The following is a 144,179-nucleotide window of genomic DNA, read 5'->3' as shown; positions in this document are numbered from 1 at the left end:
GACCCCAAATCATTTTGGGATTAAGGCTCTGATGTTGTTGTTGTTGAAAGTCTCAAACATACAAAAAAAATTAAAAAAAATTGATTCAAACTTTTTATCTCCCTCTCATAACTTTAGTCATCAATTTACCATATTTATTTAACTTTATTACTTTTATTTAATGATGATCTGTTTGTTTTCCTCTCACCATTATATAACAATCAAAATTTCCAATTTATTCCAAAATTTGGTATGTAAAGTTTACATAGATAACTAGAATATTTTTTTTTACTTTTTTTTCTTTATTGTATATTGAATTAATTAGAATCTTATTTTTTATTATTTTTGTATTTTCAAATTGCAGGAGGATGATACATACTCACATAATTTAAAAATATTACCTTAAGCATCATTTTATTAGTTGAATATGCAACTCTTTTCACTATGAAGTTTCATGTGGCGGCCCTAAAACCTCATCTATAATCTATACAATCTAATTAAAGGGGTACTTAAAATGATAAATTTAATTAAATGTAACATGAAAATTTTAATGTGACGTGGATTATCAATTTATAGTTACAAGGCATTGATTTCATTCACTCATCTATAAATAAATCTATACAATTTAATTAAATGGTACCTAAAATGACAAATTTTAATGTGACAAAAGAATGTAAATGTAATAAACCTTTTAGTTTCCTTTCATCTTTATACCTATTAATAATTAATACATACTACTAATTTAACATATCACTTTTTTCTTAAATGATGAATTTTTGGCTTCCCTCCTCATTTATACTACCTATACACATTGCCGTATTTTTGTCTACGATTATCATCTCTTGTGTTATCACAATATCTCTACTTACATGTCTACCTTAAACACCTTTAAGATTTTATTTTGTCGATCTAAACACTCTAATTCATTCAATCAATAAAGAGAACTTAAAATAACGCCTAAATATTTGTTGGAAGATAAACATTCATAATCTATAATCTTTAAGCTGATTAAAACAATAAATTAATAACGATCCCGTGATTTTCACGGGCTCCAAAACTAGTTATTTAACTTGAAAATGAACTCTTCCTCAAATTCCATCATATATATTCAACTACCCTACCCTCAATTCCTCTAACTAGTAATATTCTCTAATGTAGGGATTTGTTTATTTTTTTATTAAAATACTCTTTACGAAGAATATAAAAGGTAAACAAGTCCGAAAGAAATAAATGGAGTAAGTTTTTGTTCAATCCTAACAACATTGGAGTAAGCTCTTGTTCAATCCTAACATAAACCTAGGGGTACTTTTGTCTATTGCATATAATTTTATATGCTCCATATTATTATTACGGATTTTCAAACATGTGTAGTGTGTCCATTAGGCACATGTAGGAGCTAGGGAACTATTTTAGTGAATATTATTATTAATTATTATTAGTGACAAATGGACAATGGGGGATACGCCCGGAGCTGCTAGATCTTAACCAGGACCCAATGGCCGACTCAGGCCAGAAATCACGATAGTGAATCGGGGAGCGGACATGCTAGTGGACGCATGAAACATTGAAACTCAATGGATGACAATTACTTATTCATTCAGAAAATAACCCAAGGTAGAACTTTCTCCGGACGAAAGAGGAGATGTGGTGATCAAATATTCAAATTGCCCTTTAGAAATGTTACCAATTTAAAAAGGTAAATAAATAAATAAAACACCATAAATAAAATAGGTAAATAAATGACGAAGACGGAGCAAATACTCAACAATTATATTGTTTAAGAAATTCACTCATCCTTCTCTCAATCGAAAAGCCCTTATAGACAAAACTACAAAACATTATGTAATTGCATCTATTTACGATGAAAAAGAATACATTAAAAAGCAAGTTTCTACTTTCTTTCGGTCTTTTGCCTCGGAAAGTAAACTTCGTACAATATAACACAATTAATTACTCGATACTCTTAATTATTTATCCCTAACAAAGCTTTTTACATCCAATTTATATTCTAAATTAACATTATTTCTACAAATAGGGCATGAAATACTTCGTGCTAGCCATTTGTCTATGCAATGTTGATGAAACAAGTGCTCGCAACCAGGTAAGATCCTTGCCTTTTCACCTTCCATAAGATCCTAAACATATAAAAATACAATACGATTACAAATTGCTATTATCATATTAAATGAGACGCCATAAGCAAGACTTGCTAGATAAAAAAAACACAAATATTACTATACAACCAGTTGTATAATAAGCATTGTACAATCATATGTATTAATCCGAGCTTGTGTGTAATTTTTCTGAGTTTTATAAGAGTTTATTTTTTTATATTTAAGTGTGTGAGTTCAGAAACTTTACAGCATAGCTCAGATTCTTTTAAACAAAACTCGAAAACTTTATTACACAGCTCGGATTCTACACCGTACAACTGCATACAACTGGTTGCATAATCTAGTAATTGAAAAAAAAGGTAGTTACCTGCAAACATATTGCACATCCCACACCCGAATGCGTAGAAATTGTTGAATTACAACAAAAATTGAACATAGGTAGCTTGTTGATGAGCTCATGGGGTACTCCTTGAACTTCATCAATGTTATATATATCTGATCTCAAAACTTCATCGATCTCGTTCGTGCTCATCTACATAAACAATTGAATTTATTTCGTTATAGGTCATTTTATTTCAAATCAATATCCTGAGTAGTACCAGTTCTCAGAACTTTACTAATTAAGTTAGTTAATATCTACGTCTGACTAATAATCATTAATAATTGACATGGTTACCTGCGTCTAGGGGTGAGCAAGTTTAGGTCCGGACCGGAAAAATGGACCGGATCGGACCATTTGGTCTGGACCAAACCCGGACCGAATTTTTTAGGTCCGGTCCTCGGTCTTCATTTTTTGAGTTTTCGGTCTTCGGTCCGGTCCGGACCAAACCCTGATATTTTAGGTCCGGACCAAATGGACCGAATATTATGTTTCTAAAGACTATCATTAGAATATTATAAACTAAATTAACATTTTATCTTCACAAGACATTATAAATTAATATTGAGTATTTTTTTCTCAAAAACAATCGTTTAATTATTCATCGACATTTAATTTAGTGAAACTTAAATGTAATTATCATACACGAAATAGTGAAAGAATTAGTTATAGGTCCATTTCGGTCTAAGACCGGACCGGACCGAATATTTCGGGTTTGGTCCGGTCCAAGACCGAAAGTTTTAGGTCCGATCTTCGGTCCACAAAAAAATTATTTTCGATTTTCGATCCGGTCCGGTCCGATTTGGTCCGGTCTTAGACCGATGCTCAGCCCTACGGCTGCGTCGAGGTGATTACTCACAGTTCGACATCCCACAAATTAATTCACATAGTACAAATTAATTGGTGGCCTAATGATTGGGTATATACTTCTCCTTTAAATTATACAATAACCGATGAATAAAATGTTATGTCTATTCATTTGTTTACTTTTTTTATTATTTTTGAAGGGTATTTTAACAAATGTAAACAAATGATTAAAACAGAGTAGTAATCAAGTAATTAATTTAGTACGATTATATTATGCAATAATTTAATGAATAAATCGGTGGCCTAAATGATTATAATTAGCTTTAAATTAAATCCTAGCTAAGAAATAATGTATGTACATACTTGCCATTGATAAGCTTTGAGGACAGCAGGGCTAACCCATTCCCTAAATGCCTTTCCATTGAATATACTTCCAAATAGTGCAACCTGTTTGTCACAAATTTATTACACATTTAGTCACCTAAAACCAGTAACAATGTCAGAAAATAAACTATGTGCTCCAAGGAATATTATGTACAAAATTTAATGTGTTAATGGTATAAATATTGGTGGCCTTACGGTTTTTCTAGACTTAATTTTCATTCAGTCCAGTTTAGTTCAATTAAGGTTCTATAACTTCAGTCGGTTAAATTCAGTTCAGAAAATTTCAATCCTAAAAAGCGTGATCTTAGTTAGTCTAAATGTAGACCTATACTCGGGCCGGGCTAGGATCAGGCCGGGTTGGCCAGAGGCGGGCCAGGCTCTTCTTGTCAGGCCCGAGGCCAGGGGGAGGGATGGGCTTGGCCGGGCTGGGACATGCTTGATCCCGGGCCCGGGCCTGAGGCGGGCTAGAGGTGGGTCGGGCTGGGACATGCTTGATCCCGGGACCGGACCTAACATAATTTTTTTTATTTTTCCTAAAATAGATGGGCCAGGCTGCGCCAGGCTGGGAAAATGGAACTCGGGCCAGGCCAGGGGGAAAGAGCGGGTCAGGCTAAGCGGGTCATGTGGAGTGGCAGGATGAGGGCGGGTCGGCCCTTGCTGTTGGCCAGCTCTATCTAAATGGTCATCGCGATTTATCTCTATTACAATTCTTTCAAACCATTCAAATTTTCAGTTTAGTGTTGCGACATATGTTTAATAACATAAATGTGTTATCACTCAAAAAATCAACATTTTCATAAGTTGGTGAAAATAATACACAAGTTAATTACTTTTATTATTAGAGCAAGTGCACAATTGTGTAGGGACTAGTAGGGACGATAAATACCTATCTACAATAGGTGAGTATCGTAGCTATTCAAACTTTCGATAAAATTGTAGCCATGCTGACTTCCTTAGTAGGGACGATATACCATAATTATGAATTTATGATCTTTATGAATGTTGGCTATTTTCTAAATTTAGTATACTTGTTCTTTATATTTAAATTCATAGTAGACATTTTAAAGAAACAATTGATAATGACGGCTAGATATTTTATGCAAAACATAATTGCTCCACATAATTATGGAGCAATTATGTTCAACTGTAATCTAAATTGCATTTTTAAATAGTGATTGTTAATCCCTTTCCCCTTAGTCACAGTTATCCGTTTACCTTTTCGATTATTTGTGAACGGTATTTTAATTAAAAATAATTAAATAACTGGGACGAACAAAGTACAAAATTGAGTCAATACATACAAAGTTAGCCAAAACATTAAGATATATCATACTTTCTAAAGTGTTAGTGCATGTCACTAAAATTTTCCTTATTTTATTTTTCCATTCATTATTGTCAACGGAGAAATGAATAAAAAAAAATTCACTATTTGAAATCATGTAATCGTCTAAATTAAATAAAACAATTATAAAGTAAATATACGAAATATCTTGCATGCATGCATATAGGGAAAATGGTACAATCACAAATACTCCCTCAATACCATACCAATGGTAACATTGACTTTTTCACACTTGTCGAGACACGTTTTGCAACGTAAATATCTTTTGTTACACATTATTAAAAATTATAAAAATTTGATATTCTTATAGAATTCATGACGATAAATCAAACAAAATCTCACATGACTATATTTTGTCTTATAGATTAAGAATAATATCGAATATTCTCTACGACCATAAATAGTGGCAAAACAGTCAATGTTACCATTGGTCTAATATGGAGGAAGTATATATGAGTCGGTTTTGTAGATAGTTGACATATAAGGGTCTCATTCTATATTATATTCCGTATTATTCAAGTTACGTAAATGATTGAGACGATGAGAATATTTTAATTTGAAAAATGAAAACTTAGGCACACAATTAATTGACTTGTAGGAATACTTAAACTCGTACATTGGATTAAGAATATTTATACCTTGGATAAGAAGTGACCATTGAAGAGAGAATCGAGCAGCTCAAGAGCGACAATGGCACCAGACACGGTCCCTATTGCCGCTCCTCTACAAAACCCTGTCTCGGTAGTTTGACCTTTCATGGCTCCTACAATGCTGCCTACTATCGCCCCTCCTGTGTCATAAAAATTATCTAATGTTACATATAAAATGGACTACGTTTTGCCATTTTTTTTTTTTTTTTTTGCGAAAATATGAAACAACATTATAATTAGGCATTTAATTTGAATATATGACAATAATATTTATCATTTCCATGGGCAAAATTAACACATTTTGATCGAATTCGATTAAAAGTTCATTTTACACCAAAGAAAAACATGCATGAAGATGACATTAAGCTCAAAAATTTAATTTATTTGATATATTAATATTATAATTTGTATGTACACGTTAAAATTCGTGTTGATGAAACAATGTAACTTTTGGGGCAATTGAAATATACTATCTCCGTCTTAACTTATTCTCTACGTTTAATTAAAACACTCCTTATAAATGAATAGACGGAGGAAGTATATATGTAATATATACGGAGTATGCTTACCAAATGCAAAGATGAAAGTGCCCAAAGCCAAGAAAATCGACTTCAAAATTTTCGAAGCAAATTGAAATCCAAAGCTACTCATTAGAATGCAATTCCAAATATAAACGGCCTTTCTACAAAGGAAAATCATGTCAAATGACCTAGAAAAAGAAAACCAATAACTCTCCATTAATTTTGGAGTAGTTGATATTATACTGTTGTGCGAAAGCGTTGATATCTCTTCACAAATTAATGTTATTACCAAATTGATATAGTGAGTATATAACACTAAACTTAGAAAAAGAGTGAAGGTAGCAAAGTATGAAGTTTGGGGAAGTGTGATTTATATATAGGGAGTGTAATGAATTGGTAGGGTTTAATAGTAGCATTTAACACAAAATCCTATTGAAGACGGCACGTATCCGTCATTTTGGAGTGACGGATACCATTTTCTCTCACAAATGACCCAAATAAAGGAGAGAGGAAAACACATGAGGATGCCCCACCTTGTCCCCCCTATCCGTTTTGCATGTGAGTGACATTATCCGTCACTTGCTCCGACCCGTCTTCAGCAAGACTAACTGAGCGTTTAAATGGGTGTGATATCTAAATTAGCATTTAATAGGGTGATGGTGAGACCAACCTTACATTGCTCTTGTTATTGGCCGGACATATATGTATGAATAGTAGTTGTACACTTAAATGTTATTCTAACACTAGTTAATTTTTTTTAAAGGGTGCTCGTATGGATTTTGATATTAACAGAAATTGAACTCAGGTCATGAGTATCGGATTTCATAATTTTAGTATTAGTTAATTGTATTGTATGGTAAATGCATGTTAAAAGAAAAGTGGATCACAAGTGATTACTTTTACGTTTTTTTAAGTAATGAGGAAGTTCATAACTACTACAGAGTATCTTTTTAGATACTAGATGTATATCGAGTAAAGTCCAAAAATTACATGCAAAAAAACGTACGTATAGTATACCGCCAAGTAAATCACCCAATTTTTTAAGGTTGATAGACTTTGACTCGGTAAGACATAATCTCTGAAAAATCCGCTCCTACAAAGATTTGAATCTACACGAATTACGTTTAACTGATCTTTAATATCTGTATCTTTCAAGAATTTCAAAATTTTTAGTTATAATTTTCCAACTTTTTTCGAATAATTACTCATTCGTCCCCGCTGGAATCAATTTCTGACTCCGCCCAAAATATAATAATTTCAAGATGAAACTCTTTAATATATGGAGTACTATCTTTTTATCCACTCAATAAACTCTACTTAACCAAAATAAAAGCTTTACCCATTGAAACTTGGAAGGATACAAATATTTGGCAATACTCTTTAATTTTTTGTGTAACCACTTAGCTAGTAAGGTCATTTATTTCTGTATACATACTGTTAATAAATGAACCATATTTAGACCTTAGCTTCCAATAAAAGAAAGAGATACGATAGATGCATGTAATTTGATTTGTGAATTATTTGCATCGAAACCGGGTGCTTCGTTGTATTTCTGTGGGTTTTGTCATGGTTTTGGGCAGAACCCTAGGAAAATTATCAATTATTTGGTTTTAATTAATTTCAAAAATCAGATTTTCTTACCTTCCCTACGTACTAGTGTACTACTCTTATAACTTCGTATTTATTGTAGAAAAATAAATTGAAATTGATTATTTATTTTATAATTGTATTTTCATTCATTTTATAGTTTGAAACCCCTATAGGCCTATGTAAGATGTAACATATCTCCTACGTCGGCCTTGTATAGATGCGTCATCATGTTGGAAATTTGAACCGACGAGTTTAATTTATTTACCTTTCTTATTCGTTGATGAAAAAAGAATATTAATGAAATTAAATCGAGATGGTGAGAATACTTTTATGCATTTTTAGGTCAGTTTTCACTACAAATTTAAAATTAACCCGCTTGTACTAGATAAATTGGTGTATGTGTCCTTGCAACAATTCAACTTATTACTTATGGCCTAGGTAGCACAGACACTCCTTCTAACTAGCCGTCCCGTGTCCGACACCGTGTCGGACACCCGGACACCTGACACTCGTCGGACACACGCCTAAAAATATTATAGTTTAGACGAAGAATAAATTGTCAAAAGAGATTGATTAGAAGATTGATTTGGGTGAGAAATGAGAATTTGATATAGCTAAGGTCGAATTTTACCTTCAGTTACCTAAATTTAATATCAAATACATTAAATTTAGAATCAAATACATTACAAAAATAAAATCATATGTTATTTATAACCACAAAATATGTTTTTTATTAAATTTAAATAGCGTGTCCGGTGTCCTAAATTTTATGGGATGCCGTATCACGTGTCCGTGTCGTATCCGTGTCCGTGTCCGTGTCCGTGTCCGTTTTGGTGCTACCTAGCTTATGGCTATCTTAATGTCCCGTTCACATCAACCTTAGGATGTCCTATATTTTACATGCTCATTTTTGAAAGGTCACTTTTTCTTGTTTTTTATTGGATTGAAGCATTTAATTTATCATTACAAAGTTAATAACTACGGAGTACATTTTACTTTTAATCCGAATGCTTTAAATTGATTTTCTAGAATTTTATATTTGAGTGATCAAGGTCTACCTCTTTGTATAAGAGTTTTCTATTTTCAAATTACAAAGACGTTTCTATCTTCTTCCTTAACAAACACTTTAATTGTATTTAATTATATTTATTCTCTCGAATTTTCCATTTCACTCTCTCTTTCTTTTCAAGTTATCATCTCAAGCATTCTAGAGTAATAACAACTATTATACGCAATATATGTAGGGCTATCCAAAAACATCAATATAACCATAATTTATTTGGCATGGTCCACTATGATTCTTGCAATATTGATTCTCGATCCCGTCATGGACCAACCCGATTGGATCGTAGAATATATCTTGGTAGAATGTGCTAGATTCAGGGTCGTCCCGATAATTTTGGGGGCCCTGTGCAAAATCTTAAAAAGGGCCCCGGGTACCATTTTTATTAATAGAATAATTGGAAAAATATATTTTTACTATTTTGAGTACTTTTATATGAGTTTTTTTCTTCATTCTAGAAGGAATGTACTACATAAACAAATTTCTTTTCCATTCTTCAACAACAACTAAGTGACATAATGGTTAGCTAATGAGTTTGATTCCCTGTACTAGATTTATTTTGCTAAATATTGAACAACTTCATTGTGTAAAAATTTTAAGAAATTATCCATAAGGCAAGAATTGAACCCAAGACCATTGGCAATATATACCATTACTGTTACCACTGAGTCAAGCTAATTATTATGTTAAAAATACGCGTTAAATTATTTATTAACTAATAAGTAATTTCTTACGATTGGGGCCCCTTCAAGTCGGGGGGCCCTGTGCAGCCGCACCACTTGCACGGCCCCTGGGCCGGCCCTGGCTAGATTTTGGTTAATTACTTCATCACAAATTCTCATTGAAAACGGATACTTTTTGTCACAAGTAAAGACTGGCTAAATGTCGTTATTTAACGACATATATGACCATTTTAATGACAAATTATTCTTGTAACTTTTTATCTAAAAATGGTGTTGTGCGGAAGCGTGGATATCTCGTGTTGGGTCTCAGTTGCACCGGTGTCTACAACCCATAATAGTACGATATTGTCCGCTTTGGGCCAAACCCTCACGGATTTACTCTTGGGCCTCTTCTTAAAAGGCCTCTGTTATATTTAGTGGGTATTTATAAAGATGAGCTTTCACCTTTACATTATCGATGTGGGGCATGAGCTTGCACCTTAACAATCCTCCCCGCAAACCAAGGACCGTCATCTTGACTCAGACCTTGCCTTCCATGGAGAAGTCCCCACACCTTACAAGCCCAACTTCTAGACGCCCGCATTACCAAGTCTTGATAACCTCCCCTTAAACGACACACCATGTGTCTCACGGGGCTTGTGCTATACTTGCGTATCAAACTCCTCTGCATCCAATATATACCCTGGACTGGGTCCGTATTTATTGCCTCAACGCGTGTCACACCGGACCGCCTTTGTACTTACCATGAACCGCTTTTGTTGCCTCCATTAAGCCTCAGCCCACCTCGTCGGGTCGCTTGCGGTCTTCTCTTGGACGGCCCTGTCTCAACGCCGTGAGACCATGTCGCTTTTTGCAAACATATTAGCTCTCCATCGAGCTATAGGAGATTCGCGCCTTATAGTGTACGTCCACCTTCAAGTCTTGGCCTGATGAATCTCTGTGTCTAACCCAAGTCGAACATTGGGCTCTGATACCACTTGTTGTGCGGAAGCGTGAATATCTCGTGTTGGGCCTCTGTTGCACCGGTGTCTACAACCCATAATAGTATGATATTGTCCGCTTTGGGCCAAGCCCTCACGGATTTACTTTTGGGTCCATTTCCAAAAGGCATCTATTATATTTAATGGGTACTTATAAAGATGGAATTTCATCTTTACACTACCGATGTGGGATATAAATTTGCACCCTAACAAATAATTATATTTCATTTTAAATGGGTTATACTCAACCCCGTCTTCAGCTTGACGAAATGTGACCTGTCTTTGAATACTTGGTATATTTAGGATTACAAAATCCGTTTATAGTGTGAATGTGTGATCTTGCATTCTTGCTTATATATGGTGAATTGGTGCAAGACTGTAAGTGTCCTTTCAATTCATGAGTCATGGCCATCTTCATATCCGGTTCGCATCCTTAGAGGATATGGCTATATTATTACTTGTACATGCTTGTCTTTGAAAGGCCCATTCTTCTTTGTTTTTTATTTGATTGAATTTTTTTTGGTACCAAAGTAAATAAATACTCCATAAATTTTACTTTCCACTCCGAATTAGGGATGATAATGAGTTGATATACCTCGCGAGCAATTAGAGATTGGCTCGGTCAAATCTTGGCTCGTGCGAGCTCGGCTCGGCTCTGGGACCGGCTCAAGAGCTTAACGAGTCAAGCCGAGCAAACGCTTGCTCAACTCAAAAAGCTTGCGAGCGACTTGAACTTGTGTGTTTAGGTAAGATATTGCTCATATTTTATAAAAATATTTTGTCATGATTATATCTTTCTATCACACATATCAAATGTCTCACTAATTTGCCAATATTTTTACATATAACCTTCGAGCCTTGTTATTGAAAATATCAAAAAAAAAAAATTAAATTAACAATTATATATAGGCTCGATTTGAACTTGAGTGGCTCAAGCTCGATAACACGCACATTTTTTCAAGCTCGATAAGCTCGAGATCGGCTCGAGCTCGAGTTTTGCTTCTTGAGCACAAGCCCAGCAAGGCCAAGTTTAAGTTCGGCTCAACTCGGCTCGTTAACACCCCTACTCCGAATAGCTTTAAATTGATTTTCTAGAATTTTATATTCGGTTATCAAGGTCGGCCTCTTTGTTTAGAAGTTTCCTACAGACTTACAGAGTATCTTCTTACTATAACGATGTTCTGTCTCTCGTCTTATTTCGATCGATTATGTGCTTTACTTTAATCTCTCGTTACTTCTCCTTAACAAACGCAAACATTATTTTTCTCAAATTTCCATTCATATTTTCTTTCTTTTCAAGTTACTGTATAGAGCATTCTAGAGTACGTAACATCTACCATGCGCAAGATATGTAGGGCTATCTAAAATCAAAGCGAAGCGGAGAGGACTGCATCAAGTGGTAATTGCGAGTGATTGTTTACAAGTCGTTGAAGCAATGAGGCGGAAGGAGCATGGAAGGAGCATATCTCATTTAAATTATAGAATTGTTGGTAGATCGGTGTGGGATATGATGTTACCACCGGATGCTAATAGAGCTGTACTTTTTTATTTATCGTTATTATGGTGATGCCTTCGGGTTCCTTTCCAAAAAAAAAAGGTATATTTCGTCGTGTATCTCTGAACTTTTTCGTATTTTAAGGTGTAACTCTCGTTTTACACAAAAAAAAACTTTGACCGACAATAATTCTCTGTTACGAGTTACCAATTATCTCGTCAAGGCCTTGAATTTGGTAAAAAAAAATCACCGCTTTTTGAACTCGTAGTCGGTAGTTGCGGTTGATCAAAGCTTTTTTAACGAACAAACTTTGACTGACCATAATTCCCGAGTACGAGTTGAGACGCCGGTGAATTTTTTTTTCAAAATGAAGACCCCTTAAAGACGGTCAATTTGGAAAAAAAAATTATCGTTTTCAGAACTTGTAGCCAAGTGTTATTGACTATGAAAGTTTTTTCGTAAAAAAAGAAGGGTACATCTTAGAAAATGAAAAAATTGAGGGTTACACGAGATAATATCCCAAAAAAAATATCAAAGCGAACCGCGTAATCTAACTTAGATCGGACTGAACCATAATTTATTTGGTCGCTCCTCTATTCAATAATGATTCATCATTCATGCTATTTCGGTTCTCCGCCCGATCATGAACCAAACCGAATGATGAATCATTATTGAATAGAGGAGCGACCAAATAGCATGAAAACAGGAAAACCCAAATTTCCATTGAAGATGGACAATATCCGTCTCTTTAGAAATGCCTCTCACAAAGAGCAGGTGGAAGGGCAAGTGAAAGGTTAAGTGGTAAAGTGGAGGAGAGACTCTGAGAAGGCACAAGTTGAAAACGGTCACAAGCAAGACGGATTTAAATGAGAAAGAGTATGTCTTTGTAGAATGTCTTATACTCTCATCTAGGTAGTACGAACACTCCTTCTAACCAGCCGTCCCATGTTCGATATCGTGTCCGACATCGACACTTGTCGGACACACGCAGACACGCCTTAATGTGTCGGATACCTATAAACGAGTAATGAAATGTCAACAAATTGAAAGAGATGGATTAGAAGACGGATTTGAGCACGTGAGAAATGAGAATGAGTTATAGTCAAAGTCAAGTTTTACCTTCAGTTATATATATTTTATTAAATTTAAATAACGTGTCTTAGGGGTGGTCAACAGTGCGGGTCGGCCTTGCTAACCCGGACCCGACCCGCCTGTGACCCGTTGATGAAACCGGCCCGCCAGACCCGGCCCCGGCCCGACCCGCCATATATCCGGGCCGGTTACGGGTCCCCAATTGTCAAACCCGACCCGCCATATATCCGGGCCGGTTACGGGTCCCCAAATGTCAAACCCGACCCGTCCAAACCCGGACCCGCCCATAAACCCGCCCTAGACCCGCCTCACGGGTCACTTCTAACCCGGCCCGCCCCGACCCGCCTCAACTCGGCCCGCCCTGCCCCCTTACCCGGGCCGATTCTGGGTCTCCCAAATCCTGACCCGGTCCGTCCCTGACCCGTCCCGGACCCGGCCGACCCGCACTGTTGACCACCCTTAACGTGTCTCCTGTCCTAAATTTTATGGAATACCGTGGCACGTGTCCGTGTTCGTTTCAGTTCTACCTAGATACTCATGCAATATTTAGGATCAAAATAGTAAAGAAAGACCATGTGCATCTTTTAAAATTCTAAAAACGTGTGTGATTAAAATAAAATAAAAACTAAAACCATGTGCATGACATGATTATTTTATAATTATTTGCGTGTCACAATATCCATTTTTAGTGTGTTCTCAATTAAAAATAAAATAAAAAAAATCGAGTTTACGTGTACAGGAGTCGTAACGAGTAACGACCGTGTATCTTGTTTTGGTAACAAACTTTCCAATTTTTTCTGGGAAAATTGCAGCTACATAAAATACCAATTCATCAACAACAATTAAATCATCAAAATTCCATTTTCAATTTTCAAATTTCGAAGGGTTTCTATCATTCCAATCAATTTGATTGTGTTCTCATGATCCAATTTCTGGGTTTTTTTGGTTTTTGAAATTGTATAAACCCTAATTTCAATTCAATCAATTGGGGAAAAAGTTCATCATTTTGATCTTTAACAAAAAGGGTATTTAATGGGTTGTTTTCCAAGTAAAACCCATATTTTTCATGGTAAAATTGATGGGCAAAGACCATGGAAAAAACCCAAATTCCCAAGAAAACAAAAACAACAAAATAGTAGTAATCAAAGAAGGAATCATCAAGTAATTGTTGTAAGACAAGAAGAAAATGACCAAAATGCCCCTCAAGAAACTCAACAAAAACCTAGAATTACCATAGCATCATCACCTGTTAATGCAGTATTAGAGAAGGGATTAGAGGACATAAGATTACATTACACATTAGGTAAAGAATTGGGCAGGGGTAGATTTGGAATAACATATTTGTGTACGGAGAACGCGACAGGCGTGAATTATGCTTGTAAATCGATATTAAAGAGGAAATTAGTAAGTGAATGTGATAGAGATGATTTAAAGAGGGAAATTCAGATATTACAGCATTTATCAGGTCAAGCTAATATAGTTGAATTTAAGGATGTTTATGAAGATAGACAAAGTGTTCATTTAGTTATGGAGTTATGTGAAGGTGGTGAGTTGTTTGATAGGATTATAGCTCAAGGACATTACTCGGAACGCGCTGCTGCTGAGATTTGTAGACAGATTGTTAAGGTTGTTCATATTTGTCATTTTATGGGTGTTATGCATCGCGATCTTAAACCTGAGAATTTCTTGTTGGCTAGTCTGGAAGATGGGTCTATGATCAAAGCGACCGATTTTGGGTTGTCTGTTTTTATTGAAGAAGGTTTATCTTTTGCACTCTGTCATGTTTTGTTGAATTGCTTTAGTTTTATACTTCTATGTGCATTATGGTTTCTATGATCAAAGCGACCGATTTTGGGTTGTCTGTTTTTATTGGAGAAGGTTTATCTGTTGCACTCTTTGTCATGTTTTGTTGAATTGCTATATTTTTATACTTCTATGTGCATTAGGGTTCTATGATCAAAGCGACCGATTTTGGGTTGTCTGCTTTTATTGAAGAAGGTTTATCTCTTGCACTCTTTGTTATGTTTTGTTGAATTGCTATAGTTTTATACTTCTATGTGCATTATGGTTTCTATGATCAAAGCGACCGATTTTGGGTTGTCTGTTTTTATTGAAGAAGGTTTATCTCTTGCACTCTTTGTCATGTTTTGTTGAATTGCTATAGTTTTATACTTCTATGTGCATTATGGTTCTATGATCAAAGCGGCCGATTTTGGGTTGTCTGTTTTTATTGAAGAAGGTTTATCTCTTGCACTCTTTGTCATGTTTTGTTTTGTTGAATTGCTATGGTTTTATACTTCTATGTGCATTATGGTTTCTATGATCAAAGCGACCGATTTTGGGTTGTCTGTTTTTATTGAATAAGGTTGATCTCCTGCACCCTTGTTGTGTTTTGCGAAGTTTGTTATTGTGTTTGTGTTATATTGTACTATCTCCGATTCTTTAGAATCATGTATACTTTGTGTTGAAAACTTAGTTGCATTATTGTTGATTTTGCGAAAACTGAAAAGGTTGGAAAGCGGAAAATCTGTTTTCTAGGAGAGTTTAGTAGCTATGCTCTTTATAGTTTGGAAATTGTTGCTTATGCTATCAATGTTTTTTATGCTGTAAGTGAAAGGGGTTAGAAACATTTAAACGTTACACGTTGTCATTTACCAACATCGCCTGATTCGCCTGTTTTTTATGCTATAAGTGCCTCAAAGGCTCCCTCTTAAGGCAGGAATAGGAGGATTGAATGCACATAACCTTATTATGCTATATGGAGCTGTTTAATTACAATTTAGTTTGAATTTTCTCGATTCTTCTGAACTACTGTATCTCGGTAGGGCTGAAATCAGGATTCTTAATTTCTGATGATATAGACCTGTTTTTGAAACTTTTCTAGGAAAGGTGTACCATGATGTGGCTGGCAGTGCTTACTACGTCGCTCCTGAAGTACTGGAGAGAAATTACGGAAAGGAGTCGGACATATGGAGTGCAGGGATTATACTGTACATCTTACTCTGTGGTGTACCTCCTTTCTGGGCTGGTACGACGATAATCTTCATGACTGGCTATATATTGCGTATTTACTATTATTTCTGAAGTCAGTTAGCTCACTTATGTTTATGCTACAGAAACTGAGAATGGCATATTTGATGCAATATTGAAGGGAAAAATTGACTTTGAAAGTGATCCATGGCCGTCTATATCAAGCAGTGCAAAGGACCTCGTCACTAAAATGTTAAATCCCGATCCTAAGAAGCGGATTACCCCTGAAGAAGTTCTTGGTAAATATATTCTCACAATTTCTTTGGTTTTGGATTATGATGGAATGTCGCAAAATGGCTCATTAAAGTGGTTGGCCAACTCCGTTTCTTTTTATTGTGTAGTAGCCGTCGTGCGTTACAGTCTCTTGCCATTTTTCTGAATTTGAAAAAGAAAGTGTGATAGAACGGACCATCTTGTTCCGATGTATGAAATTGTCTAACATGAATTGTTTCTGTGTAACACCAGCACACCCTTGGATGATAGAAGGCGGAGATGCATCAGACAAGCCTATTGATAGTGCTGTACTTTCTAGAATGAAACAGTTCAGGGCAATGAATAAGCTGAAGAAACTTGCTCTCAAGGTTAGTCTGTCGTCTGCCTTTCTATGGTCGAGTGCCAATTGACACGGTTTATGATGGAATAATACAGAATAGGTTATGATGGAAGAAAACAGAATAACTCGCTAAATTGAATGAACTTCTTTGTATTGAAAAGTAGAAGTCATTTGATTCAATTTTCATTATGGGTCATCTGGGATTCGGTCTCATTACGCTGTTTAACAACACAGGGGTAAGGTGGTAATGTTGTATACAGCGTACCTCCCTACCCCGCCATTTGAAGAGGCCAACCCCTTAAGGCATTCAGGTAATGTTTTGTTTGTGCTTAATTGAGCCTTGAATTCTGCAGGTCATTGCACAAAATATGTCTGAAGAGGAAATCAAAGGTCTTAAAGCCATGTTCATTAACATGGACACGGACAACAGCGGCTACTTAACTTACGAAGAGCTTAAAACAGGGCTGGCTCAACTCGGGTCAAAGCTCACCGAGGTTGAAGTCATGCAACTTATGGAAGCTGTAAGTTTAGCAGTATCATTCGTTTCGTATATGCTTCTGCCTTCAAGGGCCTTCCATCTTAATTTTATTACACCTTTTTACCAATAAATACTTGGTTCACTTTTAAGGTATTCCGGACCCTTAGGTTTTACTTCGGTTTTCAAAATCGTTTTAATCTTTATTCTCGATTTAAATTCTAAGTTTTTATAAAAGAATTCCGGTTTTCGATTTTAAAACCTATAATTTTACCTGGCTTTTATATTATGTTTCACTCCCCTTTTGTTTTTCACTTTTTTTTTTTCTATTTTTTCGCATTTTTCACTCATGGACGGTTCTAAAGGATGATTCATGTGAGCCGACCCCAAATCATTTTGGGATTAAGGCTCTGATGTTGTTGGTGTTGGTGTTGGTGTCATGATGTGGTGAAGTATTTGTATTGCAGGCTGATTTTGATGGCGATGGAACTATTGACTATACCGAGTTCATCACAGCAACAATGCATAGACACAGATTGGAAACTGAGGAAAATATCTTGAGAGCTTTTCGATATTTTGACAAGGACAGCAGTGGGTAAGTTCAGAGACTCTGCATCGTCTTGTATTACTTTCGCTAATAGCATAAAAAAAAACATTTAAGGTTGGTAAGTCAGAATTAAGTCTAGAAGCCTCTAACAAACGGTGTGGTTTTCATGTCAGTTACATCACAACGGACGAGTTGGAAGCGGCCATGATGGAATATGGAGTCGCCGATGAAAACTCCATCAAAGAAATCCTTTCTGAAGTTGATACAGACAATGTAAATCTCAAATTTTTCCGACTGTTTGAAATTCACCTCTGCTGAATTTGTTTTTTAACGAGCTTCTCGACAAATGCAGGATGGACGAATCAATTATGACGAATTTTGTACAATGATGAAAGGCGGTACAAGTACACAACCCAACAGATGTAGTTTTTCTATTTCGTGATGGATAACGATAATAATTTTGCCCAAATTCGCTGAAAAGCCACCCACAGGCTCTAAATAAATCGATGGAAACCTGAAATAAATGGGTGCAACAGATGTAGGATCGGATTTGTATAGTTGGAACAGTTCGTGTTAGCCGACTCCAAGTTTTTGGCGTGCAAGTTTTTGTTTTAGTGGAAGCAGGTACTCCGAGTTGTAGTACCTAGTCCATTTTTGTCGCCTTTTTCTCAGCATTCAGAAACCTGAAACAGGAAGCGACATGTGCATATGTATTTTTTTGTAGGATCGGATTTGATCAGCTAATAATGTAGTCGATTCAATGATAACGTAATTCATTATCGCCCTAGTCGCCTTGCAACCGTTACGGGTCATCCGGAAAACCATTTATATACTATGTACATCCCACCCCTTGTCCTCTATACATTGATGCGTTTCAAAAAATTACACTGCAGTAAATGGTCAATCCTTTACATTGAGAGCCTTTCAAAAAATAATTTCACAGAAATTGGCCTATGCAGGTCTCGAACCTGCGACCTTCGCGTTATTAGCACGACGCTCTAACCAACTGAGCTAATAGGCCTTCTTGTATAGTTTTTTTGAGTATATAATTTTGTCTTATAGGCAGACTAGGTAGTACGCAAGTACACACCCATCTTTATATTGTTGATATAGAGGTAAACTAAATGTCATTTGCTTTAGCCACATTAATTACCCAAGCATGCTTTATGTTGTTGAAAATGAATAAATTATCGGACTGAAATGATTTTGTATTAATAAATCCCCCATTATTACTTTGAATCTGCAAACATACTCGGAAAAGCTAGAAATGGAACCATATTGATGTAGAGTGTAGATGAGTTTTCACTATATACTTCATTTATTTCATTTTTATATATTTGTCCAAAATCTGTGAATTGAAAGGAATTTTGAACAAGCGTAAAGAAATGAAATGAATAGAGCGAGAAAGCAAGTCGCCAGAAGCAAATTCTAATTCACAATGAAGGTTGAAAATCTTTTAGTGATGTTACAAGCTAATTAGCAAGGTGCATGACATGTATCTAATCTTTATATTAAAGCTCTATGACTTGATTGGCCTTCATAAGAAGTAATATTAATGGAGGGCTATAATTGTTATCTTAATTAGAGATTTAACATGATGATGCCACCATTTTAGGTGAATGGTTAATTTTTGTCTACTCAAATGTGATAAGTGGGGGCTCTTATATAGTGCACAATGCTATGTACATTTAAGAGCCACAAATATATGCTTCAATTTTTAGGTAGATATATTGAATTGAAGTGACTACCACCTTGACAATAATAATGGTAATTCAAGTGGCCTTTGACTAGGATGAGTGAGGGAATATACATGCTAAAAACAAATACAAATATTTGAATTCATTATAATAATCAAAAATTCTGTTTAAAATGAATATATTTATTTAATTTTAAAATAACTTAAAAAAATAGATGGAGAAAAATATCATGCATAGAAAATGTCAAAAGATTTGTGCATCTATTCAAATGGATTGTTATCTGATCCGTTTTACTGTTTATGGATATGTCCGTCTTAAGAGAGACTAGCTGAGTAACAATTGGAGGGTTTAATAATCAAATGAACGAACAAATAAAGGGGTCAAACAAACACTAATTATCGAGTAATTATTTTCTTTTGTTATTAGATATTAGTCATATATGTGATTTAGCAACGAATTGTTTACGTTTTATTTTTCGAGATATGAAATTATGGATAGTGGAGAATTTCTCTTCCAATAATTAGTCCTCAAGACCTCAAGGCTCCACCAAGGCACCAATAGTATACATGTTATCAACATCTAATATGCTATTGGTCTATTACTTATATCAATGGATAGTATTATTGATATTGATTGTTTTGTTTTACTGTTAGATGACAACATTATGGTGCAAATAGATAGCTCTATAATGTTTGAGTGAATTGGAACTTTGAAAGTGCTCGACAAGTTAGTTGCAACTTGATAAATTTGGCAACTATCTTTTCTATTGAAATAATGGCTAATCCAATCCAAATGTAATCAAGAAATTCATCACCTTATTCACCTATAAGTTGACTATATGACGAGCCAAATCTGTTATAATGGAGTCAGAATTTGAACTTAGTGGGAGTTAAAGATAGTTAAAGAATACTCAAAAAATATTTTGAAATCTTAAACAAAACCTTTGAAATTTTCATCTTCCTTCTTAATTTCACCATTGCCTATGTGTCTATGTACAAAATTATGATAACATTCTGATTTAATTTTTTAACGTGTGATTTGAGAACATACAGGATTTACAACTAAAATGTTTGTGAAATATTCTATCCCAATAACTTATAAAATGATTTTATATTCTGACTTTCCATTGAGAATAATATTCCACTATCTTTCTTTTTATATCACACTAACGCATACCCTTGAAAGATTATAACAATGTCTAACTGAAAACATTAGAATAGAACTATACTAGCATAGCTAGCTTTTGATATTTAGTTAAGGTCGAAAGCTATAACTCTAAATAAACTAAATCAAATAATGATCATTGATTGAGTCAATACTAAGATTTTAGGGAGTAAAAAAAAGTAATGCTTGAGTTTGGCGTAGTAAAAATATATTATACCCCAACTCTGTATCAGTTCAGAGTTAAAAGTTACAAGTAATATTAGATGTAGTTAGGGCTGTTAAATAAATTTATGAAGTTCAATTTCAAAAGACCGTTTAAGACCCCATGTGATAGAAAAACTCATTTCGTAGTTGTTGATAAAGCTTTTGAGCCACGATTTTGAGAATCTTTTGAGCTTACTATTAAACGGCGTGCATGCTACATGCAATGTTACTAGTACTTCTATATACTAAGGCAGTAGCAACTAGCAAGGCTAGCTACTTAGAATATGACATGATAGCTAAAGTTTACATGTAACATCAACAAGAAATTAAAGAGTTAACTTCAACTATTGATGGCGACAAATCAAGTATAGCTCAATCTATTTTGGTGACGATCATTTGAAATGAAGTAAAGAGTTAAAGCCAAATAAGTCATAACAAATAATTTGAAACTTTAGCTAAAGATCAGACCTTCTGGAAAGGATGAGATAATCAAGTCTAATCGTCTATATAGTGATGCACATTGCCATTGAGGTATGCGTGTAAGATTGATTGAATTAAGGGTTATACTCGTATACAGATATATGTCGAGTCAAATAGGTATCGAACTTAGGTTAGTGTGTTAAAAGTTAAAACCATAGCAAAAATATATGCAGTAAATAAAAGTGTAAAATACGTGGAGTCAGTGGCGGAGCCAGGATTCAAGCTTAGGGGGGCGAAAAAATTTAGGGGGCGGATGGGTAATATTACAAGGCACACTCGATTTTTTTTTTTTGAAAAATTTAACTAAAAATTTCAGAAAATTCAACCGCCAGGGGGTAACTCCACCACTGCGTGGAGTTGACATAATTAAGACATGACGAGTTTAACCTTCGGTCAGCAAGGGTCGGATTTAAGTATTTAACAAATCGATCATCATCAACCTCTAGATTCGCTAGTCATTTCACTCATTTCGGTTAGAGTTATTTCAAATTTAAGCTCGGAGCTATGGATTTATAATCCGAAAACCAACTTAATTATGGATTGATAATGGTGCCCAATTGCACGAGTACATCTTGCCTCTAATAACTAGATATTTCGGACTCAACTTTTTTGAATCAAGAATCAATATAGAGATCGCGTTAAATTATGCATTGATAAAGGTGGCCAATTGCACGAGTCAGGCCGACCCTACCCGCTCCTCAGGTTTGGTAATCTTCAGCCCGCCAACTCGCCAAAGATCCAATCTGACCGCAAACTTGCTTGAGCCAGGTCTAGGTCCCTAATCCCAAGCTCGTCCCATCTATTGGGCCGATCAAAGACCAAAAAATTATCAATGACGACAAGGCATGTTGGCCACACATGCCCGGCTCGGCCCGTCTAAGGGCCGATTCAGAGTCTGCCTTATCTAAAAGCTATCCGGGTCGGCCAGTCCGCCACTTTTAAAGACCGGTTTAGGGTCAATCAAGTTTAGCCCGGTTCATGACTACCACTACAGGGCGAACTAAACTTTGACAAACAAGTTTACAAATAACCAACTCCTAAAGGCCGGTTTAAGGTCAATCAGGTTGAGCCCGGCCCGTGACCACCTCTACCGATCGAGTTAAACTTTGACCAGTTGAAGATGACCGTGAGAGGTGACATGCGTAAGATAGAGAATGGGAGTTTTTGGATAAGCCTTGATATATACAAATACAATGCAGAAATCAGTGAAACAGCTGACCTCACCAATCCTTGTTATACACTTTTACCAATCACCATGATAGTAGTACTATACTCTACTCTATACATCCCTGCAAAACATGGGAATAATAAATTTACATTTTGGATCATCATCATCCCAATTTCCAACTACTACATACATTATCCCAATGTCTTGATTTGTTCAATTGTTTACAAATTTCATGCTAATCCCATTATTCCTCATCCTCTTTATACATAATTTAACATAGTATTATTACTAGAATATTCAATGTATAGATTCGGATTCTGATTTAACGGGATTAAAAAAACGTATTCGAGTATTTTATTGTTTACTATTCCGTAATCGTGTATAATAATTAGCGTCAATTCTCATGGATATAAGATGGTCCGACTTTTCATAAGAGAAACTTTATACAAATGGAGTATAAAGTTGTTACTTTTAACATACTTTTAGATTGTTCATCATCAAATATTCATATTATCATGAGTCGTCGCATTTTGTAAATAGGAGTTTCAATAATTGACATATTCACCAAGTAACAATCCTGATCAATTGATTATCTGTAATAGTTCGTAATTACGAATTCAACTGATTACCTTCGACCCTTTCATGCATGCATTATAAGGTACTAGGCTTCTCCGTTACTCGAACATCAAGAGTATCAATCCTCAATTTTAACACAACCATTATAATCCCAACATAAATTTTCTTCAAGTTTTGAGTAAATTAACCAATACTACTCCCTCAATTTCAGTCACTAATTTTCACTTGCTTTATCTCTCTCTTACAAAATAAAATAAATGTAACTTATTCAATACGACAAATAGAGTACATTAATAAAACTATTTTAACAACCCATTATAATCCAATTGCTCTAAACATATCATTATAATGTTTGATTGAGACTACAGTGACATGATAGGTCTAGCAATGGACCACTTCACAACTTCTAATTAAAAAAGGCAAAACTTTAAATTATTTATAGGCAAATTCTCATTTACGAAAGTCTTAATTTACAACGAGAATAATATAATTATTTCATGACAAAAGTTATAATTTTTGATAAAAAGTGATCACATTTTATTTGTTGTAACTTAAGACTGTCGAAAGGGAGACCAATTATATATTAAATGCATTGTTTATTCTTAGAAATAATTAATGATGCTTTTAAATTAATTCATAGCTCGGAATTTTTACGATTCTTTAGTATTTTTATAACAATCTTTCTCCCATCCAAACCAAAAAGGATTCGTTTGACTTTATTACGACATCGATCGCGTTTCAGAACGCGTGAATATCTTTAGTTACACATTATTAAAAATTATAAAATCTTGATATTCTTATAATATTCATGACGATGAATCAAACAAGATCTCGCATGACTATGTTTTCTCTTATACATTACTCGTAATACCAAAGATTCTCTACAGTCATGAATAGTACCAAAAAGTCAAATGTAACATTTGGTTTGGATGGGAGGGAGTAAAATTTCAGTAGTATGATCATCACTCACTTGAGATTTCTACCTTATTTTGCTTACAACAAAAACTCTTAAATCTTATGTACGAAGACAAATATTGCTAAAAAAAAAAAAACTTAGATTCTCTGTCAAATCCCATCAATTTTTTTGCCTTTTTTTGGTTGGTAATTAGTTTATTTCATGCAGTAAAAAAAGGGATTTTACCTTTGTCTTTTTCTATTGAATTCTATCTTTTCTTCTTTTTTATCTGATGGAATTGTTGCAGAATTCAGGATTTGTAAAGACCCCTTGAAATCCGTGATCATCTTTGGATTTATTCATTTATTGATTTAAAAAGGCACATAAATCCGACATTTCATCAGTAATTTTTTATGTTTACTTTTGATACGAAATTTAAGGAAGAGACAGTATATTTTACTAGTAAGAGATAAAATAACCTTCGTATATTTACAATGAAAATGTACAAAAATGAGTAAGCCATCAAGTGGCGGATCAAGAGAATTTTCTTTTCGAGGTCTTGATGAAAATATTAATGTGACTGTTGCCTAAAATATGGGGGTGTTTGGTAAACAGTAGATTGGTGAAATTTCAGCATATTCAAGGCTTTTAGCATGTTTGACTCAACAATCTACTAAATTACGTGTTTGGTAAATAGCATATTGAAATAGTAGATTGAGCTCCAATCTATTGTTTTTCAATATGCTGCTCCCACCAGCATATTCACTTTAGTAGATTGTAAAAAAAGGAATTTGTCTATAATTACACATGTATACAACAATCTATTAACTTAAATCCGCTAATTACCAAATACTTCTACCAAATCTGTTAATTGTAATACACTAGTCAAACATGTCAATCAAATCTGTCATTTGCAATCTGCTTGACCAATCTGTTTCTGTTAATTCTAATCTGCTGAGTACCAAACAGGGCCTAAATGTTATTTTAGTTAGCCTACAATTTTGGATAAAATACATACAAAAAAAAAAAAAATCATTCTCCGATGTTTGGACCCCCAATCTAGACCTGGTAAGTGGGTCAACCGAGTTGGGCAGTTCGGGTTGCAAGAATTAAGGTCAAGTAAGGACGGGTCATTTCGGTTTTGATCATTTTCGGTTTGTTATTTTCAAGTTATTTAAGAATAATGATCAATTTGCTACAATAAACATTCGGGTCATATCGCATAAAGTTATATCGAATCAGGTCGATTCGGGTTAAGTTTGGGTTCTCATTCGGGTGTCGAGTCAGGTTATTCAGGTCAGATCAATTTTACAATGTCTACCGAATCCTCCTACATGGATGCGCCAATGAAGAAATCTAAATAAGGAAAATATAGGAAATTAACCGGGATAGGGTAACTATATTGATGTGTACTATTACCCTATGTAAAACAAGAAGTGAGTTAAAATTGAAATGAAATGATATGGATTCTTTTGTAATTTTGCATTTATTGGAGTACTATATTTTCTGTAGTTCTTTTGGCCTTGTTTTGGAGGCATTGGTAGCCATAATAAGCCAAAGGCAGATGCTTTCTTTTGGATTTATTCATTTTAAAGTATTATGGAAACTTAAGTGGATTTCAAGTGGAGTAGCATATATGAAATTAAGTAAATGATGCGGCAGAATATATTACTTAATTAATTATTTATATTTTCACTTAATAGTCATATATTAGCTTAAACCAGTGCAAAATTACACGGTCATATACATTTGATGAATAAATAAGCTCTTAAAATTTTATTACATCATCATATTAATTGGATTTTTTTCAACATTATCAATTTATCATGATCATCGATAATTAATGCCTATTATATTTTCTAAATTTAATGGATTAATTCTTTTGTGACAGTGTCATTTTTTTTTTTTTTAGTTTTCGCTATGCAAATTAAAATCTAAATTCTTGGTCAATTAGAACAAATAATTACCCATTTTATGCACAAATAGGATTATACATCCAGTTGTACCATAAGCATGCAGACAACCAAAATATAAAATCGAGAACTACGTGTATTCTTTTACGAGCTAATTTAAATTTCATGTTTTTAATGTGTAAATGAATGAACTCAATATTTTCTAATAAAGTTCATATTCTTTAATATAAAGCTCGGATACTTTGACACAAAGCTCAGGTTCTACACCGTACAACATATACAACTGGTTGTATAGTCCATGAATTGCATTTTATGTGTTATATGTCAAATACATTATAGTTTATATATGGTATAATTAATAAACTTGTAGAAATGATTATTCTTTAATCGTCATATCTAACTGTCTTATTCTCTGTTAATATATTTTCACAGAATTATTGCTATAAATGTTTTTAGAAAATTATACTATTTTTTTATGTAAAATCCACAAGAATAATTTAATGTTAATAGAGATGAACCCGGATCATAAGTACCACACTCGAGAACATGTAACCATGAAGGACTGAGTGAGATACATCAATCTCACACATGCGTGGATCACATAAATTGTGTGTAATACACACACTTATTACATTCACTATTCGTTGACGTAGGTGTATCTACTATACCGTTGTATATCTATTGTCTACCCATTGTTTTTAAAATATTTTGTCAAGTTTTACCATAAAATGTAATTGGCTAAAATTATCAAATGATGGTGATGGTTGCCATTTGCTAAGCCACCTACTAATTCAAGTTCACTAAAAAAGTTAATTTCAACCAAAAAAAATAAAGGCAAATTCTCAGTTTAGACACGTGGCACTCGTCTGAAATTAAAACGTACTCCCTCCTATTCACTAAGATGTTCCACAATTCCGAAAATGGCAAATTCACTAAGTTCTTCCACTTTCCTTATTAATCTATTATTTGTGGTTTTTATGATTTGTGACCCCACATTTTCTCTCTTATTTTCATTTTCCTTCATTTTCCACCACAAATCCCCTTCCTCTTAAAAATTCCCCCAAAAGTAATGTGGAAGATCATAGTGAATAGGAGGGAGTATAAAATATCATCATTTTACAATAAAATATAAACATTTTCTGATAAAAAAGTAAAAAACCACCATCAATTTATTATTAGAAAATGACAATTTTCGTTATAACTTTTTATCACTAGATAATCATTTTTTTTTAATCATAAAAGGACGACATTTTTCACATCTTAAGTTAAGATCGTCTTAAGAAAAACCTGCCGAAAAAAAAAGAAAAAAAAATAATCTCTTCTCATCCTACTTAAAGGGCATGGCCACTCTCTTTATCTTATTTGACTTGCTTTCTTTTGCTTCTTTCTTTCCACTTCACTAACAATTCAACTAAAATTTTCAATAAAAATTAATTTAATGGCAGGAAGATATGGAAGAAAATATGCAAAAAATGAAGATTTTGAGGAAGGAGAAGTATGGGGAATAATGGAAGATAAAAAAGAGATGAATAATTCAATCTCAAAACCTAGAAAACCCATGAAAGATTCATCATTTTTTACCAATTCTTCCTCATCTTCTAGAGTTTTTACTGCTCCAAGAATGATACCTAAATCATCATCTTCTGAAGTTTTTACTGGTGGTAAAAAAATGTCTTCTGCTCCTTTGGACATCCCTGATTGGTCCAAAATTTATGGTAAGACATCTAAAAAAAATAAAAATAATTCCAATAATAATAATAATATTAAGAATGTTGTTAATGATCATCATGGTGAGTGTAATAATAATTATATTAATATTAATATTAATGGTTATAATAATGGTCACGATGGTCGTGACCATTATTATGAGGATGACGATGAAGATGATGATGATATCGACGGAATGATGCCACCACATGAGTACCTTGCTAGGAAATTAGCAAGGAACCAAATCTCTTCATTTTCAGTTTATGAAGGAATTGGTAGGACTCTTAAAGGTAGAGACCTTAGTAAGGTGAGGAATGCCATTTTATCTAAGACGGGTTTTTTAGAGTGACATTTATCGTATATACTCTCTTTTATTCCGACTAGTTATATTTTACGTCTGGTTAAGTTTCATCTGGAATGATAGTAAACGTTACGAGTACGTTGAATAAGAGAGAGTATATTACTATTATGTCACATGTTACATGGTTCATAACCTAATAATGATCATGGACATGTTAATTAATTAGTATTAGTAATAAGAAAAATTAGATTGATTTTAGGTAAGATCAGCCTATCTCATCAGTTCAGATGATGGATATAAGTTGGAGTCATCGACTTTCAAGCCATTACTTCCAAAGAGGTGATCATGAACGTTCAACAGAAGCCATAAAACGTCGACTTTAGTATATTATTTTGTGGATTATCATTTCCATTGTCTAATTAAATCAATTAAGTGGTGTCATCATCAATTTTGTATTATTGAGGAGGATATAATCAATGTCATCATGGGTCATTAAGTTTGTCGTATTAAGCAACATAAGGACCCATGGATGTCGTTTTCGTTTATCACTTGTTAGCTAGTTTAATTTAGCTTAATGATGCATAGTGTAATGTTGTGTCATTTAAGGGTTAGGTGGAGATTATTTGTTAATTAGATGTAATACTCCCTCCGTCATATGATTATATACGAAGGGAGTAATTACGTGAGAACAGATGATTGGAACGGAGGGAGTAGTTTTTATTTATTTATTTATTTATTAAGTTATTAGAGTATTAAGTTATATTATTGTAATTAGCGGTAAGTTATATCTGATTTATTCTGATGGACTGCCTGTCTGAAATTTTGTTCCAAGAAAAGTTTAATGCAAAGTTATTAATTTATTAATATTTGTTCTTGTACATTCACTTTTTATTTATATTTTGACTTGCTAACTCTTGATTCTTATATTTGAGAAAGTTGATCGATGATGAATTTTGAGTACTGAAACACAAAAATTATCCGCGCAATTCAGGATTTAAAACGCATATTATTACGACCTTGATCGATACACTTGCACTTCATATATGACGACAATAGTACTATACACTACTACGCTTAAAGTCTTGATAAAGACCTTACTCTCTTAAGATCGATAATAAAGTCTAAAAAGCAAAATCGAATGAGTATCTATGTATATGTGTTAGTTTTTCTTGCAACAATCTTATCGACTATGATCTCGTACATATAAACTTTAAATTAAATTGTTTTCATTTGATTTTTAGATGATTTATAAGCTAATATAACATCGGAATTCAATACCTACATAATAGAGCTCCCACCAATTAAAGTTAATAACAAAATAAAAATTATATTAGCCAATGTCATTATTGTACTACCATTTGTGCAACGCATAAATGATTTACGACCCGCTCTTTATTTATTTGTTTTTCCTCTAAAAAGGCCAAAAAAAGGCTAGGGAATAGTTAGCTAGATCTATGCTACGTTACTATGTGCGCCACTAATCCTTCTACTCGACATAAATTATATACTCTACATTTTAATCTACGTGTTATTAACTCAATCTGTAATACTTGGCAAATTTCTTGAAAAATTTCTAATATTATCAAAGATGTGAAATTAGACTTTCATTTTTTTCGATGAACGTGAAGCCAACAAGGTTGCTGACTTTATGACTTCTATTGGACATTCATGTCCAACTCTTTCGAGGCGGTTTGAAAGCCGGTGGCTTCAACTTACCTCTCTCATTCGAAAAGATGAGATAGGTTGATCCTATCCCGAAGCATCAATCTAGTTTTCTTACCATATAAAAAAAAAAATGTCTTTAATGCCTTATCGATTCCCTTAGTTATATATTTTATTTTTTTCGATTCCTCGATCAAAGTCGAGGCTCACAAGTCACAGCCTATATAATTGTCCGTGAATAGAACTTGTATTCCTAGTGATTACATTATCCTGATAATAGGTCACATGTTTAAATCTTCCTCCTTGATAATATGCCACAGATTTAAATCTTCCTCCCTCTTATATTATGTAAAACGGAGCCCGTTAACATGGATATACTCCGTAAGTCATATGAGATATGAGTATATGACCCATAAAACCAAAAGATAATCAGCAACTCTCTTATAGGACCGTCCTATAGTATAAGACTAACAAGGAACAATATGTTTAACCCATATTCTTATGTAAGACGCTTACTGATAATTATCTTTCACTAATTTATTTATGTTTATTAATGTATTTTATTGGGCTTTTTATAAGTGGAGTTGTCTTACACATAAAATGGTCTTATATAACAATTAGTGAAAGATAATTATCAGTAAGCGTCTTACATAAGAATATGGGTTAAACATATTGTTCCTTGTTAGCTATGGTAATGGGCCGACATTGTTATGTTTGTATTGGATTAAAAGTGTTGAACCATGGACGATAAATGATCCAATTTTGAACAACAAAGCCCAATAGGTGGTATTAAAGAACAATTAGACTAGTTTGGAAATTAAGGCCAATAGGTGATATTAATTAGACTATTTTTTTTGAGGAAGTTTTCTATAAAACGGTTTTAAATTTGGCCTCTTTCAAAAGCTTATGAAATGCTCAAGACAGCATTATAAAGGCCTCGATGATATTAAAATACAATTAAATATTATAAAACCATATTATAAGGAGCTCGATGTCCTTTTCATGAAAAGTGAAAGTGTTTTTACTAGTGTTATTTACGTGAAATATAACTTGGTTTTACACTAACATCTGTGTAACAAGTATTATATAAGAATTATTGATTTTTTTTCTTTATAAAAAGAAAGTTTATATAAATATTAATGTATGTTAACTTTCTCTAATTAACTTATTAATATGTGCCCTAAAAGGCACATGTCATGTTAGAAAATCTGAATTAAGATATCTCTTTCTCCATCTCGTTTTTATTGAATTATTATGTTGTTCCTATCACTTTGATGGTCAAATTACATTAATTTTTAACACATTTTCATATTGTATACAACAAATCTAGCTTATTATTTTTCTTTGAATTATATAAATTATTAGTTGTATGCGGTAAATCATACTTCATAATAACGAATTCCCTTTGCATTTTCTTAGTCTTTGGGGAAAATTCCAAAGGTAAACAAATGACCAGAACGGAGGGATTGGAGTACAAAGCATGATCAATACGAAATATATTAGTTGATAATTTACCCCCATTTAAATATTAACAACTACATACTTTGTACGTCAACTTCATAAATGTAATTAAATTCTATATTACTCAATCACACACTTGGCATAAAATCATTGTCTAACCTTGACTACCAATTCAAGTTTTTGAACAACCGACATAATCTCATTGTCTAGACTCGACCACTTGTTCAAGTTTTTGATTGTCTTGGTTACTTATGGTTTGCTTGGGATGAAAGTAATTATTAAGACCGTAATAAGAGCTAAAATAAGAAAAAATGAGAGGAGATTGGTGCTTTGTGGTGGTTGTGAATGGTGGAAAGAAGAGGTAAGAGAGGAATTATTACCTCTATATGGAGATAATTATTACTTGGGGGGGAGATGGGTAACAATTACTCCCTTAATGGAGGACTATTACACTATATTTTCCCATTTCTATCCATTTCTATCTCCAACCCCCATTCCTTTCCTCCATTTTTTAGTTCATTTTAGCTCTATTACTCCTTTAATCATTACTCTCATCCCAAGCAAGCCGACCCAATCTGAATGACATGATTTGATAAGTCTGGCCTGAGATTCGAAAATGACTCGAAATGTATCATTCGAAAGTGACGCGATAGACCTGAAGTGACCCGGCCTGAAACTGGCCCGACCCAAAGTGACCCGACTTAAGTGATCCAAAATTACCCGAAATGAGACGAAATGACCTAATTATGGCAAAACCATGACCCGAAATGACCCAGATTAACCCGACTCAAAATGACCCGACCCAAAAATGACCCGACCCAAAAGTGACTCAATAAATTATTGACCCGAAAATTACCCAACCCGAATAATCCAAATAACCCATTTGTCAGGTCTACTTAAAATCATGTATTTTTAATCCTTATAACTTACTTAACTCATCCGTAGCTTGTAATGTTGTAAGACCTTTGGTTAGGTTTTCAAAGTCGAGTTTACATTCGTTCATTAAACTCAATTCACTTCCATTCAACTCAAAGTCTAGAACGGATATAAATATATGTACGTGTCTTAAACTTATAAAATGAGTCAAATAAATAGAGATAATAAATAGAGAATATTTACAAAATGACAAACTTTTACTTCATCTCATTCATCTGTATAAAATAGTACTTAACTCATTTTACAGATAATACGAATTTAATATTAAATAAAATTTAAACAAACAAGAAACATCACAGCAAGTCAGCACCAACCATACAACCTGTTGTACAGTAGCATTGTACGACAGAGTCATATATTAAAAAAAAAAGTTTGACGCACATCTCAATTCTCAAATCTCTTTTAAACGACTCTCAATTCTCACACAACCACTTGAAACCCTTCTCTCATCTCTCTTAAGCGACTCTTCATTGTCAAATCTCAATCGCATCACAATTTAGGGATTTAGGGTTAGGGTTTTCTATAATCTCTCTTAAACGAATAGTCACCTTCCTCTTTTTTCCTAATTCTCATTCCAAAATAATGGTGAAAGGGAAGCAATTGATATCAGTATCAAGGCAAACAATATTTTAGTGAACGAGATGCAATTTACACCATCAAGACGAAAAAATGCATCAAACAATAATTTGAGGTAAATTTCTACACCAATCATACGAACTATTATTAAAAGAATACGAGCTAAAAAATACGAGCACATAAGAATACGAGATAATATAAAAAAAATACGAGCTTAAATCACATAAGAATACGAGCTATTAAGATGAGAATACGAGCTAATGAAAAAAGAATACGAGCTTAAAAATACGAGCACAGAAGAATACGAGTTATTAACATAAGAATACAAGAGGAGGGCGATTGGATTGAAAATTGGATTACATTAATTTTTTTTTTTCAAAAGTATTTGAAAAAAGACTAAAATAACCCTGAATGTACATCCAGTTATATAGTCTTGGAACTGCATCAACCTGTGACAGCTCCACAATAACAACTGTTTATAAACTACTTGAACAGGTACTAAAACAAGTAAAACCTCATTATTTCTAGTAATAAACAGAAAAAAAGGACATAACTCTTTAATAATTCACAAATTAGTTGACCTTTAATAATTTTCATGAAAGTTTCAATCTTTTTTCATATATGAGCTTAGAGAGAGAAAACCCAGTTCAAAAATGTCGGTGAAGAGACCTGGATTTGGTGGAAATGAATTATTATTATCAAGAAAATTTTTGCCTAGAAAATTTGTTATTTTGTTGTGCATTGGTAGTTTTTGTGCTGGAATGTTCTTCACTAATAGGTATGAATAAATTCATAATTACTTTTTTTTTTTTTAATGTTAGTTTTGTTATAATGATTGTTTTGTTTTGCTGGTGGCGGAATCGGGATTTGAAGTTAGTAGGTCGGAAAATTTTAGAGAGGTGAACTAATTGTGAAATTAGTTGTAATTTTAAGTAGAAGTTTTAATTTTTGAATGCTGTGTGATTAATTCCTTTTTTGTTATGTTGGTTTTCTGAATATTTGCATTTCTGATGTTTGTTTCTGAATTGGTAAGAGTAGAAAGACTGCTTTTTTCTGCTGTGGCGGAACCAGGATTTGAATTTAGTGGGTCAGAAAATTTTAGGGAGCTGAATTAATGATGAAATTAGTGTAAACTTGAAAAAATATCGAAAATTCTAAGTAAAAGTTATGATTTTTGAATATTTAGCTAGCCTCCCTTAGTTCCGCCACTGATTGTGCATTTTAGTCAAGTGGGTAAGCCTTGAATTGTGAGAATTTGAACTTAATTGGGGTTGAATTTCTTTAGAATCTCAGAAAGTTTTGTTCTTGTGTTACTGTCTTTGTGGAAAATGAGGTGTTTGGTGTGGAAATTAGGGATTTGGGTGTTGCCTAAGGAAAGATCATAGCTAGGGGAACTACCTATTATTAGTAGGAAGCAAGAAATAAGTTTAGCTTTAGTGTGGCATAGAGTATTAGCATAATTGTTGCTTAATTAGGTTGGGAATTTGCATTAAGACTAAACATAATGTTAGGTGTGTCAACCAACAACAGCATTGCCCCAGTACAACCTCAAGGGCTTCCGCAAATTGCAGTCTTGCCCTTGTGTTAGCAACACGGAGTTTTTCAGACGGTCTGAGAATTGCATTAGATGATCCCTCTGCTAGTGAACCATTTTATTTAATAATGATTATTTGGGCACATTGGAAATGGAAATATTCTTGGGTCTATCAGTAAAAATCCAAAATATAGAGTTCTTCCGTTGTTGAGAGCCTTTATATTATTTGTGGATACTTTGAGATGGAAGAAAATGTGATTTGTTGGTCTGACTTGCATGTGGTGGTGTTCATTGTAAGAAAGAACTGATAAAAACAATAAAGAGACAAACGCGCAGATTTACGTGGTTCACTAACGGTGTGTTAGCTACGTCCACAGGGCAGAAGGGAGAGAGTTTTATTGATATGTGAGGAGTTTTCAGATTACAGATTCAGACGGTATGATAAGCATAACTGCTAGGTAGAGGTTTAGAGAGTTTATATAATACTCTCTAAGACCTAATACAGAATGACCTAATAAAGGCCCAAGACAGACCTAGCCCAATAACAGATACGGATAACAGAATCAAGGCACAAACCCAACAGTTCTTATGTTACTCCATAGTAATTTCCCTCTCTTCTGCTAACTTAGTTGATGAAACATTGGAATGTCGTCGGTTCAGTGATGGAAAGAAGCTCTTTTTCAACGATTTTTGAGACATTTCTGATTGATATCTCAAAGTCATTTTGGATTTTAGAGCTTGATTATCATTTCCCATTCCAAGTAGTTATATGTCCACTATTTTTTTTAATTGAAAGGTCATTTTAAGTATTTTCTTTTCCAGCATTATAGTTACGGCTGCTAGGTAGGTGTGTTTTCCAACTCCGAGGAGACAGAAAAACAACCGTTTGCCTAATTGAGATGGTAAAGGGTAGTTAGGCTTGCTTGAGAAAATAGCAGTTGGGAACACACTATTGGAGTCCTGATGGCTTTGAAGTATTTTAACTACATCTGACTATTTGAGTGTCATTGGAGATGATGAAAGATCGTTCGACATTTACTCCTGCTGAACCACATATAGAGTTGGACTGTTGGATGTGTAATAGACTACTAGTCAAATAATGTTAAGTACACCTGGCTCAAGATGGAGTAGCTTTTTTCTATAGTAGGAAATTAAGCATCTAATGTTGCCTTTTGCATGTAATGCTTGGATTCCTTTACTTTTGTTATATTTAGACTTTAGTCAGCGTAGTTGCGTAATTATTTCTCACAATGTTCCAGGATCTGGACAGTACCGGAAGAAAAAGATGTACGAACTACAGTTGGAAGCAGAGATCAGAGCAAATTGATTGATCATGGCCGAAGACAGGTGCACATTCTGGTTATGTTTGTGGATATGTTCAGCATTTGGTATAGTAATTAATTTTGTGATGCTGTAAAGGTTGAGAAATAATGTAGATATTAGATGTGAACAAACTCTCTATTATGTTCGAAAAATTACGTTATTTGTCCAATTGAAATGAACCATTGTTTGAAGATTAACTCTTGTACAGACAAGCTAAATGTAAAAATCGTCTCGAATATCCATATGCAATCTTGTGTTTTGCTTGAACTGATATTTACTTTTTAAACCTGTCAGCTTGTACGGCATGAGTCAAATCCTGACTCTGGAGAGTTCTCCACCAAAAACAATAACGGCATACCGTAAGCTCTCTGGTTATGGATATCGTTTTCTCAGAAACATTATATTGCTTTTTCTCCTCGCTGTCTCAGTGGTGCCTTTATGTAAATTCTTGGACGAATATTTTACACAGGACATTGGAGAAAACAATTTCAAAATTGGAGGGAGAATTAGCTGTTGCAAGGGCAACACAGGAATCACTGCTGATCGGATCTCCTACATCAGAGAACCTGCAGGATGCTGTAACTACTAAAAGAAAATATTTAATGGTTGTTGGGATTAACACTGCTTTCAACAGCCGGAAACGTAGAGATTCAGTTCGTGCAACTTGGATGCCTCAGGGTATGTTTACTAGGAGTAAATCTTATACTTCACATTTCATAATACCGTGTTTGTCCTTGTTCCTGTGGCAGTGTCTATAAAACCAGCATGTCTTTATTAGACGGCTGTATATGTGAAATCAACCCAAATCCTTGTGTATAACTTATTTAATACTCCGTATATGCCTAGCCTATATGGTTAATTGATCAAGTCATCGGCCATTTTGGTGAAAATGCAGGAGACAAAAGAAAGAGGTTGGAGGAAGAAAAAGGCATTGTTATACGGTTTGTTATCGGCCACAGGTATAATGGCACTATTTGTGTTACCATAGTTTTTTGTGCATCAAGTACTTGAAGGTGTTGGGGGAGGTAGCTTACTTAAGTTACTGACAAATGATGCTCACTTTCCCAAGATCACTCTGTCATTCCGCTTCCAACTGAACCAATGGCCTATTATTTATGTTTGCTAAATTACGATAAAATTCGAGCAAAATGGCTCACCAAATTGCATGAGCTTCCTTTTGTTGTGAAGTAGGGAGTCATTTAATGCAATTCTTGCAGCTTCTTTATTGTTAATAGCTTAATACATGGGTAAAGCTCTGATCACCCCTCCCTCGTACCACCATTTGTGGGAGCTCCTGAGACACTGCGGACTGCAGTAACAGTATTGTTGTTGTATTGGAAATCTGTAATCCAAATATAAATTGAATGTGTATGGATTCACCTTAATCCTGACATGGTATATTACGGTTACCAGCAAGCGATGCTTGTTTTTATTTTTCCTCGATCACTCACATTTTTTTTTCCGTAATCAAATATAAAATCATGAGGTAGTCAATATTATAACTGTATGATGCACCTTTTTTATTCTCAGTTCAACTCCTGGTGGAATTCTTGATAAAGCTATTGAGGCAGAAGATAGAAAACATGGAGACTTTTTGAGATTGGTTTGTTCTATTTCCTTTCAGTGATGTAACGAGAAACAGTTGATCCTGTAAAGCTAACAATGGTGTTTTCTCATATTCTAACCAGGAACACGTAGAGGGCTACTTGGAACTATCAGCAAAGACAAAGACTTACTTTGCTACCGCTGTCAGTTTATGGGATTCTGACTTTTACGTAAAAGTCGATGATGATGTTCATGTTAATATAGGTATTGCTAATCCCTAAACTATTTTAATTTCGATATGCACTATGCTTGAAATACAAAGGGCCTCGCTTCTATGCTACCTTTCCAATAGTTATGAAGAACTCTGAACAGAAGCACAAAAAATTGATGAAATGCATTTGGCAGGGCACTTATGATTCAGTTTGTTTTTGGATGGGTACTTAAATGGGATAGTGACATGAATAATGTTTTAGGTTGCTTCATGGCTTTCATTTTGGGATACAAACAATCTTTAATAGCGAAAGTTAGGTAGTTGGCTCATGCTGTTCCTTAAAGTTAAGGGGGTGATGCCTTTGTGAACATAGTTACCTTGCAGATGGGAAAGACAAGTTTCATTTTGACACACATGGAAGTTGCTTTAGTTCAGCACTTCCCTAGTTCCCTTTGTCTCAAAGACTCCGTGTATGACGATTGACGAATAAGAGTTGTCGGGCATTCCGTATACACAACCTTTCTGATATGTTTAACATCAATAATCTATTTTGAGATGATCTGCCATGACAATTGCTTAACATTGCTCCGCTGGCTGATTCCAAAATCATAGAACGATAGATCTTTTTTTACTCGATTGAATATAGGCATATAGCATCAGCTATCATCCAGAAAGACCATTTGTGGCAGTTGAGTAGCTTACCTAGGGAGGTACTCCGTAATAGCTTATGGAGGTCGGGTGTACGCAGTTTTAATACCCTTATGTTAGAAAGCGCTTTCGTCATTTCCCATTGACCCATGATGAAATTTTCATTGAAGTTGGATTGATCTACTGCTAATTCACAAACTTCAATTCTTTTAATAGGAATAAATTAATAAAGTTGCTGTTTACCACACTACTGAAGCTCTTGCAGGCTGTGTAATAGCATCCTTTCTCGTTACTTAACTAACTCATACTTTTACTCGTTACAGCAACACTAGGGAACACCCTAGCCAGACTGCGGTCAAAGCCGAGGGTGTACATTGGGTGCATGAAGTCCGGGCCAATCCTTGCTAAAAAGTAAGCTAATTGGTCTTGTTCTCCGGCCATCCCATTTACACTGTTCCTTTTAACTTTTACAGACAACTTTAACTATTAATTTCTGTAAATATATGCTAATTTGACTTCAACTTTGTCACATTTGATATATCAAAATTTCTATTTTCTTACTATATTTTTAAAATAAAAGTTGGAACCATGTATAACTTGAGAAAATAGCAGTCATTCCAGTCAATGTATATGGTATGCATGGACGGAATATTATTTCCGATATTGGTTTATCAAGGATGGTTGAGATATTGCTCTTTAACCAAACATATGATGAATCAGGGGAGTAAGATATCAAGAACCAGAACATTGGAAATTTGGCGGAGAGGGAAACAAATATTTCCGGCATGCAACTGGACAACTATATGCTATTTCAAATGACTTGGCTACTTACATAGCAATAAATCAGTAAGTTTACATTTTCAAATCTGTATTATATCTATGGCATGAACAAGAACAAATTTCGCGAGTCCTTGAGTTACTAACAGGCTAATATTTGTGTGTCAGGCATCTACTACACAAGTACGTGAACGAAGATGTCTCATTAGGGTCATGGCTGATAGGTTTAGACGTTTCGCACATTGATGACAAGAGAATATGCTGTGGTACTCCGCCAGGTAAAAATTTGTTTTCTACTTTTACGCCATTATTATGATTCATTTTCATCCAATATTCAATCTTGAGGGTGATAGTAACACGGAAGGAAAAGGCATTATGCTATCCTTGACGTTGTGACACCGAACTGTGACCAATAGTGGTGGAGCCGGGGGGCCTAGCAGGGGCGGCCGCCCCTGCTGGCGTTGGAAAATTTTGAACTTTTAGGTCAAATTTAGGAATTTTTTCGAGGTCCCCTTACAATATTACCCTTTCGCCCCCGCTGACTTAAAATCCTGGCTCCGCCACTGGTGACCAAGTTATCAAGGTTTATGAGGTTTTGACGACTTTCTTAAAATGATGGTATAAAAGTAGTACGGAGTAATTTTGATAATGGCTGGACATAGTCGTCCATCAAATGAAAGCAGGACAATATAAATCGTATGGAGGTGTAGTACCATAATGCGTAAAGTGCATCTTCTTTATACCGTAATGCCATATTGCCATTTGTGTCTATACTAGATTGCGAGTGGAAAGCTCAAGCAGGGAACACTTGTGTGGCCTCATTCGACTGGACCTGTAGCGGGATTTGTCGATCTGATGAAAGGATCCATGAAGTTCACCAGCGTTGTGGAGAAGGCGATGATGCCATTTGGGAAACCGCTTTCTAGACAAACCTCGTTAGGAATTCTTCCGTGGCATCTGTCGAGGGTTAGTGGTATTCGGCTTGTCTCCTTTGTAAATGTATGGAGTAGTTTGTATACAGCAATGTAATCTGCAAACGTAGTGACTAGTGACCGCGTAGATATGATCAATGTTGATGCAGCAGCCCATTGCGGCTATCGAGTCCCTTCACCATTTTTGTCCAGGAAGGAAAACAATGAAAATCATGTTTACTGGGATTATAACAAATTCAAATATATTTGATTAAATTCGTTGGATTTATTATGTTTTTTTGTCGGTCTTTTTTCTTATTTTTCTGTAGCGCTGGACATATATTGGAGATCTACAATTTCCAATATATTGTGCCGGTCTATACGACATCATGTCATGAATTGATCGAAGAGATGGTTTGTGTCGTGGATTTTCCCTCGTTCTGATGAGTGATGAGTGTAGTTTATGTTCGATTTATGATCGACATTAGTGTAATGGTAAGAAGAGCTCACTCTGATTTATAAGCGCGAAAATAAGAAAGCTATTTTTTTTTTGTCAAAGGAGCCACAACTACACAAGGGAACAATAATACAAGACGAAGAGAGATTCGAACATGTGACTTGATGATATCCATGATACATCTCTCTATTACTAGGCTAAGACATTCGGTACTAAAAGAACTGGATCATGATATTCTTATAGAAGATTAGCTAAGTTAAGACATCCGTCTTAATCACTAGACTAAGACATTTGATACTATGTCAACTAAGTGCAAATAGGGGTAGACATAATGCAAGAATATATTAGACATTATTACATTGGAAGTTTGTATGAATGTAGTAGGGTGGGGGTATTGGCATGCATATGAACCATGATGATGTATTTCTATTTCATTGTAATGAATTAAGAGGAATGGCAAATTAAACTATTATGTAAATTGGTGAAGATTGGATAAGAATGGAAAACCATCCTATTTCTATAGCCTACATTGCCATAACTCTCCACATATGTGTGAACATTTGCATTTCCCCTTCCGTCCCAGTCAATAATTTACATTTGCTTTATTTCCGCTTCACAAAATAAAGCAAATGAGAAATAAAGCAAATGTAAAAGTGAGAGTAATAAACATGCACCCTAGAGTTGTTAAGGTTTCTAGTTTCAGTAATTGGATTATACATTCGATGTATTATCACCAATTGCTTAGTTTTTGAGCATTACAATAAAATTTTCGAGTTTTGTTTTAAAGTTTCTGAGTTCATTCAATTACACATTAAGCTCAAAAAATTACAATATAACTCAAAAACATTACATATAAGCTCAGTTAAATTTGAGTTTTGACGGCAAAAAATTAAAATGTAACTTATAAACTTTAAAAAACTCGGAAAAAATACACTCAAAAACTAATAAAATCTAAGGTAGTACATCCGATGTATGCTCATATTTCTTTTTCTAGTTTTCTACCTCCGTCCAGCATACTCTAACATACAAATGTCAAACCTGTAAGAGATAAAGATGATAGACAATTCTGGTGCTTTGAGAAGTCAGGTTACTACACAGCTAAGTCTTTCGTCGATGCCTAATACAAATTGAAGTATAGCTCAACGGATCAAAGGATTTGGTTCAACCAAGTTTGGAAGGGACTCACACCACCAAGGTATGAAATACTTTTATGGGCATTAATGTGGAAAAGGGTAAACACAAGAGATAGGATACTCAAGTGGAAAGTGGCCCTCCATGATGGATAAATTGCTTTTAAGGGTTGGTGTGTGGTGCAAATCATGGAAGGAAAATATACCTTATGCGTTGGAGGAATGGTTGAACAATTGGAAATCGTTGCGATCATGAAAGGAACAAAGGATTATGGAAAGAAGGGCTCCGGGGATTGGTGCTAGAACCCAATATGCAAGGATTGTGTTTTTTTTGGAAAGGATTCATTGTTTTAGTTGTCTTGTTTTTTTCGGTTTTCTTGTGAACGTTTTTGGGGACTCTACTCGCTGTAGGTCGCCGGGTTTTACCCATTCTTAATAAAAAAAAAAGTAAGATATGTTACGGTTGAAAAATTAGTTACTAGTGATTACAGAGTATTGTTTTTTTCTTTATTATTAGTTAGAATATTGGTTTGTTATTAAGAAAGTTTAAACACACCCATTAAATAAGTTTAAACACATCCATTAAATAAATATTCACAAGATACTTGGAAGAAACGGTATTTTCATTAAGGTATTGACATAACATTTTTTTACCTTTTATGTTCTTTGTTTAACTCTTTAATATTAATCACGACCCAATGTATGCTTTGATGTCTGATGATCAACGTACTCACTTTGAAGTTATTCGTGACCATTTATTTTAACAAACCATTTATATCACTCATTAATATTTTGTTTTCTTTATTTGTATCGCTTTCGCTTCAAGTGTAAAATAATCTCATAGTAAAACAGAAAAGTACAATTATTACAATTTATAAACTTAAGTTAACTTGTTCCTATAAACTAGTTAAAGGCTGCATTAAGGGTGTAATTAGGAAGCAGATTATTATTACCAGTGTGGCTTGTAGAATGATGTCTTGAAATTGGATCCCTCGTCTCTATCGTTCCTCTCGGCCTCTCCCGCAACAATGAAGCAACCGGGGCTTGGCTTTGTGCCAAGCGTCTCACTCCGACGCTCAAGTCAGTAAACTTAGAGGGATAAGTTGTTATTATTTGGCTAAGGATGTATTGTAGAGAGATAAGGAAGATATTACCAGATGAATAGTGATTCTTAGGTTAATTTATGGATCCTTTCCTCAATGAAGGTTGAGGAGTATTTATAGACTTTCACCTTTTGTCACGTAGTGGCCAAGTGGCCAAGTGGCTAGCAGGTGGAAAGACCGTTCTACCCTCGGCCGATGGACCCATGGCAGCGGTAGTAGGGTCTTGGATATGAGTACGCGGATATGTGTCCCGGTGGTGATTGCAGACCGAGAGACCGGTGACATCGATGGGTTGCATCGGCTAGAGTGCCTAAGTCGTTGACTTTGCTGTGGATATCCTTGACCTTGCTCAATATGTTGACTTGGTCTGCGGTGCAGAATATGCCCCATCAGGCTCTATTTGGTAAATGTAGGTGAAAAGGTAGCTGAAACCTGTATTCATGATGGTGAATCAATTCTTTGCTCCATTGTATTAACAAACATAATTCTATGTTAATAACAATCAAATCAAATATCATATCATATAAATATATAAATATAATCAAAGCTATTTAATTTTTGACCTTAAATATCTACCATAAAAACCCATCTACCCTTTTCAAATCCAATCCGTCTTGCTTAAGACCGCCACTATCTGTCTTAAGCTTAAGACGGATAGTGGCCTCTCACACAAATGCAAGTGGGAGGCAAGTGGGTATATCCATTTCCCACCCACTTGCCATCCACTTGCATTTGTGTGAGAGGCCACTATCCGTCTTAAGCTTAAGACGGATAGTGACGGTCTGAAACAAGAATTTGTGTTTCAAATCATTGTAAATTAGTTCACCTACCATCATGAAAAAAGTACACAACGTTCATGTCTCTTCGTCCTTCCGATTTATTTTCATATATGACATTTTTGTTTTTTTAAGGTAAGTATTTATCTAAAAAATAAAAAATTATATAATTAAATTACTTATAAAAAACCCTTTCTCATGCATATACAATTATGATTATTTATATAAAAAAACAAGTACTATTATTTTTAATTTACCCATTTTTCAAAAATTAAAATCCATGTACTATTATTTTCATCCTCCCACCTCATACAGTTAGTGAACTATACATCTGATTTACTATAACTGATGATGTAGTTTCTGAGATTTATAACAAAGTTTTCGAGTTTTATTTTAAAGATTATAAGTTATAAAGTTTATAAGTCTGTTCACTTAAACATTAAGCTCAAAAATTTACAATATAACTCAAAAACATTACATAAAAACTCAGATAAATTTGAGTTTTAACTTCAAAAAACTAAAATATAACCTATAAACTTTATAAAACTCAGGAAAAATACACATAAACTCAGTTATATATTAAGTTTGATTTAGTACATCCTATATAATCCTTTTTTTCCCACCTCATACTTAAATATTTACACACTGAAAGCTTTGCATTTCATTTTTTTCCCAACAAATTATTCCTGACATTTTTATATTTGGTTGTTGGATATATTCAATGATTTCTTCACTAGATTACATTTCCTTAATTCCATACTATCTCTCTTTCATTCTCTTCCATTTCTTTCTCCCTTATGCCTTCTAACAATAACATATTAACAAAACTCACGGAAATTTTCATTTTCACCATAGAATCATATCGAGCCAATCAGATGTACGCAACAGTATCCCTACTCGACTATATATATACCCACCCGTCATAAAGGCAACTTTTGCTTCAACTCCAACACCTTATATATTATACCCTAAAAAAGTACACTATTTTTTTTATTATTGCTAGAGATAAACAAATGATCGAGACAAAGGGAGCAGTTTGATTTATGCATGAACATGCATGGGATAGTGGTGCGGTTCAATCAGAAAACCGAGTTCTTAGCCAATAGATCTCCGTTTATTTGATTGAGCCGTGCCAATATCCCATGTTTTAATATACTTTTAAGTAATTGTATATTTTATTTATTATTTGTGCAAAAATCAATGCATTATCAATTTATATATGATAAGATTTCAGGTACTTCTAAAGCTATTGGATTGCCAAGAAATGTGTTTCTTTTTCTCATTTATATATCAGGTATACTCCTTCCGTTCTTTATTATAAGTCATTTTAGGTTATTAGAACGTGAATTTAGAGAGTCTACAAAAATTATACTATCGATTATTTTTTAAATAAATCCTTTTTACTAATCTAAAGGTGGGAACACAAAACAATATAGATCTATCACATGATAGTATTGAGTTTAATACAACCGGTCCACCATATTCACATAGTCACGTGGAATATAAATTTACTCCAATGTAAACAATCAACATGGTGATATTAAACTCGATACCACCATATAACGTTATCTCATTTTTATTATTTGAATTTATGTACTGAATTTTCCATTTTATATAGACGATTAAATATCCTACTGTCCTACATAAGTTTGTTATGTTACCATTAGTAATAATCGACTTACAAAAATCTAAAACAAAAAAAAAACATAAAATAAATTAACTTGTAACCGTTTTATTGATAATCGTAAACAAACGTGTATTCAGTAATCGACTTACAAAAACCCGTAAAAAAAACATTTTGGAATATCATTTGGGAGGGTTATTATCTTTCTTAAGACTAAGATTTTTGACCCATTTAAATCCCATAGAAGTTCCATTTTTAACCTTTTGTGCTCCAACAATTGCAGCTGCCTTAGCTTTTCCTAGAACAGCTGATGATTTCTTCTTATTGTCTGAAGCTTCTTCCTTTGGGACTTCATCTATGACTCCAATGCCTCCTTCACCCCATTGATCGGCCCATGTCGGTGCATCCGAAGCCATCAATACTATTTACACTAGTCTTGTTTATTAGTCTCGGAATTATATAACAATCACAAAAACTCAAATAAGACTGTTAGGGTCGACTAAGGTGTAGTTTACGGTTTGACCTAGATATATTTGTTAAACCTAATTGGATTTAGATTAATTTAGCATATTGTTATCAAAATTCATATCAAAATTGGCTATAACAAAATATCATGATCATGATCTAGCAATACATGTCTAGACTCAAGTATATTTTTATTATGTTTAGCTATATACATGTTTTGATCTTGTTTGGTAATCAGCGGATTAATGTCAGACATTCAGATTATAAATGACATATTTTATTAAAAGGTTTGACTAATATATTTTAATTAGCAGTTTTCAAAGTAGATTAATTAGCCATTTACATTAATTTTCTTACATTTGTTGTTATCATATTTCAAGACATCTACTTCGATTAAGATCAAAGTTAATATACAAACTCGAAAGATAAAAGATGTCACGTACATATAAGTTATATAACAACAATAATATCATCAGAGCCTTAATTAATTCAATATTGACTTGAGGTCGAATAAAGTTACTATCACTAATATGTATAACATTGTTAAAAAAAAGGAGGATGATATATTTGAAAATCAATATAGATGTCAACTAACATAGCTAGAAATGTCACACAGGATGGTATTTAACTATTTATGATGACCTGTGTTTAAATTCCGTCAGCAATATATTGTCCTTGTGATGTGACTCCCGTTACACACAAACAAAAAAAATCAATATGAAAGAGTACCACACATTGAAAAATGTAGATTTTTGCAACAAATAATGGAAACTTAGAAGAGAAGTTACCTTATATTATGAAGGATGAGCTTTAAAGTTTGATAATGAACTTCCCTTAGCTTCTTGTGGTGATTTGAAATTTGTAGAAAATAAAAGAGGTTTATGATAAGTCAAGTTCAATTCAAGTAGGTTTGGTGATTGATATTAGCATATATTTTGGCTTTTTTTATGCTTTTCTTCACTTCATTTTCATACGACAACCCAATTTACTTTACTCACTTATTAGCTTTTCCTTCTTGTTAAGCAAAGTCTTAATTGAATCATATACCACCACCTTTAATAATAGTAAGTCTTATTATTTTAAGATCGGTTTTTCTAATGTATATCTTTAGGATACACTTTAAGAAGTTACTTAGAGAAAGATCACAAAATTATTTCATTAATTGTGTTAAAAGTAGGTTTGTACATCATCTGAATTGAACTAAACAAAACGAAATTGAATGAACATGAACCGAACTGAACTGAACTGAAATTAAGTTCTACATAACCAAACTCGTTCCAAAATTTCAAGATTCTTATGCATTCAAATGATTAGTTCTGTGTCGTGTCTGTGTCAACCCAGTTACATACATAAATGGATCACAACTCGCAATGTCTTAACCCTAACCCGATAATCTCGTGTCTCGTGTTTTCAGGTCCGGTCAATGATTGCCACCTCTAGATAAAAGGTCTCATTGATTAACACAACATCACATCTTGCAGAAAGTTGGTTTAGGTATGGGAATATGAAGGTATGATTGCCAAGACACATAAGTTTTTATTAAAAACAATCATATTTTAGAAGGTTAATGATATCATGAGATGTGTTTCCAAAAGAATTGGCATGCATGGAAGCATCAAAGCACCATATCTGGAAAGCAAAAGTGGAAAAAGTTGCACAGATTACAGATAGAATCGTTCATTGGAACGGCTTAACTAAGCAATGTATACAATACCTAAAATAGGTACCTTTACAAGTTACTCCACCTTGCAACTATTTCTTTTGAAATTGGAATACAATGGATTTGATGATATGACACACCAATAAAATCTTTCTTTAGTCTCGCTATAGACGGATATATGCGTTTAAAGTGAAAGACGGGTCAAATATGCTTAAAGTGATGACATTTGGCCCGTCTATAACTATAGACGGATATATCCCGTCTCTGATGAGGATTTATGTTCTTTCTACATAAGCGAATAAAAGATAGTATAAGTAAGCGGAAAAAAAAAAGTAATACACAGATTTACGGGGTTGTTATCTACGTTCACGAGCAGAAGGGAGAAGAGTTTTATTGATATTGAGGAGTTACAATTTCAGAGTTTAAATTCAGAATTGTTTTGATATGTATAACAGCGTGCAATTTTAAGAGTTTATATAATATTCTCCAAGACCAATACAGAATAACCTAAAAAGCGCAAACAGAAACTTTATACCGACGAGACGAGAGATCATATTTACACCCCCTAGTTAGACGTAAAAAAGTTGTAAGTCCATTTTATAAGCCTAAGAAGATTTCATATTAAGACCAGCCGATAGTTGATGATAGACTGAATAAGAGTCTAGCTCCTTTGTTGGCAAAATTAGTGTATTCCCTCGTCAGATTGTCAATGTGCGACATTCACACGTGGACATTCACACGTGGGTAATGAATATTAATACCGAGTAAGATTGATACATCCAATCCTTCTTTCATAAGCCACTAGAGCAGAGCAAAAAATTCGATTATCCAAACTGATCCGATCCGAATCTGATTCGAATGTTTGGATATCTGATCCGAAAGTTAAGTTTGGTTTGGATATCTGATCCAAAATCTTTGGTTTTGGTTTGGATATGGATATTAGAATTAAAACATTTGGATATCCGATCCGATCCGAAACTATAGTTTTCTAGTATAATTTCGAGAAGATAAAATTTTATTTGATACAACAACTTAATTAATGTTTAAAATATTAGAGAAATATCTAGGTGGTACTTAAATTTTATATCGAGAACATTGGAATAAGAATACTAAAGAAAATCATCATGTAAGACTATGAATATAATCGTGTTTCAAACTTAATTTTAAGGGTAAATTGTTGATTACAGCCTTTTATAAACCTCATTTTGAAAATTACAGCCTTATATAATTTTTTTTGAAAATTACATCCAAAATATTACTTTTCTTCTAAAATTGCACCAACTTGAGGATTTCGGTGAATTTTTATGATGTTTTTATGATGTTTGGGGTGATTAATTGGTTTGTGTTAAGGAGAGGTAAGAAATCTGGGTAAGTAGGCTCTCAAATAATAAAGGATACATCATAAAAACATCATCAAAAATCACCAAAAACCTCAAGTTGGTGCAATTTTAGAAGAAAAGTAATATTTTGGATGTAATTTTCAAAAAAAATTATATAAGGCTGTAATTTTCAAAATGAGGTTTATAAAAGGCTGTAATCAACAATTTTCTCTAATTTTAAAGTAAATTCTAAAGTATGGATATCTGATGGATATCCGCATCCGATCCGATTGTTTTGGATACCCGAACATTGGATATCCGAAACATTTGGTTTGGATATTGGATATCTAACTTCAGGATTTTTAATATGGATATCCGCCGAACTAGCACTTTGGATCAAATACCCGATCTGTACTCTGCCCTATAAGCCACAGTAGTCCAAAAACAATACGGCTGAGGATAAGAATACAAAAAAGAAAAAAATAATAATAATAATAAGTTAACCTCAAGTGAACTAATAAACCTTATTATCATTTTCATTGCTCTCCTTTTCAAGTCTAAATACTCCCTCTTCAGCCTATTGCCGGAATCCGGACAGTCATACCCTAAGCTACCGTCTTACCGAGTCTCACCTGCAAGTATTTAAGACCTGGGTAAGGGTCGGTCAGGGAAAAAGTCATGTCATAAATTAAAAAGAACTGTTATGTCGATGGAGACACGCAGCCATAGTAACACAAGTCGTATCTACAACATATGCAACCCTCTAATGTATTGGAACGGGGTCTCCTATAAGCCGCAATTAGCCACTATATGGACCGCTTTCATGATTATCTTATCATGAGACGGTCTCAGATGAAAATATGTGATTTCGGAAAGAAGTGGTTAAAAAAAGATAACTAACTCTACTTAAAGCTGTGTGGATCCATTAGATTTCCGAACTGATTTAGATTTCTTCATCTTACGTTTTTTGCTGTCAATACTCTCCCAACTGTATTCGCGAGGAATAGCAAATGGCTCGGGAATCAATGCCTCTGGACAATGTTGCTTTGGCTTGTTGGATGATCGGTTATTATGAGGGCGTCTTAGCCATGATGATCCTGATTTAAAGCGACTATCAGCTTGGTTTTCAGGTGAGCCATTTCCGTTGCTCAAAAATCGAGGACTTGATAATGGTGTGTAGAAGAGGTCTGTTGGTTGGAGTTCAACGAATTTTGTGAACGTAATCACTACTCTCACTGTGGGTACCACAGGAATCGCTATCTGCAAGATCATGGAAACAAGACGGCCATTAATAACTTGGGCAATGCCAGAACAATTTAACACCATTACTACAAATAGTTCAACCAAAAGTCCAAGACACGGCAAACCCATTATATTGGTTGTTCGGAGGGAGGGTGTGGTCTGGTCGGTGTCAAGTTTCCGAGTCAGGTCTACCAAGAAATATTCAGGTCGTGGGATTTATTCAAATTAGTCATTTTGCTGTTCGTTTCTAGTTTGGGTCGAGTCAAATTCAGGGGAATTTTTTTACGTCTACTTAAGCCATTGAACAGAGGCCACAGACTAAACGAAGAAAATGCATAGGACTCTTGCACAGTATTCAGCAATTATACAAAAACCAATAATAGTCACCTAACATTTAGGTTAGCGACATTTCTTAATCCCTCAGCGAATCCACCAAGATACCAAGTCCAAATCAGTTTGACAGTATCCGAGGCTTCTGAAGGTTAAGAGTCTTCAAAAGCAAAGAATATGAGACTTACATACCTAGTTTTTAATGCTAACTTAGAAGTTAGGTCCAAATGTCCAATAACTCGTGCAAGATTCCTGCCTAAGTACCTAGAGATATTATTTACTAGAAATTCGAGACAGCCACATACAAAACTCAGATCCAGTATCTTGGGTTCGAATTGAATATCCAATTAGTGCTCAACCCTATAATGGTGAGAGAATGAAGAGTGAATATAACGTATCTACGCAGAGACGAAAACTAGCACTTGCAGTCCGCACATATGTAACCCGCTCTTCTTCCAGGCTAATTCTCTTCAAATAACGCAATAGACATAATCCTCCACAGTTTATCATTCTTGATCCTAATATTACAGAACTTCAAAGCAATATGAAATTATGAACTAAATTTCAAACCGTTCTGTTTTCAAGAACATGAAAGGCCTTCAACTGTGGAGCTAATCACTTAAGAATATCTAGACTCAATTTAACCAAAATCTCTATGACATTATCGGCTGGATGTCTCGTCACAAATGAAATATATGTAGAAAAAGGTAAGTAACTTCTGGTTAAAGAAAGCATCTATGAAAAATAAAAGTCGAAATCTCCAGATTATTGCGCAACCATCAATCTAGTCAAAAAAACATCCTAGAGCCAACTTTAAAGGTTATTCTATTTGCACCCCCAACATAAAAAAGAAACAGCATGATATTCCTCAAAGGCCAATCTCCTTCTCAAATACTATTGTCTGCCTAAAAACATTGCTAAGCAATTGCTCAACTTTGCTTTTCAAGAACATGGAGTGTTGGTAGAATACTGCTGTCACACCACCATATCACAGTAATTGAGTAACTTCCACTCTTCCTGGTTTCTAAGATATCTCGTACCCCTGAATTAAACGGTATTTATTATTTAACCTAAATAATTAGTACTCCATTATATGATACTCCCTACAATCACATGAAGTCATACGAAGTACGTACAAGTCTTAAAGTACCAGCAACAACAACATCAGAGCTTTAATCCCAAAATGACTTGGGGTCGACTGACATAAATAATCCTTTAGAACCGTCCCCGGGTGAACGCACATCGCAGAATACAAAAAGATAGAAAAAAGAAGCATAAGAAGTACCAACAGTGGTGCAAATAGAGAATCAATTACAGATGAACAAAAAGGACCCACATACTTAAGAGTTAAAGCTCCACATTAAAAGAAGCAGAAGAATCCGCATTTAGGACCCACATTAATTTATGTATCAATAAACATACTTTAATGCTTTAATTTGTCTCTGAATAAATAAAAAAATACTTTCATTTGTCTACTGGTTGTCTGTTTGAATCAAACGGTCACATTTCCAAGACATTAACATCGGATCAAGTGGACCCTAATCTTGATTACTCATAGTTTAATCAACCTCAAAGCTTCGATTCTTCCATTTCAATTCATTCTTCCCTCTTGAAGAAGCCAATTTTGTCCCTACCTTCAAAAGCTTTTTACCCGAACACCGAGATATTTTAAAGATAATCCATCATAAAAAGCCTCAAATTCAACCCACATTTCAAAATCCTCAAAAAGATTAAAATTCTCCTGGAATTGATATGGAATATGGATAAAGCAAGGTTGGACATCTACCTTATGACCCTACAAGATTGCCATTAGACATGACGAACTCTTACACCGTGTTAAGTTGGTAACTGATGGGGAGGGGTAATAGCAATACTAAATTTCTCCTTCAAATCTTTCGTACCATGAACAAACTTTAATTTCGCTTGTAGGTCATGTCTCTCGTCTTCCATTCCCCTCTAGGCTCTAACCTATTATGCGGTTATGCCATCCAACAACAGAAATTGTTTCCCTCCCTCATTCTCGCTCCCCTATTTTTCACCTCCATAGAAACACACCCTTAAGAAATACATACCCTTACGCCATATACCCCAAGAGTAGATAGCTCTTTTGCTCTTGTATGAGATAATTCAAAATGAGCAGTAGCCTAGCTTACAAGGTTTCAAGGGTGCGTACAGGCTACCATAATCGACTAAATGAGCAACATTATCAGCCTTTAATTTTAACGTTTTGTCCAACACTCTACCCTGTCACACTCTTGGTAATACTTCGTATGGAACATAGATTTAAACCTTCTATTAGACATTTATACAGATTGAAAAGAGGGATATGTGGGATCAGATAGCATTAGTGGCCTAAATTGCGAAAAATCACCCTGGTCTCACCCTAAGGAAGGTCTAATCCAAGTGTTTGACAGCACAAAATAACAGAACACACAAAAACACCGACTACACGAGTATAAATCAACATAATTAACGCGGTGTAAATCAACAGAAATACCCCTCACCTTAACAGGAAAAGAACCAGCAGGAAACTTAGTAGTGAGCAACTCTCGCATCCGTCTAACAGCCTTGACCTTATTTGCCAAAATATCAAGCAGTGGCAACACCTCCTCCGTCTTCAACGGAAAGTCATCGGTCAACCACACTGACGGCCGCAAACTCTTTACATACTCCTTCTCCTTCGTCGCTGCCTCCACTGCCGGCATTACTACCAAAGCCGGCCTCTCCGCTGCTGTAACCGAAGACGCTCTCCTCCTCTCCCCTGTCTTCGCCACTGACGGTGCAAAATTGATGTCCACACTCTTCCTCCCTACCGACACCCACTCTCTTTCCCCTCTCACAAAACTACTATGCCTTCTTCGATCATTACCGTCACAAAATCCAAAATCTGTCGGATTTTCCGCCACTAAAAAACCTTCCTCCTCATCTAACTCCAACGGTAACACCTGCTCCTCTCTCCTTCCACCATTATCGTCACCAATAACCTTCCTTGACCTAAAACTAAACAACACATTGTGCATTTCGTACACTTTCGACTTATAATCTCCAACACTTTCAATCTTCTCCTGCCGTCGCCAATTCGTCCGACTAACAAGCTCTGCTGCTGTAACATCCATCCCTGGACGGTAAACCGTAGTTTGAGAGCAAAAATTTGCAACGTCTTCATCCGTCATTGGAACTCCGGCGTTCTCAAAAGCGTCGAAAATTTTGCGATCATCTCGGTTCAACACTAGTAATGAACCTTCTGGAACTGCATTTTCCTCATCACCATCACCGAGAAACAGAAAGCTTTGATCGGCTCGTTGAATTTTCATGCCGTCAAATCCTGCTAGTGTTGTGTCCGCGCGTAGGTTTCCGTCTCTCTTCCATATTCTGCAGAATTTATGAACAATTTAAATGTTATTAGCAAAAAATTAATTAGATTATGACAGAAATTAAGAAGGCTAAATCATTCATACACATTATACACTACATCAATTGCTAATTTTCGGCGAAATTCGAACAGAAATCAGTAATCCACAGAATGTATGATCAAAATTATGATTTAATTATGGAATGAAACAAAATTAGTCAATAATCTGATAATTATCCATAGATTTTCGTCGAAATTGAATCAAAATTCATACAGAAAGCAGTAATAATCACAGAAAAAATAGTCAACAATCCGACATTTTTACGAAATTAAATATCAAAATCAAAATTTAGCACAGAATATGATAGCATAGATACAATCAATTAACTTCATACTCAAAATTCCTCAAAATGTAACTGTAATTAACGTTCCTTCCCACAAAAAGTCATGAAAATTGATCAAAATCAGTCAAAATTCACCACATTATTACTTTCAGTAACATCAATAATTCATAAATAATTAATTAATTATTATATAATAACGTCTTACAATGTAAAACCGTCATTTACTAATTTTATAAATATTTTAACCAATAAAAGACCGTCTCACCTTATAAGGCGGTTAATAAAAGACCGTCTCACCTTATAAGACGGTTTTTAACTTATTATCCAGCAATGTACGAATCAAAAATAAAGTACGACATATTTTGAAAAACGTAAACAATCAATTCCCGTACCGATACGTATCCGACGGAGCAATCTTTCCGATAAACGGAACAATCGACGACTCAAACCGAAACTCAATCTCCAAATAAAAATCTCGCATTCGTCTCAAAACCGCAACAACTCTCGGCAATCGTCGTCTCCATTTCGCCCAAGCATTCAAATGATGCCACCTGGCCAACACACCAGCAACCTCATTCAATCTCCGACACACCGCCTCTTGTAACGGATTCCATCCGGCGTCGTTTTGAAGTGACACGTCAGCGCCGGCGGAGGCGAGGATATTAGCGGAGACGGCGTCGTTTAGTCGGACTGCGAGGTGGAGTGCGGTTTCACGGTTCGGGACGTCGCGGCGGTCGAGTGCGGCGGAGATTTGGTTGGCGAGAGAGTCTTGCGTGAGGGAATCGGATTCGGTTCGGATTCGGATCGGGTTTTGGAGTTTTGGGAGGGTGGAGGTTAGCCGTGTAAGGGAGGTGTGGTCGCGGGTTAGGACGTAGTAGTGGGCTGGGCTATGGGCGTAGGATTCGGGCCGGGTTTGGGCCGGCCGGTTCGGGTTTGGCATTTTATGTGAGGTTTTAGAGAGAGAAAGCGAGAGGAATGTGAGAAAGTGATGGAGGAGAGAGAAGGGGGAGGTGAGTGAGGTGGGAGGTTTATGAAAGTGATAGGGGTATTTTGGTCATTTTGTAGTCGAGGCATTTATTTTTTGGGTTTTGAGGGAATCCATAAATTCTTATAGAAGACGGTTTTATGGGCGAGTTTATGCACTAGAATACATAAATTTTTATGGAAGGCGGTTTTATGGATGAGTTTGTATGAACGGGAGTTTACTAAAATGGTTTTTTTAATTTAGGTTTTGGATTAAATGAGTAAGGTAATGAGTTTATGTGGTTGTGGATCCGGCTTACATGATATCAGAGTTAGGCAGTGTTATCGGAGCCTATTGTATGGACTAATGGTTAATCTAATATTTTTTCCCTCAATTTTCCATCTATATTACAGGGGCATTTCTTTCAGTCCTTAAATAACTTTATGTTTTTTATTGTTTTTTTTTTCTAAAACCCTTTTCATTTGTTGTGCAATTTCATTATTATCCTAATTTTTTAGTTATTAGTACTTAAATACTCGTTATAATCCATTATTATTACCTTATATCCTTCGGTTTCCTTAATAGATAGATATTTTTATTTTGGAGATTTAGTTCCCAAAGAAAACATGTCTTAATAGGGTAAGATTGGAATTTGGATGTCTAATATATCGAGTTGTGTGATGACAAGCACGTTACATTACACGTTAATTTGAGTGTAGGATTAATAGGCCAAATTCGCTTCATTTAAGTTAGTTGTACTTTGTAACTGACGATGATATAATTTTCTTTGAGAGAATTAAATGCTTTATTTTGGACGAAAAAGTAAATATAGTTAGCTAGTAGCCTCAAAACGTATAAAATTATAAATAGATCATTAATTAAAATGGAAAGTTAAAGAAACTTATATTACATTTTGGCACTCGTTTGTCTTATTATCTTTATGTCCGGTTGTATTCATATTATCAATCGGTTCGTTATATTGTTCTTATTATGAAACAGCATTGTATATTATGATAATGATAATATTATCCATCCGAAATTAATTTGAATTGTATAACTTGAATATGACCGAAACTTTAATTAAGTATCTTGAACCAAACCTTGAAAATTGTCTCGTTTAAAACCACCCATCTTGAACTTAATATAAAGGGTTTTTTGTTAAGCACAACCTTTAAAAAAAAAAAAAAACTTCCAAACACCACCTTTAAAAAAAAAGTTTGTAAAACACAACCTTTAATAATTTTTTTGTTGTGAAACATGACTTTTTGGCCGAAGGACTTAACATTTTGTAATGGGGTAACTTTCAGTAGATGTTTGAGATAGCAAACGATGTCGGTTTGAGGCGTTTTTGGACTCGTTGGAAAGGTGGAAATACAAGGTTTCCAGGGGTTATCAATACGATGGTAAAAGGCGGCCTTATGTGGGGTCTATTATTGTGTAAAGTAAGGCTGGTCGGAGAGATTAACGAGTGGTCGGGGATTTTTAGTGGATCTTTTAAAGAGGTTATGATGCTTTGTTTGATCTGAAAATTGGTATGTAGGTAGCGGGGAGTGTAAGGTAGGTTGTAGTTGTGTTGTTTTTTGAGGTTGTTTGTTGTAAGTGCTGGTTTGAGGTGAGTGAATTGACCCACAAAAAAGAAATTCTACGTTGACATTCTTTTGAATGTATTTTACCTTCAAATTAACTCCCCTCGAACCATCACTTGTAACCAACAACCACAAAAAACAACACAACTACGGCCTACCTTACACTCCCCGCTACTTACATACCAATTTTCAGACCAAACAAAGCATCATAACCTCTTTAAAAGACCCACTAAAAATCCCCGACCACTCGCTAATCTCTCCGACCAGCGTTACTTTACACAACAATAGACCCCATATAAGGCCACTTTTGACCATCTTGTTAATAACCCATGGAAAGCTTATATTTCCACCTTTCCCACGAGTCCAAGAACACCTTAAACTGACATCGTTTGCTATCCCAAACATCGATTGAAAGTTATCCCATTGCAAAATGCTAAGTCCTTCAGCCAAAAAGTCATGTTTGACAACAAAAAATTTATTAAAGGTTGTGTTTTACAAACTTTTTTTTTAAAGGTGGTGTTTGGAAAAAAAAAAATTTAAAAGTTGTGTAACTTGTGTTTGACAAAAAACCCTAATATAAATGCCATTTGTCAATAGTGCCTTCTACATTAACTTTTTATTTGGTTGTTAATCTGGAAATGACTTGATTCAAACGACTCGATCCAAGAATAACTCCTACCAGTCTACCAAAAATGACCTCATAACACGACTAACCAGGCTTAATCCAAAACGTATACGTATATAACACGGAATGATAGAATTAGAGGAGGGCTAGTAACAACTAACAAGGATTAAGTTAAGCGGATGTTGACCATACTGGGTAAGCTTTTCAGATGAAAACACACAATAGGCTTTTTGTTTAAATTTTTTTACTAAGCTTAGAAATATAGACGAAATTGGCGTTTCAGTCCTAGGTAGAACTTGAACTTAGTTTTATCTTTGGCTACTAGTGATGCTCACATAGTCGGATACTCACATAGTCGGATAATGACTCACTTCAATATACTTGCTATCATTACTCGTTCGTTATTGTTGAAATTTTTCGTGTCCGCCACTTTATCAACCCACATTAGACCATCCCCAAGCAAAAGGTCGACTTAATCGGGTCAATTAGAATTTTACTCTTAATCACTCCTTATTAACTTAATCCATGTTCACCCTCCCAAGTAAAAGGTCACAACCTGGGTCAATTAATCCAATCATTTTCTACACTCTACCCCACTAAAACCTCTCTCTTACTTTTTTCAATTATTATTTACTAACTAATTATACACAAGTTTTTAATGTAATTTTAAAAAAATAAAAGTACTCCAATATATTAAACATTAATTTAATGACGTACACTTCGGAAAAAAAATTATTAAATAACAAAGTTAAAATTTAATAATCGAAAAGCCGATTTCATTGACAATAAAAAAAGTCGCATACATAATTAAAAAAGCCGCATACATTAAAAAAACCGTATACGGAGTACATAATTAAAAAAACCGTATACATAATTAAAAAAGCCGCATACATAATTAAAAAAACCGCATACATAATGTACTTTTAATGTTAATATATTAGTTTTCTTTTTTTTATTGGATTTTCAATATTGTAACCAATTACAATTTGACACATGTAAGGTCAATTGTTGGGCCAATTTGAGCAAGTGAAGGTCACCAATTGACCTCTTCTCACCTTTTCAACCCTTGGGTCATCTTAATCTTTTGCTTAAATGTGGATTAAGGTGACCTTTCACCAATTGACCTTGCTTGAAAGTGGTCTTATAATTCGACTCAAAGTGGTCTAAGAATCCAAACACATGATCCATGCAATATGGAACGTTGAAGTAAGAGAAAGATGACAAGGACAAAGAAGTCAAATAAAACAAAAGAAAAAGAAAAAAAAAAGGAAGAAGGGTAAAAAATAAGAGATGTCACTATGTCAGTATTTCAGGAAGAATAGTGAAAAAAGAGTAACAAAAGAGACAAAGTAAAAGAAGATAAACAGCATTATTTGTCTGTAACAATTCAGACCATATCTTCATAATAAAAATTTTGCACGCTTATCGATGCATAATTTGCATTCTACAGTATAAAGTGTTACTCTTATTAGATTTCCCCCTCTGACTTGTAAGTTTGTAACACTACTTTTGTTACTCTCCCGTCATCTATCTCGCGTCTATGTTTCAGCTTTCTTTTTTCTTGCTAGGGGATCGCATCAAATGGGTCGGACCGCGACTAGTCGGGTTGAGTCGAGTCGGGCTATTGTGACTTGTAAGTGCGCTCATTTGAACCAAAAAAAAAAAAAAAAAAAAAAGGATTGTTTAGTCCTTCACTCCTCGTAAATCTGACAAAATTGACCTGATTCGAATGACGTGACCCGAATATCCCGACTTGTACCTGACCTGTCACCCAAAATGAGGGTCCGAGTATGACTCGTAACTTAAAATATTTATTATTGCAAACTGGTCATTATCCATAAACTTGATGATAATATACCGGAAAATGACCTGAACATGAAATGACCCGGCCCGATCTGACCCAAATTCTTCTAAACTTAAAAATGACTTTATCCGAACCTGACCCGATTGATCCGTTTACCGAGACTCCTCCTCCTAATTCAACTCAATTTAATTCATTATGACGTGTAAGTCTGGCTAAAACTTATGAAAATTGACCACAAATATAATAGATTCTCCGTTATTATATGTCGTCGAGATTTTACTTGCGTTGTAGACTTTTAATATTTTCATAAGTGATATAACAAGTAGAACTTTATTACTCCGTAATTCCTAACATAGAATTTGACAAATGATTATATCAAATCCAATATTTATAAAGACTATTTGCCATTTAGTTGATCAAACATAAAAAATTTCCAAAACAATTTAAATAAGACGATTGCTATATGATCTATAACAATTTTGGCACATTAAAAGTAATCCACCTGATATATTTTGATCATAATAACAATTTTGTTATATCATATAAAGATCTAAAACGAAACTAATATAAAATTTACTTCTTATGTCTCAATTAAATTTTTTTTTTTTTTTTATTCTTTCTAAGAGATGTTTTAATCAAAGCCAAATAATTGGGACAAAGGGAATACGAGTATTTGGAAGTACGTGGGTACACTTAAAACCTTGCACCATACCACAACCTTTAACAACAATGACGATTGTCGTCGTTGTGATAATTTTATGGATGGACCCGTGATTGTACACTGCCGTACCTAATTAGGCACGAGAGCCGCAAATAAGGGCCCAACTTTCGTTTTAGGACCTAAACATAGTCTTGGCCCAACTTTTTATGATGCGAAATCATCTATCAACTCAATTATTGTGGACGATATTTAGTAATTTGTGAGGAGTAGATTAGGAAAGTCATTAAAAATTGTCCACGATATTTAGTAATTTGTCGACGACGTTTAACAGGTTAGTTATGTTTATTTGATTGTCACGTATTTCATTATACAGCAACTCTTCAAAAAGACTGCCATATAGTATAAGGCTGATCCAAAAGAAGAATAACTCAAAGATTACATTTAATTTAATTTATATTTTAATATTATTTTAAAAACCTAATATTATATGATAAATACTAATATATTTAAATATGCAAGTTATCAATATAAAATTTTATGTTATCAAAATAAAATATTTTTCTACAATTTTATTAACTATTCTATTTAGGCCTTTTATTATTGGAATAGTCCTATGCGTAAAATGGTCTTACACAACAATTTATGTTCATCCTATCGTGCACCATCTATTGTTTAAAAACGTCATAATTTAAGACGGTTTTCGCAATTAATTAAAATAAAAAAAAAAAATTGTGAGAGATATTAATTTAAGACGGTTTTATTAGCCATTTTATTTTACCTTTAAAATTACACAAATTATTCTATAAGACCATTTTAAGTGTAAGACTAGCTGAATAACAAAAAAACTCAATTAAATTTTTTAACTAAAATATAAAATAATATTTTACTTTAATAACCTAATGTTATATATTGATAACTGGTATATGTAAATAAATTACATTTTATTATAGGATATTGAGTTATTTTATAGGACGGTTTTATAAAAAAGCTCATGTTAATTTCGACCTACATTTAACTTAATGTTGGGCCTGTGAGAAAACAATTGCAACCAAAAAATAGCCAGATTACTAAACCCAATGTACAATTTGATATCATCATTGGTCCAGTATACCTCACTTAGAAGGTGCAACTTTTGTTTGATTTTGGGCTTACTTTCGTGTATTTGCTTCGATCCATTACCCTAGAGTATATCTCATTAATCCTCACTAAGTTGGATACTCATCTCGTCTCAATCGTTTATTTACATTTAATTAAAATATCTCTCACAAAGTCACAATGAACAATAAAGGTAAACAAATTAATAGAACGGAAGGAGTACAACTTTGGTCAAGAGTTCAAGACATATTGGACCACCTAAACGAACTCAAACCTGTGTTTCGTACCGGTTTTTAAAATATCGTCATCCCATACATTATTGAGATGTTCCTTCGAAAAATCTTATATTTTTTTGGTACAATTTTACAATATTGAGTCTGTGTGTCTGACGCGTCTAATACACATACGCGTCCATTCAAGAATTGTTCACTTTTATGTGATTTTACAGCTACCCCAAATAATTTTTTTGTGTTTCTACTACAAACAGTGGCAGGGCCATGATTCTAAGGTAGTAAGGACGAACGAGTAATAATATAATATAAACTTGAAATAAGTTCAAAATTTCAACTAAAAACTTTGAAAGTTCTATCATCCAGCGAGGCGAGTGCTCCCTACTATCTCCCTAACTCCACCAGTGACTACAAAAGCAATAATCACAAGCTAGAAAACCTAGCTCCGACAGGGAAATTGGACACCGGAATTGGTACCGATGATCGTCTTGCTTTGTTTTGGCTCTTTGATGTACATGATTTATCATTACCCACAAATTTGCTCTCTTTACTTTCAAAAACATCCTGACTTGGTTTCGAGAAACAACTAAAAAATCTAGAGAATAAACTCATTTTGAAAAGTTTTTGAGTCAACTTTCTTAGTGTTTACAAGGACTTTGATATATAGATATTATTTGAGGTTTTGATGTATTTAATAATTCACATTTTGTAGCTCATATATATATATGGTAGAAATATGGTATGCATGGTGATCTCATGCATTTTAATAGCGTGATGAGCAAGGATGAATCCGTGAAATGAAGCCGTCTACAAGGAACACACCTTGTTTTACTTTAATAATTCAATTCGTGGTTGCCAAGAAAAAAATCGAGTGGTGAATAATCATTTGACATTTTGACCAAATTTGATGGGGACATATTGTATTTTTTCACTTTGTCTCAATTAGTGGGTGATAAGTCTGATAACGAGTCGAGCTGAGCCCGAGTTTTGATTTCCTCGGCTTGTGCTTATGAAAGAAAACTCGAGCATGAGTCGATTTCGAGCTCGAAAAAAATTGAGCTCATCACTATGTTCGCGAGCTTTTAACCCGAGTTCGAGATCAATTCAAGCTCATGTATAATTGTTAAGTTTTTGTTTTTTTTTTCTTGTGAGATTTCGGAGACCAGTCCGGATTCTCTGTCCCATTTTCGTGTCCCATCTTGTGTCCCATTATCTCTCCATTCGACACATAAGCAATAAATATTAAAAACAAATATGTAGATATTATCTAAGGATGAGGTGTCAACATATTAAGGCAATGGGACACAAGATGGGACACAATCAATAATGGGATAGAGGATCTGGATTGTTCGGAGACACGAGTAATGAAAATGTTAGATATTGTTATATAAAAATATAATCATGATATACTCCGTATATTTTTATATGTAAAACACTACTACACAACCCATGCATTTATGACGCTTTTTCAAGCGTTTTTCGACGCTTTAAAGCGTCAACTTTTTGTTTATCGACGCTTTTAAGAAGCGTCAATTTTTGGGCCGTCGTTATTTTTTTACGCTTTTTTTTGTCACCAAATATGACGCTTTTAAGCGTCTTTGGTGGCTATTGACGCTTTTAATTGTCAACAAAATTGACGCTTTTAAGCGTCTTCGGTGGCTATTGACGTTTTTTTTTGTCGACAAATTTGACGCTTTTAAACGTCTTCATGGACGATTGACGCTTTTAATTGTCGACAAATTTGACGCTTTTAAGCGTCTTCAGTGACTATTGATGGTTTTATGTGTCACTCGATGAGACGGAATTAGGCGTCAACTAATTATATATTGACACTTCTTGTCACGATATAATATCGGCTTTCCGATTTCTGATAAAATCATAGAGATTAATAAAATAGACCTATAAATAGTATAGTACTACTAGTTATTACTAAATCATAAAAAAACCTAATGCAATATATATAATTAATAACGTACCCACGTACTTTTATAAATAATCATACGTTTGATACATATATCGTCACCGTCACAAATACTATAGCTAGCTAGCATTGACAATATAACTAATATAAACTAGTACGTACTTTATAGTACCACAAAATCAAAAATATCAAAAGGGAACCGGAAGATAGTAAAATCCAACATAAAGTTGTCCAAAAAATCGTAGAAAATGCTACGTAACTAGCTAGACAAGGACATTGAGTAGTTTGAATGTGGTAGGGGCTTCAATCATGTAGGCGCAATGTCAACGGGACTTCAATCAACATATGAAGGCGCATCTTCAATCAACATATGAAGGCGCATCATCACCATCTGATGAATCTGAAACATATAACGGACAAAAAAAAAAAAATTTATATGAATATATTTGATTAGTTCATATACACTTCACAAAAATATTTCAAAATTGTGCTGAATGGAATTACCCGTCGACAGGTAAGAAGAGAGAAAATTAGCGAGAGGATGAGACTACTACACAGTATTCAGATTCAGCTCGGTAAAGCACAAAAACAATCACAATCTCGGAAAATTATAGAGCAAGAAAAACTTGATTACTGGACAATTAACTAAATATAGTTAGAACTCCCAATAATAGAAATAAGTTAGAGTGGCAGCACAAACTCCAGCCAATTACAAATTTACAACACAAACACGCACCCACCTGGCACAAGCAAACCGCGTAGCCGAGAGCGCAATCAACCAGCTCAGACTCAGAATCCGAGAGTAAATTTCATCACTACATTCATAAATAACAACACACAATTTTCTTAGGCATTTAGCCGAACATTTGTAATGCAATATAAGAACATATATAACAGTAAAAATGGTCAAAAGCAAGCAATTAGAGAGCAGAAACGCAAATCACAAATCAGACAAAGCATACGAGTACACAAACGTTAAGCAAAAAATGATACCAAAAAAAACACAGAGGTAAAGAGGGAATTGAAATATGGCAAAAATAGACAGTTCAAAAAACAAAGACAACCGCAGTGGGAATGATAGCTTGAAAGCCATCAAATCGAGATACCCAATTCATCAATAAAGTTAACAAGTTTAGCAATGGTCCAGCAGGTGTAATATTCCAATCTTAAACAAGGGGGCAAGGTAGATATGATTACATATCTCAACAGCTAAGCAATATGATAAGTTCTTCAGAGCAATGTATTTTTCATGAAAAAAGATTATCTACAACCATAATCATCAGACCGAAACTTGACCAAATTATACTGATGCGCTGGTGACTTGGTGAGGAGAGAGTCTCAGCATGCGCATAATTTTTGCCATTACAATCACAGAATCATCTCCATTTAAGCCCACAGAAACAAAATTTTACAAAAAGAGTGAATTAATCAAGAGAGAAAAAACTCAATGGAGAAGAAACATGACCTACTCGCAACAATTATTTGGGTCGGGAATGAGTAGCGAGTAGGGTGAATTCCACATATTAAGCGGCATTCACACTAATAAACAAAGCAAGGCTCTAGGCCATGGTAAAAAAAATAAAAGAAGTAAAAAATTTAAGCATACCTGTGTACTGTCCATGTTCATGTTCAAGACTAATTTTGTTATGTCTATAACTTCAGTCATAGCTTTTCCAGTACTAAAGAGGTCCAGTATTTGAGCAGCAAACTGTGTCGTCATTTTTTTTTCAACAGTCCAATATTTGAGCAAACTGTGTCCAGTATTTGAGTATTTGAGCAAACCCTGTCGTCATTTTCCAGTACTAAAGACATAGGATGCCAGGTAGTAGGCATCTCTCAAAACCAAGTCAACCGTTTAAAGCATTAAAGAGAAAGAGACGAGCTAGAGATTACTAGATAAACGTTGCAAAAGATTGACAAACACACAGGCTTTGTTAAAGAAATTTTGTAAACAATTCACTATCCTACTTGCTACAAATTAAACAATGATCCATCACAGTAATGAACCTTGACTCGATTCCAATTGTAGAAATCTAACCATTAAATTTTGTTAAATATGTCAGTAGAACTGTAGAAGTGACAACATAACACAGACATACAGAAATAATTTAAATCTGCAACTAGTAGTACCAGGATTATGCTTTGATTTGCTGCTTAATATCCCAGTAAAATAATAATTAGTAGACATTAACTTAGATGAACCAAGGTTAGTTTGTGAACGGTCAAGGCACGTCGTTGCATTGTTGCACCATGCTCCTCCCTGACAAAAAAAAAACAAGGTTAAAAACTTGTTAGTAAGGCACTGTTCTTTCACAGAGAAATTCACTTCAGATTCCGAGGATGTGTTGATGAGTCGCTTAGTGGCTCTGTGACTTATATCCAGTTGCCCATACCAAAATTTCGATTTTTTTTCATTCAGGCAAAGTCGCTGAGCCACTCTGCGGCCTTCACTCAGAACCACGGACTAGCTATAAAATTAAGACAGTACACAAACCTGCATGTAAATCAACCAATTATTGAAACCGCTGTCAAATCCCTTGTCGAAATGATAAGCAGGGGGGCTTCCATCCAAACACACTGTAAAATCAATTTAACACAACATTTAGTAGGTGTAATATGGTCAAAGACTTACCCTGTACTATTTTTCGACTTTTAAATATGATCGAAGATAGTAAAATGACTTCCTAAACACTTTATATCTGTATGGTTTTCGACTAGTTTTGATTCGTAAAGTACTTTAAGTTGTTATTTTCATCAAGTGTCATTCTATGTTATCCTTTATTTTGGAGTCAAGACCATAAACACGCTTGACAAGTAAAATTGTGCTTTTGAGACATTCTTTTGTAAGCTGTATATCTGATTTTGAAATAATAAAATTTCAATTTCATTTCTTCACTTTTGTAAATGGTGGCTACAGATCCCCCTAGAGTAACACTTACGACCAACTATGAATTCAATTAGCAACCACCCAAGCATTCTCTTTTCGATGCGTTCTGGTGATAGAAAGAACATACACAATATTGGGTACCTGAGGTTACAGTTCATGAAGAACACAAGGAGATAGAGCGGTTAGAGAAGAAATACTCGAACAAATTTCTACATGTATTACTCTTAATAGGTACCCATCTATGTTTGTACCAAAACAGTATCTAGTGACTATAATATTACTCAGTAACATACCTAACGCCATATTGTAAGACACATTTTATTTTTACCATTTGAACTAAGTTTGAGAGGTGTAGTTCTTCTTAGTATTCAGCTAATACCTTTCTCTTGTATCTGTATGTGCAGAAATATCTTCAGGGAAACCCTTTGTGGCTCCAATATGTGAAAACCCCATTAGCAACCTTGGGGTATGAGGCGAACTATGATGTCTTTGTGAAAGCTCATGGAGGTGGGCTCTCTGGTCAAGCCCAAGCAATTTGTTTTTAAAGCCAAATACGTTCTCAAAGCTGACTCGTTACTTAACGCTAGAAACTTAGAGTTTTATCTGAATCGGCAGTAACTACTCTGAAACAGTTACCTCTTCTCACTATTTGTATCTATAGTCATCTAGAAATTTTGCAGCTAATCGTACTCCCTATAGGCCATAGCAATAGAATCAGTATGCAAAGAAATCAAGAAAACAGTGTTAGGTTACATGAGCTGTTAATCTTCAAAATCATACTTAGTACTTATACTAATTCATTACTTTTCACAGCCATGCTTCCTGAATCATTACTCAAGTATTAACTATCCTTGGTAAATAATGGATGCTCTTTCTATTTTATTTTTCGTCTACCTCAGTGAAATAATCTTTTTAATTCAATCTATTTCAATTCATGCAATTCGTCTATTCACTCCTTCAAACTATATGGCAAGTTATATGGCAATTCAGATAACTTATAAGTGCAAATTTGTCACACCACTAACTAGATGCACAAGTAGCACAAATAAATGGCCTACCGTCCCTAGAGCAGTTCAAAGTAACTCGCATCTTCACAAATTCGCCTATCTAGTAATTCTCCTTTTTAGTCTTAAGTAGATAGCTGGTAGTAAAAGTGAAATGAAAATATACACCTAACTGATAATCAATGCTACCACAAAGTACCAGTTACAAAAGCATCATTTAGCAACAAAATCAGCAATTAGAAACCAACAACAAAAGCGAGCCTACACTACTACGAATTTGAGGTTTCAACACAAGTAAAATACCTTATGAAATAGAAACACATTATAACTGTGGTGCAGACCTATCAACCAGGCCGAATCACGGATCAGGTCACGAAGAGGGTAATTCCCAAATCCGATTGATTAATTATAAATCGAATAGCAAAATAAAACAATTGATTGATTAGGGAAAATAGATACAATCAAAACAAAAACGTGAATTGAAGAATTAGAATTGACTGCACAATTTCACAAATCATTGATTAATACACTAACAAATTGCAGAAGAATACATACAATCAAAACAAAAACAATTTAGAAAATAGAGCAGTAGAACCGTACCTTTAATGTGTGATAGGCAGATTGTAACTTTGTGAATTGAACAATTAGAATTGATTGGAAGATTAAGTCGTCCTTGATGATGAACGAAGAAGATTTTTCCAGTTTAGGGGGTTAGGGTTTTTTCTTTGAGGAAAATGACAAAATGAAATGTATTTTATGTATGGGTTATTAGCGGGGTTTTAGGTGAAATTTAGAAAAATGCGTCTTCCAAAATATATTTAGGCGGTTTTCCAAAATATTAAATTGGAGGGTTAATTTTGAGGTCGACACTCTATAAAAGCGTCAATGCAAAAGCGTCATCAACGTAAGGGATTTGTAGTAGTGAAAGAAGAGTAAGATCTTATCTTATCACACATGTTCGAGCCAATCGTAAGCTTTTCGAATCGAACAAACGTCTTGACTCGTTACGTTATCGAGTCGAGCCAACGTTAGCTTGTTTCTATAAACTTTCCTTGGAGACCAAGCAGGTTAATATAGGAGCGAATAATGGTCCCATAACTCTTCTTATCTCCAATAAACTTGATGGAGACACATGTTAACTCGATTATATTGTTCATCATCACATCAACTTACTTTGGCGATCAAGCATTTGAAATTTGACTGATTCTTAATCATCCATCATACTAGTGGCGGCGGAGCCAGGATTTTAAAGCAGCGGGGGCCATTTCCTCTCACAAAATACCCATTGAAAGGTGAGTGGGAAGCACATGGGGGGCGCCTCACCTTGTCCCCTCTCCTTTTTTGTGAGAGGTCTTCAGCTTATGACGGGATTAGCCCGTCACAAGCAAGACGCTTTGATATTATAAGGGGGTTTCGAAAAAATTTGAAAATTTTAACTAAAAATTTCGAAATTTTCAAACTTCAGCGGGGGCGACCGCCCCTGCTAGTCCTCCCTTGCTCCACCACTTCATCATACTAATTAGTTGATTTGAATTCGACATTAGAAGTATATTGAAGTTTGTATTGTATTTGTATCAATTTTTTTGTAATTTGTTGTTATTTATTGTAATGTAAATTGTTGTATTTGTTGTTATTTATTGTAATATAAATTATTCATAAATAGTTAATTTATTAAATTATTCATAAATATTAACGATTAAATTATAAATTTAATCATTTACGTACAAAACATCAACAACGCCGGTTATTTGTTAATTAATTCCTTAATTTTTCTGTGGGTCCAGCATTCAATGGTATAAAAGAAAAAAGAAAAAAACTGGATTTGATGATGTGGACGCACATAATTGCTCTAAATGTTTTTGTATTTATAAAGATAAGATTATTCGTGTATTTGAATTTGTATTACAAATTAATTTGATTAGTAAATAAATAAATATATAAATTTGCAAAAAACGATTTTAGGTCTGTCCTACACAGCTACACTACATGACAGTCTTATAGAAAAGTTGTTAAAATTATGCTTTTCGACTACATTTAACTTAATTTTGGGCCTGTGAATAAACAAATTTTAACCAAAAAATTAATATCATCACATGGTCCAATACCTCACTTAGGGCATTAACAATAGAGGTTTATCAAGAGGTTTGTAGGATGACATGTCCATCATTTTAGAGGTTTGTCAAGAAACCTTCTATTGTTGGTAAGGAGTGTTGAGGTTCATGGATGAGAGGGGTTACAAAATAGTATCCAGGTTTGTGGAGAGAGAATGTGAGATAAGAAATAGTATAGTGGGTCATGTTATGAACCTTGAAAAGGTTTATCTATTGTTCGTATGAGGTTTGTAAGTAAATGAGTTTGTATATTATCTTATGTGGCATAAGAACAAACCTATTGAAGGTTCGTCTATTGCTAATGCCCTTATAGGGTGCAACTTTTGTTTGTTTTTGGGCTTACTTTCGTGTATTTAGCGTATCTCACTAGCTATCCTTAAGTTGGATTACGCCTTCTAGGCTCTATCCCATCATTTATTTACCTTTAATTAAAATATCCTTCAATAAAAAAAAATTATTTAATAAAAATAGTAATTAATATTATTGCTTTAGCCATTAATTATCATGAAACATTTAAGAAAAATAAAATTTTATTCATACACTAGTTGACGCACATTTTTTCTTGTTTTTTTTTTAGTATTGATAGTTACTTTATAGTTTATACAAGTATTAGATTAAACAAGTAGCCAATATTTGCACATTGGGGATAAAGGGTGTTACATACTTACGGAGCACAAATTCTTGTTTAAAACGAACATATTCGTCTTAAATAATAAAACGAGTTAAATAAAAAGATGAGATAAAAAGCAGAATGTCTAGGGAAATAGGGAATGACAATATCTTATCTCATTAATAACTCATATGAGTATGATAGTATTTGACCCTTATACTTAAAACGGATATGACCATTTTATGAGAGACCAACTGTGAACGAAATAGACCACCTGGGCTCAACACAATCCCGAACACTATTGGTATCCCTAAAACATTCGTCGGAATGTTCAAAAAGTGTCGATAGATCGACAGAACAATGTGAACGATCTTTGAGTATCTATGCCTGGCACGTCTAATACTAATACACATACGCGTCCAATTAAGAATCGTTCACAAGCTAGAAAGCCTAGATCCGATAGGGAAATAGGACATGGGAATTGGTGCTGATGATCGTCTTACTTTGTTTTCGCTCTTTGATGTACATGATTTATCATTAACAACACATTCGCTCTCTTTAGTTTCACAAACAACGTGACTTGGTTTTGAGAAACAACTAAACAATCTAGAAAAGAAACTCATTTTGAATTTTTTTTTTTTTTTTTTTTTTTTTTTTTTTTTTGTAAATAAGTTGAAATTTGAGGGTTTGGTATATTTCAATAATTCACATTTTGTAGCTTATATATATATGGTAGAAATATGCATGCAGCATGCATGGTGATCTCATGCATGTTAAAAGCGTACCGAGCAAGGATGAATCCGTGAGTTGAAGCCGTGCTCTACAAGGAACGTCGCTTTTTTACTTAATTAATTAAGACTGACTAGTCAATTCAAACCTTAATTAATTAATTAAAATTAGTTACTCAATATTAGATCAATGGTAACACTTACATAATACGGCCGTACCACACTAATGATAACATACTATAAATGAGTTATTTTTTTCCCATAATACCCTTATATCCTTCTTATATTTACACAAATGTCAAGGAGTGCGTCTCTCACCAACCCAACATTAATCCTTATTATATTCAGCTTACTTTTCATATTTGCCCATACTTTTACCCTTTTTTCTTAAAAATCTCATTTTTTACCATGTTATCATTGGTCTGTTATGGAGGGAGTAGAAGTACTTTAGATTGACATCAGTCAAAAGGGGATGCAATTTTTCGTAAACGAAAAAACCACTCTAGCTCATTTGTACATGCAACCAGAAAAATAGTGACTACTTTTTATTTTATTATTGAAAAATGATCAATTTTTCAAAATGTTCACGGTTTACCAAAAAGTGGTCATTATATATCATAAAATAGTCACTTTTTTGTCAAAATGTACATATGCACAAATGCACAATGCACCCAACATCCGTCAGTCCGTCACGGGTGATAAAACGGTCAAGTAGGTTTGTGGCAACATACAATATACTACGACAATTAACTCATCTTTTTTTTATCTTAATGAAATTAAGAACTTTCATAGTTTTGAATATGGTCAAGCTACCAATCACCATTACATCAACTTCCCTTGGCGACCAAGCATTTGAAATTTGACTAATTCTTAATTTCTTACGAGTAATTATGCATGTCATTACCACTTGTGACATGGTGGAGCTGGTGGCTGGTAGAGACGTTCACTTTCCTTGGCGGATTAAATTTTTAGAATACTTAGATAAAATTTCCAAAAAAAATTCGAGTGTACCTTGTATCATTACCACTTCGTTTTCTTCTAAAAGTTTTCGCACCCCTAAACTTGAATTCTAGCTACGCCACTGATTCGTGTCTAGGTATATTATGGGTGAGATGCTCACGCAACCGTTCTCTTCAAAAATCCGTGTACTATATAAGTCACATTCATATACTAATTTTCTTTTAATTATAGTTTATCGTTGTCAAAAAAAAAATATATATATAGGTCACATTCATATACATTAATTATATTATTTCATTTGTGATATCACAAAATCTCATTATAGACGACAACTATCCGTCTATAACTAAAGACGAGCCAAGTAACATACCACATTACGCATAAGACAAACAACAAGTTGCGTGATGGGGTCCAAAAATGTCACCATTTTAAGCATATTTGACCCGTCTATAACTATATACGGATATATCCGTCTATAACAAGACTAATTGTTGTGATATTGAGCGATTGGTCCATGCATGCTTCTTAGCATTTTAACAAATCAACTTGGCCAAGTAAAATAAAAGGATGGGAGGATATTGACATTGACACGGACTTACGGAGTACTTTTTAATTGGTGTATTTTGAATTTGTATTAGAAATTCGTGTATATTATTTTGTATAAAACAGTTTTACATTCATTTAATTGTTGAATTATTAGTTACTCAAATTTTCGTTCATGTTATCTATTATCCGAATCTACATAATATAGGAGTAGTTACTTACAAAGTAATTTTTTAGTTTGTTACAATTTTATTATTGTTGGTCTACATTTTAAAAACGAAAATGACCAAGGAAAGAGAAATATGCCAATTAGATGATAAGTGCACCAATTGAGTCTGGATGATCAAATTGCTCATCAAAATAATTTACAAAATATAAAGATAAATAATTGACTGAGACATCCAAAAATAGAACAGATAAACAAATGGCTGAGACGGAGAAAATATAATTTTCTAACGCTTTAGGTATAAGTCCATAAGTGACCACATTAGCAAGTATTTTGACACATTTGATTTTTTTTTTTTTTTGATAAATTACAGAATATTTATGAACGAATACGACTTATAAAATAAAAATATTTATTTATAAACAAATACTATTCGATCACTTCATATGATACATGTTCAACTACTAAATAAGAATTAAAGAACAAACTAAATACTAAATATTCCAATCCTTTTCTTATTTTTACAACATGACCACGATGACTTCGGACTTCCAATTAATACGCTCTCAAATAGACATGAAGGACGTATCAACAAATTTGCCTTGTGACGGGCATATCTGGCACCAGCTTGCGACAGATATGCCCGTTATAATTGAGAATTTGTGCCATACCAATGAGAATCATCTTTACCCTTCACTTAAATTCTACTCTGTTATTACGTCGTTGTCTTTGCTTCAGCTTAGCAAAATTACAAGCGAGAAAATCCTGATCCAATAGGAAAATAAGACATCGGGATTGGCGCCGATGATCTAACAACTTTATGCTCTTTAGCTTTGCTCTTCATTTCATTACCTTGATCATCAACATGTTTATTACTTGCTTCACCTTCACAAGCAATTTTACTAGGATTTGAGAAACAACTTAAAAATGAGCTAGCAAAAAATCCCATTTTTTAAAATTTTCCAACAAATAAAATAAAATCAAGTTTTTAATAATTTGGGTTTAATTAATAGTTTATGAGTATTAAACTATTAGTGCTCAAATTTTTGAGGTTTTTTGTGTGATTCTAGTATTTTTTTTATTTTTTTTTATATAAGGGCGATTTTGATGCTGACGGGTTAAGAGATTGTGTAAATGGTTTATTATGAGTATTCAATCGACGATTTTTGAGGTTTTTGTGCGATTGATTATACGGAGTAGATTTTATAAGTGTGTTGTGTTGTGTGTAGTAGTGTTGTAGGCAGGTTCAATTTATATAGTGAGGGTTTAGCACTTTTGGTGACTTTTAGCAAGAATAATTCAATGCGTGGCTGCCAAGAAAATCATATAGTGAGTAATAAATTGACTAAATTCAAACTTATGAAGCTTCCTAATTTGATGGAGATAGACAGACTAATTGCATAGTAACACAAGTACTCGAAAATATCATAAAAAGTTGCTTTGATGTTGAGAGGCTTTGAGTTTGATTATGGTTATATAGGTTATTACTCGATGTTGAATTAGCTAATATTCGTATATTGGAGGTATTTTATACGATTATAACATATAGTCGTAACTTATTGTCACTTTCACAAAATGATACGGAGTATATAGTTGAATTAGCTAATATTCGTAAATTGTTACTTGTGAGAAATGGTCTACAATAGAACACAAATTCTCATTGAAGACATGACATATCCGTCACAAGCTGAAGACGGATACCATTTTACCTCACAATGTACCCACTTTTTCTCTCTCTGCAACACTATTCATGTGGTCCCCTTTCTCCACTAACCCATTTTGTTACCATTTTATCTCACAAAATATCCGTCACAAATGGTAACCCGTCACAAGGGAGACCAATTGACAATAGAATTTACTACGAATTTGAGAGACCGTTTTTTTTAACCTTTTTGTGTGTTTTCATAACTCTTTAATTACCGATTGTGATTCAAAGTAAAAGCTTTTTTTGGAGTAATTATCGATCGATTTTGTCTAGGTATACTATGGCCTATGGTTAAGAATGTGAGATGCTCAAGCAACTATTCTCTTTAAAGATTTGTGTAAGATATAACTCACGTTCAAATATATATGAATCATTAATTCATTTGTGATATTGAACGATTGGTCCATGCTTCCTAGCATCTTTGCAAATCAACTTGGCCACAAAAAAGTAAAAGGATGGGAATTTTTTTTTTTCATTTTTATGGATGACGAACAAACCTGCAGCCGTTACTTAAGTGTGAACTGCATTAACTACCAAGTATACGTAATAGCCTGTAAATCATGTATATCAAGTCAACTATCCCAGGATGACAAGTGTAAAGTTCAAAAGGCATAGTCTCAGACCAATAACCTCCACTGGATTGCTTTTTGGGAGACATGAATCTGAGTCCCTTAAATCAGTTTCACTCAAGTTTTAATCACTAGACTTCGCCTACGCAATCAAAGATGGGAGCATAATGACATTGATACTTCTTAATTACTCGTGTATTTGGATTTGTATGTGATGAAAATTTGATTGGTCCATGAATAAATACGTTCTTGTATTTATTATTCGTAATCTATGTAATATAGTCATTTATTTATTTATTTATTTTATTTTGTTGCCATTTTCTTGTTGTTAGTCTGTATTTTAAAATAAAAAATGACTATAACTAGTCACCAATTTTTATTTCATTTGTAACGCTTTAGGTACCGTAAGTGACCACTTTTTTTTGAGGTAAATAGGTGACCACTATTGGCAGGTGTTTCGGCACTATCATTGTAGAAAAAAAACTCATAAATTACAAAGTATATATGAACAAATACGAATTTTTGTAAAATGAAAAGGATTTATTTATAAACAAACAATATTTACTTCAAATGATACATGTTCAAATACTAAATAAGAATTAAAGAACAAATTAAATACTAAATATTCGAATTCTTTTCCAATTTTACAAGATGACCATGGAGGCTTTCAATTAATATGCTCTCAAAAAGACACTGGAAAAAATTCTTAAGTAAATCCAATATACTACGTCACCGTACACCGAGCATAACAATCAATTTTTTGTTGGATGAGGTGTACTAACTTCATCTTGGCAAAATTATAAGCGAGAAAACCCTGATCCAATAGGAAAATACGACATCGGAATTGGCGCCGATGACCTAACAACCTTATGCTCTTTAGCTTTACTCTTCATTTCACTATCTTTTTCATCAACATGTTTATGGCTTGCTTCACCTTCACAAGCTATTTTGCTAGGATTATTTGAGAAACAACTAAAGAATGAACTAGGTAAAAATCCCATTTTCAAAAATTAACAATAAATTAATTAAGAGATTGTGTAAATATAGTTTATGAGTGTGTAGTGAGTATAAGGGCGCTATTAATGCTGACGGGATTAAAATTGTGTAAATGGTTTATTATGAGTATTAAATCGACGATTTTTAAGTTTTTTGTGTGATTGATTATAGGTTTTTGTTAGTGTGTAGTGTTGTGGGCAGGTTCAATTTATATAGTGAGGGTTTTGCACTTTTTGGTGACTTAGTAAGAATAATTCAATGCGTGGTTGCCTAGAAAAAATCAAATGTTGAATAATCATTTGACATTTTTGACCAAATTAAAACCTATGAAACTTCCTAATTTGATAGAGACATTTTCCTTTTGTTATTGTATACTTCCGTGAACTATCCCACAACTTGACTAGAACATAGTAACACACATAAGTCTTGATGTTGAGGTTATGAGAATCATAACTCGATTGTTTGATCGTTTTTGACTTGGCTAATATTTGTAATTTCGATCTATGGCGTAGATGTTAACTAAGCTAATTTGGTCAATAGAAGTATGAGTGATTGAGTGGTGGTACTCATGATCTGGATTTAAATCCCTTCTGCATTAAAATCGTCCTACTTACTTCTGTAAGTTCATTGTATTGCCAGATCTCTTTACAATACATGCGGAGTCTATAATAAAGTTTAAAATGATCGTGACACAGAGTTAACTCTTTCATGTGATACATGTTTTCATAATAACTTTAAATTTTTTTATTTTTTATCCTATACAATAATCATTTCCATTAATAGGGTTTTATTTGATTACTTTTGTGCCATGTTTATTTCTTACTGAAAAGTATTTTCATAATAATTTAGGCTTTGTTCTTTTTAGCTGAACAGAAATAATTAGGGTTGAGCTGAAATGAACTGAACTGAATGAAGTTGAGGTGAACTGAATACAGCTGGAATAACTGAATAAGAGTTAATTTTGTGACGAGATGAGCTGAACAAAACTGACTGAAGTTAAACATAACTGAACTAAATAGAGCTAAGTTGATCTGAGATGAGTTGAAATTAAGCCGTAAAGAACAAGGCCTTAGTGATATATCGTCTCCTATTTAATTTAGTTCAATATATTTAATCCCAATTCCCCATACGTGTTAGTTCCCCATTTGTTCAATGTGTCATCACCAAAACATATTTAATCCCATATGTGTCAAACATTAAAATACACGTGTAAGGTTTCTATTCGTTGTATGAATCATAATCAAGTAACATTTGACCTATAGTCACGGAGTCCTCTTATGTGGAAACTCGAACGATAATTTTGGAAGAAAATTCAATGTTTTTGCGTAACATCCAAGTCAATTATCTCTAATTAGCCAATTTCCTAGAAACATCCGTTAATTTCCACATTAATTAATAATTAAAATATTTGTACTATAAATACACAAAAAATGAGCAAATAATGTCATTAATATTTTTAACATAAGCTTAAGAAAAACATACGTATCCTTAAAAATCATAAGAAAACATATTTTATACTCGTATTTCAATGGCTTTGGTATCGGGTATTTTTGGGTGTTTTGACACATTTGAATTTTTTATTTTGATAAATGACGGAATATTTATGAACAATAAAAATATTTATTTATAAACAAACACTATTCGATCACTTCATATGATACATGTTCAACTACTAAATAAGAATTAAAGAACAAATTAAATACTAAATATTCCAATCCTTTTCTTATTTTTACAACATGATCACGACGACTTCCAATTAATACGCCCTCAAATAGACGCACTCAGCATACTGCATACCAACAACAAGTCTCCCTGGTGACGGACATATCCGTCACCAACTTGCGACAGATATGCCCGTTATAAATGAGAATTTGTGTCATACCAATGAGAATCATCTTTACCCTTGACTTAAATTCTACTCTGTTATTACGTCGTTGTCTTTGCTTCAGCTTAGCAAAATTACAAGCGAGAAAACCCTGATCCAATAGGAAAATACGACATCGGGATTGGCGCCGATGATCTAACAACCTTATGCTCTTTAGCTTTACTCTTCATTTCATTACCTTGATCAACATGTTTATTACTTGCTTCACCTTCACAAGCTATTTTGCTAGGATTTGAGAAACAACTAAAATATGAGCTAGCAAAAAATCCCATTTTTTTAAATTTTCCAACAAATAAAATAATCAAGTTTTTAATAATTTGGGTTTAATTAAGAAGTAAGATATTAAGAGGTTTTTGTGTAATTCTAGTATTTTTTTTTATATATAAGGGCAATTTTGATGCTGACGGGTTAAGAGATTGTGTAAATGGTTTATTATGAGTATTCAATCGAGGATTTTTGAGGTTTTTGTGCGATTGATTATACGGAGTAGATTTTATAAGTGTGTTGTGTTGTGTGTAGTAGTGTTGTAGGCAGGTTCAATTTATATAGTGAGGGTTTAGCACTTTTGGTGACTTTTAGCAAGAATAACTCAATCCGTGGTTGCCAAGAAAATCATATGGTGAGTAATAAATTGACTAAATTCAAACTTATGAAGCTTCCTTATTTTTGATGGAGATAGACAGGCTAATTGCATAGTAACACAAGTACTCGAAAAAATCATAAAAAGTTGCTTTGATGTTGAGAGGCATTGAGTTTGATTATTGTCAGAGGTTATAACTCGATATTTTTATCAGTTGAATTAGCTAATATTCGTAAATAAATTGGATGTATTGTCACTTTCACAAAATGATACTTAGTATATATAGTTTTTTTTTTTTGAAGAGAAACCCGGAGGTTCTACTGCATTAATAATAAATCAAAGTTAACAGCATCGTTCGCGATCAAAGGTAGCCCCTCCGACCACACAAACTTACCAACTACTCTAGGAACAGGATGGGCTAACGCATGAGCCACCCCATTGTTCAAACGACTAGTAAAAGACCAAACAATAGAGTTAAAAGAAGAACGTAAAGAAAAAATGTCCGCTAAAACTAAATCAAAAACACTTCTGCCAGGGCGAGATTTCTGCAAAGCTTCCACCACTTGAAGACAATCACTTTCCACGACAATATTCGCATGACCTCTTCGACGAGCTTCCTTGACTCCCTCCAAAACCGCGACAGCCTCGGCAATACGACTGTCCCACATTTGCTCCAACACCAGAGTCGCCCCCCAAATCACCCCACCTCGGCCATCCCTGCACACCATTCCCAAGTTCACGCCCATTCCTTCTTGGACTCCCGCATCGACATTGATTTTCACATACCCCTCCGGAGGAGCCACCCAACCTTTCCTCGCGCTTTCCCTTCCCCGTGCTCCTGCTTCATCCCGGCTGCCCTTCTTCACATAGCCCCCTCCCTCAATTTCCTCCATAACATCCCTTACCCGCTTCACCACACCACACGGATCCACTTCCCGCAGCTCAAAAATAACCTTGTTTCGATGTTCCCACAAAGCCCAGCAACCCACCATGAACCAACCACATTCCCGTGGCCCAAACACCTTCCACCGAGACTCGATCCAATCTCTCACGCTCACACCTTCCACACCCTCCTCCTCGCCCGCCAACCCAAGCTCCTCCCAGACCCTTTGTGCCACCCCACAATCCCGGAACAAATGTATACTCGATTCAAAACAAGAATTGTAAAAGGAACAAAAAGAAGACTCACCTCGAACTCGAGTAGCGATGTTTGCCCTTGTTGCTAAAGCTTCGCTGCACAGCTGCCAAAAGAAGAGCTTCACGCGAGGCCAAACCGGGATTTTCCAGAGCCTAGTCCAGAGCCATTTCTCCCTCTCCCAATTAGAGGCACCCCCGATCTCCAGAAAGTCACATCCTCCCACCAACAGGCGGTAAGCCGACCTGACTGTGAACACTCTGTCTCTTTCCATGCTCCAAAACCAATCGTCACTAGTGGCAGTCTCACCAAGCCGAATATTCTTAATCCTCTCCCCTTCGAAACCCAAGAAAAGGCTGTCCACCAGCTGCTCATTCCATGAACGCCCCCCATCACTCAACAGACCCGCCACCATCATTCCTTCCAGACCCGGAGGCTGGGGTGAAATAACCCGTCCCAGCTGATTCGAGTCCACCCAAGCATCCCCCCAAACACGGGTCGATAGACCGTTCCCTATACGCCGTCTGAGACCCAAGCTGAGAGTTCCTTTCGCCTCGTGAATGCCCCTCCAAGTATAGCTAGGATTATTACCAATATTTGACGACAAAAAATCCCCATTCGGGTAATATCTGGCCTTCATAACTCGAGCCCATAAACTCCCCGTCTCCGTGGTGAGTCTCCACGCTTGTTTGCTCAACAAGGCCAAGTTAAACAGCTTGAAATCTCGGAACCCCATGCCTCCCATGCCCTTCGGTTGACAAAGCTTACTCCACGAGACCCAAGAAATACCTCTCTTCCCCTCCTCGTGCCCCCACCAAAATCTCGACATCATCTTTCGCAGCTCCTCACAAAAATTGACGGGAATTTTGAAAATACTCATAACATAGGTAGGGAGTGAATTGGCAACAGCCTTTAAAAGAACCTCCTTACCAGCCCTAGACAAGATTTTCCCACGCCAACCTTCCAACCGCTTACTCAGCTTGTCCCGAAGAATATTAGTTAGCACCTTTTTTGACCGCCCCACCACCGTAGGCAGCCCCAAATAATGCTCCTGTTCCTCGACCTCAATAATGCCCAACCGTGTCGCCAGGTTACTCATCTTCGTCCTTGGCACCCCCTTACTAAAAGAGACAGTAGTCTTATCTAAGTTTACCAGCTGCCCAGAAGCATATTCATATCGTCGCAAGATATTACTAACAGCCTCAGCTTCCTCCTCCGTGGCTTTAGTAAAAAAGATGCTATCATCTGCGAAGAGTAAATGAGAAATTTCAGGTGCCCCAGCCGAGACCCGAACCCCATGAATAACCCCATCCGCCACAGCTCTGCGCATTAAATCAGATAAAACTTCCGCACACAGAATAAACAAATAAGGGGAGAGAGGGTCCCCCTGACGCAGCCCCCTAGTAGGCCTAAAACCTCGGGACGGATTCCCATTAACCAGCACTGAAAAGGAAACCGAAGTCACACAGGCCATCACACGGTCAGTCCATGCTTTTTCAAACCCCATACCGCACAAAACCCGATGGAGGAAGCGCCATTCAACTCTGTCATATGCTTTAGCCATATCTAATTTGATCGCCATATTGCCCTCTACCTGTCTAGAATTCTTCATCGCATGGAACACTTCAAAGGCTATCAGAACATTATCCGAAATAGAGCGACCCGGGGTAAAAGCTCCTTGATTTTCTGAAACAATATCCCCCAAGAACAGCTTCAAGCGATTCGCGAGCACTTTCGAGACCAAACTTATATACCACATTCGAGAGACTAATCGGGCGAAAGTCCCGAATTTTATCAGGAGCTTTCTTCTTAGGGATAAGAACGATGTTAGTTTTATTAATGTCCCTCGGAGATCGCTCACCTCGAAGTATGGCAAGCACAGCTCGAATCACTTCCGGCCCAACCGTGCTCCAATAGGTCTGATAAAAAAGACCATTCATGCCATCCGGACCCGGAGCCTTTAAAGGATGCATTTGGTTCAACGCGTCAAGAACCTCCTCCTCCCCGTAATCCCTCCGCAATTCGGTATTCATAGCAGTAGTGACTCGGCCTCTAATTCCCGCCACAACATCTTCGAAATTAGAAGGATTTGAAGATGTAAATAAGCCTTCGAAATAATCCAGCGCCACCTTTGTCACTTCCTCGGTTCCCACTCTTTCCACTCCATCATCATCAATTAATTTAGCGATAAAATTTTTCCTTTTCCGCTCCCCAGCTCGAGTATGAAAGAATTTGGTATTACGGTCCCCATCCTTAAGCCACAGTGCCCTTGACCTTTGTCTCCAATATTGCTCCTCTTGACGGCGAAGATTAGAAATTTGCGCAACCAGCTGTCTTCTTCGTTGCACATTAGTCTCCGAGCGGTCCCCTTCATTAAACCGTGCCAGCTGTTTCCTCTTCTTCTCAAGCTCCTTGCCAATTTTATTAATATTCAGTTTCTGCCACCCCCTCAATTCTCGAGCACATTCATCAAGAACCGCAACTAGATCTCCTCTCCCTCTCGCCACACCCCTCTCCACAGCCTTCCTCACTCCCCTCTTCCCCAACCCATATCGCTCAAGCGGAACGGTCTTACCCTAGTCTCCCCCACCTCCTTCGATTCAAAGACGAGCTTAATCGGAGCATGATCCGACCATTCACGATCAAGATAATGGAGTCGAGCATAAGGAAATAAATCCAGCCAAGAATACGAACAAAGAGCCCTATCAAGCATACACTGTCTGTTAGCTTCGCCTGCTTGCCCATTATCAAACGAAAAATTGTACCCTACCCAAGGAACATCTCGTAGTTGACAATCATCAACAGCTGCTCTAAAGTTATTCATCTGCCTCTGAGGCCGACTGCCTCCTTTCATCTCAGTTGAAAAAAGAATTTCATTGTAATCACCCATACATACCCACGGTAAGTTCGACTCCTCCTTAAGAAGACGAAGCAGCTCCCACGAAAGATGGCGATCAGAGACCGCCGGCCACCCATAAAAACCAGTAAGCCTCCACTCCTTCCCATCATGACGAACCGTAAAATCCATGTGATGGACTGAAGAAGACATAAAGACACAGTCAATATCTCGCTTCCACAACATAGCAAGACCACCAGACCTCCCCATACTATCCACCTCCATCCCAAAATATCCCTCCAATCTCTCCCTCGCCCTCCTCATCTCACGACCACAGAGTTTGGTCTCGCAAAGAAACACTATGGCCGGGGCTTCCCTTCGTACCAAAGCACGAAGGGCACTCACCGTGTCAGGGTTGCCCAAGCCCCGACAGTTAATACTTAGGATATTCATTGGGCCTGGCGGGGTTGAACTCCGTCAACCTCCGCCTCAGGTATTAAGACGCCCCCGTCTGCACCTCGTTTCAACTTCTTCTGTCCACTCACATTGCCCTCCTCCTCCCTTCCCCTTTTACCCGAATCATTTACAATCATCTTCGGGTCAAAGGTGTGTTTCATCCCCGCATGCTCAATAATAGTTTTTGTTAGCCGTGTCCACTTCCCACCCTGTCCCCCCGGCTGCGACCCCTGCTTAACACCCACCACGGTACTTTGCTGTGCTCCCTGGCCCAACCTCCCTGCCCCTTGATCCACGTCCATGTCAAACAGCACAGGCGTTTCTGGACTCCCCGTCAACACTCCCTGCTCCTGAGAAGAATTCACCTGGTTATGGTGAACCCCCGACTCCGCAACCCCTACCTGGTAATCCTCCCCATTAGCAGCTCCCACCAACCCTTGCCCCCCATTCCCCGTATTCCGAGAAGCTGGAATGCCCCTCTCCTCATCACCATTATTGCCTTCCCCTCGTGCTCGCCCTTCCTCTACTCCACTTTTGGTCTTCTTTGTTCGCAGATTAAGGGCTATGGCCCGTAGCTTCTCGATCATATTTGAGATAACCTCCTCGAATCTTTGGCACCGACAAAGATCAAACGTCGAATTGAGGCTCGAGCGGCCTTTCCGGCCCTTCTTTCACTGTCTTTATAACCCTCCATGGTGAAGCTCGCAACCAATCCCCGAACTTTAGGTCTTCATCCTCGTAAGGACCATCTTCACAATCTTTCTCCCCATGCCCTATAATTCCGCACCCATAACAGTACGTTGGAAGGCGCTCATATTTCACATTGAAGCTTACTGTACGTCCTCCCTTCAAACGGATTGGTATAGACGGTTTCAGGGGTTTTCGAACATCATATAGCACACGAACCCTGATAGCCCTATCAAGTTCGACATTTGGCCCATATTCCACACCGATAAATGAGCCTAACGAGTCCCCCAGTCTCCTAGCATTCGCTTCACACGCTCTCCCAGTAATAGGCAAGTCATAGATCCTTGCCCAAATCGGAAAATGAAAGAGCGAGACATCAGTAAGCTTACCAGTTCGATTTGGCTCCGCGAAACACCACAAGAACTTGTCAAAATGCCAAGGTTGTCCCTCGAAAACCCTAGCCTTATCCCTTTCAGAGTCGAACCGGAAAATGAATGTCTTCTCTTTCGCATCAACTACGTTTCCCATAATTGGCTTCGATGGGTTCCACAAATTAATCATAGTCTCAATGGCTGCTTTGACATTAATTGATCGCGATGCCCACAGTTTCCCTACCAAGAGCGAGGACGAATTCTCAATAGTAGACTCAGCCCCCTCTTCCCATTCAAACGAATCTTCCTCCTCCCCCATAGGCTCTTTCCCATCCCGATGTTGGCCAATTGTGACGCTCATCCTTGACACCTGCACAAAAACGAAACAAAGAAACAAGAAAAGAAAACAAACGCAAGTCCTATCTCACGAAAAACGTGAGATAAGCCTCGAGAAAGAGGATGAAAGACGAAGATTTTAGGACCGACTCTAGGAAACCTTAGACACCAAGTTTTGTGACAAAATTTTCATACTCGGTATTATTGAGAATTTGTGAATGATACTTAGTATATATAGTTGAATTAGCTAATATTCGTAAATTGTTACTTGTGAGAAATGGTCTACAATAGAAATTTACAACAAATTTGAGAGGCCATTTTTTTAAACCTCTTTATGTGTTTTTCAACGCTTTAATTGTCGATTGTGACTCAAAGTAAAAACTCTTCCATTTAGTATACGTTTTCATAATATATAAAGGTGACTTTTTTTATATATATAATAACGATAATAAGCATTTTTTTTATTATAGGATTTTATTTTATTACTTCCATAGTTGAAAAACATTTACCTTAATTAATGAAATATTGATGTAAATATTTCTTTAATTAACTTCTTAACATGTGTCCTTAGGGCATACGTAAAAAAAAACCCTTAATCGGTTTTTCAATGTTTTTGCATAACATTCATGTTTATCTCTTATCATAGTTAACATTGATTTCCACATCAATTCACATTTTTTTGCTTTTTTATATGGTAGAAGTTTGCATGGTGATCATGCATGCATGTTAGTATAACGTACTCCGTACTAAGGAAGGGTCAAGTCGCGAAGTGAAGCCCCCGGAACATATTAAGGAAAAGTATTTATAGTAGATGATACTCGTGATAGATAAGGTGATGGTTGAGACCCAACTATTATAAATATTCATATTACGTTCCCTCACTCAAATGCCCGTCGGGCTTGAAGAGTGGTTAGTTGTGCACCGGCTCCCCCGTACCATGTGCTGGGTTTCCACTTCGAAATTTTGAGGAGTTTTGAGGTTGCCAGGATTTGAACCCGTGACCTTCGGTCACACTAGATCTGATACCATGATAGATGAATCATCTCAACCAAAACCTTAAGGTGATGGTTGATGCCCAACTATTATAAATATTCCTATTAACTCGAATCCAGACAATTAACTAGCAAATTAAATCTTAAATAGAGTTCAATTTTGCAAGCCTTTTGAACTTACTATCAGGCGGCCCGACACATATACGTTTCATTAACATTTGCTTTTTTTTTTTTTTTTTGCAAGGTACGCCAAGTAGGTTCGTGGCAACATACAATAATATGCTACGAAGTACTAGTCTACCACGATTAACCCATCTTCTTGATTATCATCATTAAAAATCATCTAACCCTTCACTATATAAATAATCTTGTTCCACAACACTACACATACTCAATTGCAAGAAAAAAAACATACAAATAATCTCTTTTACCACTAAACTTATTAAGCACAACCTATTTCCGTCCTAATTGATTCAAATTCGATAACTGAATACTTTTGTCTGTAAATACTGGCTATTTGATTCCATCCATGCTGCATAAGCCAACGTTAAACATCAATTAACAAAACATTAATTGTGTTTTTCTATTAAAATGAGTTTATTTCCGAGCTTATTCTTTAGTTGTTTTGGTAATCCTATGCAAAATTTTCTTGCATGTAATATAATAAAATGAAATGGACCGAACATGGAAAATATTTATATATTGAAAAATTCTTGTATTCTCCAGCAGAACCTAAAGCCGTTATTTATAACCTAGTCCACTATATAAAAGCTTGTTTTGGAGTACTCATCGATCGATCTGATCTTGTCTAAGTATACTATGGCCTATGGGTGAGATGCTCACGCAACTATTCTCTATCAAGAATTTGCCTTGTGTAAGATATACTCCGTAAGTCACATTCATATGTATATGGATCATTATTTCATTTGTGATATTGAACGATTGGTCCATGCTTCCTAGCATCTTTGCAAATCAACTTGGCCACAAAAAAAAGGTAAAAGGATGGGATTTTTTTTTTTCATTTTTATAGATGACGAACAAACCTGCAACCGTTACTTAAGTGCGAATTAAATAAACCACGGAGTATACGTAATAGCATGTAAAATTGTAAATCATGTATACCAAGTCAACTATCCGAGGATGACAAGCGTAAAGTACAGAAGGCGTAGTCTCAGACCAATAACCTCCACTGGATTGCTCTTTGGGAGACATGAATCTGAGTCCCTTAAATCAGTTTCACCCAAGTTTTAATCACTAGACTTCACCTATGCTGCAGTCAAGGATGGGAGCATACTGACATTGATACTTCTTAATTACTCGTGTATTTGGATTTGTATGTGATGAAATAAAATTTGATTTGTCCATGAATAAATACGTTTTGTAGTATTCGTAATCTATGTAATATAGTCATTTTTATTTATTTATTTATTTTATTTTGTTACCATTTTCTTGTTGTTAGACTGCATTTTAAAATAAAAAATGACGATAACTAGTTACCGATTTTTATTTCATTTGTAACGCTTTAGGTACCGTAAGTGACCACTTTTTTTTTGAGGTAAATAGGTGACCACTATTGGCAGGTGTTTCGGCACTATCATTGTAGGAAAAAAAAAAACTCATAAATTACGAAGTATATATGAACAAATACGAATTTTTGTAAAATGAAAAAGATTTATTTATAAACAAACACTATTTACTTCAGATGATACATGTTCGAATACTAAATAAAAATTAAAGAACAAATTAAATACTAAATATTCGAATTCTTTTCCAATTTTTACAAGATGACCACGGAGGCTTTCAATTAATATGCTCTCAAAAAGACACTGAATTTTTTTTTAAGTAAATCCAATATACTACGTCACCGTACACCCAGAATAACAATCAATTTTTTGTTGGATGAGGTGTACTAACTTCATCTTGGCAAAATTATAAGCGAGAAAACCCTGATCCAATAGGAAAATACGACATCGGAATTGGCGCCGATGACCTAACAACCTTATGCTCTTTAGCTTTACTCTTCATTTCATTAGCTTTATCATCAACAACATGTTTATGGCCTTCTTGACCTTCACAAGCTATTTTGCTAGGATTTGAGAAACAACTAAAGAATGAACTAGGAAAAAATCCCATTTTCAAAAAAAATCAACAAATTAATTAAGAGATTGTGTAAATATAGTTTATGAGTGTGTAGTGTTTCTTTGTGTGAAGTGAGTATAAGGGCGATATTAATGCTGACGGAATTAAGATTGTGTAAATGGTTTATTATGAGTATTAAATCGGCGATTTTTGAGGTTTTTGTGTGATTGATTTGTTGATTTTGTTAGTGTGTAGTGTTGTAGGCAGGTTCAATTTATATAGTGATCGAGGGTTTTGCACTTTTTGGTGGCTTAGTAAGAATAATTCAATGCGTGGTTGCCAAGAAAAAATCAAATGGTGTGACTAATCAATTGACATTTTTGACTAAATTAAAACCTATGAAACTTCCTAATTTGATAGAGACATTTTCCTTTTGTTATTGTATACTTCCGTGAACTATCCCACTGATGTTGAGGTTATGAGAATCATAACTCGAGTGTTTGATCGTTTTTTACTTGGTTAATATTTGTAATTTCGATCTATTGCGTAGATGTTAACTAAGCTAGTTTGGTCAATAGAAGTATGAGTGATTGAGTGGTGGTACTCATGATCTGGATTTAAATCCCTTTTGCATTAAAATCGTCCTACTGACTTCTGTAAGCTCATTGTACTGCCTAGATCTCTTTACAATACATGCGGAGTCTATAATAAAGTTTACAATGATCGTGATACAGAGTTAACTCTTTCATGTGATACATGTTTTCATAATAACTTTAACTTTTTTTATTTTTTATCCTATACAATAATCATTTCCATTAATAGGGTTTTATTTGATTACTTTTGTGCCATGTTTATTTCTAACTGAAAAGTATTTTCATAATAATTTAGGCTTTGTTATTTTTAGCTGAACTGAATTAATTAGAATTGAGCTGAAATGAACTGAATGAAGTTGAGTTGAACTGAATACAGCTGGAATAACTGAATAAGAGTTAATTTTGTGACGAGATGAGCTGAATAGAGCTAACTGAAGTTAAACATAACTGAACTAAATAGAGCTAAGCTGATCTCAGATGAGTTGAAATTAAGCCGAAAAGAACAAGGCCTTAGTGATAAATCGTCTCCTATTTAATTTATTTCAATATATTTGATCCCAATTCCCCATACGTGTTAGTTCCCCATTTGTTCAATGTGTCATCACCAAAACATTATTTAATCCCATATGTGTCAAACATTAAAATACACGTGTAAGGTTTCTATTCGTTGTATGAATCATAACCAAGTAACATTTGACCTATAGTCACGGAGTCCTCTTATGTGGAAACTCGAACGATAATTTGGAAGAAAATTCAATGTTTTTGCGTAACATCCAAGTCAGTTATCTCTAATTAGCCAATTTCCTAGAAACATCCTTTAATTTCCACATTAATTGATAGTTAAAATATTTGTACTATAAATACACAAAAAATGAGCAAAGAATGTCATTAATATTTCTAAGAAAAGCGTACTTAAAAATAATAAGAAAACATATTTTATACTCGTATTTCAATGGCTTTGGTATCGGGCTTTTTTGGCTGTTTTGGAAATAGTAAAGAGGTTGCTGGTCAAGGAGAGAAGAATGTTATTTATGTTGATCAAGTGGTAAAATCGAACGATTCGATGATGAAAGGGTCGAAAGTGCCTATTCCTAAGTCGTATTTTCCATTAGGATCTAGATTGTCTCTTTTGTGAACGTCTTGACTTGAAGAATTTACAAAAGTTTGTGTCCGTGATGATTATTGGTGGTGAATTTTTTTATGATATTTTATCTTTTTAGAAGATAGAGAGTTTATTTTTCGATACATGATGATACATCATTAATTTTTGATTTAGTTTTTTATATTTGTTGAGTTCATGAGTGTTTTTTTCGTAAGAAGATCGGATGAATTAACATATTTTTCGAGCTATTTGTCGTTTCTCCCCAATTCAATTTCTTACTTGCAACATAACTATGATTGACATAATCTCATCAAAGTAAAGTATGGGTAGATTTTAATCATTACATTTATGTATTCTGTAAATAATTCTTTCGTCTTAATCATTTGTTTACTTGTAATTGAAATCCCTTTTACAAAAATTAAGAAGTTAAACAAATGATTGGGGACGGATGGAGTCCGGAGTAATTTACCGTTAACTAACCAAAAGATTGATACGGATCGAATGCTCTATTTGGAACACCTGCCCAAAAAGCCCTAATTTAATGTTGGGCCACGGCCTATAGGTCTCTTTAATGTTTCATTGGCCCAATTGATAGCCTGTCACAAAAGAAGGCGAAATGTTGTGTGGCTGATCAGCGTCGGACTTTTCGATTTTGACACAAATTCTCATATAAGACGGTTTTATAATACCATTATCATAAAATGACCATATAATGAGTACTTGAGTAGTACTCCATGGAAGACTAATTGCGATTTTATTACCTTTACAATATTATTAATCAACAACGACGAGAAAAAGCATTGTCAATCTTGTAATGTAAACAAAATGAAATTGGAAAGATGAATCACACTATTATAAGTTTTTGTTCTTTTCAGCTGAAACAAGCTGAATTAAATTAAATAGAGTTGAGTTAAATTAAACTAAATTGAATGCAACTCGGATGAATTGAATGAAGATGAAGTAAAAGGTAATTTTGTGAAGAAATAATGAACAGAACTGACTGAAGCAAAACTGAACAGAATTGAATTGAGTTGAGCTGAACTTAAATTAGCTAAAATTAAGCCAAAAAAAACATGACCTAAGTGTGGATAATTAAATTAAATGGAGTTTTGTTCTTTTCAGCTGAAACAAGCTGAATTAAATTAAATGGAGTTGAGTTGAATTAAACTAAATTGAATGCAGCTCGGATGAATTGAATGAAGCTGAAGTAAAAGGTAATTTTGTGAATAAATGATGAACATAACTTATTGAAGCAAAACTGAACAAAATTGAGTTGGGTTGAGCTGAACTTAAATTAGTTAAAATTAAGCCAGAAAGAACATGACATAAGTGTGGATAATTATCAAACGGAACTCCGAGAAAGCATCAATTCTATCTCTTTTTACAAATGCACATAAGAGCATCCGCAAAGGTGAGGCTCCCCATATCTTCTCTTTCCTTTTCTTATTCGTCCACCTCATTTTCCACTAACTTTTCCATTTACCCTCCCCATTTCATAATTACATTTATGCAACAATGGGGTTCCCCAATTCACACACACAAATTTGGGAACCTCCCCAAAAGTAACACAAATTGCTTTACTTTTTTTTTGGGGAGCTCCTCTAAAAACAGTGGAACCTCAAATGTTGGGGAGCTTTGTGCAACAATGAGGAGCCCCATATGAAGAGAGAGAGGACATATGGGGAGGCACCTCCCCACCTTTGCAGATGCTCTAAGGCCACTCGCATAATACTCGCGTCATCCTATTATTTTCTTGAAAATGTAAGTTAATACTATCTAGTATAAGTCTACATTCACAATATATTTCACATAAGTGTTCAGCCTTATTTGTTTGACTTAAAGTCACTTAATTTAAGTTCACTATAGATTCTATAAGTTCAGTTCAGTTCAGTTCAGTTCAGATTTTATAATTTCAGATCCTATAAGTTCGGTTCAGATCCAATACATCATTTAATTTAAGTTCACTTCAGATCCTATAAGTTCAGTTCAGTTCAGTACAAATCCTATAAGTTCAGTTCAATTCAATTCAGATCTTATAAGTTCAGTTCAGTTCAGATCCTATAAGTTCAGTTCAATTTAATTCAGATCCGATCAGTTTCAGTCCAAAAGAACAGGGCCAAATTCACCCCCTTCTATTCTCGTCGAAATGACTTTTAATTGTACGCATACAACGGTATCACACTCACACACAAATTGATCACCCATTATTTAGAGTTGTTCATAAACGGGACGGTCTATTAAACCTGTCCCGTCCCACTAGCTAACAAACCGGGCTTGGAAAACGTATTTTGCAAAACTTAGAAAGACCCAGCCCACAAGGCACAAACTCGCCCAAAACCCGCAAACCCGCATATCCATGGCCATAAAAATCATTCTAGCCTGACCCATATCCGACCCAAGCCCGCATCTAACAACCTCTACCATTATTGCACATTTGCACCACACCTCCATGGCATTCAATAGAGCAGTTAGTTACCCCATGACATCCTCCACTTTCTGTTTATGTCTCCAAAATTTATGTTCATCAATGTCAAATTGAATGAATTAATCCATTTTCTTTAAATCTAGCTTTACTTCTAATCAATGCTAGAAGATACATACATAGTAATTAGTTAATTAAATAACTACATTACTAATCTCTCGTCAACAAATTCTTGTTTAAGACGACAATATCCGTCTTATTTTTTTTTTTCTTAATTGCTTGCAAATCAAATCAAATCAATTGTGATTTTCTCACCTACCTTATTTCATCAAGTTTTTGTCTTTTCATTGATAGGAAATTTCTTTCCAAATTTCATTAATTTCTTATCATATTTGTAATTAAATCACATTATAAAACACAGAATTTCACTACATTTGCATCTAATCCCTGTCAATGTGAAGTGGGTATGTTGAAATCACATCCAATTTGATTATATAACCTTTCTGGGTATTTCAATTTAAGATTAAAAACATTGAATTTATTAATTATTAGTAGTGAAATTAGTGTTAATTATAATGGCATTAAAAGTTGATTGCTTTATGTATGGATGTGTGGGAATAACAAGAATTAGGGTTTCTGAATTGAGTTTTAAGAAAGATCTTAGGAAATTGAGTAATTGGGAATGTAATTGTGGAGTTTTAGGTGAAAGGGTTATAATTCATGTTGAAGATGGGAAGCCATTGAAGGCTGTCACCTCTTCTAAACCCGACCACGGTGGGAATAGCTTGAAGGAGTATTCTGCCTTTCATAATGATTTGAATAATCTTCCTAGTAAGTGTTTTTATTCATATTGTTGCAGGTTTTTTGTTGTTTGTATGATTTGTTAGTGTATAGGTTGTGTTTAATGTTATGTTAGTATAATTGTATGGTAGAATTGAGATTGGTTAAGGATGAAAGATTGGAGCTTTTCATGTTTTGCATTGTATTCTTTTCAATTTGGTTGCTGACGGGTTTTGAACCCAAATCATGAGTAGACCAATCAATGACTTTACCAGATAAGCTAGCGATGTGTGCAAGTTTGCAGTGTTTTTGAACTGGTAATCTGGTATTTTGATACGGCGATAAGTAATGATTTACTGATGCAATTGAATGGTCTATAGTGTAGTGACATTCTCCTTGTGTATTTTTGACATGTGACCTTTTATAATTGTATAGTAGAATTGAGATTGGTAATTGATGAAAGATTGGAGCTTTTCAAGTTTTGCATTGTATCCATTTAGTGTAAAGGGAGCCGCGATGGAAGCAATTTGGTTGCTGACGAGTTTTGAACCCAAGTCATGATAACCGTTGCTCCTGATTTTATTTGGTAGTTGTAGCTGTCATTGCTAGTTGAACATCTTTTAAAGTGTATTTTCAACTTCCTTAGGTACATTGGGATCATGTATAATTGTATGCTTTTGTGTCTGGAAGTGGTCCATAGTTGGTAAATTGGTATCTGAAAAAGATTAAAGCTTAGAACTTTCTGGTTTCGGAACATAGTCGAGCTTTCCTAGAGCTGTGACTTTGAATACGAGATTTGCATTTCAATTTTTACATTTAGCCATGTGTGACCTGCAAACATAGTTGTCATTCTTATTCGGGTTGTTTGACTTTCCATTATCAGAATTCAGAGTAGTAGTCGATGTTATTCTTGCTATATGACCTTGTAGTAGCTGAATATCTCGTTTAGGAGATGTAGATTACAAGGCCTAAGTTGGAGGTCATTTTTTTTCTAAAGTACTTTCTGGATGGTTTGTTTGTTGTTGATTACTCGGTCAGTCGGTTGTAAGTTATCATCATTCACGGACTTTTCTCCAAAAGCTATGTTCTTTGTATAAGTTATAGAAGAGGATCCGGAATTAAATGAAAAATAAGTGAAACTGTGAGTTCTGATTTTTCGGAATAAAGCTATAATATCCAGACATCTGAAGATAATGTCCGGTTTTATTGTAGGTGTAATATATTGGTGCAGTGCATCCGTATATGCTCAGTTGAAATCGATCTTTAGTTAAGATGTAGGAAACGTCAAAGATTGGAGCTTTTTTTTTTTTTTTTTTTTTTTTTGTTTTGTACTACATTGGAATTGTTTTCTCCGGTTCTGACATTGGGAGTGTCTGGATCTTTTATGTGATATTTAATCGTTCTTGACATGAGGGACCTTGTGTGATATGTTTACGATATGACCTAGTATCTAATAGCCAAAGGTACTTCTAGGACTTCTGGATGTTTATTGGTGGTCCCCAGTCCGTCTATATTCGAACATGAACTTTGCATACAACCTAGTAGAGTAGTAGAAGACAACGTTGCCGTGAGAAGATATGCATGAAAAAGTCTGTATATACTAACAACATGGATAAGAGTTTGGAAGAAAAATAAGAGACGCGGCCATTTAATTTCAGATTAATAATGTGTTTTCAATGTCTTATTGGCATCACCATAGAATATGTTATCATCATGTATAATTGTGGATGTTCTTGTGCCTAGAAGTGGTCTAAAGTTGGGATTAAGAAAGAACCGAAGATTAGAGCTTTTTATGTTTAGCAAAATAGTTGAGCATGAGCTTTTTCTCTGTAAGTTGGGACATACAATGCAAGATTTGTGTTTTTAATCATGACGTGTAACCTTGCATGACGCATAACGTCCTTGTGATTCATGTTAGAAGACCCCAATTCATTTGGGACTAAGGCTCTCATCATGTTGTTGTTGTAAACTTGTAATGATTGGCTTGAGTTATCTAAATGTTAACTGTAATTTTCATATCTCCTGATATCACGATTTAAACTGCAGAACCTTTGTCTGCTTCTGATCTCTCTTCTTCCAGAAACGATGGTTCAAAATTACGAGTTGCTTATCAGGTGAATGGTTTTGACCTGGTTGTTATCATTTTGCCAAGGAAATAAGTTTTATGTTTAACACGTGGATGCTAACATTAATTTAGGGTGTCCCGGGATCATACAGCGAGGATGCAGCTTTGATAGCGTATCCAGACTGCGAGACTTTTCCTTGTGATGGATTTGAGGCTGCTTTTAAGGTTCAATCTGTTATCAGTCCATTTTCTTCTTATACGGTATCACATAAACACACTTTCTCTGTTCGAATATGTTGTATACGTTTTTCAAAAATTCCCTCACATAGTTTGAAAAACATATACAACCTATTGGAAACATGTGGGACCAACTTAATAACCCTATAATCAAACGGGGAAGGAATAAAAATTTGGGTTTGTTTTCCGTGTAAGGCCATCTCATGCAAAACTTCCCGCTTGACATGCATGGTCAGTCATGACAATTTTCTAACACTCATTAATTTGTAGGCAGTTGAGCTTATGTTAGTAGATAGGGCAGTTATACCAATCGAAAACACAGTTGGCGGTAGTCTCCACCGCAATTATGATCTACTACTCCGTCATAGGCTGCATATAGTGGGTGAGGTCCAGTTAGGAGTTAATCATTGTCTTATGGCATTACCTGGGGTTCGAAAAGAGGATCTGAAGCGTGTTCTAAGCCACCCTCAGGTATTTAATTCTCGTTTATTCTGCATTTCTGCATACTTGTACCCATTTCTCGTCAGCACTCAAATTAGTTTGATACTCCTTGTTCCCATAAATAAGCTACTTTGCTCAGTTGGTTGGCTGGTTTCCTATTTGCGGTGTCCGTGAATGAACTCCTCATTTGGATATTTTTCTTTCGTGTTATTTACTGTCATTGTGGTTTGAGACCCCACATTTTACAGAACTTACATTTTCATCCTCATGTTTGTGTGCTTCTTAGTTCCCATGCAATAAAAACTCGGAAATTTATTCATGGTAACATGGATCCTGCTGTCCTGAATATTTCTTCTTGCAGGCTCTTGATCAATGTGAATCAACTCTGAGCAAATTGGGCCTTGTTAGGATCAATACAGACGACACTGCTGGTGCTGCACAAGTGCGACCCTTTTCAGTTTGTTAGTAGACTCAATTATGATGTGTTAAGACTTAGGACAGACATAACCCATTTGTTGCATTCTATAATTCAGATGGTAGCGTCACAGCATGCAAGAGATACAGGAGCTGTGGCAAGTGTGCGTGCTGCTGCCATTTATGGCCTCGATATCCTCGAAGAAAGAATACAGGTGCACTTTTATTTTGCATCAAAACGTGTTTAAAAATAACGACTTATGACGCCATGATCACGGTTGCGTGGTTTAGGCTTCTTCTGGCCGATTCTTGAACCGAGTCATCCATTCTGGAAGAGAGTGTATTTGTGCTCGGTGTTCTTTGACTAAATTGATTTCTCACCTCACTTACATATATGCAACGTTTCTCTTGTTATTAAATCCGTTCCTAGACAAAGTTTGGGATTCAATACATTATACTGCAAGACCTTAACTTTAAAGAACAATAAACCTTTGGCTGCATTAAAATGGAAGATTTCTGTGATCGATAAAAGATGACGTAACTCTCATTTTTGGTGTTCTGTTCTGTTTATTTACCCTTGAGCACAGAATGTCACTGAATATCAGGACTATGCTGATTATCTGATTTTCTGCGTCCCTATGAGCAGGACGATGATGACAACATCACGCGTTATATAATGCTTGCCCGAGAACCTAATATTCCCAGGACTGACAGGCCTCATAAGGTATATTTGTTTTTATATAACCCCAAGTAAGGACGCTGCCAGTCATCTATTGGTAGATTTTACGCTAAAAGCTCCAACATGTTTTCTCTCGCTCTTTTGTTTCTTTGGGTAATTGTTGTACTTTTTTTTTACAGACTAGCATCGTTTTCTCTTTGGATGAAGGTTCTGGTGTACTTTTCAAAGCGTTGGCGGTATTTGCCCTTCGAGACATAAATTTAACAAAGGTCAGCGTCGTGAATATACTATGTACGGAGTATATACCCGTGTTCTCTCTCATTTGAGCTCTTTTCGTTATATTGCCAGCGATTGTCTCCGTAAATGCATTTAACCAGTGTTTTCGCTCTGGTGTGCAGATCGAGAGTAGACCACAAAGGAAACGTCCTCTACGGATAATCGATGACTCAAATAAAGGGGGTGCCAAGTAAGTGCTAAAAATTTAAATTTACTCCGTAGTATTTTGATTTGTACTGTTATGTTCTTGTACTGTTGCTGCGGTGACCAACTTTTTGTTAAGAGTCATGACTGATGTAGTACAAAACATAAAATAAAAAAAATAAAAAAAAAAATAAAAAACGAAAATTGGAGTCATTGAGGTACTGGGATAATGTCAGATCATTGTTCTTAGTTCTCCGGTTCTGTCATTGAGACACTGGGATAATGTAGTGGTAGAAGATCATTGTTCTTAGTTGTCATAGGCGAAAATTGTTCTTATAGCGTGTATTCTACATTATTGGCTTATTGCCTGTAATAAGGCGATGCATTCTTTTGGAACAGATATTTTGACTATCTTTTCTACATCGACTTTCAAGCATCAATGGCGGAACCTCAAGCTCAATCTGCTTTAGGGCATCTCCAGGTCAATTTCTTTCTTTGCATGCAGATTACCATTAGCTATGTTAACTAACTTCTCCAGATTTCGTTCTTTCGTGTTTCAAAATGTTAACTGACATACTATTTTTAGTACCCATGTAAATTCCTTAACTTTCAAAGCACATCCCAATCGTGTTTCGAACCAAAAGAAACATATGATAAGTTTGGAAGGTGTATTCAATGCTTGGTTTGGCCCCTAATATTCCATTTTAGTCTGTCACCACCTGTTACCATTCCCTTTTGGATATGTTTTGGGGCGGAAAGTGAGTCCTCGACTTCTTACCCTAATTGCATATGGTTACGTTAAAACCGTTTCAAAAGCAAACATAATTGTAACAGTTGAATATCTAAGTGTTAATTGTGTTGGAATCCCCCTCATACTAAAAGAATAAGAGATCTCCCAAATTTTCCCGCCTAAATAATTTTGGCTATAATTGGGCTTTCATTATAAGATATCTGTGATTAGACTTTTATTATCTCATATCTATAATTGGGCTTTCATTATATTATAATTACAACTGGATTATATTGAACTTTTCCTTTTCCACCGATTTATGCAAAACATTAATAATAATAAATTTTACATGAAATTTCAAATTGAGTTAAATATCACTTGTATAATTGTTATTTTCTTTAATATTCCTATCTAAAAAACCGCGCATTCGCGCGGGATCTATACTAGTAAATAAATAAAAGTATTGCTAAGTTAATGGTTAGGGTTTTAGGGGTCATATATGAACTGTTGGCCGAAGGTTCAAACCGTGGTAAGTTATTTTTTTATGCAGGAGTTTGCTAGCTTTCTTCGGGTACTCGGTTGCTACCCAATGGATACAATGCCTCACTGATTGGTTCAAGTAGCGGGATGAGATCAATTGTTGGCCTTGTGGCGAAAAAATACGCCACAACTAGCCATTAGTTGCAAGTGAAGCACAATCGCCAAGTAAACATGATTGTCCGAGCTTGCTAGCCATACCTGCACAGGAAGCTATAGTCGCGACTATAAAAGTTTTTTACTTTCGTTAGCAGATTGTACATTTTAGAATCGTAGTTTTACATAAGACCGACTGACCGAGTTGGTGCCGGATTATTCTTTTGTCAATCTCTTCTCATTCTTTGCAGTAAAAACTATAATCTTTGTAAGACAACAGCATTATAGTTTCGCATAATAATATCATGCACTACAGTCCATTCATTTTACATATCTTTTCTCTCCTAATGCTTCTGTCCAAAGTAGGGATGGCAATGGTTCGGATTGGATCGAGTTTTGTAAGATTCAAACCCGATCCACTTACTTATTGGATAACCGATCCATATCCAAAATTTTAAAATCCATACCTGGTCCATTATACTTTTTTCAAAATCTATACCCACCCAAAATCCATACCCAATCCACCATATAATCCAAAATCCAATTCGAAACTTGATTTACTATATAAAAAATTTATCTTATATGAAAAAAAAAAATCCAAATTTCGAGATTGATAAAGCCTAAATTTTGAAAAATATTTGATTGGATCGGATTCGGGTATGAATGGATCGGATTTGGATAGGGTTCGGGTTTTCCGATGGTGGATTTGGATATGGGTTTTTAAGTAATGGATCGGTTGTGGATTTTTAAAAGGTGGGTTTGGATCGAATTTTCTCCTTCGATTCGATTCAGGTTCGGTTCAGTTTCGGCCACAATTGCCATCCCTAGTCCAAAGACGAACCTGAACTCAATTGAACCGAAAAGTATTACTGGTAATCACCGCCGTCAATATATTTTCTTAGGCCCTTATTCATCTGGTCTAATCTTTAGGTAAACACTGACCAGCAAATGAAAAACATTAAACATCAGCGTCACTGATTCAGCAAAATATGCCCACCGACGTGTACAGAACCAATGACGAAACACTTCCGATTTCTAACATCGTATTACAGTATGATTGCTTTCATGTCGCCCTAATACAAGGGATTAGGGCAAAAATAATTTGGCTACATTAGCATTCTTTGTCAAATACGAGAAAAGGGCTTTTGACAAATCGATGATATAAATTAGATGCTGGAAGTTCTCACAAAACGAACTTATCAGTATATAACCTACGGCAATCTGTACACTTCCATCAAATAGAGGAAGGAAATCAAGAGATTAGTGCTTCCTCTAAACTTTTAAGTTTGGTCCTAGATGTGCAAATTGTTTAACAGCTTCGATTCAAACAGGTACTCGCTTCCCACGGTATCCATCTATCAACTGCATGTCAAAAACAAGAAGAATCAACTGCGTGTCCCCAAAAAAAGAAATATTCAGACGGAAGAAATAGGCTTCCCGTTAATTCATCAAAAAGAAAGAAGAAAAAACGGCATCCCAATTTTTATGTCAATGACATTACTTAATGAATTAGTATTCAAGATTTCAAGTTGAAGCAGTTCACGGCTTCACGCTATATAGTGTTCGAATGTTCTACAGTTCTCCACATCTAGTTGCACAGTGTAACATGAACTTTTTAGTTACCCTTTTTTTCTCGAACTACAAAGTCATTAAGGTAATGAATTTATCTTCCATGTACAGAGCAGTAGATGGTAACTTGGTAAGTGCAGAAGTGGAGGTCAGTCAATGATATGGGAAAAAACTAACTGAAAAGTCACTTATAACTTATGAGTCATAACTCCACCAAACATGAAGTATTGATGCCGAAACAATCCCCACATCAGAGTCACGGAAACAATACCATCCAGCGAAAACCTGGCTTTACGTCATAAGGTAACTGAGTAACAAACTAGAACAAATAAGCAAGAAAAAAAATTGTAGCTTTACAAAGAAAAAAATGAGAATAAAATGAGTAAGTAATATATTTCGCACCACTAGCACAATCCCCATCACCCCACCCCCAAATACCACCTAAAGGAATCATACCAAAACAAATTATTCTGGAGTACTATCCGAACAGAGTAACTCGGCAAAAAGAAATAAAAAAATATCAGGGCGAGAACAGCTCCAGCTAAAACGACAAAATAGTGCACTACATCTAAGATATCCAAAATTTGAAAATGTACCATCTTGAATAATATGGCACCCCAAAGGCAGAAAAATGCTAAAGAAAATACACTAACGTATAGAAGTATCCCTGATAAGCAAATATTGGAACCTCGGAAATATCTAATTCAGCATTTAATACATTGCAAAGAATGCAAACCTTTGCAACGACTTATGGCTAAGTGGCGGCAACAAAGAGAGAAAAGTAGCAGGGTAATATTTTGTCTTATCTCTCATCCATTTACCCCAAATCATTTTGGGATTAAGGCTCTGATGTTGTTGTTGTTGTTGTCTCATCCATTGACTGATTGACAACTATGACAAGCCATTGCAACAATTTATAACAACTAAGTGGCAGCAAGTAAAGGAGAAAAGTAGCGGGGTCGTATAATGTCTCATTATCTCATCCAAAAAATTTGCTAGCCAACAAGAGAATGTGTTGATAACTCCCTATTCCTTACTCGGTTCCTTCACGACACCAAGAAACGCCAAGGGTCCAAACATCATCCTCTTCAAAAATGTACAACTTATACTCTCCACACTTTATATTTAAACACTGCAAGCATAGTTCTTTTCGATAACTTTCAGTTTTAACCATGCCTGCCCAAGGTCTGTTATTCTCGATATCAACCTTGAGGGCTATAAGTCTATAAGTAAACACCTAAAGATACATACTGCAAAATCAATGTCCTTAAGACGACATGTCAAATGTCAAAATGTCTATGGTCCTTGTGCTAAACTGAAAGGCTTAAACAAATTAGATTACCTCGTCAAAAACTAGTACTACAGTGTACCTAACATTCAGCAAGTGTATATCCAGGATACCATTGTACATGTGGTACTTGGAACGAAAAACATGACGTGAAAGTAAAAGTAATGAAGACTTAAAAGGGTATTGATTTACATACAGATCTGAAGAATGGTTGTTGTAAAATCCAACCAAGAACAGGAATTCTTTGCGCAAACACCGCCAAAGTAGGCCAAAAGCCACTGTAGAGTGCAATCACCCATCAGTAACCAGCAAGACTGTTCATAAGTAAAGCATTGACGGAATGAAGGATAAAAAACAGACCTGAAGAGTACGAGGAACCCGTACGATTCCAATATCATTCCCAGAATTGGCCACCCTAACAGAACAAAAAAGAAACCAACACCGAAGGATATTGTCCCCTGTCCATCACGACGAAAAGAAGGAACATTAATAATTTAATACTTTGATAGGTCATGACTCATGAAGTAGAAGAAACAGGTAGGAAAAATGACCTGGAATACAAAGAAGTATAACAATACCTTGTAATTTTGCGGCTTCATGAAAAATTGTAGAGTGGATTTCAATCCTATTGTCAGTGCCAACCCAGACAAGAAGAGGATCTGTAGAAACGATGCAAGAAAGAAAGACATGTGAGAAAAATGCAGTAGCTCACACTGATCAATATGAGAGGAGACAATAATTCACGGAGTACTGTAAAGGAAAGATACGTACATTTCCCATCGCAAGTAATCCTTTGTCAAACAAGAATACAACACCAAGAAATGTGAAAAAGACACCAAAGCCGGTCAAACCCAGTCCAATCTCTGCTCCATGCCAAGTAGCAACAGTTAGACAACTTTCATGATGGCACTATTAATAACATACTCATAAAATTCCAAACTGAATCTTAAAAAGCTTCAGAATTCAAACAGCGACTTTTTGCCATCATGGCACACTCATGTCCTGTTCTGTCCAAGTGGAAAGTCATTGGCTTTTACTCTTTCCACGACGCAATAGGTCAGTTCTATTCTAGGTGATCAACTTAGTTATCTTTCCAGTATTCCAGAAAAAAAGGTGTAGCGTGTAGACACAGCAAGCAATGTCATAAATGACGACAGATTGAGCATGTTCTTCAACCTCAGATCCTTGTAAAATACCGCAAATGACTAGAATCAATTTTACACGCATACTTCTATCATAACCATTCATAGTTTTCTCCGCAGAGTTGACAAAAACAACTTTGAGCTAAAACTACATTACCCTTCCGTGCCTATGCCAATAACAACTCATGACATTCACTATATCAGGGCTCATGCAACATCTACATTTTGCAAATACTCTATTTTTGCAAATATACTAAATTTCTGAAATGTTTTCTTCGAATAACAGCTACAAAATATAAAGCAACTATCCATCACCATAGAAAAAATGTCACGACTACTTGGTTACATAAAAATGATCAAACAATGAGATCACTACATTGTGATTCTAGCCGAACTTTAAATGAAAAAAGCACAAGAAGAAGTAAAAATAATGCTCACTCTTTCTATCATTCATCTCGAACGACATCATTTTCGCCGAATCAAGCAATGAAACCGTCAATCAATCTTCAAATCTCAACAATTTGACAACCTAGTCTGCGAATTTCGTATTAAAGCAAACTTTACATCGAAATTAACAATCGAATCACCTAAAAATCGTAATCAAACATGCAAAGCTCAAATTTAGCTCATTAATTAGGTTTTCATCGAAAAATACCTAAATTTATCGGAACAAATTCACACTTAAACCTCCTGCAATTGAAATCACAAACAACAAAATTAACAATCAAACCACCAAAAAATCATAATCGAACAAGTAAAAACTCACAATTTAGCTCATCAATTAGGTTTTCATCAAAACATACCTGAAATTATCGGATCAAAATTCGCAATCAAACCTCCTGCAATTGAAATCGATTAAAAATCAATTAAAACACACAAAGAAAGCGATTAAAATAATTTAAAACGCAATTACAAATAATCAAATTTCGAGTGTGAAGATAGAGAGTAGAGAGAGAAACCTTTCCGGCGAAACGATGGAAGTTGTTGCCGGAGATAGGGGAGGAATCGGACTGAGGGATTATGGGCTAATTAGTGGATTATATTATAAGGTTGGCCCATAATAGTTTTAAGAGTATTCCACGAATCGTCGACAATTTTAATGAATAACCTAAAATGTCCGTTCTTATTTCATTCTAGTTAAAACACGAATATTTCAGGTTCGAAATCTAATGGTTTTATATTGATTATTCATGTATTAATATTGAAAACTTTTGAATGTTATAATGGGTTTTGAAATATTCGTTTGAAATTAAAAATGATTTTAAAATTAAAATTAAATATAGCACCTACTTCTAAACCTTAACAAATTGTTATAACTTGAATACTCATACTTTTATATTAACAATTTTACATGTTAATAAGTTTAGAATAATTTTTTTAGTTGTAAATTTAAATAAGAAATTCATGACTTTGAGATGAGTATTTGTGTGAAACACTCAGTTACGTGAAGAGTGTGCCCGTCTTGATGCTGGATTTTGAGATGATATCAATGGCTTGGATAGGAGTCAACAAGAAAGGTTAAAAGAGACGAGAATATACATAGTGTGCACTGATGGGATGTGGAATAATTGGTTTATTTGATTTGAGTGATTTTTTTTAATTGTATAGTGGGCTTAGTAAATGGGTTGATCTTATGTTATGAAACCACCCTATACAACAATTTGTGTAATATTAATTTACCAGCAATATTAATGAAATTCAATACAATCTCAACGTATAGTACACTTGTACATTAATATTTTCCTATTTCGTGTCTCAATTTTTCTTTTTTCGGTACACCAAGCCTCAATTTACTTTAAGACGCCCATGTTGATCTCTCAATAACCTATTAAAGGAGTGTCTCTCCCAAATTTTAGTGTTGATGTTTATCCAATCAGTTGATGGTTATCATCTAATAATGAAGTTTTTGTTATCGTTGTATAGGAATGGATAATTAAATGTTAGCAATCCAATTTTCTTTTTCAATCAATTTTGGAAATTAAGTTATGTCGGTCATAAACTGAATCCATTTTCGAACCCATTTATACATTTCTTTTCATTTCTGGATGTTCGAAGAGAGTAATTAATTGTTTTCCAAAAATAGTCAAAAGTACACTCAGTTATAACTCACTCACATTACATACTGATTGGGGTACTCAGTGAGCCGGGCTAAGGCGGGTTGAAGGTCAACATCCCAGGAACGGTCTGAACATGAGACCGGGTTGGGCCGGGCTAGACCGCTCCAGCTTCTTCCAGCCCAAGCCAGACCACTTAGTAGGGGAGCGAACATAGTCTCTTTTATTTATTTTTTATTATTTTATTGAGGGTTGATTTTCATCGACGAAGTTTTAGTAAATATCGACGACGTTTTTTTTTAAAAAAGACGATAACTACCTTTGCACCACTTTCTCTCTCTAAAAAATTTCCTCTCAAATTCTACTAAAAATCGATTAAATTAAAAAAAAAAAAAACCAACAACAACAATTAACATGACGGATCCCGAATCATCGGTACTTAAACAACTTGATCGCTTACATTATTTGGTTAATTTTTTTTTTGCGCACCGTTAAATATATTCGATAATTGATTTACGTCACGTATTGACTTAGTAATAGCAAACATTATAATTTTTCTGCTTAAATCTGAAATTTGTTCCCCAAGGTTGAACCATGGACCAAACGTTGAGATCCAACGTTCAGCCATGGACCAAACGTTGGTTTCACGTTTGGACCATGGTCAACGTTGGGTTTCCACGTTTGGTTCATGGTCGATTGTTGAATCTCAACATTTAGTCCATGAGCTAGTTCATTTTTTTTAAAGAACCTTGTTTAATACGTTTATTTGCCGATTTTTTAAAATTATTTAAGTTTTCTAGTCAATGTGCGTTAATTTGTAACATTTTTTAATTGATTTAATGCAGATGAGAGATCGAAATGTAGTTGGTTTTTAGTAGAATTTGAGAGAAAAGTGTCTAGAGAGATAAATGAGTGTAAATGTGCAAAGGACATTATCGTCTTTTGGAATGAAAACGTCGACGATATTTACTAAAACGTCGACGATATTTACAAACCGGGTTTATTTATTGCGAGATCGGGATGACTAAGAGAATGGTGGCATTAGCTCAGCCCTCGGGGAGGAGTGGTTCGTGCCGAGCTGACACACAGGTTGACCAGGCTAGAAAAACTGGCTCACATGTGCGGGTTGGGTCGAGCTGGCACGTACCATTGAACAACGTTACATACAGAGTATTTTCTATATTTTCCTGAAAGATGAAAGAGAATTGAGAACGGGAAATTGGGAAGGTAAATGGTCAATAGATGAGAGATTTACGTAATTCTACAAAAATAAACACTCTTCCTACATCTTATTTTGCCACAATTTTATAAAGTAGTCCACATAGTAACCACAAGGTTTGAACTCGAACATTTGTGATATATACATACACACCTCCGGGCTCCGACGTACTTATCGGAAACAAGCCAAAAACAGAAACAAAAATTCAAAATCAAGAGTTGCATTCAAAGCTTTGAAAGTCGACCGTTTGAAATACAAAACAAAGGTACGAATTACGATCTTTATACTCCTCTATTATATTGTAATTAATTACGTATTAAATTAGTGTATTAATTACTATATTATTGAAGGGATTTTACTGTATTACGAGTATATTGCATTCAAAAATTAGTGTATTAATTATGAAATATTGAAGGTACGATCTTTATTAGTAGATTTGTTATATCGGGATTCGGGACTTGTAAATTAGAACCCTAAAAATTGTATTGGGGATAAGCATTGAAATTGTAATAAAGAGGATGAATTTGACAAATTGAGTGACTACCCAGATCATATTCGAGTCGAAATGAAATGGACTCCCAAGACGCGTGAGGCCAAGTGATCTCAATGTCATTGACACCGTAGTAGGTGATAGACTGCCCAGGCCAACAGTTGTAGGGATTCAACTCTTGGTGGTACGGGTGGACAGTGGTGTGGTTCCTTAGCATATACACATTACCCATTTCTCAAGCCAACCACCCCCATCCTCTAGAGTGGCTAGTAGGAAACTCGTGTACAAGGACTGTTTGATCTCTACGACCAGGCAAACTGAGAATGTCCTATATCAGACAAATGTATCCTCCTCCTTTCTTCACGACCCGAGTCCTCTTCCTCAATTTTCTTGGCTCGAATTCCTTGCTCGGTTCTGATTTGCTGGCTGACGCCATTACGATTGTTTAATCTGCATCATATTAAACTATTCATTATCATTACTAATTAATGCATTCATTCCCAATTTAACAAACAAATCCAATAAATATCGTCCTTTCAATCTTTGATTATTATTAATACAGTACATTAATTTGAATACATTAATTTGAGCAATACTCCATATAATACAATAATTAATACACTAATTTAATACGTACTTAATTACTCGTACAATATAATTCTACAAGTCCCAATTCAACAAACAAAACCAATAAACATTAACACACCAATTGCAATATGGAGTACTACACTAATTTAATACGAAATTAATTACTCGTACAATATAATTCTACAAGTTCTAATTTAACAAACAAATCCAATACAGATTTAATCTTTGATAATCTATAAAATATAATTAAAAGCCTACCCTAAAATGAGTAATAAACGCCACGTAGACAAAGCCACGTAAGATCTAAAAATGCCACATAAATGCCACGTAAATGTGAGCATCAAAACTCATTGTCACGTAATTGTCTTATTTTATAGATTTAATTCATTTTTCTATAAATTAATTTAATTTATGTAACCCTTACAAATTTATATCAAAATTTCATAATTTATATTCAATATTGACATTTTAATTGAACTTTTGTCGTAAAAACATATTAATAAATGTCATAATTTATAATTAAAATTGACATATTAATTGAAATTTTGGTAATAAACCAGGTTAATAAATTAAAACTTTTCATATTACTTAACATGCACCCACCATTTTTATTAGCACTTTTTCCTATTTAATTCATTTTTAATTAAACATTATATTAAATTGATTAAAACTCTTCATAATACATAACACCCACCAAATTAATTAAAATTTCTTCCTATCTAATTAATTTTTGTAATATAATATGTTAATAAATTGATTAGATTTCTTTATGCTACTTAATACCCATAATTTTTATTAACATGTTTTTCTATTTAATTCAACTCTTGAGTTACTTAGCAATCAACTATCTAATTTAATAATACCACAAATTAAATTAAAAATAAAATAAAGGGGCGCTAAAGAGGGTGAGAGCCCCGTCGTGCCCGGACCCTGTCGCTCCACGAGGCGCTGTCATCGAGTCGGGTTGTTTGAGAATGCAGCCCCAACCGGGAGGTAAATTCCGTCCAAGGCTAAATACAGGCGAGAGACCGATAGCGAACAAGTACCGCGAGGGAAAGATGAAAAGGACTTTGAAAAGAGAGTCGAAGAGTGCTTGAAATTGTCGGGAGGGAAGCGGATGGGGGCCGGCGATGCGCCCTGGTCGGATGTGGAACGGTGTTAAGCCGGTCCGCCGATCGGCTCAGGGCGCGGACCGACGCGGATTGGGAGGGCGGCTGAACCCCGGCTTGCCGGGAGCGTCGTCCCCTCGATTGTGGCAGGCAGCGCGCGCCTCACAAAGAAATCAAGAGATGCCAATAAGAATTACATAATTCACGGCTAAATTTTTTCCATGAAAATATATTTCTATTCCTAAACTACCCTCTACTGATAAATGTCCTGAAATTCAAAATTTTTAAGAGGGAAGTGAAAATAGCAATGTGATTTTACAATTATATTCTCGGTGGCGCCGAAATTCAGCATCACCTGGTGGCGCCATCTCATTTTCCTTTTAAAAATATCTAATATTAGTAAAATAGTGAATTTTAACTTGTCGAGCCACTAAGTGACTTCAAGTTGCTAAATTGTACGCGATTTTTGTTTTTATTCTGAACCTAAAAATAGTTGTATTCGATATTTCATGAAACTATTTTCGTTACATATTTTGGATGAAATCCCACTATTATAGTTAAGTGTTCCTAACAAATATCAGAAAAAACCAAACAGGAAACAACATAAAATCACTACGAATTCCGTATGAGATATATATATGAACCACATATTATAAAAGTTTTTGCTCTTTCATGATGTATATATCTTCAACCTCTACCAATTTCGTCAATTTTTAGTTTATTTAAGGTTTGCTACCCTAATAATATTTAGAAGGTCGGTCATTTTTGTCTGAAGGCTTCAATCAGGCATATATAACTCATTTATTGTCAAATGTGACATTAGTGATAAAAGCCCGTCTGAAAGCTTTAGACAACTTTGTTGTTTAAAATGAAATTTTGCGAATAACTATTACCTCCATTTATTTCTCTCTATTTTTAGTTTGATTTTATTTGTTTTTTAAAACTTGAAAATTAGCTCTTGAATACCGGTGGTGGTGAGACGGTTTATAAAAGAAAGTGTGAACTTTTTATTTCAAGACACAAGTAAGGCCATTTTATTATAGGATGGCCTAAAATGAGAAAATTCGAAATAGAGATTCCTTCAAAAGGACATAGTTTGATAAAAAAAAAAAATGACCACAGTGGGAGTCGAACCCACGACCTTCTGATCCGAAGTCAGACGCGCTAATCCACTGCGCTATGCGGTCTAGACGACAATAAACTACAGTGAGAATATTAAAACGTCAAACAGCTAAACGAAGTACCGGAGAACAATTTAATGTGGGATTCCCTTTTAATCTTTTTACTACACAAAGTCACTATAATCTTTGTCGATGGAATTAAAAATATTTTATTACATTATTTATTTGTCTTTGATTAATATATTTCTCAGAAAGAATATAAAATAAGTAAATAACGCAAAAAAATTGATCAGACAAAGAAATAGTAATCTTTGTCTAAGTTTTAGTGTTAAATATAATCTTTATCTAAATAATGAGGAAAATATCTCGACATCATCGTGTATGAGTATTCCGAAATTTCCCATTCTTTTGCCAATTCAACTACATGCTGCAAAATGGTACCGAGTATATAAGAGCTTGAGAAAATGAATCATAGCTAAAAAATCTAGGCAACTCACCAATAAGTCTTTCTTGTAATGAGTATATCCGTCACAAGCTTGTTGCGTGTCAAGTATCATTCAAATGGATAGATAAGACAAAAAAAAGGAGTGCCTAGAAAATTACAAATGGTTTGTCTTTATTTATCCAAGTGAGTTTTATTTGACCTGTCGCAAGCTTGCGACAGATATTCTCCATCACAAATGAGATTTTATGTGCACTCACTCGGTACTCCTAACATTTGAGTATTTGAGTTACACACTTACACCCTTGACAAGAGGTGGCAATCAGGTCAGTCGGGTCGGGTTTGGGTCGGGTCAAGTCGAGTCGGGTCATATCGGGTCAGCATACCTTTTCGGGTCGAGTCGGGTTGGGTTCGGGTCGTTATCGGGTCGGGTCATTTCGGGTCGAATGATGTATCGGGTCGGGCCGGGTTTGGGTTTGGGTCGGGTCATTATCGGATCCGGTAACTTAATCGCATTACTATAATTTTTTACCATTAAATTTATTTTTTAACCTATTATTTGGTTTAATTAATTCATTACTAAGTCAAACATATCAATCTAAATACAAAATCACTTTCATTTTGATCAAAATTAAGCTTAATAATTATCGGGTATCAATTTAATCGGGTCAGTATCGGGTCGGGTCAATATCGGGTCGGGTCTGGGTCGGGTTCGGGTCACTGATAATCGGGTCGTGTCGGATTACGGGTCGTCGTCGGGTCGTGTCGGTTTCGGGTCACAATATTTTCGGGTTCGGGTCGGGTCGGGTCGGGTTTGCTCGGGTTCGGGTCGGGTCAGACTTGCCAGCTCTTTATATATGTACATCACATGGCATACTATTTATGAATATGTTTGAGATTGGATTATATAAAATCCTAAATTCTATTTATTTTAGCGAAAATTCTAAAAATTTTTCTCTAAAATCCTATTTTTTTAATTTTTTTTTATAATGTAGTTACGAAAAATCTAGCAACCAAGTCAATTTTTCATTCCACACTTACAACAAAAAATTCAGTAGTCTAGGAACGTCTTCGCTCCCATCGTTTGAAGAAGGGTGTAACATCAAGACTATACTTCTTCAATGTCTATATACTGAAACAATGTAGTTTAATTTTTTTTTTTCTGATATTTATAGTTTTGTCAATTTCCCAATACAAATCATGAAGTATAAGTCGTGATAATTCGTACCAAACAAATTACTCTGTATTTTTTACATTATTTTATTTCAACTTTTGTTCATTTATTTAGGTTTTGTATATAATTATTTAATAAAAAAAAACCCATATAATTCTACTTCATTTTAAAACTAGTTTATACCCGATATCAAACACGATTCAACCCATGCTACAACACTACAACCCACCAAAACCCTCCACCCTCTACTCCAAATGAGTCGGAATCATTAATCAACCATGATTTCAAAATTCAAATACAATCACTACTACCCCTTCATTCTCCCCCAACTCTCTCAATTCCCCAAATTCCCTCCTAAAATCCAATTAAACCAACCCATCAAAAACCCTAATAAAACCCTAAATCACACTAAAAATCCCCAATTTCCCAAAATCAATCTCAAAATGTCATCACCATCACCATCATCATGGTCATGTTCATCATGCACATTCCTAAACCCACCTTCCCAAAAACTTTCTTGCCAAATTTGCCAAACACCTTCATCAACAAACACTATATCATCATCATCATCTACACATAAATGGACATGTAAAGCTTGCACCTTTCTGAATTCTTACAGTAATACAAATTGTGAAATTTGTGATACTCGTATTCCTTCTATTAATCTTGATTATACTAATGATGATTTTGTTAAACATAATGTTGGTTCAATCTTTTTTCCTTTGAGAAAGTGTTCTTCTTCTTCTATGACTCGGGTTTCGAACCCGGGTGATGGAAATCTTGATTTGGGTATTCATGATAAGGTCCGAATTCAAATGGGTACTGATCACATTGCTCAAAAACGGGTTCAAGAACCTTTTTCAGGTAGTGTTTGTTTTAATGTTGTATACTCCTTCCGTCCCAATCATTTGTTTACCTTTGAGTAAAATATGATCACAAAGAATAAATAAGGTAAACAAATGACTGGGACGAAGGGAGTATAAATTATAATGATTATGTTGTAAGCTTAAGGCAAACTTTGTTATCATATTGCTCCCCCTCCCCCTCCAAATCATTTGTTTATGTTTGAAATACTCGTCACACGGAATAAAAAAGGTAAACAAATGTTTAGGACGGAGGTAGTATTACTCATTGTGTTTAGTGGCTTGTTTGTTGATTTTTGTGGTATAAAGATGTGTTCTTTGATGATGTTATATAGTTTCAAGGATTTGTGTATGGTAGAGATATGTGTAATTCTCATTGTATCATTTGTATGTATTACATTTTGTGGATTAGCTTTGTTTCGGAATCATGTGCATTATCAAAATCAGGGGTTGTGCATTTTTATGGATATCAGCTGGTAAAGATTTTTCCTTGATAGTGGGTATGATTGTGTATTACTCATTTTTCGGTCTTTAGTAATCACTTACTTTCTGAACTCCTCAAATACACATCAATCGTCGCCCTGAATATGATATGCACCAGAGTTAAGCAAACACTGGATATGCAGCCTTTATCAGCCTATAAAGATGTATACTTTGATAATGCAGTTTCAAGGAATTGTATATCGTAGAGATGTGTAAATTTCATTGTATGAAGCACATTATGTGCATTAGCCTTGTTTTCCAAATCATGTGCATTTGCGAAGTAATTGTGTTCATACGACATCTACATTCTACAATAGATATCAAAGTTAGCCTGTACTCATTTTTTCCAGTTGTTTACTCTTGCAAAATGAGGTATTTTCATTGTTATGGGTATCAGGTGGTAAAGATGCTTCCTTGATAGTAGGTATAATCGTGTATTATAATTCTCTGTCCCAAACTGTTTCTTATCTCATGTCTCATTACCTTATTCATTTGTTACTCATCATTTAAATCATCATATTCAGGGTGTATGATTAGTGTAGGTCGTGACGTGTCTTTATATTATTATATAGGATAGGAGATGGGACACCTAAGTCAGGTTTAAGGTTGCGTACATCTGATCCCCTACACCACAATTTAGGTGTATTGTTGTTGTAGAAGTGATGAACACCAGACACTGGATCTCAACGGCCCTTTTTTCGTGTGGTTATGTTGTATATGGCTATTAAAACCGTTTAGACAGCTTAGCTTTTGTATAGTAGAATTATTTATTAGATGGTTCGGACTTGGCTATGTCCTTATCTCTGTGGCCAATCTGCAAGCTAAATCCTTTCCCTGAAACCACTTACCTGCGACTCTGTGTGGTTATGAATCTTGACACAGAGTATTGTGGAACGATGGATTACATGACATGAAAAACTATATCCATTGAAACCTAAGTTTATTCTGAATATAGTGGAAACTCAACAAATGCACACCAATCTTGTTTTGAACGAGATATGCACTTATTTCATCGAACTCTGGTTATGCTCAGCTCTCAATCATTCAAGGTTTGTCCGAAAGTGCAGCATTCATTTACCTATGTTAAGTTCATTATGGGAAACCTCTGACTTGTATGCAAAAACGACAATAGTAGAATTGTTCTACTATTAGGTATATATGTTTGATGGGTTCCTTCACTGAATGGATAGTGTTACTAGGTACGCTAGAATTTCTCTTTGCTTTATTTCGATCTGTGTTACCAGTTGGCCCTGCTTTCCCCCTTTTCTATTTACTCATCCATAGTTTTGCCGAGTTTGCTAACGGATCCCAGACTACCTTTCAAATATAACAGAAATATGACTCTCCTTGTAAGATTTTCAAGGCAGAAGCTTTTCTTTGCCGAGGATTATGCATACTCTTCTGACTTGCTGATTTTCATGGTCTGTATAGAAAAAGACTGGTGTATGTCTGTTGTTTCATGTTTATACTAGAAAAGATATACTACGTATATGACTCGCACAGTGAGACCAGTTATATTTATATAGTTAAGCTTGCAGATTAACTAGAGATAATGGAGCAAATTTAAAATTTCTATAGATTTTGGCATTGCATTTACAGTCGGCTTAATGTTTGTGCAACAGAGAATAATAAGGAAGATTATGGTGGAGCTGTGACGGATCCAAGATCATCTGAGATTGTTGAAGATAGTGAATGCAATATTGTGTTTAAGAGAAAGCGAGATCCGAGTGATTTTCTTGAAAAGCCTGTTGCTTTCAATGGATTTCGTGATGTTAAATCTTCTAAGAAGCAAGCAACAGTTCTAGGTTAGTATGATCTGTGTATGATATATTCACTTCATTGTATTATTTATCAACCAATGCATAAACTTTTTCAACCTACGGCTCGGCACCTATATATTTTGATATCTATTTTTTTCTGAAATAGCCGATATTTTGACGTAAGCCTGTATTTAACCATTACAATTGTTGCTTGACTGCTTGGCTTATATTTTACTGATTCACCTCATTCGTAATTTGCGGTGCCTAACTATATAATTCTCATCCCAACCTTACTTAAGGTAGGGTCGATTTCACCATCTGAGCATGTAGAGTCCAATCATCTTGTATGTGATACTCTATTGGGAAGTTGTAGTTCCGATCCATGTGCTTAGGCAATTGTTACGTGTTTACACAATAGATTGTCTTTAAAAAATTGGATGCAACAATAATGATCTTGTTCTTTATCTGCACATTGTAACAGTTTGGTATGCGCATTACTCTTTTATCCGATAGAATATGTTGACACCTTTAATGAAACATGTATAGGTGGAAAAGTTAAGGATACAGGATCATCGAATGACTCAGTTTTCTCGGAGATTTCTGAGAATGGTGAAATTAAGAATGTCTCAGGCACAATAAAGATCTTATCATATAATGTCTGGTTTAGAGATGAAATCGAGGGACGTTTGAGGATGCAGGCAATCGGTAACCTTATTCAGCTTCATTCCCCTGATGTCATTTGTTTTCAGGTTACCTTTCTTCTGTTGTAATTGTTATCAACTTAATATCGTGTTAACCTCCTAGTTTACGTGCAACTATAACTTGTTCTTCTTGTTTTCAGGAGGTCAACTCTGCTCTCTATGACATTTTTCAGAGATCCTCGTGGTGGAAAAAATATCGTTGTTCAGTCTCATTCGAAAGGTCCCAAAATGAGGCATACTTTTGCATGCAGGTAAACTCATCTCAGTTCGTCTAACCTGTTTGTTGAGTCATTGTTCTTCATATCGAGTTCTGAATGCAATTTCGTTAAAATTTGTTGCAGTTAGCCAAAATTCCTGTTAAATCATTCAGCCGCAGACCATTCAGCTATACAGCGATGTGTCGGGAACTCTGCATTACACAACTTGAACTGAACAATAGCAAGTCACTAGTTATTGCTACGAGCCATCTTGAAAGTCCTTGCCCTGGCCCGCCAAAATGGGATCAAATGTACAGTAAGGAGCGTGTTAACCAGGCAAAGGAAGCCATAACCTTTCTTCAGCAGTTTCCGAATGTCATTTTCTGCGGTGACATGAACTGGGATGACAAAAAGGATGGTCGGTTCCCGTATACTGAGGGATGGTTCGATGCTTGGGAAAAGTTAAGGCCCACTGAGGTTGGATATACATATGATACCAAGTCTAATAAAATGTTGTCAGGAAATTGGACTTTACAAAAACGTCTCGATAGATTTGTTTGCCACTTGCCCGATTTCAAGGTCACTGGGATTGAGATGATCGGAACTGAACCAATACTCGGATTGGAGTACAAGAAAGAGAAGAAAACGAGAGGTAAAATTCAAGAATTAACCCTGCCAGTTTACCCTAGTGACCATTATGGTTTACTTTTGACATTAACTACTGTATAACGTGAGCAATATTACTCGGTCTATCTTCAAAGTATCCAACACCGGTTTTTGTAAGGTTGGGACTCGTAGAATAGATTTTACGTGTTGGACACGCTTATGTTAGGTCAAGAATAGTCGGAGTAACATAGGTAACGAGGTGCGTATTACTGTTGTTAGACTACGCTACTATGCTAGGAAGCATGTTTTTGTAAAGTCCGGCAATGTCGAAAAATGATTCATGAATATCTTCTGTTTCGGAGTACATGCAGGAGTTGGAGATTTTGTACATGGTTTCCGTTTATCAACTATTTTTGTTTGCATGGCATAGCTAGCACCGGCCACCCGCGGATACCTAAATGGACACGTATCGAGTTTGGGCCCGGATGGCGGGTCAGCTAATTAATCTTTCTTTTTGTAGGTATGGTCTTATGGACATAAATAAAGGATGCATTTAATCTTACCTTACCTGCACGTTGTATGCATATAATATTAAGCCAACTGTAAAACTTAATTCCGATAGCGAATTCGGTGGGAAAGATGGGGTAGTATTGGAAGTGTAAGTTTAGGACTCTCTTTACAGAAATATTAAACTCAAAAATTATAATGAAACTTAGAAACAAATCAATTGAATTTTAGTGAAGTGAAAAAATTAAAATATAATTAAAATTTTTAAAATTACATAAAGAAAAAAAACCATATTAGCTCAACTAAATTTGTTATGATTGTACAGTGCTCCACTGCTCCTATACAACCGGTGATATAACTTTTTTTACCTTTTGTTTTTCATTTTATGCCATATGACATCCAGTTAATAAATTATACCACCATTTGCGAGTTTTGTTTTAAAAACTTTGATATATACTATAAAGTTTCTGAATTCACGCATTTAAACATACAAAAAAAATTGTGAAAAACTCAGAAAAATTACACATAAGGTCGGATAAATGTAGTATTCGTGAACAACTATATAAGTGGTACACTTTACAAACATTAGATGATCTATAAATACGGGCTTTATTAGAAAGTATCTGAGCTCATGCATTAACACATTACAAATATGAACTTTGAATTAGCTCAGAAAAAATACACATAAACTCAGATTCTTATATCTTAATTATACAATGCTTATATATAACTGGATATATAATCCTATTTATGCATTACATGGTCCACTAATTCTCATTTGTGACGGTGATATCCGTCACAAGCTTGTGACGGGTCAAATAAAATCCACATGGGGGGATAAAGACAAGTCATTTGTGATTCCCTTTGCCATTTACTTTTTGTCTTATCTACCCATGTGAGTGATGTTTGACCTGTCACAAGCTTGTGACGGATATATTCATCACAAGAGAGACCTATTGTATATGGTCTATAAATTTTAGCCGTTTGGGAGGTCGTATCGGATCATGTTTCTTTCTCTCCCGATTTTTATTGCACGTGCCCGAGGTAGATTCAGGAGTTGCCTTATTCTATTTCGGCACCAAATTAAATAAAACGTATTAATCCATATTTAACTAGTATCCGACTTTCACCCAAGATTAGTTTACTGCATACCGACACCCTCAAATGTCTTCTGTTACTCTTCGAAATTTATGTAGACGCTTTATCTGAACCGAGGAAACGTCCGTTTGATTTACGGGCATTCTTGTTCCGAGACCCTGAAATCCCGAAAAATGTACATTATATACTTCAATTTCAGCCGTACGGTGAAAGTCATCTTCATGCTGGTCCATATATTTATCATTATGGTTATATTTAACTATAAAATAATTACAAAATCCCGTCTTATTATTTTAGACGAAAATGACAATATATGGACCTACATGAAGATGAAGTGACAATGTGAATCAAGGATATGGTCTTATTGGTCTATAAATAGGGTTTTTAAGTAATATTATTAATCACACAATCCAGTTTTTTTTAACAATTTATTATTTATTATCAACAATATAATGGCTTATCTCTCTCATTCAGAGTCTACCTTGAAGCCCGCCGATGATTGGGATCTTAATATTCCTCCGAGCCAGGTGACATTATATTATTGTGTCCGTCGAAAATGCATCCTAATAGTACTAATATACTTTGTCATGTCTGCTATGAGTCTGGTGTCTGACATGCAACACGATAATTAAATTAATTATTGAAATAAAATACGGAGTAGTTATTTAGTCGATAGGTCACTCCTTAAATAAAAAGATGATTAAAGAATTTGTCGAATTATATTATCATATCAACCTCGCTATATGTTTACGTATACTTATGATTTGTTGATGTACACACAGGTGAACAATGGCGCTTCAGCTCCGGTGTAAAATGGATCCGACTTCTTTCTAATTGGCCATTAGATGTAATGTCGTTTTTAAGTTCGTTTTAAGTTGTGTCTCTCATGTAACACAGTTTCGTATGTTTGTCTGTTTGCTTTAGGCTTTGAGTTAAATTGTGTACCTAGGTGTGTAATATATTTCACCCTTGTACTCATAGACTCATTGTCATATCTTTTACATGTTTGCAGGGCCGTCTCGAGAAAAGTGGAAGTCCGGTGCAAAAAAAATATGAGGCCTCAAAATTTATAAAATCTATAAACGACCCTATTAAAGCCAAATTCCAAAACTATCGTTGTGGTGGTGTGAATTAAAACTCGACAAAACAAAATCCTCTAATCTCCGACTAATAGCTGCAAATTCATAAAGCTAATAAACGATAAGACAATAGCATGAAATAACATTAAAGACAAGATTCACAAGAAATCGACTATCACCCATAGTAGAACAATTGTTCATTAAAACTAAGAAGAAATGTAACTTAAATGTAAATTTGAAATTTTATAAACAATTGAAACAGATTCTATTGCAAAATTTTGATTCCAATTTCTCTAATTGTAAACTTGAATGATTTGTGGGGAATTGATTTAGGATATTTAAAGATTTCAAAATAAGAAACGTTTTATGGGAAAAATTAAAAAGCAAATTTAGGTGCTGTTTGACCAAACTTAAAAAGTGCTTTTACAATTGAAAAAGTAGTAGCTTGGCCAAACATGGTAAATTAGAGGGTTTTAAAAGTGCTTTTGAAAAGTCAAAAACTGATTATTCACCTCCAAAAGGAGAAGTAGATAATTATTACTTCTACTTCTACTTTTCACATAAAGAACCAAATAAGCAAACAAAAGTTGTATTAAAGTAGTTAGGCCAAACATATAAATTTTGTGAGAAACCACTTTTACAAAAGTATGGCCAAACAACTAAAACTTTTCCGAAAAGTAACTTATGAATAAACTCTTTTTGAAAAGGAAAAACCATTTTCTATAATCAAGGCCAAACAGCACCTTAATTTTTTTGGAAAGTAAATTAATTATTCAGTATTTGGGGAAGGAGATTGATTGAAGGATTGAAGGATTGGAGAATACACACACAAACAACGTGTTTGAGACTCTGAGTTGCCAATTGTTTTTAATTTTTTTTTTTTTTAACTTTATGGATAGCTAAAATTTGGGCCCCCAAAGTTTGAGGCCCAGAGCTATTGCACATAGAGCACATAGCCTTAGACGGGCGTTATTGTGTAACAAAATTAATGGCCAATATATTTTAAATTTTATCTATTGTTTTTTTTTAGATTTATCCTTTTTTTTGTGTTAATCTAAAGTACGCCAGATATTAATTAGAGAACGGCCTAGATTTTGAATTTCATGCATCATGCACGTCCCATGTTCTTAATCCTCATACTAGGTCAAGTTTTTTTATTCTACTAATCTACTATAGAAACGGATAATCATTTATATAAAATTTACTTGAACAATTATAATTGAATAAGAATTTAGTTTACTATATTGAATAAAACCATGAGGGTCGAGCAACGTTTATCCCATACTCTTACCTTAGACGAGCGACATATATGATTAACGAAGTACATGACGATGTTTCTTTCTTTTACCATAAGACATTGTAAAATCATATACAAATTACCATAATGAGGATATATATTCAGAACCTCCTAAAACGGCTAAGACTAAGGATGATGCACCGGCTTTCTCATTCTATTCCTAGAAAAGATGAACAATCGGTAAAGGCGATGACGTTCAAGTAATTATGTGTTATGCCTTTGTTCAGGGGCGACGGTGAATTCGGGAGGCCCTGTTTCCATTTTTAAGTTGAGGCCCCAAAACAATTAATTATCATTTACTTGAGGTCCTAAATGAAAACTATTAAAAATAAAAATTTGAGAAAAAAGGAAAAGTTAAGATATATGAAAATAAAATAAAATGCTATGATTTATTTTAGGCATATACTTAAAACACAAATTATATAAATAAGACCGTTTCATATCATGAGACGATTCACTTTTATAAAATATACAGTACTTCATATTTGTTTGTTTGTAATAAATACCTTGTCTTTTATAGAATAAAAATGTCTCACACAATAATTAATAATTTAATATAAAGAGTAATATAAATAAAAGAAATTAAAAGATGGAGATATAACAAAAGAACTGAGAACTGAGAAAGGTAAAAAAGTATACTTTGAAGTCTCTGCCCCACTTAAATAAATAAATTTTAAAAAAAAATCTGCCTATTGATGGGGAATTGGGATGCATGTGTGTTTTGGGTAAACAAAGATACTATGGAGTGTAGAGTAGTGACTTTACGGAGTAGTCCACAAGGAGGAAAAAGGCCAAAATCATTTTCATTTAATGTTATGGATTGGGCTTAGATTTGGGGCCATATTTCCCCTTGAGCCCATGTGCTGTGAACCGAATTGCACAGCCTTTGGACCGCCCCTGCCTTTGTTATTCCAAAGTTGTATTTTGATCATCTAGTATGATTGAATAGGTTCTAAAATATATTGTTACTAGTATGGGTGCCCGGCTTCGCCCGGGCTACCTCTACTTACCATTAATTTTTTTTTTCATTAAATAAAATTATTTAAAGTTGCATAACCCATAAATTTATCATTAATATATTTTTCTATGGCATATCCTAAAATTACGATGAAATAAATTTTGAGATAAATTCACTACTCCCGCTATTAATATTTTACTCTTATTAATGAAACAATAGTAATAACATTTCACTACTTACCCGTAATCATTGTTACTTTCCCTACCCCCGCCGTAATTATTGTTACTGTCACTACTGTCGTATTAATATTGATAATTTCACTACTCCCGTCGTAATTATTGTTACTTTCACTATTGCCGCATTAATATTGATTATTTCACTACTCCCATTGTTGTTTCTACCACTTTCACTAATCTCGCTGATAATATTGTTACTTTTACTATTCAAATGAGTGATTACTATCATATAATTATATCCAATGTTACTACAATTCTTTTCTTTACTTACGAAATTACTTTTACTACTTAGACATGCAATTTTAAGAGGATTATATATTTATATAAATAAATTACATATATGTATTAAATCAAATCGAAAGAAGTATACAATATAGTATAATTTATTTTAAGGAAATTGACCATCTTAATTAATTATTTTATTTTAAGGAAATTGACCATGTTTTAGTCTCTTACAAACGTTTAGGAAAATTACCAGGCTTCTATATAATTTAATTTTAACCCAAACTATATAATATTTGCATTGAGATCCCTTAATCGGGTCCATCACACGGTGCTATTGATTTAAAACTATATAGTATAATTAATTTGTATAACTTTATTTAATTACATTGAAGTCCCTTGGTTTAAGAGGATTATATATTTATATAAATAAATTACATATATGTATTAAATCAAATCGAAAGAATTATACAATATAGTATAATTTATTTTAAGGAAATTGACCATCTTAATTAATTATTTTATTTTAAGGAAATTGACCATGTTTTAGTCTCTTACAAATGTTTAGGAAAATTACCAGGCTTCTATATAATTTAATTTTAACCCAAACTATATAATATTTGCATTGAGATTCCTTAATCGGGTCCATCACACGGTGTTATTGATTTAAAACTATATAGTATAATTAATTTGTATAACTTTCTTTAATTACATTGAAGTCCCTTGGTTTCTGGATTTAATATATAGTATTTGATTAATCTTAATGAGAAGCTTATAATTCAACCCAAAAAAAAAACTCTTAATTATAATACTTAAACATGCATGATATGCATTCCAAGTTATTTTATGGAAGTAATTATGCAAAGTAACACATGATTTTTCAATAATAATTGTGTAATGCTGTTTTATACTTCCTCCATTCAACTCCACTCTACCACTTTCTTTTTTCACGTTTGTCAACGCGTATTTTACGCGTTAAATATCGTTAGTTAGGTATTTGCAAAAATTATAAAAGTTAGATATTTTTAATGTACTCATAAAGACGAATCAAACAAGATCCCACATGAATATATTTCCACTTACGTATCGAGAGAAAATCAAAATTGAATACACGATTGTGAATAGTGTACAAAAGTGAAATAGGTAGAGTGGAGTTGAATGGAGGAAGTATAAGAATTATGGTTGAAGAATAACAAGTTACTCATACTACTATAACATGAGGGAAAAGTTACAACCAAACTATAACAAGTCACTCATACTAGTAATCTAGTATAATAGGAGTAGCTTAAGTAACATAGATCACAAATTCTCATTGAAGACATGACATATCCGTCACAAGCTGAAGACGGATACCATTTTACCTCACAATGTACCCACTTTTTCTCTCTCTGCAACACTATTCATGTGGTCCCCTTTCTCCACTAACCCATTTTGTTACCATTTTATCTCACAAAATATCCGTCACAAATGGTAACCCGCCACAAGGGAGACCAATTGAACATAGATAACGAGACGCCTTTTTCTTTTGTTAGGCACATAATATCTTGTTTGGTGTAAAGGAAGCTATAATCAAGGTAATATGTTGCTGATGAGATTTGAACTAAAATTATGAATATATTTCACTTCTAACTTTACCAACTAAACTAGCTAACATCAATGATACTTCCTCCGTTCTCATATAATCTACTCATTTTATTAAAATATTACACTCATATATTCAACAAATGGGTAGATCATGTAAAGAAGTACAAAAGAGTTTTTTGCATAATCGAGGAATTCCGATTATCAATTAGAATGCACACATTATTCGTCCATACAAACGTTATCATCTGATTCTCAATAGTACGCAACCTTATCTAATTGAAAGACGCAAGTGTGGACTTGACAATAAATAAGGCCCATGTGTGTACGGAGTAATTAATTGGTTTGGAAAACGCTAAGTGTGGACCTAAATAAATACAACAATTTTTTTGTACAACTATCTTTTTTGTGATTTTGGTAAACTTCACCATTTTTGTTGGTAAATAATGATCATTTTAATAAATGTGGACCTAAATAAATATTACAATTGGCTAGGAAAAAAAAAAGCAAGTGCGGACCTGAATAAATAATACAATTATCTTGTTCGACGATTTTTTCGTATTTATTGAGAAAAACTAATCTTTCTCTTGGAAGTAGTGATCATTTCATGGTAAATAGAGACCACTTTAAAAAAAACTGGTCATTTTTTAGCTTTAAAAAGTGGTCACTAATTTAGCCAAAAGTAATCACTATTACCTAAAAGCAGCAATATTTTTCTCGTCACACATACAACGGTCGTATAATAGAATTTATGAAATAAATAAGGCACATGCATTTACGGGACACGGAGTAAACAATTCCTCGTTTGATTTTAAAATATAATCTTTTCATTAAATTGTAGATTATACTCAATAAAAAACAATTATAAACTGTTATTGCTAGCTCCACGAACAAAAAAATAGTTAAAATAATTTGCAAAATTTATGGTAAAATAAACCTATTTCATTAAAATATCAAAATGATATAAGTTGCTTGAATAGTTTTACAGTTTCAATTATTTTTCTCAAATCAAAATGTAAGGATGAGAAATCTTGAAAATTAATTATGGTCGAGTTAAAATCTATAAGTATAATACATTGAAAAATACAGTTTTATATATACCGTACATGCATTGCATGAGGTCTAAACTACAGTAGTATTTTTATAAGTAGTTATATTTATTTAAAGCGAAAAATTATTTTAAATTGGGTCGATCATCTTCTAAATGATTTACGTGTCTGATTGTGAATGGTTGTATGCGTAAAATTAGGTCGATCATCGTTCAAATGAAGTGTTTCCTCGTACATTTCTTGTGTAATGTTGGACCAACGATATTTAGGAAGGTAGTTCGCTGAAGAGTCAAGCTGGTGAGAATAATAACTCGTGAATCAAACATCAATTAGTGGAAGTTAGTTTTTATAGGGTTAATTATACGAAGTAATACATGGTTTTACAATAATGATTGTGTAAAGTCGTTTTATATAAGAATTAGTATTGTAGATTAATAAGTCACTCATACTACTATAACTCCAAGGAAATGTTACACCCTAACAATTAACATGCATGTTACTAATACTACTATAATATGAGTAGTTTAAGTAACATATATAACGAGGCGTCTTTTTCTTTTTTTTTTTAGGCGCCATAATGCCTTGTTTGGCGTAAAGGAGTTACAAGGGTTATATGTCGCTGACAAAATTTAAACTCAGCACTCATAACTTTATCAACTAAACTAGCTAACATATTATTAGACTCTATAATGATAGAAAGCGTGTTTTTGTATAGTCGAGGAATTTCGATTATCATTTAGAATGCAGACATTATTCGTCCATACATACATCACCCGGATTCATTACATATAATATGATTCTCAATATTAATTGAATCAAAGCAATTCCAATTTCCACTTTGTTTTTTCACGTTCGCCAACGCGTGTTTTACGCGGTACGTAAATATCGTTAGTTACGTATTTGTAAAAATTATAAAAGTTAGATATTATTAATGTACTCGTAAAGACGAATCAAACAAGATCTCGTATGAATATATTTCTACTTATGTGCTGAGAGATAATCAAGATTAAATGTGCACTTGTAAATAGTGTAGAAAATGAAAATAAGTAGAATGGAGTTTTTTTTTTTTTTTTTTTTTTGATTAGGTAAGAAAACTAAGTAGAATGGAGTTGAATGGATGAAATAATACGCAAGTCGGCAAGCTTATCTAATCGAAATATGCAAGTGTGGACTTAAATAAATAAGGCCCGTGTATGTACGGAGTAATTAATTGGCGATCACACCTACTTCACTTTAATCCAAAGATACAAGTGGGCCAAATAACCAATTTGGTAAAAAAATAGTAGAAGGTGTTTGCCAAATTGGTAAAATAACTATAAATTGTGATAAAATGGTAAAAAAAAGGTAGAATATAATAAATTGACCAAAAAATTATTTTACCTTATTTAATTTGTTATTCCTACCTAAAATGACTAAACTACCTTTGCTCAAGTTGTGGTCGACTTTTGGGAACGAGGGCACAAATTTTTTTTTCATGAAGTTATCTAGATCTTCCATCTTAATAACATTTTTATGTTTTAAATTTTGTTTTCTAAGAAATGATCTTTCATCTTACCAGTATTAAACTTCGTAAGTAGAATCAGACAGTTGGCATGGTCCTACTTGCCCTATACTTTTGAATTATTTAGAAGTATCCACCCGACCTAAGAGTGGCTACGCCTGCAAATAAGCTATTAATGGTAGCTCAATTAAGATATAATATGCTTTTTAAAATGGGTCGGTCGTCAATTCATATCGGCTTGTTTTAAGTGAAATATTATACGAAGTAACTTATATGTCAATCTTTAGGAGTAATTTTTGTTAAAATCAGTTTCGATATGAGTTTTTACGGATCTCGTCATTGTTTGGTTGAATTATTAAGATTGAAGAAGTGTCAACTTGGTTTGTTTTAAATTTCGGATCAAACTTCAGTTGTTAACGACGAGTCTCGAATTAATTTTTTTCGACTTTAATATTTCGGTAAGGGTAGTTTTGTCAAATCTTGTTCGAACAATAGAGAGTTCATTAAAATGAAAGTTTTTTGGCTAATTTGTCACCAATCAATAGCTTTTTTACCAATTTGTCACATATGACACTTTTTTTACTAATTTGGTTGCTACCCTTCACTTTTTTTTACCAATGTGGTAGCTTGGCCAACGCAAGTGTGGACCTAAATAATTAAGGCCCACGTATGTACGTTGTAATTAATTGTTTCGGAAAAAGAAAGGGTGGACCTAAATAAATACGAAGTATAACAATTCTCTTGTACAACAGTCTTTTACTTCCGTGTTTTTATCCGACAAAGGAAAAATAACTATCTCTTCGCCTTTTCGGTAAATAAAGACCATTTTGAAAAAAATGGTTATTTTTTAATCATAAAAGTTATCATTATTTAGATCATAAGGAATCGATTTCGATTTGGTATCATACTCAATCCATTATGCATTTTGGGGTCGGAAATTCAGAAAGGTAGGGGTATTGGATCGCAAAGTTGAAAATAAATGTCACAACTTTGTTGGGATATACAAAGTGTCTTCTTCTTCAATGGATCTAATTGAATGTTCTCTTTTGTTAACTTGTAGATACTAATTCAGTAAATGAAAAATACAATAAAATAAAAAAGAAACTAATCCGATGAAGATAATTAAGTTGTTTTGATGTAAAGTATTTTAAATAAGTTTTAATTTAATTAGTGTTTTAACGAATAGTTGCATAAATATAAAATTACATAATTACCCTTATAACTTTGGCGCAAAACTGAAAACTAACAATTTTTTTTAAAATTTTATTTTTTAATTAGGGTAGCGCCGAGATTCGATGCCACCGGGTGGCGCCATATCGCTATCCAATTAATAAACAGTACCAATATAACGACCCATTTTTATAAACAGTAACAACATAATCAATAAATCGTAACTAGTACCAAAATAATAATTTTTATCTACTAAAAGTATCAAGTCGCCTTCTTAGTTCTTACTCCATTTTTTTCCCTACTTTACAAGTGCTTTTATCTAAGAGAGGGAGTTTGGAATTGAAGTGGGTGAGTCAAGATTTATACTTAAATGATTTTTTATTGGACTTTATCTAGTAGGTTAAGATATGATTTTCAGGCGACTTTGTACTATTCATAGATAGAAGTTAATATTTTAGTATTAATTTTAAATTATTAATTATATTGGTACAGTTTATAAAAATGAATTGTTATATTGATTCTACTCCCTCCAATTTCCTATTATCTTCCCTCTTTCCTTTTTCACACAAATTTGATTATCTTCCCTCTTTCCTTTTTTTGATAAGTTTCATTCATTTTTTTATTAATTTCTCTCTCCTAAAAAAATCAACAACTCCCATTACTTTATCTATTATTTATTCATTATTTATTCTTTATTATTTGCTCTCCCCTATAAATTTATAATACTTTATTCTACTTTTTTCCTTCTTTCTTCCCTTTCTTAATTTTTGTGTCCAAAAAAAAGGGGAAGATAAAAGAAAATTGGAGAGAGTATTTATCAATTTACTAAAATAAATAAATTAATAACTAAAGCGAAGGTGCAACACTTAAAAGGTATCATATCAACCTCTATAAATAGCTCCCAAGTAGAGGCATCATATCAACCAACAAGAACATACAACATACAAACTAGTAATCACATACTATTTTAAGAAACTATTATTGTGACAATGGCTCTCTCACAGACACAATCCTCCTTGAAGCCAGCCGCAATTATTGAAATGTATCCTCCAAGTCAGGTGACATTATATTATGTCGATTTTGGAGTTTGTATCTGTCGAAAATGTATCCTAATATACTAATACATAAATTCTCATCATAGATAAGATAAGAGATATCTGTTTATAGTTATACACGAGCCAAATATCCACCCACTTTAAGCACTTCCTCCATTCAACTCTACTCTACCACTTTACTTTATCGCGTTTGTCAACGCGTGTTTTACGCGTTAAATATCGTTAGCTACGTATTTGCAAAAATTATAAAAGTTAAATATTTTTAGTATACCCGTAATTAAACACGAATCAAACAAGATCCCACGTGAATATATTTTTACTTATGTATTAAGAGAAAATTGAAATTAAATGTTTATTTGTGAATAGTGTAGAAAATTGAAAGTGGTAGTAATGTTGTCAGGATCGGGATTCTACTTTGGATTGATAGGGAGGGTATGATCGAATCGGTAGAATCGGATCGTAGAATCGCAAGATTCTACAAACTCCTTAAATATAATTTTTTATTTGGTAAAAACATATAATTGAAAATCAAAATACTTATTTATTAATATTTATTCATAAACTATTGGTAATTAATGATTTTAGTATCATTGTATGAACAACTTACACGAAATTTGGGGTTTTTAGTGTCATTATATAAAAATATATATTAATTTTTTTTATTATGGAATCCGATCGTAGGATCATATTATGATCCTATCACTAGAAATTTTCAAATTAATAGGATCGTAAGATTCTACAACTATGATAGAATCGTAGGATCCAGGATCGATCAAGCATTTTTGGATCGTAAAATCGTAGAATCGTTGGATCGAATCACGATTCTAACAACAATGAGTGGTAGAGTGGAGTTGAATAGAGGAAGTATATGACAGGAGCCTAAAAATGTCACCATTTTAAGCATATTTGACCCGTTTTTCACTTTAGACTGATAGATCCGTCTATAGTGAGACTAATTGATAGTAATATATACTTTGGCATGTCCGCTATATGTCGCTTGTATTCGACATGCGACACGATGATTATACATTATTGAAATTATATACGGAGTAGTTGTTTAGTCGATAGGCTACACCTTATTTAAAGATGATTAAAGAATTTGTCGAATTATATTATCATACCAACCTTTTTTTTATTGTCTAACACGAAGCGACACATAAATACCATAAGAAAATTAATAATAATAATAATAATAATAATAATAATAATAATAATAATAATAATAGCACCAACATTTGTTTAATTACGTATACTTATGATTTGTTGATGTACACACAGGTGAACACTGGCGAGAACAATGCTTCAGCTCCGGTGTAAAATGGATCCTGGTTCTTTCTAATTGGCCATTAGATGTAATGTCGTTTTTAAGTTCCGTTTGAAGTTGGGTTTCTCATGTAAACACAATTTCATTATTTGTTTGTTTGCTTTAGGCCTTGAGTTAAATTGTGTGTCTAGGTGTGTGACATATTTCACCCTTGTATTCATAGATTCATGGTCATATCTTCTACATGTTTGTTATTGTGTAATAAAATTAATGGCCAATATATTTTAAATTTTAGCTATTCTTTTTTTTTTTTTTAGATTTATCCTTTTTTTTGTGTTAATCTAAAGTACGCCAGATATCAATTAGAGAACGGCATAGATTTTGAATTTCCATGCACAACCCGCGGTGTTCTTAATCCTCATACTAGCTAGGTCAACTTTTTAATTCTACTATAGAAATGGATAATCATTTGTATAAAATTTACTTGAACAATTATAATTGAATAAGCATTTAGTTTACTACTCCCTCCGATCCAGACAAATGGTAACATAGTAGAAAAGTGGTTATTTAAGAAAAGGTGGGAAAGTGAGGGGTAAAGTAGGGAAGTTTGATTGGGGCCACATGAGTTTAAGTGGATTAAATAAGTAGTTGGTGAGTGGGTGGGTGGATGATAAAGTTGTAAATAGGTAGTGGATGTAAGGGTAATTTAGTCCTTTTTCATGCCAAATATGGTATGTTACCATTGGTGTGGTTCATCCATTTTAGGTAAGTGTTACCATCTGTCTGGATCGGAGGAAGTATATTGAATAAAACCATGAGGGTCGAGCAACGTTTATCCCATACTCTTACATCAGACGAGCTACATATATGATTAACGAAGTACATAATGTTTCTCAGGGGCGTCTTAAAACAAATGGAGGCCCGGTGCAACGAGAAAAAATGAGATTCCAAATATGAATGCACAAGAGTATTATACTTCGATTTTTGTATTAAATTTAATCAATATGGCTTATCAATTCGGTATTCAAAACTAGATTAAATTCTCATTATATTCCTAGCGAAGATGAACAATGGGTAAAGGCAATGCAATGATGTTCAAGTAATTATGTGCCATGCCTTTATTATTCCAAAGTTGTATTTTGATAATCTAGTATGATTGAATATGTTCTAAAATATATTGTTACTGTTTTTAATGAGAAGCTTACCATTCAACAAAAAAAAAAACTCTCATAATACCCAAACATGCATGATAAGCACTCAAAGTTACTTTTATGGAGGTAATTATGTAAAGTAATACATGGTTTTTCAATAATAATTGTGTAATGCTGTTTTATATAAGAATTATTGTTGAAGAATAACAAGTCACTCATACTATTATAACATGAGGGAAAAGTTATAACCTAACTATAACAAGTCACTCATACTAGTATGTTGTTGACGAGATTTAAACTGAAATCGTGAGTATATTTCACTTCTAACTTTACCAACTAAACTAGCTAACATCAATGATACATACAAAACATTTTTTTGCATGATTGAGGAATTCCGATTATCAATTAGAATGCACCACATTAATCGTCCATACGCAATCTTATCTAATCGTAAGACACAAGTGTGGACTTGAATAAATAAGGCCCAGGTAAAATAAATACAACAATTTTCTTGTACAACTATCTTTTGTGTGGTTTTGGTAAAATTCACCGGTTATAATGATAAATAATGATCAGTTTAGTAAATTATGACTACTTTCAAAAAAATGGTCGGTTTTTAGTTATAAAAAGTTGTCTCTATTTATTCAAAAATGTTCACTATTTACAAAAAAACGGTCACATTTTTCTCGTCTCAATTACAACCGCGTAGAATAGAATTTCCAATAAATAATACAATTATTTTGTATGACGGTCTTTTTTGTATTTATTGAGAAAAACTAATCTTTCTTTCGGAAGTAGTGATCATTTCATGGTAAATAGAGATCACTTTGAAAAAATGGTGATTTTTTAGCTTTAAAAAGTGGTCACTAATTAATCCAAAAGTAATTACTATTACCTAAAAGCGGCAATATTTTTCTCTTCACACATACAACGATCGTATAATAATTTGTGAAATAAATAAGGCACATGCAGTTGCGGGACACAGAGTCGGCAAGCTTATCTAATCGAAATATGCAAGTGTGGACTTAAATAAATAAGGCCCGTGTATGTACGGAGTAATTAATTGGCGATCACACCTACTTCACTTTAATCCAAAGATACAAGTGGGCCAAATAACCAATTTGGTAAAAAAATAGTAGAAGGTGTTTGCCAAATTGGTAAAATAACTATAAATTGTGATAAAATGGTAAAAAAAAGGTAGAATATGATAAATTGACCAAAAAATTATTCTACCTTATTTAATTTGTTATTCCTACCTAAAATGACTAAACTACCTTTGCTCAAGTTGTGGTCGACTTTTGGGAACGAGGGCACAATTTTTTTTTTCATGAAGTTATCTAGATCTTCCATCTTAATAACATTTTTATGTTTTAAATTTTGTTTTCTAAGAAATAATCTTTCATCTTACCAGTATTAAACTTCGTAAGTAGAATCAGACAATTGGCATGGTCCTACTTGCCCTATACTTTTGAATTATTTAGAAGTATCCACCCGACCTAAGAGTGGCTACGCCTGCAAATAAGCTATTAATGGTAGCTCAATTAAGATATAACATGCTTTTTAAAGTGGGTCGGCCGTCAATTCATACCGGCTTGTTTTAAGTGAAATATTATACGAAATAACTTATAAGTCAATCTTTAGGAGGAATTTTTGTTAAAATCAGTTTCGATATGAGTTTTTACGGATCTCGTCATTGTTTGGTTGAATTATTAAGATTGGAGAAGTGTCAACTTGGTTTGTTTTAAATTTCGGATCAAACTTCAGTTGTTAACGACGAGTCTCGAATTAATCCGACTTGGAATGTTCTCTTTTGTTAACTTGTAGATACTAATTCAGTAAATGAAAAATACAATAAAATGAAAAAGAAACTAATCCGATGAAGATAATTAAGTTGTTTTGATGTAAAGTATTTTAAATAAGTTTTAATTTAGTTAGTGTTTTAACGAATAGTTGCATAAATATAAAATTACATAATTACCCTTATAACTTTGGCGCAAAACTGAAAACTAACAATTTATTTTTAATTTTTTTGTTTTTTTTAATTAGGGTAGCGCCGAGATTCGATGCCACCAGGTGGCGCCATATCACTATCCAATTAATAAACAGTACCAATATAACGACCCATTTTTATAAACAGTAACAACATAATCAATAAATCGTAATTAGTACTAAAATAATAATTTTTATCTACTAAAAGTATCAAGTCGCCTTCTTAGTTCTTACTCCATTTTTTTCCCTACTTTACAAGTGCTTTTATCTAAGAGAGGGAGTTTGGAATTGAAGTGGGTGAGTCAAGATTTATACTTAAATGATTTTTTCTTGGACTTTATCTAGTAGGTTAAGATATGATTTTCAGGCAACTTGATACTATTCGTAATATAAGTTAATATTTTGATATTGATTTTGAATTATTGTTTATATTGAATACTGTTTATAAAAATGAATTCTTATATCAATTTACTCAGAAATAAATGAATAACTAAAGCAAATGAGCCCAACTGTAGACTGTAGTATGGTATCGTATCAACCTCCTATAAATAGCTCCCAAGTAGAGGCATCATATCAACCAACAAGAACATACAACATACATACTAGTAATCACATACTATTTTAAGAAATTATTATTGTGACAATGGCTCTCTCACAGACACAATCCTCCTTGAAGCCCGCCGACATTTTCGAAATTGATCAGCGATATCCAAGTCAGGTGACATTATATTATGTCGATTTTGGAGTATGTATCTGTCCAAAATGTATCCTAATATAGTAATACATAAATTCTCATCATAGATAAGATAAGAGATATCTGTTTATAGTTATACACGACCCAAATATCCACCCACTTTAAGCACTTCCTCCATTCAACTCCACTCTACCACTTTACTTTATCACGTTTGTCAACGCGTGTTTTACGCGTTAAATATCGTTAGCTACGTATTTGCAAAAATTATAAAAGTTAAATATTTTTAATGTACCCGTAAACACGAATCAAACAAGATCCCACATGAATATATTTTTACTTATGTATTAAGAGAAAATTGAAATTAAATGTTTATTTGTGAATAGTGTAGAAAATTGAAAGTGGTACTAGCAATGTTGTCAAGATCGGGATTCTACTTTGGATCGATAGGGAGGGTAGGATCGAATCGGTAGAATCGGATCGTAGAATCGCAAGATTCTACAAACTCCTTAAATATAATTTTTTATTTGGTAAAAACATATAATTGAAAATCAAAATACTTATTTATTAATATTTATTCATAAACTATTGGTAATTAATGATTTTAGTATCATTGTATGAACAACTTACACGAAATTTGGGTTTTTCAGTGTCATTATATAAAAATATATATTAATTTTTTATTATGGAATCAGATCGTAGGATAGTAAAATCGTAGGATCGTATTATGATCCTATCACTAGAAATTTTCAAATTAATAGGATCGTAAGATTCTACAACTATGATAGAATCGTAGGATCCAGGATCGATCAAGCATTTTTGGATCGTAAAATCGTAGAATCGTTGGATCGACTCGCGATTCTAACAACAATGAGTGGTAGAGTGAAGTTGAATAGAGGAAGTATAAGACATGAGCCAAAAAATGTCACCATTTTAAGCATATTTGACCCGTTTTTCACTTTAGACAGATAGATCCTTCTATAGTGAGACTAATTAATAGTAATATATACTTTAGCGTGTCCGCTATGTGTCGTTTGTATCCGACATGCGACACGATGATTATACATTATTGAAATTATATACGGAGTAGTTGTTTAGTCGATAGGCTACACCTTATTTAAAGATGATTAAAGAATTTGTCGAATTATATTATCATACCAACCTTTTTTTTATTGTCTAACACGAAGCGACACATAAATACCATAAGAAAATTAATAATAATAATAATAATAATAATAATAATAATAGCACCAGCATTTGTTTAATTACGTATACTTATGATTTGTTGATGTACACACAGGTGAACAATGGCGAGAACAATGCTTCAGCTCCGGTGTAAAATGGATCCTGCTTCTTTCTAATTGGCCATTAGATGTAATGTCGTTTTTAAGTTGCGTTTGAAGTTGTGTTTCTCCTGTAACACAATTTCGTTTGTTTGTTTTCTTTAGGCCTTGAGTTAAATTGTGTATCTAGGTGTGTGACATATTTCACCCTTGTATTCATAGACTCATGGTCATATCTTTTACATGTTTGTTATTGTGTAATAAAATTAATGGCCAATATATTTTAAATTTTATCTATTGGTTTTTTCAGATTCATTCTTTTTTCTTTTTTTTTTGTTATGTGGCGGAACCCGGATTTGAATTTACAGGGGGCGAAAATTTTTAGGGGGTGAATGGTAATTTTATAAGGTACAATCGAAATTTTTTTGAATTTTTTTACTAAAAATTACGAAACTCTTGTTCGCCGGGGGGCTAGCGGGCGATGACCCCTGATAGCCCTCTAGCTCCACCACTGTTTGTGTTAATCTAATTAAATATGCAAGATACCAATTAGATAACGGCGTGAATATTTAATTTGCATGCATATAATTTTGATACGGCTTATATTTTAAATTTCCGTGCATGTCCCGTGTTCTTAATCCTCATACTTGGTCAACTTTTTTTTATTCTACTATAGATGTGTTCATGAAGGGTAGGTGAGAGCAGTGGTGGAGTTAGGGGTTAGCAACGGTTAAGATTTTCGAAATCTTTAGTCAAATTTTTCGTATATGAGTTTCAACTCTAATTTATCATGATATATTCTCAATAATATTTCCCTAATTAGATTATTATCATGTGCCTTAAGGCACGTGTTATAAATCCGTAAAAATAAAATATAAACAAAATTAAATATAAAGTATGGGCTATTCTCTTATTGGGTCGATCTTGTGAAATAAGACGGTTCTATAAGAGAGTTGCTGAAAATCTTTACATGCAAAATCACATGTTTTGCTTTGGTGGGCTACTTCTTAAACTCAAGTGATAATTGGGCTAGATTGGAGCACTTCACATAAATAATGGGCTAATTTTAGTTCGTGGAGGAAAACTGCTACTTATTGGTTAGATTGGGCCGATTTTAGAAGAAAAATCAATAAGAACAACGGTTAGAACTAACGTGAGCTATACGGGCACATGATAAGAAACTAATTAAAGAAATATTATTAGGAATATTTCATCAAAAATCGATGTAAAACCTAATAGTTACCATAGTTAATACAATTCGAGGGTCACCCTCGAATTTGTCGTGTACATAAGTCTGTCATTTGGAATGGACTGGTGCTCAATCCTAATTTCCCGTAAGAGAAATAAAATTGCGATATAATATTTAAAATATCATTGTTTGTATATAGTTCGTATACTTGTATGATTGTTACTAAGAATTTGTTTTTAGTTCGATTACATGTATTTTAAAGCTATTAATAATACGAAAGTATATCTAAAATATTTAGCATCTACTGAAAAAAATCAAAAAATCCAAAGTTTTAGTACTTACATGTCTATAATCTATCTACTCCTAATCGAATAATATGATTACAATGATATTGTATAATTGATAGGGCATGAAATCACGAGGCCCATATTTACACCCAAACCAGATATGGGCCTAAATGGCACATCACAAGTCCATGAGATAATTAGGGGCAATCCTAATTAAAGCCCAAGACCTAAAAGATGAGCATATTGCCTATTACTGTAGACCCGACAAAAGTGACCCGATCCGACACCCGAACTCAAAACTCAAACTTGATCCGAAATCCGAATTGACCTGAGCCATTATAACCCGACTCAAATATTTATTGTTGCAAGCGATTATTATCCATAAATAACTTGATAGTAGTTGACTCGAACTCGAAATAACCAAACCTAACTCTAACCCGATCTGAGACCAGCAAACGCGGAATTAATCCGATCCGAACTGACCGGACCTGAACCTGACCCAGTTGATCTCGTTTGTCAGGTCTACCTACTAGTCGAGTTGGATAGTGGGCCGGGTTGAGTCTGGTCAAACCTAGCCTGGATCCAGCCCACATGAGGGAGACGGGTTCGACTGGGCCTACCTGAGCTACCTTATGTTTGGTCCGAGATCGACACTAGGGTGAGGCTGTCAAGCTGGCCACTAATCAGCCACGGGGTGGGAGTCGGGCCAACCCGCACTTGTATCCACCTCTACCCATTAATCTATTACTCTGAATGCCCATGTAGCTAGTTACATTTTTTTTCTACATTTTTTACTTTGCTTATGGACATCACTTTAAGCGACGACATGCGTCTCTATAACTTACGTAGGTCCAAAATGTTTAAACAAGAAGATAACGAAACAGAGTAGTAAGAAGCTTAGCTAATAGTGTGACCTGAAACAACCTATAACAAATTTATACTCAATTGTGCAATTGTGTATCTCAATTAGCAGGTCACCTGTATAAATACTACTCCGTATAAAACTATTATACGTCGTTTAATTTTTTTTTTTTTTTTTTTTTGAGAATTTGTTTTTTTGGTATAAATATAAGGACTACTTTAATATTAACGGAATTTAAAATTAAGTTATGAAACCAACATCTCATTGAAATAGTCTTTGATTGAGTGAAGAGAAATGTGTGTGTCATTCGATTTTATGTACCCAAGTCAAAACATGTGATATCCAGCTAGTATTTTGAGCAAAGGAAGGTGAGTCTTAATTATTACACAAATTCTCATTATAGACGGACACTATCCGTCTATACGTATAAACGGATACCATTTCCCCTCACAAAATACTCATTTGTCATAAAGTGGGAAGCACATGGGGGTGCTCCACCTTGTCCCCCCTACCCATTTTATTAGAGGTCTTTACCCGTCAGTTCGCCCCACCCGTCTATACCAAGACCTATTGTAATTATTATAGTCGGTGAGTTGATGTATCTGGATCTATGATACTCATTTGGAATCATCTTGTGATTTGGGATCACTATAATAAGTCTATAACATGGCCACCTAGTGTACTTGCACTTAATTTTATATACATATTCTCATTTGTGACAGTTAATATCCGTTATAAGATTGTGATGGGTCAAATAAATCTCACTTGGGTACAAAAAGACAAGCCATTTAAAAGGCTATGTTTATCAATAACATTTGATACTAAAAAACAAAAAAAATTACCATAAAGTAATAATAAACAAATGCTTGGAAAGAAAAAATCACATTATGTTACCCTGCAACACTAAAATGTGACATTTGTGTAAGTGTGTTACAATAAAAATGGCAATAAAAAATGGATAAGTGACATGATAAAATATAAAAAATAATGAAACGACAGTGTCACACCAATGTTATGAATGGAGTAAGAAAAAATAAGTATCAATATTATAGGTTGGAGGAGTGATAAAAAGTTAGAATATTAATTTTTTATTTATAACACTCAAATTATCAGTGTTATTGATGTACATAGTCTTAGTTTCTATACACTCTTACTTTTGTCTTATCTACCCATATAGATGTTATTTAATCTCTCACAAATTTATGACGGATATACACATCTCAAGTAAGACTTACTATTTTATATATATATATATATATATATATATATATAGAGAGAGAGAGAGAGAGAGAGAGAGAGAGGAAGGATCAAGTGAGTCCTCCTTCCTTCATTGAGTCCCTAAGTCCTCCTTAGGACCATTGAAAAGATGGGATGGAGGGTTGAGATTGAAGAGGAAAAACAAGGGATTAAGGCTAAAATGAAGGGATTGATGCTAATTAATTAGTTCCCCTCACTACCATCACTAATCCAATCCTAATTTCACTATAAAAACATTCTTTTTCCACTCACTTCTCTCTCCTATCACACAAATATCAATCCTCTCCTCTCTCTAAAAACCAAATAAATAAAAAAAACCCAAAAAATATTTCTCTCCTCTCTTCCTCACTCACTCACCCACCCACCTTACACCCAACATACCCCCGACCCACCACAGCCATAGCCACCCCACGACCCACTACTGCCGCCACCACCAACACCCATAGCCATCCTTCACGATACCACCACAGCCACCCTACTACCCGACCACCACAACCCGACAACGACACCCTAACTCTCTCCCCGACCACCACCTATCTACCACCACCAACCACCTTACATGCACGACCCACCAGCCACCTCACCTCCTCTTTTCTGACCACCACTACAACCAACCCCCACGACAAGAACAACGACCACCGCCCCTTCTTTTTTCCACCCACCAGCCACCTCACCTCCTCCACCGCCCCTTCTTTTTTCCAGATTTGAGCCACCCACAACTACAACCATCACCTCCCCCACACAGGGCCGCCATCACCCTCCTCACCAGATCCGAGCCCACCGCCACCAACCAATCACCACCACCATCCCACAACAAAAAAAAAAATCTAGATCTATTCACACCCACCCACCCCACGGCGCACCTCCGCACTCCCGGCCTCCTTTCTCGCTGCCTCTATCTTCTCCTCTTTCTCGCTGCCATCAACAACCATCTTCAACTTTTGTTTTTAAAAAAAAAATCCAGATCTGAAAGTGTATTTTGTGTATTTTGTGTTGTTTTGTTTTGTTTTTGTAAGATCAACAACCATATTTCTCGCTGTGTATGTTGTATTGTTTTGTTTTTGTAATTTTATTTTTCTTTTTTTAAATGTAACAAGTCGTGTTGGTTGAGTGGTGGATGTTTATGTTTGTTTTTTTTTTTTTTTTTTTTTTTTTTTTTTTTTTTTTGTAAATAAAAGGGGTGGATGTTTATGTTTGTTGTTTGTTTATGTTTTTCATATTTTGGGTATGGGTGGGTTTTCAGTTGTAAACGTTTTTTTTTTCTTTTTCCTTTTTTTTGTCTTGTTTTATATTTTTACATCTCGTCTTTTTGTTATTCGTTGGTGTTATTGTTATTGTTCCAGATTTATACTCGTATTTTTTTACATTTACACTTGTATTTCTTTACATTTACACGCATTACTCAGATTTATACTCACAATTTTTTACATTTACACTCATATTTGTTAACATTTACACTCGTAAATCTTAACATTTACACTTGTATTTGTGTACATTTACACTCATATTTCTGAACATTTACACTCATATTTCTTTACATTTACACTCATAAATCTTAACATTTACACTTGTATTTGTGTACATTTACACTCATATTTCATAACATTTACACTCATATTTCTTTACATTTACACTCGTATTACATTTACACTCATATGTCTTGTTAAATATTTTTTTCAGATCTGGTTTTGTTGGGTTCCTTTTTCATTTTTCAGATCTGGTCTTTCTTTAAATTTACACTCACATTTATTAGATTTACACTCATATTTCTTTACATTTACACTCGTATTTCTTTACATTTACACTTGTATTAGTTTACATTTACACTCACATTCTTTACATTTACACTTCTTTACATTTACACTTGTATTTGTTTACATTTACACTCTCATTTCTTTACATTTACACTTGTATATCTGTACATTTACACTCGTTAAAATTATATAGATTTGCACTCATATTTTGTGTGGATATGAGTTGGTGGTGGAGGATGACGGCGGTGGTGTTTTTTGGTAGTTGGACTAAAGTTTTACTCTTAAAGGACAAAAGTTACGCTTATAAAGGACTAAAGGCCAAAGGACTAAAGTTACACTCTAAAACCTTCAAATTTACACTTAAAATACTACATTTACACTCATAAAACACCACATTTACACTCGTAAAACATCACATTTACACTTGTAAAATGTTAAAATTATATAAATTCAAAATTTACGTCACAAAAAATTAAATTTACACTCTTAAAATGTCACATTTACACTCGTAAAACATCACATTTACACTTGTAAAATGTTAAAATTATGTAACTTCAAAATTTCCGTCACAAAAAATCAAATTTACACTCTAAAAATGTTACATTTACACTCGTAAAACTTCACATTTACACTTGTAAAATGTTAAAATTATATAAATTCAAAATTTCCGTCACAAAAAAATTAAATTTACACTCTAAAAATGTTACATTTACACTCGTAAAACTTCACATTTACACTTGTAAAATGTTAAAATTATATAAATTCAAAATTTCCGTCACAAAAAAATCAAATTTACACTCTAAAAATGTTACATTTACACTCGTAAAACTTCACATTTACACTTGTAAAATGTTAAAATTATATAAATTCAAAATTTCCGTCACAAAAATCAAATTTACACTCTTAAAATGTTACATTTACACTCGTAAAACATCACATTTACACTTGTAAACTGTTAAAATTATATAAATTCAAAATTTCCGTCACAAAAAATCAAATTTACACTCTTAAAATGTCACATTTACACTCGTAAAACATCACATTTACACTTGTAAACTGTTAAAATTATATAAATTCAAAATTTCCGTCACAAAAAATAAATTTTACACTCTTAAAATGTTACATTTACACTCGTAAAACATCACATTTACACTTGTAAACTGTTAAAATTATATAAATTCAAAATTTCCGTCACATTTACACTTGTAAAACTCATACAACATTACATTTACACTTCTGAAATCTAAAACTCAAAACTGATTAATTAGGGGCTAGAGAGAGAAAGAAAAATTAATTAGTGTATAGAAATTTGATTAGTGGTAATTTTTTTTGGTAATTTTCAATCTCAACCACCCATCTCAATCCAACCATCCACATTTTTTTCCTTTTCTTTTTAATGGCCTTTAATCAAATTAATCTCAACCATCCATTGAGGCCATCCAATGGCCCTTAAAGAGACTTATGGACTTAATTTGAGAGGAGGACTCATTAGATCTTACCTCTATATATATATATATATATAGTGATTGTAGTCTAGTTCAAAGGCAAGTCACATGGTACCCTTGGTCTTTTGGTTACACCTTCACCTTGTGAAAGGTTAGACAGACTCATATGAATGAAGTTATGAAGGTATGAGTCGGATGGATTTTAGATTGGGTTTGGACTTTGAGATGTAATTTGAAATCTTGACTCGTAATTGTGAGTGAAAATTAGATTTAATATAGTATTTAACACATACAGGTTTAATGATAATGAGGGATAAAATGATAAATTGAAAAAAAAGGTGAATAGAATTCTCTTATAATCTTAGATAAATAAAGTTCAAATGATAATACTCATTTTGAATATAAAAATCAAACTATTCTTTGTAATTCCACAGACTAAGCGATATTTTACCAAGTAATGTCTCTTTAAAGGTGTGATGAATGATGATTGCATCATATCATTCACTAAAATATATGCCACGAAGCAAGTTTATCTAATTTGTTATGAATAAGAATCAGATGTGTGATATATAGTAGTAATTTGTAAAACATATATGACGTGTAAACTTTAAGTAATTTACTCAAGTTGATTTGCTATTTATTTGGCTCATTATTTTCTTAAAAATTACGGATAATAATAGATTAATGGGAGATCATGTAACACCACTACCCACCATTTTACAAACTCTATCCAACTCATAATTCGTCATCTAGTTCATCTTTCCTCATATCTCCTTCAACCTCATGGTCATATAGTGCACTTGCATATTGTAAGATAAACACTGAACGAGTTTGTTCACGGTGTAGGCAATACCGGAACGCGTTAAAGACAAATACTCCAGGCTGCCTACCAAAATTTGATCGGAGTACCAGTTAAAGGTATTAAAAGTTTTGAAAAAGTTTTTATTGGGTATTAAGTTTTAAAAAGTGTAACATTAAGGTCATGTGTTTTCAACAATTAATCCTAATAATTATTGTATATTTTCTTAGAGCATTCATATCTACAACTAGTCTTATTTGTGACGGACTAATCTCATCACAAGTTTGTGAGCTCTCACAAAAAAGGAGAGGGGACAAGGTGGGGCACTCCCCATGTGCTTCCCACTCATCTCTCAATAGACATTTTGTGAGAGAAAACGGTATCCGTCACAAGCTTGTGACGGATATCGTCCGTCTTCAATGAGATTTTGTGTCATATTTAACTAATCTAAGAGGATGGTTTTATCCTCTTATTTTCTTCTCTTTTCTTCTATAATTTTGACACCTCACTTTCACGAGAGAAAGGATTACGCATCTGAGGTAGTACCTCAGACCTTGTAGTTTTTGAGCTTATACACATTTTTTTTGAGCATATTATTACCATTTATAAATATAGTTTTTGAGTAATATTATACTCCCTCTGTCCCGGTCATTTGTTGTCCTTTTCCATTTTGGGGTGTCTCAGTCATTTGTTGTCCTTTCTATTTTAAGAATGAATTTGATGAGTAATTTGATCATTCACACTCAATTTGTTCCACTTGTCATTTAGCTATTGACCCTCTCATCTTTCCTTGGTCTTTGTGCCAAAACCAAAGGACAACAAATGACCGGGGTCCGGGACGGAGGGAGTATTTTTTTAGTGTAATGTTTTAGTAAATGTGGTTAAAACTTTATATTAAAGCAGAACTCAAAAACTTTAAAATAAAATTCAGAAAATAAACAATAAGAGGTAATAGTCTATGAATTGCACTTTCACCCATATTCCACTATATTCATCATCTTCATTTTACTCTTTTGAAAAAAAAAATCCACATTAAAGAGGAGCCTCTTACCCTCTTAGCCCAAATTTTTTAACCAAAAAGAAATAAATTATATGTCAGAGGCTAGATAATGGATAAGTACTAGGTACAAAGACCAAGGTTACATATTTTTTAAAAATAGAGGAAGTGTTTCTCTTTCTTCTTCAAAGAGGACATGTAACAATAGTTACACATTGAAGAAGACTCCTCTTAGAAAAGAGAGAGTATTAAGAGGTTGATCTTTCCTTTTCAATACGAATACTCTTAAACTTTTAAGTTTGTGAGTCATTAACTCATGAGTAAGTCTCTATTGCAACAAATATATCCGTCTCAAATATTAAATGGGTCAAGTTCTCCCATTTAAATAGATAAGACAAAATATAAGGAATTTTAAATGACTTGTCTTTTCATAACCAAGTTAATACTTACTCGTTGCAAATTTGCAACAGATATAACGGTAACAATGAGAATTTGTGTTAACTCATTATATTATACGTAGTACTTCTAAAATCACATCTCATGGTTATTTTTACGATGCTTGTGGCCCTGCCATAGAATCATCAATACATAATTCAACAGAAGATCTTGCTTAAGACGGCTACTAACCATCTTAAACTTAAGTTGGATAGTGGCTCTTTCACACAAATGCAAGTGAAAGGCAAGTGGATATATCCATTTTACACCCACTTGCCTCCCACTTATATTTGTGTGAGAGGCTACTATCCATCTTAAATTTAAGACGAATAATGACCGTCTTAAATGAGAATTTGTGACAATTGAATTGGGCAAGTAAGTTCAAATAATCAATAAAACTACTAAAATTATAATTCAATCCAAAATAATTGATTTATTCATTACCTAACCCAACTTGCTGTATGTGTTGGCCTAAGCTTTTAAAGTACTTTTGGCTTAAAAAATACAAATTTGCCAAAACATGCTTTTATTTAAAAATTTAAAAGTAATTTCTCCTTTTTTTTCCTTAATCACCCATTACAAAAAGTAAAACCCACTACAAAATTTAACACAAGCTACTACCAGTTTTAGAAAATTAAGTTTGAGGAATAAAAGCTCATTTTTAACAAATTAGGTCCAATATACTCGGTAATATGACTCACGACTCACCTGTCTAACACGAACTAAACCCCTACCTTACCCAAGCATATACTCCCTCCATACCACACCAATGGTAACATTGACTTTTTCACACTTGTCGAGACACGTTTTGCAACGTAAATATCGTTTGTTACACATTATTAAAAATTATAAAAAATTGATATTCTTATAGCATTCATGACGATAAATCAAACAAAATCTCACATGACTATATTTTGTCTTATAGATTAAGAATAATATCGAAGATTCCCTACGACCATGAATAGTGGCAAAACGGTCAATGTTACCATTGGTCTGGTATGGAGGGAGTAATTTTTAAACAGCTTTTTAAAACGGTTTTGCTATATCAGACATTCACGCCCCTAGTTTTACACTTTTAGAATACAACCCTTATTTAGAATATATATTTTTTTTTGGGATATTCTACATAGGCTCTGTTCTTTTTGATTTGAAACTAATCGATCCGAATCGAATCGAACTTATAGGATCTCGAATCGAATCGAATCGAACTTACGAGATTTGAATCGAATCGAACTTATAGAATCGAATCAATCGAACTTATAGGATCGAATCAATTTATAGGATCTAAATCGAATCGAATCGAACTTATAGGATCGAAGTGAACTTAAATTAAGTGAGGTATATGATCTCGAATCGAACTTATAGGATCTCGAATCGAATCGAATCAACTTATAGGATCGAATCGAACTTATAAGATCTCGAACCAATCGAACTTATAGGATCTAAATCGAATCGAACTTATAGGATCTCGAATCGAATCGAGGCTGAACTTATAGAATCGAAGTGAGCTTAAATTAAGACCATGTTCTTTTGGATTTGAAACTTATCTCGATCTGAATCGAATCGAACTTATAGGATCTCGAATCGAATCGAACTTAACTTATAAGATCCAATCGAACTTATTGGATCGAATCGAATCGAACTTATAGGATCTAAAATCGAATCGAACTTATAGGATCTGAATCGAACTTATAGGATCTGAACTTAATCGAACTTATATGATCTCGAATCGAACTAAACTTATAGGATCTCGAATCGAACTTATAGGATCGATCGAATCGAATGAACTTATGGGATCTGAAGTGAACTTAAATTAAGTGACTTTAAGTCCAAAAGAACAGGGCCTAAGTGACTTTAAGTCCAAAAGAACAGGGTCATAGTACCCCTCAACTTTTCGACTTTCTACGTGGTACCCCTATACTTTTTAAAACATACATGGTACCCCTAATTGTTGTTATTATCACTAAGTGCACCCCTAAAATTTATTTTCCGTCAATTAAACTCAGTTTTAGGCATTAAGTGATGACTTAGACGCGTAACCAAGTTTGCTATTTATTATCCCATGACATATGGACTCTATTAGGCTCAATATCCATCTCGATCCTATATTTATTGATATATATGGGCTAAAAAATTTTTGACGAAAAATTTATTGATCTCATGCCAAATTATCACGTCCAAAGATGGATATTTGAGCCTAATATATTCCTTATGTCATAGGATGATAAATGACAAGTTTGGTTACGCGTCCACGTAATCACGTAACGTCTAAAACTGAGTTTAATTGACGAAAAATAAAGTTTAGGGGTACATTCAATCATAATGACAACAATTAGAGGTACCATGTATATTTTAAACAGTGTAAGAGTATTATGTAGAAAATAAAAAAATTAAGGGGTACCATATAAAATATCCCTATTTCTTTGTGATAACAAATGCGGAGCATAATTATGTTTATAATATTCATTGTCATATCGTGGATATGAATATGATTCACACATTATTAAATTCAATCCATTTGATTCACGATTTCACGTAATATTCTTTTGCATGCCCTATAAATACCTCCCAAATAGAGGGTATCATATCAACCAACAAGAAAAACATACTAGTAATCACTAATCACACATTCACAATGGCTCTCTTTCACTCACAGTCCACCTTGAAGCCAGCCCTTTTTGGTTTCACTCGTGTACCTCCCAGCCAGGTGACGTTATGTAGATAATATATACTTCCTCCATTCAACTCCACTCTACCATATTTCCTTTTTCATCCATTCAACTCCACTCTACCATTTTCCATAAAAAGCAAGTAAAATGACCCTTTTATCCTCATGACAAACAATTATTTACACAAAATGTCACTAGCTGGCCCACATAATTACCCACTTTATGGACAAATTAATCATCCATCCCATTTCCCATTGTACTTTTATTACTACTTTATTATTTTCTTAACATTTGTGCAAATTGTACTATGGTAGAGTGGAGTTGAATGGAGAAAGTATACCCTTTCGTCTGATTATTTATTTATCTATTTTATTTTAAAATAATTTATAATATTTTATTGTTAAGCCGTTTTTAAAAGATTTACTTAATGATTTGTTGATCATGTACATACAGGTTCAGATTGACGAGGACAATATTTCAACTCCGGTGTAGAATGCATCGTGCTTTTTTCTAATTTAGTGGCCATTAGATGTTGTGTCGTTTTTGAGTTTTGTTGGAAATTGTGTTTCTCGTTTAAACCAATTTCTTTTGTTTGTTTTTTAATTAGGCTTTGAGTTGAATTGTGTACCTAAGTGGCAGGATATTTCGCTCTTGATTGTACTCATATACTCATTGTCATATTTTTACTTGTTTGTTGTGTAATAAAATTAATGGCCGAGTTTTTAATTTAACTATTGTTTATTTAGATATATAATCCTTTTCTTTGTATTATTAATCTAAACTATGCAAGATATCAACTTCTATTATGTTTGAGATGGCAAGAATATAAATTGGATAACATAGGTGTATGATTTGCATTGCCGTGTTCTTATTAATCCTCATCGTTGATCAACTTTTTTATTCCACTATAGAAGCAAATAATCATTCTTATAAAATTTCTTAAACAATTAAAATTGAATAACCGTTTTAAATGTATCGTCTAATATTTATAAATCAAGTTAATATTTTGTGAATTATTTAATACTCGTATATTGTAACGAACATTTTATTATAAAGATCTCAAGTTAATAAATATGCCTATTGATTAGATGATACTGCCAAACTAAAATTCAATTGAAATTTGAAATACATATGCAATAATGGACAAGTTAGTGTTAGACCAATCAGTCCGTCTCATGGAAGACGGCCACTAGCCGTCACAAGCTGAAGACGGATAACGACTCTCTCACAAAATGAAAGTGGGGTATCCAAAATTGAATAATACTAGTATTGGTGTCCGGCTTCGCCCAGGCTACCTCTACTTACCATTAATTTTGTTTTCATTAAGGTGTTGTT

The 144,179-nt window shown here is 34.2% G+C and overlaps 9 protein-coding genes, 4 long non-coding RNA genes and 2 other non-coding genes across 19 annotated transcripts; 8 read left to right on the top strand and 7 right to left on the bottom strand.

Annotated features, from left to right (window-relative positions):
* Nucleotides 1-1,799: 1,799 nt before the first annotated feature.
* Nucleotides 1,800-6,675, bottom strand: LOC141593979 (NEP1-interacting protein-like 1). Its single transcript, XM_074414196.1, has 5 exons — nt 6,225-6,675; nt 5,644-5,795; nt 3,643-3,726; nt 2,461-2,625; nt 1,800-2,114 (listed from the first exon to the last, which is right to left on the bottom strand). The coding sequence occupies exons 1-5, from the start codon at nt 6,391-6,393 to the stop codon at nt 1,947-1,949; spliced, it is 738 nt and encodes a 245-aa protein (XP_074270297.1). The 5' UTR covers nt 6,394-6,675; the 3' UTR covers nt 1,800-1,946.
* Nucleotides 6,676-13,861: 7,186 nt separating this feature from the next.
* Nucleotides 13,862-18,471, top strand: LOC141595952 (calcium-dependent protein kinase 33-like). Of its 3 annotated transcripts, none has more exons than XM_074415913.1 (8): nt 13,862-14,838; nt 15,964-16,107; nt 16,196-16,348; nt 16,575-16,690; nt 17,016-17,183; nt 17,605-17,732; nt 17,858-17,957; nt 18,037-18,471. In XM_074415913.1, the coding sequence occupies exons 1-8, from the start codon at nt 14,112-14,114 to the stop codon at nt 18,124-18,126; spliced, it is 1,626 nt and encodes a 541-aa protein (XP_074272014.1). In that variant the 5' UTR covers nt 13,862-14,111; the 3' UTR covers nt 18,127-18,471. The 3 variants fall into 3 exon arrangements, with proteins under 3 accessions (XP_074272014.1, XP_074272015.1, XP_074272016.1); XM_074415914.1 differs by lacking the exon at nt 13,862-14,838 and adding an exon at nt 15,129-15,198; XM_074415915.1 differs by lacking the exon at nt 13,862-14,838 and adding an exon at nt 15,249-15,318.
* Nucleotides 18,472-18,631: 160 nt separating this feature from the next.
* On the bottom strand, nt 18,632-18,705 carry TRNAI-AAU (transfer RNA isoleucine (anticodon AAU)). The gene has a single exon. It is a non-coding gene; the product is annotated as a tRNA-Ile (tRNA).
* An 8,366-nt stretch (nt 18,706-27,071) lies between these two features.
* LOC141595950 (uncharacterized) lies at nt 27,072-28,653 on the top strand. Its single transcript, XM_074415909.1, has one exon. The coding sequence runs from the start codon at nt 27,220-27,222 to the stop codon at nt 27,835-27,837; it is 618 nt and encodes a 205-aa protein (XP_074272010.1). The 5' UTR covers nt 27,072-27,219; the 3' UTR covers nt 27,838-28,653.
* A 4,264-nt stretch (nt 28,654-32,917) lies between these two features.
* On the top strand, nt 32,918-39,662 carry LOC141595949 (putative beta-1,3-galactosyltransferase 2). Its single transcript, XM_074415908.1, has 11 exons — nt 32,918-33,202; nt 35,218-35,305; nt 35,576-35,640; nt 35,751-35,959; nt 36,177-36,240; nt 36,812-36,884; nt 36,970-37,090; nt 38,009-38,096; nt 38,406-38,531; nt 38,631-38,740; nt 39,240-39,662. Exons 1-11 carry the CDS (start codon nt 33,078-33,080, stop codon nt 39,386-39,388), a joined length of 1,218 nt encoding a protein of 405 aa, XP_074272009.1. The 5' UTR covers nt 32,918-33,077; the 3' UTR covers nt 39,389-39,662.
* Nucleotides 39,663-47,353: 7,691 nt separating this feature from the next.
* Nucleotides 47,354-54,179, bottom strand: LOC141595951 (uncharacterized). Of its 3 annotated transcripts, XR_012522337.1 has the most exons (5): nt 53,568-54,178; nt 51,984-52,851; nt 48,870-49,167; nt 48,340-48,539; nt 47,354-47,389 (listed from the first exon to the last, which is right to left on the bottom strand). XR_012522337.1 is itself a non-coding variant. In XM_074415911.1 (4 exons), the coding sequence occupies exons 1-4, from the start codon at nt 54,113-54,115 to the stop codon at nt 48,526-48,528; spliced, it is 1,728 nt and encodes a 575-aa protein (XP_074272012.1). In that variant the 5' UTR covers nt 54,116-54,178; the 3' UTR covers nt 48,282-48,525. The 3 variants fall into 3 exon arrangements, 2 of the variants coding, with proteins under 2 accessions (XP_074272012.1, XP_074272013.1); XM_074415911.1 differs by lacking the exon at nt 47,354-47,389 and having other exon boundaries at nt 48,282-48,539; XM_074415912.1 differs by lacking the exons at nt 47,354-47,389; nt 48,340-48,539 and having other exon boundaries at nt 48,572-49,167; nt 53,568-54,179.
* Nucleotides 54,180-62,101: 7,922 nt separating this feature from the next.
* Nucleotides 62,102-64,065, bottom strand: LOC141595948 (uncharacterized). The gene is made up of 3 exons (XR_012522336.1): nt 63,668-64,065; nt 62,802-62,876; nt 62,102-62,461 (listed from the first exon to the last, which is right to left on the bottom strand). It is a non-coding gene; the product is annotated as an uncharacterized LOC141595948 (long non-coding RNA).
* Nucleotides 64,066-79,583: 15,518 nt separating this feature from the next.
* On the bottom strand, nt 79,584-81,229 carry LOC141597484 (uncharacterized). Its single transcript, XM_074417951.1, has 2 exons — nt 80,516-81,229; nt 79,584-80,378 (listed from the first exon to the last, which is right to left on the bottom strand). The coding sequence occupies exons 1-2, from the start codon at nt 81,227-81,229 to the stop codon at nt 79,584-79,586; spliced, it is 1,509 nt and encodes a 502-aa protein (XP_074274052.1).
* An 8,608-nt stretch (nt 81,230-89,837) lies between these two features.
* On the top strand, nt 89,838-96,544 carry LOC141595945 (arogenate dehydratase/prephenate dehydratase 1, chloroplastic-like). Its single transcript, XM_074415907.1, has 11 exons — nt 89,838-90,645; nt 92,641-92,708; nt 92,792-92,884; nt 93,167-93,367; nt 93,699-93,779; nt 93,871-93,966; nt 94,398-94,475; nt 94,610-94,699; nt 94,829-94,896; nt 95,250-95,331; nt 96,131-96,544. The coding sequence occupies exons 1-11, from the start codon at nt 90,390-90,392 to the stop codon at nt 96,188-96,190; spliced, it is 1,173 nt and encodes a 390-aa protein (XP_074272008.1). The 5' UTR covers nt 89,838-90,389; the 3' UTR covers nt 96,191-96,544.
* Nucleotides 96,545-97,164: 620 nt separating this feature from the next.
* Nucleotides 97,165-101,571, bottom strand: LOC141595944 (vesicle transport protein GOT1-like). Its single transcript, XM_074415906.1, has 9 exons — nt 101,172-101,571; nt 101,016-101,051; nt 100,868-100,902; nt 100,651-100,746; nt 99,842-99,933; nt 99,649-99,729; nt 99,431-99,528; nt 99,267-99,348; nt 97,165-97,575 (listed from the first exon to the last, which is right to left on the bottom strand). The coding sequence occupies exons 4-9, from the start codon at nt 100,679-100,681 to the stop codon at nt 97,537-97,539; spliced, it is 423 nt and encodes a 140-aa protein (XP_074272007.1). The 5' UTR covers nt 100,682-100,746; nt 100,868-100,902; nt 101,016-101,051; nt 101,172-101,571; the 3' UTR covers nt 97,165-97,536.
* Nucleotides 101,572-106,785: 5,214 nt separating this feature from the next.
* Nucleotides 106,786-106,859, bottom strand: TRNAR-UCG (transfer RNA arginine (anticodon UCG)). Its single transcript has one exon. It is a non-coding gene; the product is annotated as a tRNA-Arg (tRNA).
* A 1,757-nt stretch (nt 106,860-108,616) lies between these two features.
* LOC141595943 (uncharacterized) lies at nt 108,617-113,407 on the top strand. The gene is made up of 5 exons (XM_074415905.1): nt 108,617-109,273; nt 111,378-111,560; nt 112,062-112,264; nt 112,357-112,467; nt 112,558-113,407. Exons 1-5 carry the CDS (start codon nt 108,688-108,690, stop codon nt 113,140-113,142), a joined length of 1,668 nt encoding a protein of 555 aa, XP_074272006.1. The 5' UTR covers nt 108,617-108,687; the 3' UTR covers nt 113,143-113,407.
* A 1,608-nt stretch (nt 113,408-115,015) lies between these two features.
* LOC141595941 (uncharacterized) lies at nt 115,016-126,334 on the top strand. Its single transcript, XR_012522334.1, has 4 exons — nt 115,016-115,151; nt 115,407-115,471; nt 115,637-124,775; nt 126,051-126,334. It is a non-coding gene; the product is annotated as an uncharacterized LOC141595941 (long non-coding RNA).
* Nucleotides 126,335-129,543: 3,209 nt separating this feature from the next.
* LOC141595942 (uncharacterized) lies at nt 129,544-131,443 on the top strand. The gene is made up of 2 exons (XR_012522335.1): nt 129,544-129,894; nt 131,168-131,443. It is a non-coding gene; the product is annotated as an uncharacterized LOC141595942 (long non-coding RNA).
* Nucleotides 131,444-142,620: 11,177 nt separating this feature from the next.
* On the top strand, nt 142,621-143,575 carry LOC141593978 (uncharacterized). Its single transcript, XR_012521972.1, has 2 exons — nt 142,621-142,882; nt 143,298-143,575. It is a non-coding gene; the product is annotated as an uncharacterized LOC141593978 (long non-coding RNA).
* Nucleotides 143,576-144,179: the final 604 nt, after the last annotated feature.

The sequence above is a fragment of the Silene latifolia genome, chromosome 8 (genome assembly GCF_048544455.1).
Source record: "Silene latifolia isolate original U9 population chromosome 8, ASM4854445v1, whole genome shotgun sequence".
Taxonomy (NCBI): Eukaryota; Viridiplantae; Streptophyta; class Magnoliopsida; order Caryophyllales; family Caryophyllaceae; genus Silene; species Silene latifolia.
This window is presented reverse-complemented; position numbering and strand designations above follow the sequence as displayed.

Excerpts from the sequence above, each read along its gene's own strand:
- LOC141593979 (XM_074414196.1), bottom strand. The coding sequence starts at position 6,393 with ATGGAGAGTTATTGGTTTTCTTTTTCTAGGTCATTTGACATGATTTTC. Across the intron at positions 3,727-5,643 it reads ATGGTCACTTCTTATCCAAG|GTTGCACTATTTGGAAGTAT; the intron begins GTATAAATATTC and ends TGTGACAAACAG. Across the intron at positions 2,626-3,642 it reads TCAAAGCTTATCAATGGCAA|ATGAGCACGAACGAGATCGA; the intron begins GTATGTACATAC and ends TTGTTTATGTAG.
- LOC141595952 (XM_074415913.1), top strand. The coding sequence starts at position 14,112 with ATGGGTTGTTTTCCAAGTAAAACCCATATTTTTCATGGTAAAATTGAT. Across the intron at positions 14,839-15,963 it reads GTCTGTTTTTATTGAAGAAG|GAAAGGTGTACCATGATGTG; the intron begins GTTTATCTTTTG and ends AAACTTTTCTAG. Across the intron at positions 17,958-18,036 it reads CTGAAGTTGATACAGACAAT|GATGGACGAATCAATTATGA; the intron begins GTAAATCTCAAA and ends CGACAAATGCAG.
- LOC141595950 (XM_074415909.1), top strand. The coding sequence starts at position 27,220 with ATGGCAGGAAGATATGGAAGAAAATATGCAAAAAATGAAGATTTTGAG.
- LOC141595949 (XM_074415908.1), top strand. The coding sequence starts at position 33,078 with ATGTCGGTGAAGAGACCTGGATTTGGTGGAAATGAATTATTATTATCA. Across the intron at positions 33,203-35,217 it reads GGAATGTTCTTCACTAATAG|GATCTGGACAGTACCGGAAG; the intron begins GTATGAATAAAT and ends ACAATGTTCCAG. Across the intron at positions 38,097-38,405 it reads GGGCCAATCCTTGCTAAAAA|GGGAGTAAGATATCAAGAAC; the intron begins GTAAGCTAATTG and ends ATGATGAATCAG.
- LOC141595951 (XM_074415912.1), bottom strand. The coding sequence starts at position 54,115 with ATGCCAAACCCGAACCGGCCGGCCCAAACCCGGCCCGAATCCTACGCC. Across the intron at positions 52,852-53,567 it reads GCTCCGTCGGATACGTATCG|AATATGGAAGAGAGACGGAA; the intron begins GTACGGGAATTG and ends TAAATTCTGCAG. Across the intron at positions 49,168-51,983 it reads CTGGTTCTTTTCCTGTTAAG|ATAGCGATTCCTGTGGTACC; the intron begins GTGAGGGGTATT and ends ATGATCTTGCAG.
- LOC141597484 (XM_074417951.1), bottom strand. The coding sequence starts at position 81,229 with ATGAATATCCTAAGTATTAACTGTCGGGGCTTGGGCAACCCTGACACG. Across the intron at positions 80,379-80,515 it reads AGGAGGTGGGGGAGACTAGG|AAACTGAATATTAATAAAAT; the intron begins GTAAGACCGTTC and ends AGGGGGTGGCAG.
- LOC141595945 (XM_074415907.1), top strand. The coding sequence starts at position 90,390 with ATGGCATTAAAAGTTGATTGCTTTATGTATGGATGTGTGGGAATAACA. Across the intron at positions 93,780-93,870 it reads ACACTGCTGGTGCTGCACAA|ATGGTAGCGTCACAGCATGC; the intron begins GTGCGACCCTTT and ends TCTATAATTCAG. Across the intron at positions 94,476-94,609 it reads GGACTGACAGGCCTCATAAG|ACTAGCATCGTTTTCTCTTT; the intron begins GTATATTTGTTT and ends TTTTTTTTACAG.
- LOC141595944 (XM_074415906.1), bottom strand. The coding sequence starts at position 100,681 with ATGATGTCGTTCGAGATGAATGATAGAAAGA. Across the intron at positions 99,934-100,650 it reads CGAGATGAATGATAGAAAGA|AGATTGGACTGGGTTTGACC; the intron begins GTGAGCATTATT and ends GGCATGGAGCAG. Across the intron at positions 99,529-99,648 it reads TGAAGCCGCAAAATTACAAG|GGGACAATATCCTTCGGTGT; the intron begins GTATTGTTATAC and ends CGTGATGGACAG.
- LOC141595943 (XM_074415905.1), top strand. The coding sequence starts at position 108,688 with ATGATTTCAAAATTCAAATACAATCACTACTACCCCTTCATTCTCCCC. Across the intron at positions 109,274-111,377 it reads GGTTCAAGAACCTTTTTCAG|AGAATAATAAGGAAGATTAT; the intron begins GTAGTGTTTGTT and ends TTTGTGCAACAG. Across the intron at positions 112,265-112,356 it reads CTGATGTCATTTGTTTTCAG|GAGGTCAACTCTGCTCTCTA; the intron begins GTTACCTTTCTT and ends TCTTGTTTTCAG.